The sequence below is a fragment of the Zophobas morio genome, unplaced genomic scaffold, assembly GCF_036711695.1.
Source record: "Zophobas morio isolate AGI-343-1 ecotype UQ-CSIRO unplaced genomic scaffold, CSIRO_AGI_Zmor_V1 ptg000029l, whole genome shotgun sequence".
Lineage (NCBI taxonomy): Eukaryota > Metazoa > Arthropoda > Insecta > Coleoptera > Tenebrionidae > Zophobas > Zophobas morio.
The window spans coordinates 1,169,821-1,313,999 of NW_026972134.1; the positions used below are offsets into that span (position 1 = coordinate 1,169,821).

The 144,179-nt window shown below is 33.8% G+C and overlaps 3 protein-coding genes and 1 long non-coding RNA gene across 10 annotated transcripts; 2 read left to right on the forward strand and 2 right to left on the reverse strand.

Moving 5' to 3' along the window:
- Nucleotides 1-16,804: 16,804 nt before the first annotated feature.
- On the forward strand, nucleotides 16,805-80,527 carry Syt12 (Synaptotagmin 12). Of its 2 annotated transcripts, none has more exons than XM_064067298.1 (8): nucleotides 16,805-17,038; nucleotides 36,644-36,829; nucleotides 49,887-50,119; nucleotides 51,710-52,018; nucleotides 71,157-71,499; nucleotides 71,554-71,685; nucleotides 78,263-78,382; nucleotides 79,777-80,527. In XM_064067298.1, the coding sequence occupies exons 2-8, from the start codon at nucleotides 36,644-36,646 to the stop codon at nucleotides 79,951-79,953; spliced, it is 1,500 nt and encodes a 499-aa protein (XP_063923368.1). In that variant the 5' UTR covers nucleotides 16,805-17,038; the 3' UTR covers nucleotides 79,954-80,527. The 2 variants fall into 2 exon arrangements, with proteins under 2 accessions (XP_063923368.1, XP_063923369.1); XM_064067299.1 differs by having other exon boundaries at nucleotides 51,713-52,018.
- Nucleotides 80,528-86,926: 6,399 nt separating this feature from the next.
- On the reverse strand, nucleotides 86,927-101,820 carry LOC135137702 (fatty acid synthase-like). The gene is made up of 8 exons (XM_064067420.1): nucleotides 101,687-101,820; nucleotides 100,673-100,794; nucleotides 100,568-100,610; nucleotides 90,063-91,179; nucleotides 89,332-89,953; nucleotides 88,383-89,281; nucleotides 87,095-88,314; nucleotides 86,927-86,963 (listed from the first exon to the last, which is right to left on the reverse strand). Exons 1-8 carry the CDS (start codon nucleotides 101,818-101,820, stop codon nucleotides 86,927-86,929), a joined length of 4,194 nt encoding a protein of 1,397 aa, XP_063923490.1.
- A 21,781-nt stretch (nucleotides 101,821-123,601) lies between these two features.
- LOC135137540 (uncharacterized) lies at nucleotides 123,602-125,681 on the forward strand. Of its 3 annotated transcripts, none has more exons than XR_010281843.1 (3): nucleotides 123,643-124,190; nucleotides 124,279-124,451; nucleotides 124,500-125,681. It is a non-coding gene; the product is annotated as an uncharacterized LOC135137540 (long non-coding RNA). The 3 variants fall into 3 exon arrangements; XR_010281844.1 differs by having other exon boundaries at nucleotides 123,647-124,451; nucleotides 124,500-124,652; nucleotides 124,716-125,681; XR_010281842.1 differs by having other exon boundaries at nucleotides 123,602-124,451.
- A 3,793-nt stretch (nucleotides 125,682-129,474) lies between these two features.
- Nucleotides 129,475-139,192, reverse strand: LOC135137597 (fatty acid synthase-like). Of its 4 annotated transcripts, none has more exons than XM_064067288.1 (7): nucleotides 139,165-139,192; nucleotides 135,468-135,781; nucleotides 134,662-135,413; nucleotides 133,932-134,553; nucleotides 132,983-133,881; nucleotides 131,178-132,926; nucleotides 129,475-131,121 (listed from the first exon to the last, which is right to left on the reverse strand). In XM_064067288.1, coding segments are annotated over exons 1-7 (5,934 nt in total). In that variant the 5' UTR covers nucleotides 139,167-139,192; the 3' UTR covers nucleotides 129,475-129,525. The 4 variants fall into 4 exon arrangements, with proteins under 4 accessions (XP_063923358.1, XP_063923357.1, XP_063923356.1 ...); XM_064067287.1 differs by having other exon boundaries at nucleotides 129,475-129,611; nucleotides 129,660-131,121; nucleotides 134,662-135,781; XM_064067286.1 differs by having other exon boundaries at nucleotides 134,662-135,781.
- Between the last annotated feature and the right edge of the window lie 4,987 nt (nucleotides 139,193-144,179).

A 144,179-nucleotide genomic window follows, 5' to 3' on the forward strand; every position in this document is an offset into this window, starting at 1 on the left:
ATAGTATTATTAAATACAGTTACAAATGTATACCATATTTTTGGACGGAGGGAGTATTATTTTGCCAAACCAAAGTGGTCCCCCTGAGCATGGAATACTGGGGTCCACAAAGTCTTTGACTTTAACTTCTCACCCAGTTCGCCAAAATATGCAACCAACATATTTTCCGAGAATGAGGAAGTGATATTTTTCGTTTGCTGCCAGCGCATAAATTGATCGTAGGCAAGTTCATATCTTTTTTTGGATTTATCAGGGTATAATTTCAAATTTTATTGTTTAACCGCTTCCACAACCTCTGGAAGCGGATTCCATAGAATTCTTCCATAGAAGAACCACAGTGTGAAGAATTATCACTGTCCATTTTTACAAACAACGAAGCACGAAAAGCAAACTGTCAACTAAACGTCAAACCAAAACAAGCCAACTATTTTAATGTTGAACCTGCGCGAAAGTAAATCGCACAGTTTGGCTGTGCGATATGTGTTCTATCACACGTGTAGGTTAGAGCCAAATTTCGTGGCATCTTGATTGTATGAAATTCTCAACTTTCGATAGTGGTCGTGGGAAAATTTCATTTTTGAAACAGTTGTCTAAAAATTCTGAAAAAATTCAGGGATATACTCGTATATCCCGACGTGCTGATTCCAAAAATATGGCGAGTTTATGGTCACGGAGCAACATTTTCGAAAGACTCGGTAGGAAATGCGAATTTTTGAAAATTTAAAAAAATTTCGATATTTCAACGGACTATTCTGGAAAAACGGTTGCGCTTATTAAACAAACGAGGCCGGAAGTGAGTTCTAGAGGTCGAAATCTACAAGATAATGTATTTTGTTAAGTTTCGAAAATATCAAAAATTGGCCGAAATTTTAAGGAGCGAGGACCATTGAAAAAAAGTCGTCTAAAAATTGAGAAAAAATTCAGGGACGTAGATCTCGACATGCTGATTCCAAAAATATAGCGTGTTGATGGTCACGGAGCAACATTTTCGAAAGAATCGGTATAAAATGCGAATTTTTGAAAATTTCTATAAATTTGGAAATTTCAACGGAACATTCTGGAAATACAGTTGCACTTGTCAAAGAAACGATGCCGCAAGTGAGTTCTAGAGCTCGAAATCTACAAGAAAATGCATTTAGTTAAGTTTCGAAAATGTCAAAAATTGCCCGCAATTTGACCATTGAAAAAATTTCACTTTTAAAAAAGTTGTCTAAAAATTGTGAAAAAAATCAGGAGCCTAGATTTCGACATGTTGATTCCAGAAACATAGTGTGTTGATGGTCACGGAGCAACAGTTTCGAAAGAATCTTTACTAAATGCGAATTTTTGAAAATTTCTAAAAATTTCGATATTTCACCGGTCGATTCCGGAAAAACGGCAGTTACCAAAAAACGAGGCCCGAAGTGAGTTCTAGAGCTCGAAATGTACAAGAAAACGTATTTAGTCAAGTTTCGAAAATGTCAAAAATTGACCGAAATTTGAAGAAGGGGAGACCACTGAAAAATTTTTCCTTTTAAAAAAGTTGTGAAAACATTGTGAAAAAATTCAGCAACGTAGATCTCAACATGCTAATTAAAAAATATAGCGTTTTGATGATAACGGAGCAATATTTTAGGAAATTTCGGTTTGAAATTCGATTTTTTAAAATTTTGTGATATTTCAATAGACGATTCTGGAAAAACAGTTTAATGTATCGTATAAATGAAGCCAGAAGTGACTTCTGCCGCACAAAATCTACAAGAAAATGCATTTAGTTAAATTTCGAAAATCGTTGAGAATGGGTCAACATTTGCATAAAGGATACGTAATACGAATACATAGCGGAAAATTTCATTTTTGGAAAAGTCATCTAAAAATTCTGAAAAAAATCAGGGATATAAATCTCGACGTGTTGATTCCAAAAGGATAGCGTGTTTATGATCACGGAGTAATGAATGACATCAGTGTCATTAGCAATCAGAAAAAAAAAACTGTCATCAGCGACAGTTCTGTCATCAGAGACAGTTTTTTTTTCTGATTTTTCTTCTTTAATCATTTTAAAAATACTAGAATACAACGCTTTTAGTATTTCCAATTCTCATTAAAAAAAAAAAAGAAAGGAATGTACCAGTAGTTCTTAGAATGTGCGACCCAATTTTTTGTACATTTTTCTGAGAAAACTGGTTACTTTAACCAAAAATTTTAGTAAGATTCTTTGTTGTGCTTAACGCCAGGAAGCTACTCCCAGATTTTGTCGGAACCATTCCCCATCCTATATATCTATCTCAAAAAACAGCGATAAAAGTTATACATTAGATAATGGTTGTTGCTCTTTAATCGGTCAATAAAATACAGTAATTAGGTTACCATTAGCACTTACCATCTGATACGAAAATAACAACGCACTGCCGTGTTTTTCTATGAACTTATATTGACTATCACTCGTATTTTGTGCAAATGCTTGTACACATCGTTGTGTAAAGTAATTTTAGAGCACATACGATGACAATAAAATTGTTATCACTCCTTATAAATTTGGGCAAACCTTTTGCCACAACTCCCGCGTATACCGAGGAAGGTTCAGTTACGTTTGCCCGAAAATGTTATGTAGTCATTGTTTTTATGTTATTTTCAAGTGCAGTAATATATTCGTTTCTATGTAGAAACTATTATATCGAATTCAGATTTAGATATGTCAAAATTGCAGTGTCGGTCTTAGAAGATACACTTCTTTATGCTTTAAATATGTACGTTATGGTTGTTTTAAATTTCTTCCACGCACACAACTGGCTCACTTTGATATGTAATTTTAAAAGATCTGAATATTTAGTGAACATTCAAGATCAGAGAATTAAGCTGCCCTATTACGGGGAGTTTTTAGTGGCTACGTTAATATACGTCGGTTTATCTATGTACGAAGTTATTATCTGGCTTCCTAGTAGTGGATTTCTTTTTCTACAACGGTATATCGTTACATACTTTCAAACCTATGTAAATTATTTTCACACTTTTTTTTTGTGTGTGATTGCAAATATGGTACGCGTCCGATATAGAGGGTTAACAGTACAGCTACTACTTTATTCAAATGAAAATCATTCGGCAAGAACCTTTCCTCCCAAGACGATTTATAAAATGGAACACTTGATCCGTTTTCTTAAAAAGACCACGGATATATTCAATGAGATGTTTGGGTGGTCGCTGTTTCTGATTATATGTTTTACAACCGTACATATTCTTAATTACATCGATTATATGATATTTTCTAGTAAAGATGTCGACGTAGTTAACCACATGACTGTAAATATCGGCTTTGTAACAATTCATTTTGTATTATTTTCAGAATTCACTTTACTTGGATTAACTTTTACGAGTTTTTTTAGATTGCGACCGTAATTTTGATTATACTTTGTGACTGCATACAACAAGAAGGAACAAACATTGCTACACTTACACAAGACCTAGAGCTCTCGACAAATAGCATTGCTGAAGTGAAAAAATTGCAGCAACTTACTTATGTTACACTAAGAAATGTTCCTAGATTTACAGCAGCTAATTTTTTTTGTATTGGAAAGCCGACCATTTTGAAGATGTTGGGTACGGTTTGTACGTTTTTAATAATAATGGTACAGTTTACAAAACACTAACCACTACTTTAATTTACATATATTCGGACAACAAAATAAAATAATTATAATGAAGTAAATTTATTTTTTCCAATTTCTACTAATAAAATGCTCATTTTGTATGTTAAATCTAGCTATTAAAAAGTTTAATCGAAAGGATGAATATAGTTATTTATGTTACAAGTGTTGAAAACGGTCCATTGCATTACGAACGGGAATACGGCGCGAGACGCAGTCGAGCGCTGTATGTAAGTGAGTAATGCAATGGAGTTTTCACACGAGTATCATACAATATTTTTTGCGCTGCCTTTTTGAAAAAATAACATTTTTCAATCGCTAAAAGAATAAATATTACTGAACCGAAATTATGTTGGTATTGAATTTATCACCAAATACGTCAAATACCAATCTGTCAATTTGTCCGGGCTAGATTTTGAATTTCAAAGTTGAAATGGAAATTCGTGCACTGCAGAAAACTGCAGATAAAGCAACTACAAATTTGTTGCCTGCAAAATCCGCAAATCCATATGAAACCGAATATCAAAAATGCATCAAGTGGTGCTAAGAAAATAAAATACGCGAATTTTCTGAAACGACGCTCTTGGTTTATTTCCAAATTAAGTCGGAAATTATGAAAGCATCCACACTGTGGACAATATATTCAGTTCTGAAAAGTACTCTTGGCATCAAACATAACATAAATCATTCGAAATTTTATAAATTAACAGCGTTTTTAAAGCGGCAGAATGACACAAGCCCAAGAAGTCTGAAATACTTACCAGTGGAAACATTTTTATATACGGCTCCAGATCAGAGAGAATCTTGTGATTATGATTCAGCGTGAGGTTGCGAATAACGTCACGTTTAAACGGTTTTTTTAATTAACAAGAACTACTAACAAACAGTAATAACTAGACAGCGGATTTCTGTCGGGCTACGTCACGATTATAGGTGGGGACGCGCTACATCGCCGGGACTCAGTAGCGGGTGATAGGTAATCACTGAATTTAATTGTCACTTGATTCCATAAATACAATTAACGATTTATTAATCAAACGGCTAAGTAAATGAGAACTGGAATTAACAGCAGAGTGCAACGAAGCAGCGTTATTCTAATCTCAAATAAACGAAGTGCAGCCGGTAACTGCAATGAATTCCCATCCCGTACGAGCCGTACCGAGTTTGGCCTTGTCTAGCCCGACAGAAATCCGCTCTCTAGTAATAACATAATAGTTGTCAACAACATAAACCAAACCACCGATTAGTGTCAAATGTCAAATTACTACAAATCTAAATTTTGATCAACAAATTCCCCTATTTAAGATTACAACTTAAATTGCACTTTTTTTAAATTTCGAGCCACTTTTTGTTATAATAACTTTAGATACATGATTATCAATTAGTAGTAATTACTTTGTGATAATCAATTTATTTTTTCAAAGCTTAAATTCTTCGTTTGTATTTTGCAACACTAGATCCTTTTTCATTGCCATTGCGACACGGCACGTGTCAACGTAAAATGTCAATTACAACTATGGCAGCGCAAAAATAGTATATTATTAGCCAAGGTTGCAGAGCCAAGCATTCTAGACCGAGCGCAAATTAGAACCCGAGACGCGCAGCGTCGAGGGCTCTGAAGCGCGAGGTCTAGAAGTGGCTTTGCAACCATGGTTAATATACTATTTTTTTCATTAGTAGAAACCATAAGACAATAAACTGAAAAAATAAACGTTCAATTTTTTGACGCAACATGATTTTGTTTTGATTTCTAATCAAACTTAATCTAAATCTTCAACACAAAGAAAACCGTTTATACTTGTCGCTGAGTTAATCATTTTATCTTCTACCGTCTACCAACTACCATGCGTATACTCAAGTAATGTTTGTAGAACACATTTGTTAATTTTTTAAGAAATAATCACATCAAACATTGCGTACATAACCTCAATTTTTCTTTTTGAACCGGTGGTCGCAAAAGTTGAATTTGCTACCTCTAAATGAGTCGACATTTGCATGCGTCATGGCTGCTAGTGAAAAAAATGTTTATAGCAACACTTTATTCACACTGTCATTGACAACACGAATAAAGTAAAAAATCTAAAAATTCGTACTACCACTGAAATTTTCATTGCTATGGATGTGTGGATATTCAATTAAAATTTGCAACGCTTGGTAGTCCACCTCCTGTAAAATAATCCTAATGAAAGTCCAGGAACATCCTTTGAATTTGACCGTGACGAAAGTACAGGCAGCTTAGGCAATTTACCTTCTTTAAATGTTCATCATATTAGTAATAGTACAATTAATATTTATGTATATGGATTACCTAAACAGTAAATTTTTCGAAAAATTTTGCAAAATTGGAAAACATCTTGTATGATACACGTGAATAATAGTTATTTATCTTATTAGTGGTATAGAGCCATTATTACAGCACCACGAGTGTGAAGATTGCAGAAAACGAAGTCGTTAGACCGAGTCATCTGTAATCACACGAGTTGCTGTAATATGCTCTAGCCCACGTATGAAATACATAACTTTATCTACAACTGCCCAAAAATGAAAAAGAAAAAAAGCCGATTAAATTTTTTTATTCAATTTTGACATGTAAACAAACGTTTATTTTGCCGTCAGTAGGCCACTAAAGCTTTGGTTTATCCGGTAGCACCATAAAATTTTTAAACCGCTAGCGAAATAAAATTTTTATTTTGCTGTTTTAAAACCATGGTTACCATTTCTGTAATTTCTCTAATGCCTTGCTGCTCTTTCCATCTAAGGAACTTTTGATACACTTTCTGATTTGCTCTTTTTTGGTAGCAAGTTTTGCCGTTGGAATCTTGCATGATTTTGCAATTTTTCGATAATTTTAGTTTGTTTAAAATAAACAAACACCGTCGCCAGAGTCACATACTACACACACACACACACCTGATATTGTAACCTAAATTCTATGCATATAAAACTTTTATTTGGTCGCTGTCAATTCTGACGTTTCTCGAATGTGAACTTTGAATCACCAATTTTTTCACAATTTGGGACTTGGGGTTGTCAAAATTGAATAAAAGTTTGTATTACACTCGCGGTTAAAATGAATGTGTAACTTGCGGTCTTAAGGCGCTCGCGGCATACGCCGCTCTCGCCTTAAACTGACCGCTCATTAAACATTCACTTTAACCGCTTGTATAATAAATAACTATTATTAATTAAAAATAAAGAATCAAGAGAATTTTTGCAGTGTTATGACAACCGCTCAAATTTGTTGTAAACAACGCGTCAGTTTTTAGAAAAAAAATGTTGTTCAATCGAGAAATGAGTGATTTTGAAGCAGAAAGCCTCCCTTTCGAAACAGAAGAAGCTGCTGCAAATCTAGTGTCTTCATTGTTCCCTGATAAATCAAAAACCAAATACGAAAAATTTTATAAACGGTTCACTGACTGGTGTGCATCCAAGAAAATAAATCATGAAGCAAGAGAGATGCTGCTGTTGGCATTTTTTGAAGATTTGTCGAAAAGTTATAAGTGCAGCAGCCTTTGGGCTGTATGTGAAGGTTATATCGACGCTTCGATTGAAAACAAGAAAAAGACCGCTTCTGATATTCTTGCAGGTGATCCTGGAGCCAGAACAAGTACTCCCAGTAGCTACAACCGAGATTCAAGGAAGAAGACAAGAGGACAAATCTTAAATACTGGAGCTGTAACAAACATTTTGTCAACATAACCTAAGCATTATGGACAAAGATACAAATCATTATTATTAATATAGTATTAATATCAGTAATTGTAAGAAATGTATTATCGACGTGTATAACAAATAAGTTAAGAATTAATCAATCTAATTTTTTGTAATTTACATGTTAATAAAATTCAACTAAGAAGAGGCCTTTGTAAAGCTGTTGTAGATAAACGAATTTTATCCACTCAAAAACATTATCACACTCAGCTTCGCTTCGTGTGCTAAACTGTTTTTTCGTTGGATAAAATTCACTTTTATTCATTCTGCAGAAAACCGTCTATTTGTTGTGGCGCAGTTCGGCAGTGGATTTGAAAATCAGATCTTATTAAAAGTTCTCTACAGTATAACACGGGCTAGGCGCAGTAATTTTACGCGCATTCGGCTCCAGGATGCATCACGCAAGTTTTACGTGATCACTGACTCTTTCACTTGAACAGAGTATATCTATCTATCTATCTGTATATGTATATCCACCTGTCCATTTATCTACTTATCTACCTATTAAATTAGATAATTAGATCTATAGATAATTAGATAATTAGACAAATGGTTAATTAAATAGATAGATAGATTATTAGATACATCGATAATTAGATCGATAGATATCTATCTAATTATCTCTCGATCTAATTATCTATCTATTTAATTATCTATCGATCTTATCTAATTATATAAGCACACTTGCAAGAAAATTTTGATCAATCATTCAATTTTACAATACCCGGATTCTTCAGGACCATTTATCTTAACAACAGATGCAACAAATGTCGCTCTAGGAGCAGTCTTGTCACAAAAACAACTACGAGAAGATAAACCAATTGCGTACGTATCAAGAACAATCAATGAGACTGAACAAAAGTACTTAATCTTACTTATACGGAAGAAAATTCACCATTTAGATAGATAATAATCGCTCACTTCAGTGGCTATTCTCCCCAATTCAAAATGAGTTCGCTGGACATTAAAATTAGAAGAATACGACTACGACATTGTCTACAAGGAAGGAAAATTTTAAACAAACGCTGATGCATTTTCAAGAATACAGATCCACACTCTGAACATTGACGCACGATCAACAATAGTTGAACTAGATGAAGAACTAGAGCGATTATTAAACCAGGTAATACAAGACCCCAGAACCTACGATCAGCACCAAGAACGTAGCTACCTCAAATTCCAAATTTATTGGAATTTTCATCAACAACCCCTGAAGACGTCTCTTACCAGCGAATCTGATCCCAGCGCTGCCCATCAACGAATGTTCATCTAGCTTCCTTTCTGTTTCTTGTGATACCTTTGGAGATAACGACATTCTTTTAGCTATAAAATCATATAAAAATTCTTTTGCGGCGGGCCCTGATGGCATTCCTAGTTTTCTACTTTAAATATTCAACTCCATTTTAAAACAGTGTTCAATACCTCAAATTTGGAAAACGTCTAACATCTGTCCGGTATTTAAATGTGTTACATATGTTACATACCTATTAGCATTGTTTAAGTAGGTATATTATAATATACTTAAACAATGCTATTAGTCTACTTATTATGTAACTTTGCTAAAATATTTGAATCGTTATTATACACACAAATCTATTCTCCTGTTAAATCATTTACTACCCCTTATCAACATCAATTTTTTGAAAAAAGTTCTACTGTAATTAATCTCTCATGTTTTTCACAATTGGTTTCTGAATACATTGATTATCGTTGTCAAGTTCATACAATTTATACGGATTTTTGTAAAACATTTGATAAAAATGACCACTATGTATTACTCGACAAGTTACTATGGTTTTTCAGATCCCTTGATCACATTATTCCAGTCATATCTTATGAAAATGTGTGAAATAATCGTCGTTTTTCCTTTAAAATTTATATGCCATACTTTATAAGCATATAGTATACGTGTTAATTTGAAGACATTGATTTTTCATAATATTATTGTAAATTTAATTTAAATTAAAAAATGACTCTAAATATTGACCATCTGTTACAATGTTTGCCACATAATATTTATGTCTATTTACATGTTAAAACACGCTTTTGTAGTTATTCATTTTATATTTCCCAGCTGATCAATAATTAAATACTTAAACAAAGGTAGTTAAATGCCATTGGTAGTTTTCATATCACGTGTAAAATATGAACATGCACTTATAAAATATACATCTTCAATATTTTGATAATGAGTTTTAAACTCTTAGTACTTACCTTTCGAGTTGGTGAATTTTTAGGTTTAACGTCCACTTTTATTATTGATGAAGAATCAACACATTCGAGAAGAAGTTTCTACAAGTTAACTGTAGCTGTGTTACTTACAGTTGGTGTAATGTTAAGTCTCGTATATAAAAATTTTTACTTAAATTTGATCCACATAAAAATTGTGGTATCTTTTTTAGAAGATATTACTATGTATAGTTTAAATATATACACCATCATTGCCATGAATTTTTGGAAACAGAGGGAATGGAGCAAGCTAATAGAATATCTGAAAACAACTGAGTACTTAGTCCAAGATTCTAACAATAAATTACCCTACTATTGGGGCCTTGTTGGTACTTCTTTGATTCACATGTTGTTAACAATATACGATATGATTTTATGGTATGAAATTGATGGACTAGCTGTGATAAAGCAGTATACAATCGTATATATTCAAGGTATTTTAAAATACTTCTATGTGTTTTTACTATCTGTGATAATAAAAATGATATTACTGCGATACAGAGGACTAAAAAGAAATTTGGAAACATACATTAAAGAAAATGCAGAGAAACACATTTACAGTTTTGAAGAATTTCCAAATAACTTCATAAATAAAATAAAACATACCATGCATTTCTTGAAAAAAATTGTTGATTTATATAATCAACTTTTTGGATGGGTGATGTTTCTGCTAATAGGACACACAACAATTACGATTCTCAATTATATAGACTGGACAATGTTTTACACAAAAGACCGCGTGGAAATTATTCATATAATTCTACTAAATGTTTGTTCAATTAGTTGGAAATTTGTACGTTTCAATTTTATCGTTATTTATGTTGGTTATTTACTGAAATAGTCCTTTTTAGATGGTGGTTGGAATTTTGATTCTTTTATGCGACGATGTAGAACAAGATGCGGAGAAAATTGTTTTCCTGACATACGACTTGCGGATATTACTTAACAAGAAATTTATTAAGAGAAATTATCATATGCAGGAATTTACCACATTTCTGTCAAACAATCTTCCAAAATTGACAGCTTCAAATTTTTTTAACGTTGGAAAATCTACCCTTCTTGATATGCTAAGCACAGTCTCCACTTTTTTAATCATAATGATACAGTTTAAAAATGATTAGAAATTGTTGTGTAAAATACCTATATTTTTTTCAAAAATAAGTTGCAGATATTAAACAAATATATACGTCCAAGAAATAAGTGTTTTGCAAATAATCCCAATAATTGATATTTTTGTTCTATATATTTATTATACCACTAATAAAATGATTTGTACCAGGACGGGTCATCTATTATTCTCCCTAACATAATTGGCGTTGAATGACAAATGAAAAGCGCATAGCCTGTATTTGTCATTTACTGATAGTCTTTGGCTTTTGATTTTAAAATTATTAATTTTTTTGTTGTGGTGTTTATATTTTTTTCAAAATGGAAAAATTTGCCAGATCTAGCCCTCAACGACTATTTCTTGTTTCCCAAATTAAACAAAATATCTTCGAGATACCCATTTTTTTGACGATGAAGAAGTTATGACAAGTTATGGCTGGAAAAGCACGCCAAAGAATTTTGCCAATGGCGTTTCTGTAGTGTTTTTATTTTAGTTCGTCTATTTTGTGAACTATTTTGACTTCCTAAGAGCACAACGTTGGAAGTGAGGGAAAAACAATAAATAAATAATTATTATCAAAGTTCTAGACCTTAGACACACAGTGCTGCATGGAAATTATGATCTTCATTTATTGCATTAATTCAATACATATACCTATGTAACGGGTATTCAATTGAAAAACCAGTAAGAGGAGGCGTTGGAATTTGATTTGACACAAACATGTCTTTTTTAAAACATATAACAGATAACACATAACGTATAACGTATAAAGTATAACGTATAACGCATAACATACAACAGGCCAAATGGATGTTCTAAGAAGTTCAACGCCTACTCTGAGTGATTTTTCAATTGAACACCCGTTATTTAATCAACTTGGACGATACTAACTACTTAGCAGCTGCAAAACCGCCGGAGCTTCATTTCCGCGAGTACCTATTTCTGACACCAAGATGAATTATTAAACATAATTCTGCAATATAATAAAATTCAGTATGTTGACCAATTAAATTGTCCTTTAAACACTGAATTCTAGTTTTAATTATAGTTAATAACACAAATTGGATGAAACGCGAAATTGAGTCAATGTAGATCCTTTTAATTTTACAGTATATTTAAAATGATCTTGAGACACTGTAAAATTTGTTCTGGATTACTCGTTAATTTATTTTCCCATACCATACATACCTGTATTAATTTTAGTGGTATTGTGCTTACTTAAACTTACCTTATCGATTTATTTTTCGCCAGTGAGCATATTCTAAAAATACGTTGTTATAAATTTAAAAATAAAATTTCTTCTGAAAATATGCTCTTAAATCATTTTAATTTTCGTGTTTTCCCCAGAACAGCCGAACAGGTGTAAGCTAATATAAAAACAAATTAAAACACTCTTTCCATTGAATAAACTCTTTGATCAATGACTTTATAAATTCTTTTTGATCATCGAAATGTCAACAACATCGTCAAGAATACGACGACATTAAATATCAGCTACTCTAACATTTCAGTATTGATTCCATAACAGCTGCACACAAGTTGCTTTTAAGAGAAACATAGTTATTTCTTTTAGCTTATAATAGACGATTACATTGTTTGAATTTCAGTAGCTTTCGCTTCATACAAAAATTAGATTCCAATTTCGCTTCACAGAACGCAATACACATTAGTACACCTCCATCATTTGTATTCTCGTCCCAATTGCTGAGGGTGTGCTTGTGTTCGAAGCTGAAGCACGTTTTCAGCACTGCATTATTTCAGCCCCAGTGATAGTGCGCATGCTAAATCCCGACGTAGTAAATATCAGGGTGGTTTTCAGGAAAATCGTAAAGCCTCAGTGGCGTACCACCGCAAAAGTGCATATATGCTTTTTACTTCCCGAGCGTAGGCAAAGAAACTATTGTAACTGAGTCATGACCTATGGAGTACCAAAATTTGGTCCGTCTGTCGGTCTGTCTATCTGTCCGCAGTCCGTGTAGATTTTTGTTAGACAGATAAATTCCGATCGATTGTTGTCAAATTTTATGTGTATTATGAATATCATGTTGATGGTAAAACGTTAACTAAATTTTATCTAATCGTTCCCACCAGAGTGACAATGTTATTTCAAAAGTGTACATAGTAAATGGTTTTAAATAGTACAATATAACATACTCTTGTACGTGTAGTTTACGAATACGGGTTGAGTTTTTATCCAAGATCTCTGCAAAACCGAATGTTTTGAAATTTTGCAGACGTTTCAAAGTTATCATAAACACTAAATTTTTAATCAAAATAGATCTGTTTATCCCGTCTCCCAAAAATGGATGACGTCATTACAAAATTTTGCCTAATACATCTACCGAAAATTTGAGTCTATTGTATACTTGTGATTTATATTTTTAGAATACAGGTGACTTAAAAAAATTAATGGATTAAATCGGGAACTACAAAATCGAATACTTTGAAATCTTGCAGACCTTTTAAAGTTATCGTAAGCATAGTAAATTTTTGACCAAAATATATTTATTTACCCCTTCCCCCAAAAAATTGACGACGTCATCTCAAAATTGTACCGAAAATTTCCCATCGAAAGTGTGCAAAATACGATGAATCTGTACTTGTGATTTATCATTGTTTTCTTTTTTTGAATGGTTTATACAGGGTGACTCAAAAAAATGAATGAATGAGTCAATTTATTTTAGGGATTAAATCAGGAACTGCAAAATCGATTGTTTTGAAATCTTGCGGACGTTTCAATTTTATCGCAAGCATGGTAAGTTTTAATACAAATATATCTGTTTACCCACTTTACGCACCTTATTTAAGTTTGCCATTGAAAAAACTATTAAATCTGTTGTATCACAGATATTTCGAAAAACTCTTGGGATGGGTAAAGCTTGTCAAATATACCGGGTTTGGAGTTGGAGTTGGATTTGTACATATACAGGTGGGTCACCAAGCGCGCGGTCCTCGGTGTCTCATTAATTATTACAACTGAATTACTGAAGCCGAAAGTTGTACGATTCTTTAAGAACTATACTCTAAAATTATTTTGAAGTAGACAGAGTGTCTAATAAACAGAATATTTCTAAAAAAATCTACAATTTCCAAGGATCGATATTTCAATTTTTTATCGTTTGTTTTCATTCTTCAAATATGTCGATGTGTTCCTTAAAAAAGAAAAACATTGCTGCAACTACCCACTCTAAACATAAAAAATACTAAAAGTAAAATTGAGTCTTATTCATGCAAAGTGTTTGTAAATATTGATTTTTTTTGTCAAATATTTTCTATATTTAAAGTTAATAGTCTTGCGATTTTTTCCTTTTTAACACGAACCTCTATAAGTTGAAAAAAAACATATATATGTAATGTTAAAGTAAATGTAAAGAAGCATGCTACGCATATGTTTCAAATGAGTTTTTACTTTACAAAAATTTATGATGACATCATCAACATTTTGCAAGGACACATATACCTATCAACTTGGAAAATGGAGTGTAATACTAATAACAACAGTTTCATATTCCTCAGTTTTGGGGAAAATGCAGTGAGTCGTTCGTGATTTAATCATTAAAATAAATTGACATATTCATAAATTTTTTTGTCAGCTGTATAAGCAATTTACTCACAAATTATATAGCTGTTCCAAATGTGTATTCGAATAAAATAATATTGTTGATTTTCCCGTTTTTAAATTAATTTAATTTCCTACTATAGATATTTTATACATTGATCCGTGAGATCTACTCTACATTTGGTTTTGTAAAATTGCTGCGGTTAAAATATCGCTAGTGGCTTAGTAGACTTAGTAATAGTCACTGTATGCTCTTAGATGAGGTTTCATTAACATGTTAATGTGAAAGAATAAGTATGTACAAAGGATTCAAAGACGTGTTTTGTTTGAAGACATCTCTAAATATTCGTTTTAACAAATTAAACAATTCTTGCTTGTGTCAAAAATGTATATAGACATTCCCGATGAGTCTACAGTTATTAGAAAGCAGTGTATTTTTCGACAGTATGTTGAAAATTATTATATGTGGTATATATGTAATGTTGAATAATTTATGAAATTTTTAACAACACTTCTGTTAAAGTGTTAAAGTCTAGAATCCAAAAAATATCAATTCTTATATTTGATGCTCCAACTGTCATTAGGTTCTGCACATATAATTTTTAAATTAATTAGAGGAGAATCCCAAGACATAGAAATTTTCGATTTCGACCGTTCAGTTCCAGTTAAAATAAATTAAGACCGAAAGATATTTTCAGAGGAAAACTTAAAAAAAAATATACTATGAATTTATAAGCACTAGAAACATGAGTGTACCACCGATCGATATGCTGCTAGAGACTACATTCCGCTGCATTGACCTCAATGAACATAAAATAATCCCATACTTTTATTTAACTTCTCACCTATCTTTTATGACTTTCTGCGTTACAAAGCAAAAAAAGGAATAACCACACTACTGTATACTGCATACAATCTATCAACATTTCTTTCAAGTTGGTAAACAATAACTAGAGGAGGTACCCGCATGATGTAATGATAGTCTTACGATTTATAAAACTAGAAGAAGAAATACTTGGAATTGTTGTAAGTGGAACTACCACAATCTAAAAAAATTAACTTGAATTGAAAATTGAAACGGATTAGCTTTACAGGACGCTATATTTTCGCAAATTTTTGTTTGGATATACTGGTCTAGTTTTAAAACAATTGGTTAAAGCTCTCCGAGTGATTTATGATTACATTCTATCACTGCTTTAATGCCACAAAAAAATCCGCGGCCTCTTCAATGTGAACCAAATATTCTATGTTAAAAACCACTTAGATGGTTTATAAGAACACAGATACCATATTTCAAAATCTGGAAAAGAAAGCAAAATTGCTTGAAAGGGAACATATTGAACACTTTCTAAAGGAAACACCCAACGTGCACTATTTAATAATGAAGGAAAGTAGGTTGGTTTTCCATTTGAGGCTGAAATTTAATGTTCTATATTAAGGTTGCCTTAGCTATTCGAGTATCAGGTAATGAATTATCATATCTGAGTGTCAATAACGTACAAGATAAAGGATCCTATATCCTGATATTTGATAAAGTAAGATACGAAACGAATATTTCACGTAGTTCTAGGATTGTGGAAGGATTTTCTCTTAACGGGCCAGAAATCTGTAGGAAATATGTCTTTACAAACTAAAAATACTATGAATAGCCTCACTTGCTAGAAATCATCGCCTGTGGCACACGGCTACATTGAAGAATCAGTTTCAAGTAAGACTGATATGACCACAGAGATCTTGATTATAAATTCACGAATAAAAGGGAATACCTTGGTAAATATAGATACCGAGAAGAGAAAATTTAATGAATGGGGAAATGGCATTGAGAAATAAGTAAAAATCATTGAAACAAAGTTATGTATTTTACCATAAAGTGATTTCTTTTGAGATTGTTGCTTCATTATACATATACGTAAGTCTTAGATGTTCAGTAAATTCCTTCTAAACTGATTTTCATGATTTTACTTCCACTAGTGTTTTTTGGGTTTGTTATAGGACACTGGTATTTTATGAACCCCACAATGCAATGAAAATCAGTATTATTATAACTTCATAAGAAAGATGTGTTGGACAAAATAATAAAATTTGCGTAGCAACAGCTTCCCGAGTAACTGTAACAATATTATAAGCTACCTTGTTAAATTACATTTTGTGTTACATAGTAGTTAAAGTTACCTCCCTCGTGAAACTTAGCAATTAACATAACGCTGTTTTGTGGAATAACGATCTCAAATAGCATTTGCTTTTTTTGCAAATCACGTTTCTGGTTACGCCACTGTGAAACTAAGTAGATTTGAAGATATCATTTTGCTCCATTTTAGATTTGCTATTGGAATCGAGATACCGTATCTCCTCCAACTCATCAGCTGTTTTTAGAATTAGAACCCTCGTGCCCCTTTCCACACCAAGCAAAAAAGGGAAATGTCAAAGCTGTGACATTTAAGATAGTTAACTTAAATGGAAACGTTATAAGTGGGTAGTCGGCGGTCCTGATATACGAGAAATGCTTTCAAGCCGCCCCTGAGTCTGCGCCGCCTCCAATCTCGATCTCACGAGGCCTCCACAATGTGACGGTTTCATTCCGACATTTCGCACGCTTTCACGCAACATATACGCGAAAATAAGGTACTTTGTAAGGTATCGTTCTGTTGTTTGTGCCGTGCTCACGTGATCTATTATTAACAATGATCCGGGAATCCGGATAAAATGGAATTGTTACCTAACCACAAACTGAATTCAGACAGTATTTGTACCTGATTGTAAAGTGTGGCTTAGATTAGACTGATATGGAATAATTAGGGCCTAGCTGTACAGGTAGGTCTGTTGTTATTTTAAACTGGACGTTCGTGTTTGGTGTAAATGTTAATAACTAATGAGGGCAGTTTGTTGTGTGGTTGGAGTGTGATAACTATCTCGTTTTAACATACCACACCTCTTTATAGTACCTTATTAAATTTATTTTAAATGCTTTTATTTTCATATTTACAGAATATATATATTTTTTAATATTTGTAAATTTCGAATAAATAATAAGCACGTTTCCTAGTCTGAATCATATGCTGTTGAGATTTATTGTTTACTTTTAACAATATTTTATAGTTAACTTCCATAAAGTACTTACGTGTATAAATGTACAGTCTTAATTGTACATTAATATCATAAGGGAGTTAATTTAGTCTAAGATTATATTAATTTACAGTTATCTGTATCCAAACGTATGAACCAGCTTCAAAAGGTAACGGGTTGTATGGAGGTATAAACTTGATCTTAATTACAATTTGCAGTTTGCGCTTTTGTATAAAGTGTAATGTTTCTAATTTGGGATACAGTTCAATAATGAAATTTCTGTAGTAGCTAATTTAAAAAATTATACTTTCCGTCACGGGTGTTGCGTAAAGAGTTTTTGTTTTATAAAATTACTCCACTTTTCGTGGATCCAGACTGGTTTAAGAGTTTTTACCTATAATAAAAGAAGAGATAAAATTGTATCCATATTATTTCATTTTATCTACCAATAACTTGTAAAATCCTTCTTTTCCTACTTTGCCTCAATAATGTTTTCATTATGAAACGCATATGCGTTTCACAATAATAACATTTAATTTTTTATAGCATGTAAAACAGTAATTTTTGCCTTGATTATGTTGGCAAAGTTATTATGCGGCCAGTCGAAATCGAAAGGTGGTCGAAAGCTGAAACCAAATGTCAGTGAACATTGTTGACAATAATTAGCCTAATTGAATATTTCCGTCTATTTGCTCCCTTTTCTGTTAAATGATCAAGAAAATGTTGATTTTGTTGCCAACCGACTTTCAAAAATTGAAAATAATTTATTTACAATGCAAAGTAGAAAAAATAGTACATTACACTCATAAGACGACTTCTGGCACTCATTAAATTCTATTTGGCCACTCCTCGCTGCGCTCGTCGTTGTCAAAACTCATTCATGCTATAATAATCGCCTTCTAAAATACGCGTAATACTTAATGTACTTATTATAAATTAATAAATTTTAAGAGACTCCTTAGAAATATCAGATCTTTACAATTTTGATTTTTGTCTCTTACCGTGTGGTCGTGGAAGTAATTTTCAACGTTTCTGTTGTAAATATAAAATATTCTTAAAATTGCTAACAGGTATGTATAGGTAGGCCAATTTTTTATAGTCATTAACAAGTGTGGATGTAGTGCCGGGTTTTTCGTGGAGGCAGGGAGCTTCGCGCTCTGCGCCCTTAGTGGAATTTCTTGCTCCGTGGATCATTTAGTTATTGGAATTTGTACGAATGAAATAAGTTGTTAAAGCAAAAAATCAAAATTCATTTTTACATAAGTACAGTCAGTATTAGACAGGATTTATTTGTCAAAATTTCTAGATGACGTCATCGATTTTGATTAAAAATTTACCATGCATGTGACAACTTTAAAACGTCTGCAAGATTTCAAAGCATTCGGTTTTGCAGTTTCTGATTTAATCAATAAAATAAATTGACTCATTTATTATTAATCTTTGACCAGAATTCCAGTGCGGAGTTTGTCTCAAGTGTCTATTGACTTTCACGCATTTTTATGAGGGCTTAAGCACCCACCGTTGTAAACTTCTCTACTTACGCTGACCTTTGTCTTGGGGCATACAGGACCGTAGTTGAATTTCACAATTTCACGTGCAGTGCAATCGAAACATAAAGAATACACACTTAGCTACATACTAATTTACCAAATTTCTATCATTTTGTAACAACTAACGAAACAATATTTCAGAATTACATAAACACTCGTATCGTTATAAAATCAAAAGTCACTATCATCAATATCACTACTATCGGCATCCAAATTAATAAGTAATTCCGGTTTTAGTCGATCTCTATAAAATGTTTCTTCTTCAATCACATAACGCACACAGACCAACTAGCCGGTGTTATGTTGAAATCCTCTTTCCTGATAACATTTACTGGGTTTGCAGTGAACTTCGGTGCAATATTATTTCGTCTTATGTGAGCTTTCAGTTCCGACCAAATTAGCTCAATCGGATTAAAAACGCAATGATATGGAGGTAATCGTAATATCCGGTGCCCTTGCTCTTCAGATATGCAGTCAATTCTGAATGTTTTATTATGGTCCTTGGTTCTTAACACTTCAAGTAGTTGTTTTTTTGTATAAGATTCTTGATCTTCCATAAGAAAGTTTTTTATTTCTTCCTTACTTGAAGACGTATTTGGGATTTTTTGCCTCTGTGCTAAATGATATGATGCGTTATCTAATACAATTTGGTGACAATTTTTTCATATTTGTAGCAGATAAGAACAGCGCATCGTCTACCCTGTCATTTAGGATCCCGCGTGTAATATTAATAATTCTTTTCCCATATGAGAGCGGTACATCCAATACACACTTGTTACTTTTATCCCATCATCCTATTTTTACAGTGTCATGTGATCATGTCTGTCATACCATGTCTCGTCAAGATAAATTATTGGCTCACGGCTCACTTCATCACGAAATTTTTGAATTTGCATAATAATTTTTGCACCTTTTGGAAATACGTCTCGATTTCATTAATAGTTGCCTCTTGTTAAGTTTTCTGAAACGAAAATCTATTTTTAACAAAACCTGTCTCATACTTTCTTTACAGCAAGTTATTTGTAAGTGTCCTCACTTTTCTATATAGTCGTTCAATTGTCAAAACACTATTACGTTTAGGTTATGGCTATTACGTCTTATCAAATCCGCATCCTGATCTTTAAATACTGTTGATAAACCACTATCTTTTCTCACTTTTGTAACGTCAGTGCCAATTGAAACCATTTTTCTTACAGTTGATTCTGACATTTTGGGCATTCGACTTGTTTTTGCAATAGCTGCATTCTTGATATATTCGTAAACATTCAGAATAATGCAAAATGTTATAAAATTTAGATTTTTACTTCCCGAGCGTAAGCAAAAGAAGTATTGTAATCGAGTCTGTCGGCCGACTCTTTACTTTTACGCTTTCTCGATCTTTCATGACCCCTAGGAGGCGAAGAAATAGGTCTGCCATTTCCGTCTGTCTGTCCGTCTGTCTGCCGTCCCGGATTTTTATTAGACAGATAATCTCCGAAAGTACTGGACCGATTGTTGTGAAATTTCGTAGTTATATTAGGAATATCATGTGGATGGTAAAACGCTAACCAAAATTTGTCTAATCATCCCCACCACTAATGCAATGACGTCACTTCAAAATTGTACATAGTAAATGGGTTTTAAATTGTATAAAATAATATAGTCATATACATGTAGTTTACGATTCCGAATTGAGTTTTTACCCGAAACGTCCAGATGTTTGGAAAAAAATATAAAAATTATAAAACAACATTTTGCAATTTAATTTTGAATCTGCTAACCTTCGGGTTACCTTTGAAATGTTGCAGATGTTTTAAGGCTATAAAGAGCATCATAAATCTTTAGTCAAAATATATTTGGTTATCCCCTCCAAAAACTTGATGACGTCAGCTCAAAAGTTTGCCGAATAAATCCTATCTAAAATGTACAAAATATGATGAATCTGTACTTGTGATCTATCACTCCATTCATATTTTGGAATTTGCATATATAGGGTGACTCAAAAAAATTTATGAATGCGTAAATTTATTTTACTGATTTACTCAGGAACTACAAAACCGAATGCTTTGAAATCTTGGAGATGTTTTAAAATTATCATAAGCATGGTGAATTTTTGATCAAAATGCATTTGGTCGTCCCCCCTAAAAAATTTATGACGTCACCACAAAATTTTGCTTAATAAATCCTATCTAAGACGTACAAAATATGGTGAGTCTCTTCTTGTGATTTATCATTCCATTCAAATTTTTTCGATTTGCATATACAGGGTGACTCAAAAAAATTAATGAATGCGTGAATTTATCTTATTGATTTACTCAGGAACTACAAAACCGAATGCTTTGAAATCTTGAAGATGTTGTAAAGTTATCGTAAGCATGGTAAGTTTTTGATCAAAATGTATTTGCTCATCCCCCCTAAAAAATGTATGACGTCACCACAAGATTTTGCTGAATAAATGCTATCTAAAATGTACAAAATATCACGAGTCTCTTCTTGCGATTTATCATTCCATTCATATTTTTTGGATTTGCATATACAGTGTAACCCAAAAAATTAATGAATGCGTACATTTATTTTATTGATTTAATCATGAACTACAGAACCGAATGTTTTGAAATCTTGCAGATGTTTTAAGGATTTAAATAACGTAATAAATTTTTAGTCAAAATATATTTGCGTATCGGCTCCAAAAACTGATGACCTCAGCTCTAAAGTTTGCCGAATAAATCCTATCTAAAATGTGTAAAATATGACGAATCTTGTAATTTATCATTACACTGAGTGACTCAAAAAAATTAATGAATGCGTAAATTTATTTTATTGATTTACTCAGGAACTACAAAACCGAGTGCTTTGAAATCTACTGTGAAAAAAAGATAATATGCATGCAGTCGTCACGTTTCCGACAGCGAGGGAAGTACTGTCTAAACTCTTTAGACCAATTTTTTTACCAAAAATCTAGATGTCTCGAGTTTTTACTCAACAACTGTCTGTTAGGACATTCTTATTCCTAGAGAAGGATCTCTCAACAGCACACGATGTTAAAAGAGAATATTTAAAATTAGAAATTTCAGTGAGTTTTATTTTTAAATCTTTTTCTATATTTTCGCCTTGTAATACTTTTCTGGCAAGCTTAAGGTATTTTTTTTGAAAGGATCTTGCATCTTATTTTTAAATGCCATTTTACCTACTCTCCCCGGGGTATCCTCCAACTGACCAGTAAAGTGAATGACGCGCGAAATTTGAACTCAGTTCATAATACGAGACCCGTATTTCAGTTCCCCGTGTAATCCTTATGGGTGAAATCGAGGCGTCACTTTAACGCTTAAATTGTACCATTAAAGTAATTTTCTTATATATCCCACTACCTGTACCATTAAGACTGATATTTTTACTGTTGATCTTGATACCAAACATGAACGGAACCGGTAGTATTTAATAAATATTTAAATTCAACTTTTACCACTACATTTGCCTCGAACGTATGTCGTACAGTGGTTCATACCGCCATTGACTTCCCCCTCCACATAAATGGCTTTGATTTTCAGATGCTACAGATACGGCTGTGAATCTAAAATAATACATAAAGGAGATCTCATATTTGCAAATGTTTTCAATCAATTGCCAAATTTTGATTTAAGAATCATCATCAATCCCAAGCTTTTTTCTTTTCACACATTTTTGCTAGAAAAGGAAAAACTTAGCACTCCTGATTAAACCTTTCATGTACAAGTAAAAATCACTTTCATTTTAGTGCGAATTGGGTCTGAAACACCCATTTAAAAAAAAATCACAATTTAAAGAACAATTTATTTCAAATCAAAAAAGTATTTTACAATAAAAAATTGCACTTCCTAATGCAAAATCTGATTCACTTTTGGTGAAAAACTGACCCACAAACTGTTTTCTTGATGGGCCATTAAAATAGTCCTCGGACACTAATAGTTCTTCGACACTGTGAAGTAGATTTTCTTCAGATCTTTCTAGTTCAGGACCCAATAGCAAAAGCAGTGCTTCGCTCCTATCAGTTTGTCCTAAGCTTTCATGAAGTTGTACCTCAACATTAGCTATTTTTAGGCTGACTTGGGGATTAAAAGAATTTTCAGAGACAACAGCTCGGACCTCAGCTGATTCACTTTTCTTCAGATGTACGTCTCAAGCACGCAAATTATTGGTCCACAATACATTATAACGTCCGTGTAGGGCAGGTGTAGCCATATGGTGATATACAAATGCACCTCTTGGGGTTTCACATGTTGCCTCTCTTAAGGAATATCTATGCATAATAAAACAAAATACGTCATAATTTTACTTAGCACAGAATTTATCAATATACATTAACTTACCATAATCTTCTCGCATTCTAGCTCGAATAAACTCTTCAAGCACATTTAATTCAGTATACCAATTGACTTTCGCTACATTATTTGACTGTAAAGAATTTTCTCCAACAAAAAAAAAAGGCAATTGCCCCTATTGTTAACACATGTCTTTCTGTCATTATTAATAACAAATACAAAAAAACCAGTCCACAGATACATACAACCTAATGTGAATCAATATCACAGAACTAATATATCATCCAAAAATTGTGATTATGATTGTTTGTTGTGATGAAAATACGAAATCAACTGTCATATTTTGGGGATTTTCACGATCTAAACGTCACTAGTACCGCAAAATATTCGCGTTCTTTTTCTTTCCCAAGTGTTTCTGGATTTTCCGTTTCACTCATGCGCAAGACGTTAGAAACGATGTACGTTACTTCGATGGATAGCGTTGTTTTTAATTTGCAATATATCTTTAACAGAAGCTTTTTATGTAGTTAAACCTTTAGTAACAGGAAGATAATTGTACAGTCTTTATCGCTTGTAGCATGAACTAGTTAAGATTTCTACGTATGCGGCGTATTTTGTCTGTAAAATTAAGCTCCCATAAGAAACCCATAGTAGAATTTTTGAATTATGAACTGCCGCGCATTCTAAATTCTAACCTTACTTTACTGGTCAACTGTTTATCCATTGCTCTACTATATCCACAGACTGCAGTAAGGTCAGCCCAATGGTCTCTAATTTAGTTATACTTGTTTTTAAGATAGTAAAATGGGTTATTATATAAGCCAATTTATGTTTGAGATGCTTCGTTGGAAATAGTATTGAGCATTGGCAATGCATTTCGTCACTGTGGAGTCAAATTTTATAATAACCTAGAATGTTTCATTCAATTTAGAATTACACAACAAAACTACGAATAGCAATAAATTAACCTTTTTTATATCGTCAAAATAATTGCAATAATATATTTCCGCTTCAATCCATGAGCCCCATCTTGTTCGAACACATGCTGAAGGCAATGGACGATCGGGTAAGGAGTGGTATTTTCATATTGAAGAACATCTTCATTTGGCGTGAAATCAACACATTTTATTTATTTTACAAAAATTGATGTATTATTATGCGAATTTATGGACTTAATTTGACGACTGGTTTTCCCATTTGAATTGTGCAATATTAATAATTTATACTTAGAATTTTCCCACAGAGTTTACACAACAATTCGGCGTTTTTTATTTGAAAAACGTCTTCATTTTTCGACCATTGCCGACAAGTTGTCCTTTAAAGACGATTTGACTTTCATCATTTTTAAAAACGTCACAAAGTACTAGATGATAAACAATTTTTAACTTCACTTTACGAAAATACAATACGAAGTAATTGATACAGGAAGAGAACTCGAAAAGAAAGTTGTAGGAGGGCTTGATGTATTTAACACATCAAAGCTCTTCCTAGAAAAGCAAGAAACAAACAACTTTAAATTTTGTAATATAACATGCTTCTGCATGAGTGCTGTAGGAATCCATATTGAGTTCTTATTCTTGGCATCCAGATTGTTGTGAAAATAATTAAAATTATTGTATTGACTTCGTCTCGCGGTGTTTCTTAGCACCAGGTCTCGCTAATCGTTACGTTTTCGGTTATTGTGGATGTTCTCGTTGTATTACTTATGACTATATTTCAAGGGCGAGGGAAGTTCTGTTGAAATAAGCTTCGACCAATTTGTGTTACCTACCGGCAATATAAATAAATCTGAAGTTCTCTAAATGAGCGTTTTTGTTGTATAAATGGTTGGCATACGAAGAATTTTATTCTTAATATAGCTGCTTTTAACGTAAACAAAATTTCCTTCTTCACAATTTTTTTTGTGTTTTGTGTTAATTTTATATATTTTTTAGAAATTTACTATTGGAAGATTTGATCTAAGATTTGGAAAATTTGACAGTGTTGTGAACATTTAATATATTTTGTATAGGTACAAAATATTTCGCACAAAATAAAATCATTCTTTTGTTGGATGTTTATCTTTCACTAAAAATGTTTAAATTGAACTTGGAAAATATTATTTTGAAAGGATTTGCCTTTTAATAAAAAATCAGCTTTCGAATACAGTGTTTTATGAGGTTCATACGATTATTTGCAATAATTGTTTGAAGTTACTGAGAATCCACTAATAAACTTTATTTTGAACTGCTCCAAAATCTTTCCAACAATACGCATAGTTTAATGATTTTGATTTATGAAAACGTTACAACATCTCAAATACTAATAATATTTTATGGTAAAATTTTTTAAATGACTATAAGATGTTCAAATCCCTTGATTAGCAAAATCAGATGATAACTACTTTACTTAGAAGTAATATTGTAAATATGAAACTGACAGACGACAGGCAGATGGAAAAGGGAAACCTACTATTTTTTTGTATTCTAGGGATCATGGCACATCGAAAAAATATGAAAATAGCCAGTCGCCCGATGTTTTCGATTGCAATTTGTAGTTCTTCAGTTTACGCTCTGGAAGTAAAAATTATTATATACCCGGTTCCGAAACCTCAGTTTAACATTCATAACTGGTTCCTACTAACACCTGATTGTCTGGAGTACATTGTATGTATTTAGCTATAAGTAGCACAAAAGCTGAATCTTATATTAAATAAGTTTGCCATCATTTAGTTTGTCAGTTATTTTATTTAATTACACGTTGGGGATTTCAGAGAAGTCATTAGAAGTAAATTGTGAAGTAGACGAGGACAACACAAATAAAGCTTTTACTTTGGAGCTTGTTTATTTCACCTCATATCCTCTGTGTTTATTTCATTCCCGATGGCACTTGTCAGTAAATTTTCCGTTTTATTTCTGTTTTAATCTTTTATTGTTTGCAGGCGATTTAGGAATCTTTGACATTATGAGGTCAGTTAGTTTTCCATTAATTTAAAAATCGTCAGGTAAATAATTTTGTTTGTGAATAAATTATCATTTTTCGCTGAGTTTAGATCTACTTATAACGTGATCACTTTTAACACTTTTTTATTTCTTTTAGGAACGATTGTTTTACAAGCTTTCCAGTTGGCTTAAATTAACGAAATTGTCTTTTAATTTTAAAATTTTATTGTTTTATCTTTGTTCCCACAGTTTAGAAGGGCAAGTGTTATTTAGTATATAATAAGAACAAATAAAAACAAATTATTCTTTCAAGTTAGAAGTTGCACAAATTTGTATACATATTTATACAATTGTTTAATGAACAGAAATTTAGTTAATCAGTTTTAGTAAAAAAAAGTCGTCAATTTAAACAGAACTTTCTTGATAGTTGCTTGGAGCATAATCAAACAAGCCCAACTTTTTAGGTTAATTATGCAATTTTCCTTGCGATAACACTCATAATATTAACACAAAGTTTATTTCGAGAGAACTTCCCTCTTGAAGTAGTACTCCACCAAATTCTGCTTTTTTGAAAAATTATAGAATTAGATTTTGCGATGTTTGTTTTTGTTCTATAAAATAGAAACTGCAAACTGCAAACAGTTCAATTCATTCCATGTGATGCGAACTGAATAAAATCTCTATAGGTTCGTACAAGTAGATTTGGATGAAACCATGTTGTTTGTTAATAATTAAAGATGATGTGTGACTACCCAAGGTATCAGAATACTATCAAAAATCTTAGCAAAATTGGTTACAATAGCAATCGGTCTCAAATTTGTGATTTCTTCTTTATTTCCAGATTTAGACACGAATGTAACTTTGGATGTTTTCCAACATCCAGCAAAAGTCGAACTACGTATTTATTATTAAGTTATGAAGATAGCAGAGCAGCTCACTAAAAACAAAATATAATGTCCTTAACAAAAAATGCCAGAATTCTCTCGGGTCCCGATGTAAAGTTCGCCTTAAATTTTCTCACAGCCTTGAATACATCTTTGGAAGACACCTTAAACAAGTGGAAAACACAGCTACAAGAAGTAGAACATTTGTTATCATATGCTGAATTTTTCATATCACAAATGGTTATGTTCTGGCCGTCACACGTTACACCACATTCGCTACTATTAGAGGACATACCACTATACATATTTAACATCGGATATCCAACTTGAAATATATACATTCCCAAAATGTTTGGCAAAGCCATTGACGATATGTGCTGACGATAAAAGTTCATGATCTCTATAATTCATTCTTCCAGAGATTCTAGACGAGTTTTTCTTTAGATCAATATATGACCAAAATTTACATGGATTAGTTCGGGTACTGCACTCAACATCTTCAATATATCTACCGTAGTCTTTTTTTATCATCAGCTTGATATCTCTACGAAGTTTATTAGACATATCCGTATAATAATCGTATTTGGTTTTCTTAATCATTTTCCTAAAGTGTTTTTTCCTATTTATAATTTTGACTAATTCTTCAGAATACCGCTTGGGAAAAGTGGACATTCTAGGTTACACTACGGGTACTTATGATACAAATATGTTATCCAGCTTATCATAGAAATATTTACAAGCCTCATTAGTATTATTTATATTATATAATAGGTACGTTCCAAGACATATTAGCGAGCATACCATATAAATTATAAAAGTCAGCTTCTGTGAAATTGGAGAAAGACTAGTTGTCAGATTTGAAGCTAGAATGAGGAAAGTGTCTAAGATAATCTATATTCACAGCGGTTAAAAGTGTAGGATCATGACAGCCCTCTCTCATTAGTGAATATTCGTATTTATTGACAGAAACCTTCAATTCTTCCGATCATAATATAAAATCAAGAAATCGAAGATATTTATTGCACACAGTTGTTCAAAGCGTTAGACAAGGCGACCTGTTGTAGATATTAGTTGAAGCATTGTAATCCGGTATATTAAAATCGCCTGCAATAATGGTTTTAGTGGAAATATTCAATGATTGTTCGAGATAGTCAAATATTATTTAATAATCAGCTAATGACTAGACAGCGGATTTCTGTCGGGCTACGTCACGATTATAGGTAGAGGGTGATAGATAATAATCAGTAATCACTGAATTTAATCGTCACTTATTCCATAAATACAATTAACGATTTATTAATCAAACGGCTAAGTAAATGAGAATGGGAATTAACAGCAGAGTGCAACGAAACAGCGTTAATCTAATCTCAAATAAATGAAGTGTAGCCCGTAACTGCAATGAATTCCCATCCCGTACGAGCCGTACCGAGTTTGGCCTTGCCTAGCCCGACAGAAATCCGCTCTCTACTAATGACATTCCAGAGGGAATATACATATATGGCCACTATATTAAAGAGATTAGTTTGTTGAAAGACTCGACAAAATCAACTATATTGACAGGACTGTTTAAATTTATTAAAATTTTCATACATATACCTAATATATTTTTCTACAAACCTGTTTCCGTGAATACGACCACATCGTAATCAGAAGATGAAACATTTAAATAAAATTTATCCACTTTTGTGTTCAGACCTCGTACATTTTGAACAGTTATAGAAAAATCTTGCGAGTTTAATGGCTGCCGGATGAGGAATGTTTTTTTTTATGACTTTCGGAATACCCTTATAATATTTAAGTAAAATTCTTTCTTCTGTAAGTTAAATCACGATTCAAAATGAGGACTTTAGGATTGCTAAGACGTCATCAGCAGATTTTAATTTGATACGGATAGGTCTTGGGCGATTATTTACCAGTGATTTTACCTACGCGCCTACGATTCTTAATGACAACATTTGGACATGCCTTATTAATAATAGTGATACATCTCTCGTGATCCGGATCGTCCTCAGACTTGTCTTGATATATTTATTCTGGTTAGTTATAAATAATGACATTGGTTACTTTTTCTTGCCATTTTTCAGTGATAAGCTCATCCTCCGTCAAGGTGTTGTTTAAAGGTGTTTTTGGGCGATAGTTTAATACTTCTTAAAATTGCGTTATCTTTTTTCAGGATTTTATACTTTCCAAGATTCATTTTCAAATTTTAGTGTAGAAATTTGAATTTTGTTCCAATAATTTTGTCGTCTATGGTAATAAATAGGGGCAAATGAAATAAACCACCAGTAGAGAAGCATGAACAAATAAATTCTGGTTAACGTTTAACCATGTATTGCCAAAATTTGCACAGCAATCAGTGTAGTCGATTTTGAAATCACGTCTCAAATAAAGTCACCAACAGACAGACAAACATCAAACAGACGTAAACGAGAAACTCATGAGTCATGAGGAGAAAACATGAATTTAGTCAGATAGACATTAATACAATAACTTAGAATATGGAGGTAAAAATTTTCAATTTATTGCACAACAATGCAACAATTTGACACATTAGTGTACTCGAGTAACATTTTCTATTTTATTGATCCGATTTCACCGATAGTACCCATAAAATGAATAGATGATTTTTTTTTTAACCAATCAATACTAATTCGAAGTTGGGATGTGCACTCTTACCTGTCCTGTTAGTTACATGTATCCGTGATAGCGAAAACTTTTTTAGGTTTTTTACTATTAGTAGCTTCTCGAAGTCTAATTTCGTCCACCATTTTATTTATCACAATTCCAATCAATCTGCTTTGTGATATTTATTTTATTGGTAAGTAACTTTTCTATATTCCCCTCTGCCACCGAAAACGACTTCCTGTTACGTGAGGTTAAGGTTCAAACTTGCTTGCGATTGACCTCCTATGTGAATGTCCTGTTGCTATAAATATTTTGTGATCTCAGGGGGAGTTTTTGCAAATTTATAGACCCCGACCGTTTTGGTCAGAGCAATTTTCGTTCAGATAATGAACAAAAAATCTTTTACCTGGAGTGTGAAAATAAACGCATATTGATATATTTAGTACTGTTTATAATTACTAACAATTGGCACATTTGAAATTTATGACAGCTTTTTGGTATCAAATTCTTTACGTAGGTTATGATAAGTCCCTCAACCAGTGACTCTTAGCTTTTAGCTTACATTCTTAAAGAGCTGATAAATAACATTCTCACAGCCCCTTCGCCGTACAAGTCCGGACAATGTAAAATATATTTAAAGCAAATAATCATCAGGAAAAAATTGCCTCCCAGCAGTAATAACAAACTTTCTTCCGACATATAAGAAACATTTGAAGTTGCTTGTTTATACATCGGAAGAATGTCACGTAGATATTTGTTTGATTTGAATGTGTTTATAGCATCAAAATAGGGGACTAAAATTATTATTATAATTTTTATTAAATATAGAGGGGCGTATTCTCACCTTTCCAAGAAAGTGGGGCGACTCATTTTTAATTTGATCATTAAAAAAAATTGTTATGACGTCAAAAACATACATAATATACAACGCGAGAAAAAGAAAAAAAAAAACAAAGGCTACGTTTGGCATCCAACACGGGACCACCGATTCCGGTTCTGAACCATGAAGGGAATACCGAATGTTAACGGGAAACTCTTACTACACTGTGTATATGTTTTGGCAAAAATTTGAACGATTAGGGAAAAACTCAAAGCGGATTCGTACACCACACGTATAGGAGTACATTGTTGTATAACATTTAAATCGAATAAACATAGAAGTTTTCTAATATAAATATTATATACAAAATTTGACAACAATCGGTCCAGCAGTTTCGGAGATTACCTGTCTAATAAAAATGGATACAAACACCAGACAGACACACGTAAACGGGAGACTACTTTTTTCGCACTGTAGAGGTCATGAAACGTCGAGAAAACGTAACAGTGGTTATTCGTCCGATGAACAGGATTACTATAGTTTCTTAGCTTACGCTCAGGAAGTAAAAATCTAAATACTAACTATCACTATTAAATCTGTTTAGGAAGACGTATGGTCCCATAACTTTTATTCCAATTATCCCCCACGCCCAAACATTTACAGAACATCGATTCTGAAAATGGGTTTGGTAGATGTCGTGGTGTTTTGCTTCTACCCAACGGCAACGGTGGGTGTCATGGAAGTTTAGAATTCCATCTTTAGTGAAACAACACTCATCGGTCATTAAAATCTCCGTTGAAAACTTATGATTGTTGCAGTTTCTGTTCAATAACTAGGTATTTATTTACAAATATTTTGCCTAGACAGAGAGACATTTGCTTCTATACTCTGTACTCGCTGAATAAAACAACAATTCCCTTAAAAGCGTTTGGTCACTCACTATTTACAGGGGGCGGTCTCTGCAATCTTACTGTTTTCTATCTACGGCAAACCATTTGTCAGACAATTAGGAAACCGACAATCTAGACAAAGATCTTAAAATGTGTATGTGGCACAATAAAATTGGTTCAGCCAAACTAAAATATATATGTAAGGAAACAAACAGTTCACGTGACTTGATTTTTTACTGGCTTCGGCGTTAAGAGGACCAAGATTTTCGCTATAACTACCTCGCAACTATGACGATACCATACCACATCTCTTTTATAGTGAACAGAGCTTCGTTTTTAACCATTTTTTGCATTTATGGATTAAAAAACAAATCATGATAATTTTTTTTGTTTATGTAATATAAATACAATGACATTGTAATAGGGTTTTTTCGCTAATATAATCTTTTTTATTTTTATTAAAAAACTAAGGATAGTTTTTAGAAAATTTTCAACTATAAATCCTCCTGTATGGGTTTCGCATTTATGAATCTACGTTTTCGCGTTTTATTCCACATGTGTGCAGAACAATTATAACATAACAGTCCTTAAAGTTCTAAAAGAACATGTTAATTTACGGCTTCCGAACTTCAAGAACGATGGCAAACCATTGCTTCTAATTTTAACGATACCTGGCAATTTCCTCACTTTTGGGAGTCTTAAATGGTCGACCCATTACATGTAGGGCTCTTATTTCTTATGGTAATTATTATTACAGCTATAGAGGCACCAACACCCTAGTGTTGGTAGCTTTGGTGGACGCGCATTATGTATTTCGCTGTGTTAATACAGGAGTGAATGGCAGAACAACAGCTCATCAGGAATTGCTTTAAAAGAAAGTACCAACGTTTAAATCTACCATCATCAGAAACTTTGTCAAGACAGGATGTTGTACCACCATATTTAATTATAGCCAACGATGATGTCTTTCCTAGTTTGAAAAATTCGATTAAATCATGTTCTGTGAAAAGATTTCAGACCATGAAAAACAAATATAATTATAAGCTATCCCCGAGTTAGACGTATGTTAGAAGGTACTTCTGGCATTTTGACAAGTCGATTTCGCGTCTTATTACACCGTATAAATTTATCTCTTGACAAAGTAGAAATTATTACGCTAACTTGCGTCTTCCGTCATAATTTCTTAGCCACACATAATTCCAAAGTACGTACAGAGTTAGTAAAATACTTAAAACCAAATGTTATGACATGTCCTTTCTGCATAAAGCGATTCAAATATAGTTTAAGGCTGTACATTGTACAGTAAACCAGGTCTAAGTCATTGGAAATAGTGTTGGTGTATATCTAGCCATGCGGGCATATGGCGAATTACAGCTGTAGAATGTACGAGGAAAACCAATGGCTAGAGTTTCATGTATCCGGGTATAGTAGGTGGGACCTCTTTGGGTAAACATACTGTTACGAAATAAATCTATACGTCGCCCCGGTACGACGCCTATGGGGTCTAATATGTACGTCGCCGATGACTCATTGTCGCAGGACGGCGGCCGGAGAAGAGCCTGGAAGCGGCAGTGGCGAATGAGTGTTCCAGAAAAAAATAGAAGCGCTGACGTAGGCGTTTTGAAAAGGACCGCGTGTTGTTTAAATGGAAACCACCGTCGGAAGCAGTGTAGTCCAGACAGAGAGAGCTGAACTCAGGTGGTTATTCAGTCGAGTCGTGTCCAAAGAGTGTGGAGAAAACCCAGTGAATGTTGCGCCGGAATTATGTTCTACATAATCGCTCTGTAATTAGTCGTGTAAATCCGAGTTACTAAGAAATAAATTGTTGAGTTTTACCCACGCCGATTTTATTCATCGATCAACGTAACAATACTAACAATTTTGAGGCAGTCGATTTTGCTATGTAAAAAGCCTAAAATTATAGCTTGACGTTGACAACGAGTTTCAAGTGATTGAAGGCCAATTAGGTGCAGTCTCTCACAATACGTGTAATAGTTTTTGTAAAAGTTCATTTTAGTAAAATAAAGTTTACCAGTTTTCTCTGAATTTTTTCAATTCTATCAAAATGTGTTTTATACATATAAAAGATTCCAAATTATACTGCAGTACTCAAGAACTGATTTCACTAAGCAACAAAATAATTTAATAATTACTACCCCTGCTATATTGTTAGTTTGTGACAAAACCACACAGACTTTTATTTAGAATATTGCCGATGTGGGCGCTGAAATTTAAGTTGTGATCCAATGTAACACCAATGTGTAGTCTACATTGACAACTTTCATATGAAACAAATTTTCCACTAACAAAAGGTGGTCGCAGAGAGAAAGCAACTTGTAATGTTGTTAACAGACATTAAAAAAAGCACCGGACATTGGTGACTGTCTTACCGTACCCGAAGTTACGTTAATAACTTTCTATTAATAACCACTTATACTGACTACTACTGATCACACCATAGCATTTTAATTTTTATTTAAAAGAAGTTGTATATCGACCCGATCAAAAACCTTACAGCAGTCAGTGTACATGGCATCAATTCTAGGAAGGTAGAATATTTTACCCCCCCTAGCATTAACTTGATATTCCTATTCCATTGATTTGTTTATACTTATATGTAATTGGCATACTCAAATAGGTTTATTGCTGTACTGCGGTTAGGTAGAAAATCATGTTGATGAATGGAAATGCTATTTTTACATGTTGAGACGAAATAGTCAGAAACGATGGAATCAAGGACTTTTTGTAATTTTTTACATTGTTTTTGAAACCAATTTATGTAGAGGAATAACAGATGAAGGTTTTCATTGTTCAGGATATATACCAGAATCGAAAAAAAGTTGAATGAAAGGAAGGGTAATTGGCCAGGTAAGGGTTGGATTGCAATGTTTTATAAAGAAAGTAAGGATACCATCCGGCCCGGGATTCAAGTTATTTTTTAAGTTAGACAATTTATGATATACCGAGACTATTATTACAATGGAATTCTAGCGAATAAATTCTATCAAAAATGTGCAAAATATAATGAGTCTATATTTGCGATTGATCATTGTCTTCATATTTTTAGAACTGCTTTTACAGGGTGAGTCAAAAAAAATGAATGAGTCAATTTATTTTATGGATTAAATCAGGAACTACAAAGTCGGATCCTTTCAAATCTTGCAGGTGTTTCACAGTTATCGCAAGCTTGGTCCATTTTTAATCAAAATACATCCGTTTATCCCTTTGAAAAAATTGATGGCGTCATCTCAAAATTTTGCCGAATAAATTCCATCGAAAAGGTACAAAACATGATGATTATATTCGTGTCATTTACGTATCATTGCCTTCATATTTTTACAATTGTAACGTAATAGTCGCAAAATTTATATTTCTCTAGACTGTTAGTTACGTTCATACGCTATCGTTTTAACAGTATATAATTTTCATAGTACAACGATACCGAAACAATGATAAGCGTAAACTCTCCACTATCTAGAGTCTAGGGCCCTTTTTATGCACTATGCTTATGAGCTTAAGACCTACGCTTAACATTAATTATTTAGAAGGCTAGCAGACGTGTTAAAATCTTTCTAATAGAGCTATTAAAGCACGCAAATGACGTCACAACAGTTCGTTAATAGCGGAAAAGCGTTCTTTAATAGATCTGGTGTAATTTAGATCGGTAAGCTTGGTAGGCATGACGAGAAATGTCAGGTGAATGTCAGTGGCAAATGTCAAATTAAAATTTCTCGTATTTCTGGAGGCGTAAGAACTTCACTAACTTCTTCACAAGACATTTTAACCAATTTTAACTAACAAAAACTCGAATTGATTCGAATTACGGTTGTTGTTATGAAAATTCGAACCTCAAATATTTCGTGGTTATTGTCAGACCAACCCATCACCAACCACGACAAAATTTCCCAGATTTAAAAAAAAGGCAAATTTCAATTAAATTTTGCGAAAAATCGTGCACGGTAGAAAAAATAATATAAATCACTTGTACAATTAACAGATTCTGAATTCTTGTGGTTGGGAATAAGATTCCATTACTACATTTTCTTTTTTCATATTTAATTTTATGATCACATTGTTTTCAAAAGGCAGTAGGTAATTAAAATTTACCAGTTGTGTAACTTCTGTTCAGTGTTAGTGTATTATTATCAAAATTTGAAAAATGTTCCTTCTGTAATGTCTGAGAATTTAGACGTTATCAATTTTTTGGGACAAATATATTTACTTGTCCACTCTCTCTTTTACCTTTCAGTGTAGAGGATTTTGAGTGTTTTTTTTTTCTAACTTGTCTGCACTTTACTCATGTTTCCAGTCACTACATGCAGTTTTTGCCTTCCTACATTTTCCTCGGCTTTCTCTTCCATTCTTGTTAACTTTGGTTTCGCAAACTTTTTTGCTATTCTTTCATCTGGCATTAGTATCATGTTATGCCGCCGCCATCCAAGTTGTTTTCTTTCACTATTATTTTTTAATTTCTACCGATTTTATCCCTAATAGTTTCCTTATTTTCAAAATAAAAAAAAGTTATTGTTTGGAAAATGAAATTTTAAAAATCACTTACCTAAAGTTAATTCGATACTTCAAAAATCTCTTGAAAACCAATTGTCCTCAAAGTTGTGCAGATTAATTCTCTATGCACATTTATGTCAAAGAGCAATAGATACTCGGGAAAACACACAAACGTAAAATGACATAAACTTGACTACTTAATTAGTAATTATGTTACAAGTGATTACTTTTTCCGCATAAAAATAAACTACTAAAATTTACGATCAACGTACTTATTTGTGTCTACTGACTCCAAAAATGAATACACGGTTATGTTATGCTTTTAACTGTAAGAGGGCATTTCACATTTGTTGCTACGAAAGGAAACAAATCTTTGCTTGTCCAGAGGAATGTTCAATTCTAACCAGCAACACGTGAACAACAGACGAAGTTCCATCTGCCCTCACCATAAAACATTAAAAGGGGTGATTTACTCCCCAAGTTATCTTCCCATTATTCCCGTCCACATGAGAATAATTCTCTCTCTCGTTGGGTTAGATTATTGCGTAAGTTTGAAATCTCTTTCCCCCTCTTTGTATGAAGTGCGGTATGCAATTCCAAGCATGCTTTACGTTCTTTATTAAGTTTTTTGTTCTCTCGCAATATATCTTTTTTTGTCGTGCACACACACACAAAAAATGTTTTAAGGCCAAAGTTCAAACTTATATGAAAAACGTCAAAGTGAATGTATCGTCCAGAAGCATGTCATAAATGTAATTTATTTTTGTGACGGAATCGATAAAATATTGCTAACGTGTGTCCGAAATAGGACGAAGTTTGATGGCAAACACGTTATAAAACGGTTGCGGTTGAAATATACAGACTTAGTTTTTCTTTGCAGATGGGAAACTTGCAAATCTCCATTCTGATCCTGCTAGTGATGGCCGTTCTACTGTTGATAGTCTTTCTAGTTTTCTGTTATTCTCTGGACGTTGTCACGTGGATTACCGCCTGGATGTGTTCAAATCGAGAGGAAAAGATCGGCCTAACTCGGTCCAAAGGACACTATAATGCTAACGGATACTTGGTAAGTCTATAATGCTTTTTGAACGAAACAAATTGAATGAAACGCAGTTAAAAGTAACTTGAGCGGAATGTTAAAATATATCCAATCCAGGTTATTTATATTTTAATAATGAAATCTGTTATCTCGTTGCTACATATAAAGAAAAGTATTGCTATGAACAAAAGTGGATCATTGTTTTATGATTTGCTGCAAATAATTCTAGCCCATTTCCATTTTAAGTATCCGAAAAAAAAAAGGTTTTTTGGTGCTGCCGAAACAACCAATGAAATTTAAGCCTAAGTTAACCAATCATCATGCACAATCCTGAATCGTCTGATAATAATTATGATAATGTATAATTTCGTGAATTAAATGAGAGTCTTGTTATGATTAATATTTTATAGGAGTAATTAATTACAATAATGTTTTTGATCAATTTGCTTATGAAATCAGTAGAAAATATCGTGAAAAAAAGTGAGGTTATAAGAAGAAGAACATTTAAACACTGTAAATAAGAATGTAAGTGAGGGAATCAAAGGTATTTTTGATTAGTTATGTTAGAACTGGTTTCAAATTTTAAGGCAGCATACCTAGATAGAGGCTGCTTCAAATAGCTGGAATTGGAATATGTATTAAACAAGAAGAAACGCCCTTTCTGTTAGTAAATACTAAGTAAATTTGCTACTCACATCAAAGTGAAAAACTATATGGATATTGAAAGAAAAATCACAAGGTTACAAAGAATACGGTAACTCGAACTTGCCGAGCCTGTTTACCTACGTATTTTTTCTGCCGCTAATGTGCAGCAAGAAAGTTAGAGGTAATTGTACAACTACGTAATAGTAATGGAGTAGAGATAGTTGTTTACCATGTTTTTGTGGTTTTGTCTTGTAAATTGTAGGTATAATATCGATATTAGCTACTGCAAGAATCAGTCCCAACCTTAAACCACAGAATGAAATATATAAATACCAATAGTTTGGAAGAGACATAAAGCATTTGATTGTCTCTTTCAGCATCTACCGGAGTAGAGTAGTGCTATCCTTGCGTGATCACCATATCTCTTCTTTTCCGAGTCGTGATGTGAGAAAAACCAGTGACAAGCTCTTCGTGTTTATTTTTGACTTGTATTAGTAAAATAAATTGTTTTGTTTGTTGCTCCGTGTTTAACTTCTATACTGATGACCACTGTCCTGACACTTATCTACCAAATGCAATCCCCCAGCTATTGTGTGGCACTCTCCGCGCGCAGTAGTATCGACCACTCGATGCGGTCAGCTACATCGAGTGCAGTGGCGGGACCTGATACTCGCGCGTTTGCAAACTGATGTAACAAATAAATATAAAGAATCAAAACTAAACGTATTCTTCAAAATTATAAAAGACGTTTCTAGCTAATACGACCTGCCAAATGACCACTCTGCACGTGGACGTAAACACTGAGGGCTTCATACAAGTAATAAACATCGACCATCGGGGTATCGGGTAGCAGCTCCCGACCGTCCGACACGTTTACGCCAAGGCATCCTCTCTCTCGCGCGCGCCGCTGTTACGTACTTGGTAGATCGTTGTCAGGCCTTTACTGATGACGCAGTAAGTAGAATTCAACGCGAAACACAAAAACCTTCTTGTGGAATCAGGTTAAATGTGCAATCTGAGTTAAGTCAAAACAGCAGCAACATATGTCTGAAACAGAGAATGCAATCCCCACGATCTCCGCAACAAGATTTTCCCTCCCGGTATTTTGGGACAACAAGCCAGAATTATGATTTGCTATGGTGGAACCCACATTTTCCACCTTCCAACCAAAAATCATGAAGGAAAAAACGAATGATAATCATGTTCTGCCTCCCCACATCGCCGTCGAACCACATTGTAAAATCAGATACCGTACACACGACTAACACAAGTCACCATCACCAGGACTTCGCTTACGGAGACCCAGCATCTGAAGCAGCGGCTTTTATGTCAGCAATTGGGCTCCCGAAAACCTACGCAATTCTTACGTTATAAAAATCACTTACAAATGGTGGCAACTTCCCATATGTCAACGATACGCCTCTGCGAGTGTTTTCTGGAGCAGCAGATGGCGACGAACATCCAGTCCATGCTAATTTGGCGCAAATGCGAAAAAATGCACAGCACCTTGCAGTTTTGCAATACACTTCCTACACAGGAGCCGATATCAGTGTAGTGCCTCAAAGTTTAAAAATCTGAATTGTTCCGGGGTAAATAATACAGGCTAGGCGTTTTAATTTACAGTTGGCAGACAGTTCCAAAGTCACAGTGCTCGGATAAAAATTGTTAAACTTAAATCTTAGCCAGGGTCGTGATTTTTAATGGACTTTCGTAGTAGCAGATATCACAGACTTGATATTAGGAACTGATTTCATACACCACTGTGGACTCTTATAGATATGAAAAACTAGAAATCATAGACTCACTAACGTCGTTAGAAGTGTCGTATCGGGTTAAAACCGCGCACCAGCCTGGCATACGACCATCTTTTTCGGAACCCCCGACCCGTACCAGACACTTCTTCGGAACTTTCCAAATAGTCTTTGACAATTTCAACAACAAAAGTAACACAAGTCAAGAGACGCCTGGCTTCAGATAAACATCAAGCTGTCAGACAAGAATTCCAACAGATCGCCATGGGCCAGTCCGCTTCATATGGTAACGAAAACGGACGATACGTGAGATTATCTTTAGCACCCGATAATCTCACTCAAACCCAGTCCCACACATTCACGAATTGAGCCACCATCTACACGGCAGGGCCATTTTCAGTAGTCTTGGTCTCACAAAGACGTGTTTACAGATTTACTTCCTCCTGGACGATCAACCTAAAGCGGCTGTCACAACTTTCTGGACCAAGTCGTGCAGGGACTCGATTTTGTATATGCTTATACTGACAACATCGCAGTAACAAAGTCAGCAGAGCAAGAAGACCTAACCTAGTTGCGTGCCGTGTTGGAAAGTTTCGATCAATATGAAATAGTAATCAATCCTATAAAATGTGTTTTTGGGGCACATGGCCTAAACTTTTTAGGTATAAAAATCAGCACCGATGAGACCTAGCCTTTACAAGAAAAGGTAGAAGCCATCACTGCCATCACATTCCTAAACACCACGAAGGAACTGCAACGTTTTATGGGAATGGTTAACTATTATCGAAAGTGTCTTACAAACTCAGCTACCATTCAAGCCCCTCTCAGTCAGCTGCTTGGACGATGTGGTAGAAAAAATGCTAAAATAGAGGCAAATCTAGAAGCGTTACAATCATTTGAACGGTGCAAAAATGATTTAGCGAACACCACCACACTCATCTATCCCAAAAACCACATTATTTATACATCAATGCTTCCGTAACAGGTATTGGTGGAATTTTGGAGCAAATTGTAGGTGGTATTCCTAAACCACTCGCTTTCTTCTCTCCCAAACTAACTCCCACAGAAAAGAAATACAGTGCGTATGACAGAGAGTTATTGGCCAGCTTCATTATCGTCCTTTTCCAAAATTCACTATCTTTACAGATCACAAACCCCTTGTATACGCTTTTAATCAAAAGCCCAAGAAGGATGACAGTCAGGGCAGCTAGATCTGATTTCGCACCGACATCCAGCATGTCATTGAGAACCAACTGATACCTTGTCAAGAATCTCAGAAATTTACAACTTTATTTTCGACTACGACACGTTGGCGTCATCACAAGAAGCAGGTGATGCACTGAAAACTCTCCTACAAGACTAAGTAATGTTCAACTTCCGGTAATTCCCCTTACTAGGTGGTAATGAGGAACTGTGGTTTGAAACCTCTCATGGAAATCGTTTGTACGTACCCGTATGAAAAAAGTGGCATAGTGTTTTATTTTTTCACGCATTTAAATGAAAAAATGTGTCGTAGCGTGTTATTTTAAACGGAACGCGTTTAAACGCTAAACATAAAAGCCTGCCGTTGCGTTGCTATGACGATTCATCAACACATTTGTCAGAAATTAAAATGTATCCAAAAATTTTATAATTTAATCTTTATTTAAGTGCTTTGTATTAGTTTTTCCGGTGTTTTGTGGTAATTTGTGTGTTCGTACAATGGAATTGGACAGCGATGAAGATTTCTCGTGCTCCCCTGAAGAAACTGTCAAGACGGCAACCATACGGCTACATTGAATCTATTGCCGGAAAAATCCAAAGGCCAATATTTAAAAGAATATGACTAATTTATGAAATGGAGAGCTGAAAAACAAGTCCAATAATTTTACTGAAAGAGTTTTATTAGCTTACTTTGAAGAAAAGTCAAAATAGCGGAAGTCGTCATCACTTTGGTCGACTTACTCTAAAGTTTACGCTATTAACAAATAACAATGTGGATAGAAATAAATTTCACTTTTTCTTGCAATTTGGAAACGGTAATTGCAAAACCCAAGTTATGAGTATCAATACTTTTTCTAAAATTCCTTCCATTAATGTTAAATACCTCAGTTTACAAAATGCGGCGGTTGGAAATCAAATGCTGTTGCAGAAGGATACGTTGATGAATGATGAGCAGTACGCGGAATTAAATCTCACTGCTGCAATCACCCAGTGTTTTACGGCGAGTAGTGGGGACGCTTTGATCTAGTCTACAAAGACGTTGCCAGTGCGTCTCACTAGAAGTGTTTACGCCTGCTAAAAAAACTACTTCTATAGTACTCTATTACTTCAAATAATAACACTCGGTGTCCTTTTTAATTTTTCAACCATAGGACCACAGATTTGTTATCTGTTATCTTGAAATGTTATATTATGTTGTTATAGTCCAAAAGGAAAAGACATTTGTAATGAAAGTATCGAACGCGTTAGATTTTATTCTGCACCTTAATGATGACTGCGCGAGTAAAATCTTCACAGAACAAAATTCCCAAAATTTTATTTCCAATCCAGCAAGTTCCAGTGCGAATAATATCAACAATGATGTTCTTTCAGTGGTTGAAAAGTTTATAAATATCAGTTCTTGTAGCAATAAAGCCTTTTCAGTAGTTTTAAATCCTGTAATGGATCCTAAACTTCAAATGATTAAGCCTCTTAATTATACATGTAATATCCATGTTCCAAAATAAAAAGTTTTTGAAGTAGGTGGTTGTTGATTTTTGTTACGAACGTAAAAAAAGTTTTGTGTCCAACTCCTGAGTAAAGTAACTTTTTTCACTCGGCGAATTTACCTTCCTTCTCATGTAAAAAGACACTGTACATTTTACTGACTAGTTGCATAAATAACTGTTTTATATCGGAGTGTATAAAAATCATGATTACAAAATGACGGTTTGTTGCAATTCGTAAATTACAAGAACAGCTCACCAGTGACACAAATGTTACATTTTTCACGTAATTAGATCAATTTTTAATTACGTTATGTTATCAAATCATTCTATCAAAATTATTGGGATAAGTTTAATAAATTATAACACGTACCTAGCAAGATATGCAATTTTCTAAGCACATTTTTAACTTGCTTAATACAATTTCGCCATATTTCTTGGGAAATCGTATGAACTTCGCATCTTATTAATTTTACAACTTTTGTAAAACTTCAAGGGTTATCACTGTATTTTCTGATTTCTTGTTTTAACTGACTCCAAATTAACTCGATTGGGTTGAATATACAAAAGTAGGGAGGCAGTCTCAAATTTGGAATCCTTTACCCATTAGATACGAGTTCCAAAATGTATTTTTTTCATTTTATCTGATTCTGGAATATCAACATGTTTAGATTTGAAAAACCTAACAATGTCAGATTTCATGCTAGATGAATTGGGATTTTTTTTCGGCAAAACGTGAATGTGAATGTGCATTATCCTCCACACTGACTGAATCTTCCGGTTCGAAAAAAGTTGCCCTTCCATTCACACTTCAAATAAAGCGGCTGATAGGTTGTTGTGGTAGTCTGTGTTATAGTCTTTTATATTTTTAGCAGATATTAAAAAACAGTTTTTTATCTACCCGTTTTCATCAACCACATGTAAAATGCTCACGCGTTTGCCACGAGATGGTGACACGTTTATTACAAATTTTCATGACTCATGATGAGTATCAAACGACGTCTCATCTAGATACACGATATTTATATTATCCTGATGAAATTTTGAGATTTTATCTGAATATTCTATTCTCCAGCGAACTGGATTTTCATTTTGCAACTAGTGTCAATATGGAAAGTAATAATTGAAATTTTTATGAAAATTTTAATTATAACTAAAGTAAAACATACAATTTGTTAAATTAGAAAAACCAGCACCATTTGCAAAGGATACACACACTTCATCTGATATATGAAAATTTAATGACTTGTAAAAGACGAACCAATAGTATTAGCTTCATTAAATTTAATCTTTTTTGCAACCTGACGGTTTTCGGTATCTTCTCCATGCGCAATCAAGTTACATATTTTCTTTTTGTTCTCCAAAAAATCATCCACGTATCCTTCAGTAACGTTTGATGATTTCCAGACACCATGTTTTTTTATAATCGACATATCGGCGCCCGCGTCGGCCAATAAAGAGGCTGAAGTTCGTCGGAAGCAGTGACCAGTATATTGTTCTGCATTTGGTAGTTCGAGAAAATTTGCAATCTTACATGGCAGCCCAGTAAAGGTATTGCTGCCCACTGGTTGAACAGTACGTGTTCCCTTTTTATAATTTATGAAAAATCTCTGATGCAAAGTATGCGAAGGACGCAGTGCTGCCTATTTGCGAACAATATTCGCCTAAATCTTCTACATTATCTACGCGCAAATTAAGCAGTCCTTGTCTGCGGCAAGCTCCCGTAATCCCTATTATTAAAACGACTTAGAAAAGGAAAGCCATGATTAAATTTGGAGTGACTAGAAAAAAGCTCATATTTTTTGCATTAAGCGGTCCTCGTCATTGACTGACTTTAGAAACTTTTCAATATCTTGCTTGGTGAAGCTTTTGGATTTTTCGGCGCGATATTCTTCACTTTGTAAGTCCAAAAATGCAATTAAATTTGAATTTTTACTTAAATCAAGGTGTGTGTTGATTGAAATGATTAACATGGAACACAACGTTGAAGGCTGCACAATCTTGGACTTTTCAAGAAAGTAACACAACATTACTTTCTTATCAGTGCATTCTACTTTTTGTTTATGGGTCCAGACTTCGAAACGTTGGTATGTTGTCTCATATGCGGATCGAGATTTTGGGGGATTAAATACGACACGACCTCTTGCGCGGCAGCTTCAATATTAAGTAGAATGTCGTCTTCATCAAAATCACACATTTTTGTTCACCGCAGGATGAAATAGGCACCAAATGTAGTAATTACTTATAACAAAATTAGACGATGGTTTTTGTTGTTTTGTTGTTTGACAGTAACCAATGAAAATATTTTCAGCCACCTAACTTTTGATTGAAAATTATTCGTGTGACCAAAATTATAATTTCCATACCTAGGTATATTTCTTTAGTTGTTCAAAATTGCAAAAAAACTTTTATAAAACACGTTGCAAAACTACACTTCACGTCTAGTGCGAAAAAAGCGGAGTTTTTCAACTTGATATACTTATAAATAGCTATTAAGTAATTTTTACCCCAATTATGAAAGCGGACATGTCAATTTAACAAATCATTTCCGTTAACTTTTGTTGTGAAGGCTGTCTTAAAAAATATATTTGGACCACTTTGAAGTTAATATTAAAGCCTTTTTCTGCAGGTTTGTATTTGTATTCATACAGATATATTAAAAATGTTCACTAAAAACGAGCGAACAATACAATCCTCCTTTCAATATTGCGACAGATGAGAAATGAGACTTCACTTTCCTCGAGAGAAGGGAATAAGAATATCTCTTTAAACACAGACATACTTTTATGTACACGGTTCTAAATTAAAGACTTTGTTCGCTAAAAAACTGACATCAGCAATCTTCTTTGAAACTACGTGCATGCTATGTAAAGCAGAATCACTTAAAACAGAACTTGTATATTAAAAACTTCCGTAATGTAATATATAAACACTAACCTATACTACATACATATTTTAAAAATTTTGGTGAAGTTTTTTATTACGGGTTTTTAAAACTCCAATATCTTAATTAAGTAGGTATTTATAGAAATTTCGGAACACCGCTTTCAGCACTATTTTCAGCTTATAAAACCTTAGAAATCACAGGAGAAATACTGTCGACTTTTTGTCAGAAATGAGATGTAGTAAAAGCAGATTGCGTCGAAAAATCTGCTTTTACCGCATAGAAAAATAATCCCATCACAAATATTCATAAATAAATTATATCTGAAATGTAGAACACGGAATGCGTAATTTGTCATGTTTATGGTCTAATAATGAAACTTTACATTTAGCATAACAAATAGTATTTGTTGGGATCGCTGAATTTTACCGTTCTCGTCAAGATTACTGCATTAATCTAGGGGTTGGTGAAAATGGACATTTTTTTTTATTCATCCCCTACAAAAAGTTGATGACAGTTTATTGATTTATTAAAAAGATGCTCCTTGAACGTAAATTTAGAGTCAGAAATAATCATAACTACAAGACCTTTTCAATGTCAAAAAATGAAATTATATATTTTTTTTTAATTCAATGGAAGTAAATTGCTCACTGTCCATTCGACTGTGGCGGGGCATATCTTCATTCTTCTGGCGATTGCCCTATTCGTAATACGTAATTTATGCTTACTAACTACTGTCAAGGCGCGTGCTTGCAAGATTTTTCTTTGGTTTTTGTCATTTTAGTTAAAAAAATAATAATAATTCGCAACGTTGTCATCATATGAAAATATTAGTTGAAGCGAAAAACATATCACACCAATGGTGCCTCGAATTTAAAAAAAAATTGTCATGTCCAAAAATAAAAAAAAAAATTAAATATTAAATAAAATACAATTAGTAATATGTAATTATTTTATTAGAAGCTGATTTCTTCATTTGAAAAATTACACCCGTGCTTAAATACAGAAAAATCTTTTTTTCCCATTCAGCGTTGGTACCTAAATACTTATGACCGGTGGTGTACATGGAATATTTAGATCTAATTGAAATTCTGGATCATAATCAACAGATTGAATTGTCTTGAATAACTTTAGATTGTCAGCATAAAGTAGATGTCAAATCATTAATGAGAATTTGAAAATATGTAGATCTGTCCACAACATGAATCTTGCTATGCACCGGAAAATTGAAAGTATTAAGAAAACAAATGATTACCAATTTTAACTTGCTGAAATCTATTACATAAAAAAAACTTTGTTAAAATATGCTTTTATAGCTTCCTTAAAAGCTCGTTCACATCCACTTAGCATACGTAACATAACATAAAATACATTAAGTACAAAAAGTTGAAAAGCATTGAATCTTACGTATCCGTTCACATCGAGCAAAAACATAGAAGACATAACATGGCCGAACTTTAACTTTAGCGTATTCTTATGCCATGTTTCCTATGCACAGCCAATCAGCGTTCGTTCGTCCCCCTTCGGCTATATGGTGGTACGCGGCTTATTTCTGTTTCTAACCTAGATAAGTTCTAAACTCTAAACTCATTTTAATTCAGAAGAAGCAGAATGGATGACGGAATCAATTATCAACGGATACAACATTATTATAACTTCTTACCTCAAGTTTGACCGCGAATGACGAAGTTTTAATATAAACAAGATACGAAAAGGGAAACGCGCATGTCAAAAACATAAGTTTACGTGAATTTCAAGGCCATTGTGAACGGATAGGTTTGGTGGTATGGTTTCTATGTTATGTCTTTTTGTTATGTTACGTTGTTACGTATGTTAAGTGGATGTGAACGAGGTTTTAGTCTTATGCATGCGGGTTTTTCGAAAAGTATTTACAATTTTTAGCAGACGTGATGATTATTGGCATGGTAAATAAAAAAAAAATTTAAAGTTATTTCGACAGAACTTCTCTCTCCCCTGAAGTATAGTAAAACATATGCAGCTTCCTCGAAAAATAAAAAAAAATAGATTTCGTGATTTTTTTATTAATCCCTATACCTTAAAATGAACATACGTATGTAATGTTAAAGTATATGTAAAGAAGCCTGCTGCGCGTATGTTTCAAATGGGTTTTTTCCAAAATTTTGTGATGACGTCATAATATATTTGCAAGGATATGCACATCACTTTAGTCAGGTACAGTGTAATACTAATAATAACAGTACAGAATTCCTGAATTTTTGAGAAAATGGAGTTAGCCACTGTTGATTTAATCAATAAAATTCATTGACTCATCCATTATTTTTTTTAAACCACCCTGTATAAGCAATTCTAAAAAATATAAATGCCTTGATCTTGATAGAACACAAGTACAAACAAAGGGATAAACAGATATATGTTAATTAAAAATTTACCATGCTTGCGATAAATTTGAAACGTCTGCAAGATTTCAAAGCACTTGGTTTTGCAGTTCCTGATTTCATCAATAAAACAAATTGACTCATTCATTAATTTTTTTGAGCCAGCCTGTATACGAAATTCTAAAAAATATGCATGCATTGATAAATCTCAAATACAGACCCATTATATTTTTTTTTTATTTGCACATTTTAGAAAGAATTTGTTCGTCATAAGTTTTTTAAGGGGGATAAATAAATATATTCAAGATTTCAAAGCATTCGGTTTTGCAGAATTCAAAATTAAATTACTAAATGTTGTCATACAATTTTGATTTCTTTCCCAAAATTCTGGATGTCTCAGGTAAAAACTTAACACGGATTCATAAACTCCACGTGGAGGGGTATATTGTTTTATACAATTTAAAACCCATTTGCTATGCAGAATTTTGAGGTAACGTCATTACATTGTTGGTGGGGATGAGAATACAAAGTTTTCGGAGATTATCTGCCTACAAAAAATCGACACAGATGACGGACAGACAGACAGACAAACAGACAGACGGAATCGGGAGACCTATATTTTTGTGGTCATGACACACCGAGAAAATGTGAAAGTAGCCAGTCGGCCGATGGACTCGATTACAATATTTCTTCAGGAAGTAAAAACTGGATAACACCATCACAAAATTTTATAGAGTAAACTTTGGTTGAATGTTATAATATTGTACGCTTCTTTTTTGTTGTTAAATAATACTCTATCCTTATTTTTAATATCTATAAGGGTTCTAGTAAAAAATATATAGGGGAGTATTTTTTAATCCAGCATTACTTCTCCCTTAGTAGTACAAGGCTTTCATAAATGTTTCTTACCTCCAGCCACCTGTGAATGTTAAAAATGTTGTAGATTTGCCACTACTTAGTAATGGTAGACATGTTTAAAATTTTTATTTGTTCCTCACTTGTAAACATCAATTTATCAATTAACTGTATTCAGCATGAAAATATCACTTAACTGGCTAGCCAGTAAAATTTTTACACCCCTGCTCGTGCTATTTTAAACTATTATAAGTTGAAATGACAACCAAAGTTGATTCTGCCAAATTTTCACTCACAATTGCTGCTTCCTCAGTAATATAGCTTGCGCCACACTCATTTCAATACATCGAAAACGATAAATCGAAAAATGTAAATGACAGAACTAGACAACACAATAAGTGCCATGCTGACGTGCGTTTCCAAGGCAATACGTCTAAAGCTCATACGATGTTTCTTCAAATATCGGACCTTTTAGAGTTTTTAATAGTTTATAATAGTTATTTACAAGTGAGAAACAAATAAAATATTGAACAATACACGCAAGATAACCGGTGTTTACTGGCTCCAGAAGGTGTCCGCCAGTAAAAACCCTTTTACCATGCTAGTAATGTTAAATACTATAACTCATATGTTCCGAAAAACGATGAACAAATCTATATACCATATGGATGTTAAAACTTTTTATAAAACCCCTGTATATTTTATATTTTACAAATATTTAAAAAGGACTTAAATGAAAAATTGTTAATTTATTTTTTTCAATTTTCGGGCAAAATGATTCATTTTTTTATGGTAGTAAATAGCTGTTATAAAAAAATTCTGAACCACTTTGTTTGTACTTCAGTGAGCAGTAAACTTCTATCTACTTCAGACCAATTTTTTAACGGAAATTTGTTCATTCTAAGCACAATTGAAATTAATCAAAAACTATTCTAATTGAAACTTTGGTAATGTCTTGGCCTTTTTAGCACGTCGTTATTGACATGATCTGGATCGCCGTGTTTGTTTTTTTTTAAGTGTTGAAACAACACAAACATGTTCTGTGTTTTTGTACACATATATCCTTCTCCTCACGTCAGGTTTTGAAGAGGCTTTGTCCTATTTCGCATCATTTTCTGGAATCTTCTGAAACCAAGTTCGAGATTCCTATTTTTATGGACTGTTCATTCGTAACGTCACGAACTTGAAAAATGTCATCTATTATTTTGCAAATGTAACATGAGATATATTTCTTATACTGATTCGACAAAAATTAACATTTATTACAGTGTAAAATGTTTTTGAAAGTCGTCAATTCGTCATACTTATAAAATAGTATCTCAACATTATTTAAAATGATACTTTGCAGTGTGGTTGTGAATATACTACATAATTATATGGCGTTTAAGATTGCTTTATCGTGAAATGTTAATATTTCAATGTACTGCAGTGCCTACAACTGATTGTAAATACTAGATACTTTATAATATGTTTTACTATTACTTTTAAGAGTATATACATCCAACAGATCAAAACAACTATATTAACAAATTATTAACTTTCAGTAAGCGAGCAACGAAGCTCATGCTGCGTTTTCCACTGCAACAACAGTATTGATTGGGATAGCAAATACTGCGACTCTAATCTTAATTTTTGCATGATTACTGTGTTGCGCACGCAAAAATCATCAGGTTCTTGTGACTTCATTTTATTATCTTCCCTTAATATATTTCTAGTCTTCTTACAAGAATTAATTACGCCGACAAACGATACGCGTCGTTAATTATGTAGCAGGAATCATTAACCATCTATGTATATTCAAGCAGAAACTTTTAGCTTCATAAGTTTTTCAGCTTCATTAACGTAATTTAATCTGAAAGAGAAGCCAAAAGAACCCCATTTTAATTACCTTATACAAATTTACAGGTTCACTCGGATTCAGACATCCACTTAGATTCGACTGGTAGTTTTAGACGTTTCGATTCCGTTGACAGAGACTTTAAAATAACACTTGCCACAACAAGCCTTATGGGTGAATGGAGCAGTTACGACGAGGATCGTTCGATACCTCCGCAACCCCTTCGACCAGCACCTGTTCCATCACCGTCACCTCCGCCGATAACAATCAAAGATAACCCCGCACCAAAGAAACAAAGCAGGTACTATAATAATAATGTATTGTTTCGTAAAATGCATGACGTAAATTAAGCTGCTGTGTAATGATCTCACCTGGAATGTTTCTGTTGTTATAAAAACATCTTTTAAATTTTAATTTGCTGTTTTTGCAAAAAAACGACAATACAGAATTTTTAAAAAGTTTTAAATCTTAACTGACACCGTTTTTTTTATAACTTCTAAATCTCACCACAGGTTACGGTTAGGTTATCCTCAAAAACAATATCCATAACAAACATGTAAACATCCGTAACAACTTGACCTGATGATGGTACTCACCAATTAAAGTACCGAAACATAATGTTGCAAATACATTAATAAATAAGTACAGAAGACTTTGCAACATTTATTATATTAAAAATGATTTTGTTTAATAATTGTAGTTTAAGGGCGATTAATTAATTATTGTCATCAGATTTGATTTATTGGTCATTATAATTCTGGATAATTATATTAATCTTATATTTGTATTGCTGTTTCAATGAATATAAAAAAGAAAACAACTATAGTTTTAGCATCATGTATGTAATTTAGCTCGCTTCACTCGATTCTTGTGTATATCAAATGAGTAAATATGTGCTTTATACTTAATAACATAAATACCTGCTACAATCTGTAGTCGTCGAAATTTGTTTGTGACTTTAGTTATTTTACTTTTATTTGCCACAAAATATACACTCGTATATTTTGTGGCAAATAAAACTGTACAAAGTAGAAATGCCTGCTACTTTTAAAACCTTTTTTTTTAATTTTCGGTAAATTAACAAATTTTCGAAATCAGTGTACATTGACATTAATATGTAAAGAACTAGTATTATTATTATTTAAGTATTATCTGAATTAGATTTTTTGATTTTCGTGTTTATTCGTTACTGGAAATAAATGACGAACGATTTTTGTTTTGAAGGTTTCAATTACAGATTTATTAGTTCATATAACATTTTTTCTTAAATGCGGGGTTCGTTTCAAACAAAATTGCAAATTGTCTTTAAAAGATAAAGCAAATATGGAGATATTCAACAAATACCTAGGTATAAGAACGTGCGATATCTGTAATGTCCATTTTTTGATATCTCTTAACAGAAGAAGGTGTTTTTAAAGAGTTAAAAATTCTCGTACCTAGCTTAATTTTTGTTTTAAACAAAAATATTAAATACGTATGACTGTTAAATATGTGTATAAAGTATGTTGGGTCTCACATTTTTTCATCCGAGTTGAGGTGTTTGTCTTCCTTTTTTTTTAATTAATTAATTAACTTCATTATTACATTGTCCCCCGTAGTTAGTCGTTAAGCAATTCCCTGCAGACAGCACCAAATGCGCACAAAATTTATTGAAGTGTGTAAGTTCATTTTTGTGAGTGCTTTTTATTGTTACGCTTGTTCAAACCAGCCAACTTCGTCCCTTTGTATTCAGTTTTGACTTCTCTTCGCATTAGCAACCCAAAAGTGTGTATATTGCATGCTCTATGCTTTATGTAAGCCCCAGAACACTTCTTTTGCCTTTATTTTTAGAAACTTTTCCGCTTCAGAATTTTTATTTTGTCCCAACATTTACGGAATCGTATTTATTCAGCAGCGAGGACTCCATAGAGAGGACATCGATTTCGCCAATACCCCGACCGGTTTCTTCGGTCAATATGGCGACTTTAGCTTCTCAGTCGTCATTTCCAGTTTGTCTGACGCCGCCGCCGACCCCTTCGACCCCGTCAGTCGCCGCCGCCCAACAGGTGGAAGCTCAGAGTGAAGAAGTAGAAAGTGTGTCGGTCGCGCTAAAGAGAGCATTGTCCTGCGACAGCGTGTGTTCTGATACTTCCGTCGCCTTGGGGGACCTGGAGGAAGTCAATATAACAGGGTACTTGTGCATCGGACTAGAATACGAAAGGTAATAATTAGCCAGTCGGTGTTTTATTAAATTCTTTTGCGTAATAAAACATTCCTGACGAGCTTTGTAGCATGAAGATGAAGTTCTCTTCGTGCAAATGTTTTTTAATGTTTTTAGATAATTATATCGTAGTCCAGGGTCCAGGACAGTTAATAATAATCTCCATAGTTATTGATTACGATGTGAATACAATTTCGTGAATGGAAACGCATCAAGCACCATAACTGTGTATTTGGTTTAAAGTTATAAGGAGCCAAAAAACATTCGTTATATATTTGTTAAATCAATTATAAATTATTTATTATAAACCTAGTGCAGTCTTCTTTTTTGCAGCAAACATGTAGCGTATTTGTAATTCTTGCTAGAAAAAAGCGAAAAAAAAAAGAAAAAAAAAGGATTTCTTTTACCGGCTACATAACCCAATGGTACCAGTTTACAAAATACAAGTGTCCGGAATGTCGCGAACTCCCTTGAAAGTACAATATTGAACGATGAAAAATATAAAAAAAAATCATCTTTTACTTTCGCTTTACAAACAAGTTAAGTTGAGGAAAATAGGCAACAATGTTACGAAATGAACGCTCCGATACAATAATTGCATAAGTAATGTCGTTACTGTGAATACCAATAGGTACAGCGGCAGGTATTGAAAATTAATTGAATTATTATTGATGCACAAAACATTCGTAAACAATTTTATTCATTAAACAGAAATAAAGGATACGAAGATGAAACGAAGAAAATGTAAAAAAACCTATACTAATAATAATATAACACCAAGAGTAATATTTTATAATAAATGTTAAAAACTTTGTCCGCGTACACTTTGGGGCATTTCTGGGGTTCTGTCGCAACGGTAGCGTGAATTCTACCAATTGGGTAGCAGGTACTTTAGGATACACAAGATTCTTTAGACTGATGACCCCATAAAAGGAAATCTAAAAGACCTTCTCTTCCAATCCATCGATTTTTGTAATAAGTACCAAGTCATTCGCGCACTGTAGCAGAAAAGTGGACAGAAGCCCCATCTAATTGAAACCATTGAAGGTCTCTTATGGCATGTACGAGCCCTAATAACTAAATATTGGGACAACAATAAATTTTTATAAAAAAATCACCAAACTTTTTGACAAAAATGTAATTTATTTTAGAAAATTACAATTTTAAAATTAATTCGTTTTTCAAAGCTGTTAATGTTTACAACACAATAAATACTGATTTCTAACTCAAACAGTGACATAAAACTCTAAAACAACGTAACATTTTGTGGCACATAAATATTGGGACAAAGCATATCAGTAACTGGTCACATCTCCTTTTGCCTTAATAACTGCAGGAATTCTTTTTTTTTTCCATCATACTTTCAACTAATTTTCTGCAATACACAGGAGTTATTATCGTATCCCACACTCGCTAAATTTCCTGTTGAAGATTGACAATTGCTTGTCACGGATGATTTCCTAAATATTTTTTCTTTCACGCCATACCGTCTCTACTAGATTAGGATCTGGGCTATTCGATGGTCAGGGCAGTACATTTATATTATTACTATTCTTTGTAATAAGTGTTGTAGGTGTGTAACTTGAAGCATCATCCTGTTGAAAAATATAAGTACCAATAGGATAGAGTGTTAACTAGTCTTTGAATTCCGCTAATAGACATGCACCCCCAAACCATTTTTACGCTTGCAAACTTGACTGTTTTTTTGAGATAATCCATATTAAAATTTCTTTTTTGTTTTAATAACTCTTTTGCGACTATTATCTCACCTAGACATCAAATTTGGACTCAGAGTTAGATATTACTTTTCTCCAATTTTTATTTTGGCCATATTAACCGATTTTCTTATGGGCAGTTGCTAATTGTGGTTTTACTGGAGCCTAAAATAATATAAATAAATAATAAAGTCCATCAAAGGTAGCTTTATTTAAGGTTTACAATGTAAAAACCAAAGCATGATTTGTGTATCCATTCGCGACAATATTCTCTTGAAAAATTTAGTTGGTTATTGCTATTCCACCAAGTAGTAATTTCTCTTGAAGTACTCCGTCGTCCACTTTTATAAAATTTCATCAGTTATCGTTGATCACGCGGCTTCGTAAGTGGTGGCCTACCGGGAGTTTTACCTTTTATTCCTATGGTACCTCTGTCTGCGTAATATTTTACGATGTTTCCCATCGACGACCAAGCTATTTGAAACAAATCTGCACTTTTTCTTATCGATTTTCTCTTGCAATACTGCGAAATTATTATTTTCAGAACTTTTACTAAAACTAGCATACGGTTAACTATTTTTTTCTAAATAAAACCAACACTTGTATGAAATGCTACGATCCCTATAATAATGGCAGCATTTACCAGCTACTACGTTTGTATTTCCATGGTATACTTAGCAAATTTTCTCGGGTGACATTTAAATGTCAGCAAAAATGGCACATTTTTTATTTAGGTGACAATTTTTGCGCTCTAATAAAATTTATTAATTTGCAAAATACCTCACTCTCTGTCAAAATAGATGCCCATGCAAAATTTGCATTCAGTCCAAACGAATTGAATGATATAAAAAATATGTACTCGATTTTTTTGAGAAACTGTCTGTGTCCCAATATATAGTTGTTAGGGCTCGTAGAAGAAGTTCGTAAATCATTTGTTGTAAAGGCCTAGTTAAACAATTTTAAAAAGTGGCGGAAAATAAGACCAAACAATCTAAAAATTACTTATGCCAGCCCAAAGATTGACAGCAAATCGATGTTGAAGTCGTTTCACGTTACTAACGTGTGGATTTTCAAGGGCCCAGTAATGATTATTATGAGCATTAAATTTAAATTTGCCCAAGAATCCAATTACAAAAGTTTCTTCTACGTGAAAAGTCATTGCACTTCAGTGTAATGGAAAGGATGTAATCTTTCCATTTTAACGATTTCATGGACTATACTTTTCCGTATCCCCTATTCTCTGCTGATTTGACGCATGCTTGCTTCAGGTCGTTCTTGTAATTGTTCAAAGGCAGCTTCTTCGGACTCGGGGGTCCTTGCAGTTCTTGGTCCGCCAAGTTCTCGTCTAGGAAATTCCATACGCCCCCAGAGTTGCGCATCCGGCGATGTAATCTTTCTAAGACATTCCGTTGCGGATGCTGCCGATTTGGATATCGTAATGCATACTGATGTACAGTTTTTGTAGCATTTCCCAAACAGTCGCCAAGGAGCATGTAGATGTCGCAGTATTTGTTAAAAGAAAACATTTTTCACTTTTACATTAAAAATTAACCCCAAAAAAATGTTATTGACAGAAATAAAATAACTCAAAACCATAGATACACTTACACCATTTCCGTAACAACGAATTATTGGCGGGTCATTCACTTGATATGATGCTACATTTATCGTATTGTTCCTGTACGTAATTTCTATTAAGCTTAAATCAATTAAATTTAACACTTTTTATTTATTTTTTTTTATTTGAAGCCCTTTCATATAACATGGCTAATTTATTAATCAATATGAGCGTCAAATATTTATTTTATAATCCTTATGTTTGAAATTTTTTTTTTCTTTTAAACCGCCATTTACTATGTAACGAAGCGAATTTTCGCGGGCCGGAAACCGTGACGCGTACCGCAAGAGCCGGGGGTTAAATTCGCGATCGCCGCGCCGCCGCGGCGGAAGAGGAGGCTTCTTGCCCGAAGTCTTCAGGAGTGCGGAAGTGCTGGGCCTGTTTGGGTTTTTTTTTTTGGTGATTGACAAGTGAGAAGTGAGCAGTTCGACCCTCCGACCGCCGTAAGTACTTTTTGGGTCGCCTGCCTGTTTTGTACCGGTTTTCGAATCGCTGCCCCCGAGCGAAAAACCGTGTCATCGTCACCGCGTTTTTTTTGTCACCGTCAAAAGTCGAAACCGTCGTGCACGCGTCATTACCGTCAACGCGCTCCCTTCCCGGGTCGCCGTGCCGTCTTCGTGCAATTTCCAGATTCAAGGTCGCCGCCCCAAGTCCAGGAGTATGTGTGTGTTTATTCTGGTATATAAAAAAAAGCCAGGAAGCGGAAGTTGCGATGGACAACCCAGAAAACCCTCGAAGCGGCGTTCTCGAACCATCGAGAGGAACGTCTAGGTTTAAATAGAGGCCACCGTCGGGAATGATCATTATTTACAGTCAATCAAGTCCACGAGAGTACAGACAAGTTGCGACGGAATTATTTTGTACATAATCGTTGTTTAATAATCAGTCGTGTAAATTTGAGTTACTAAGAAATAAATTGTTGAGTTTAACCCACGTCGATTTTTAAAAACCCGTCCAGCGGAACAGTATGTATAATGTAAATCTATAAAAATATACTCGGTGAACTACCTGGCTAAACTAACGATTAATGCAAGTGAACGGTTCGACTACGAGTTTGGGTTTATAGCCACAAATAGCATCCAAAGAGCTTTTAACCTACAAATAACATTCAAATGTATGCTACGAATTGCCAGATTTACAATTACAAGGCAGTGGCCACGACCACGAACACATTAACATACGACATGCAAGCCAAATCAGACTCGGCTAGAATGATTCGAGTGTTCCTTCACGACGAAGTGATTTAAACGGTGATTCTTATTCGAATACTGTATACCAAAACTATACACCTATATTCAATTTCCTCACGCCCAAAGTTTGTGCCTCTCGACTGAGAAAAAGCTCATTTTTACGCGTAGTAGAAGCAATTTAAGAAAAGTAGCCCCGTCAAAGTCGCTTTCTCACATCACAAACTTAAGGAAGAAAGTTCCACATTATTTTCAAGTGAAAATCAGAAAACATGACTGTTGTTTCTATATACTTTGAAAGAATAATTAGAGGCTAAATTAAAAAAAAAACACAAGAAAAATTTAAATTCGTCCGGTGAATGGGAAATTGTGGTGCCTGGTGTCGTGGAAATGACGGTATGATCAAGTACTTAATATTATATGAATTGCAGATGTGGTTTGCTGTTCAAGTCTTTACAATTAATATTGTCCCGTTAAAGATACCTCCCCGTATTGCATAAGAATTTTTCATGTTTCGCAACAGTGCAGATAATCAACGCTCTCCTCAGGCATCCCGTCTTTTTAAAATTCACCTGGTTCGCAGACTGAAAATGGATTTTCACCGACGTGCTTTTCCCTTCGGTGTAAAAGCACAAGTCACTGAAGCTAAGTCCATTGGGTATGAAGGGTGATGCCAGCATTCAAATGCTCTTATCGGCCAAAATTGCTTTTCTATGAAGGTCTTGTAAATTGAGACATAGACTTGATGTAAAATTCATCCGTTATTCTTTCATAAATCTTGATTTTTCGAGGCTACTTTTTATCTTAACGCAGTGATCATTTAATAAAAGATCAATCCTTTGATAAACAGGTACCACTTCAATCATTTTTAATAAAAATTATTTTATTACATTAAAACACAAAAAGATTTTTTCTAAATACTTATATTTTTAATTATCTTATAAGTAAATACTCATTGGCATCCAAATTACGGCCTACCTAACTTACATTCTAAAAGAAACAGATAATATAATTATTATAGAAGTATATATAGAATATATGTAGAAATTTTCCATCACGAGTTTTCTCGATTTTCGGGAACAGTAGAATTAATCGCTTTACAATTTTTTACACTTGCAAAGATTCCGGCAAGATGATAATGTCGTTTTCAATTAATGTTGGGAGCAAATTAGATACAGAGCTGTCACTACACTTGTCCTATTTCAGAAGCTTCAAACGAAATTCATCCTCAAGTTTCATAATCCTTGAAATTGCTGCCCAGACGACCGAACCTCGCTTACGTGTCGTAATATGTAGACTAGTTTTATAAAAGCGGAGCAGAAAATTGATGCTATAAAAAACACCACGATTTTAACACTACCACTGTCGTCATTGTAATCCAACTGCAGTGCAGCGAGAATTTATTTTTTTTATCCAAATATTACATTGTTACCCATATGCAGGCGGAAAAAAATCGGAAAATTATAAAAATTATGAAAAACCAGGAGAACACATCACGTAATAGGATGCAGAGGTTTTTTTAAATACACAGGCTGAACCAGCTAAAAGGGAACACCGTCGGATAACTTTTATGTTTATTAGCCAAAGTAATGATAATAAATTTCCAAATGAAAAATAATAGCCCGTGAAACAACGAAAAAAGTATATTGCAGAAACACCATTTCACTTTTTTTATTTTTCACATTTTGGAGTTTTTTGTTACTTGAAAAAATTTAAAAAAATCAGTTTTATTCGGTATTTAATATTCGTAAACTATTGCAATTTTTCTTTAAAAAAATATTGGCTGCAGGCGACTTCGACAGAACTTCCCTAATTTTCGCGGGCCGGAAACTGGGTCTTGCCTGTGCTGTGGCTGCTTTTGAAAAGTTTTTTAGTAAAGGTCAGAGTCCTATAAAAACCAACCACCGTAAGTACCGCTTTGGATTTTCTGCCTTTCTGCGTACCGGTTTTGAATAGCCGCCGCCGAGCGAAAAACCGTACCGCCGTCACCGTCTCCGGCTTGAGAGAACCCCGATGCTTCTTTCCCTGGACCGAAGGCACTACCCTGGTGGCGTGAAGATGTCCGCATAAGCCTAGGTTAGCCAGACGTGTTTCTATTTCAGCGGCACTGATCGGCTGAAGGCTTGGCACCGAGGCACGCCACCCCCACACGTGATCGACGAAATTCCGGACCGTCCCACCGGAATTTTGTCGCAACTTCAAAAAATTTTGATGTATAGTAGAATTTAAAAAATATTATGAATCCAAGTTTGCATTCTTATGTCACTGCCAATTTAAGCAGTTGAAAACTATTTCGAGAGATGCCAAGATATTCATTTACCAACAGCGAGAAAATGGACATCATCTTAATTGACGGAGAGTATCAAAAAATGCTTTAGTGGTGGCTAATTTGTACCCCCAGAGTTAAACAACAGATAAAATTTTCAAAAGACTTGAAATGAAATTACGAAACGATTGGCCGGTGAGTAAGCGGAGAAATATTTTGACCGCTACACATTTGGCCAACGAGATTCGAGTTTTGGAAACTATTTTAGAAAATCCTCACATTGAGTAACGAGCAATTGCGAAAGAAATTGGTATTTTGTACCACCACCAACGGCCTTTCCAGTTGAGTATAATCGCGGTCGAGAGCCACGCAACACTATTATCTTCTTTAGTTCAGGGTTAATAACTTCTTCCTGACGGAGAATTTGGGTACTTTTCCGTGGTACATCGATGGCGACTAGACTGATTATGCATGAGTGGATAGCTTGTGGACCAGGAGGACATTTTATGGTAACACATTTGCTTTACCTGGAGTGTATTCAGTTTGCAAATTATAGGACTACAACTCTAAGACCCATCTTGCTAACCGCCCGTTGGCGACTTCAGAGTCTTAAGCCAACATAGAGGCTGGTGATTAGTTATTACTATTGTGGGGGTTTCTTCTAGATAACCTCTAAATTTGTTTATTACCCATATCATAGCTAGGGCTTCCCTTTTTGTCCTGGAGTAGTTGCGTTCTGGAGGAGTGAGTAGACGACCGGCGTACCCGACGGGTTGCTCATCGATGCCCTCTGAGTGTTCCGTAGGCGGTGACCTGGGTTGGTCCCCATTCCTAAGGAACATTCCTCTTTGTTAACTGTTTCAGTGGTCGCAATATGTCGGTGAAGTTCGGTATAAACCTTCTATACCAGTTACACGTCTGTAGGAAAGTGAGAACTTGCTTAACCAACGATAAACAAGTTCTCACTTTCCAATCAACATTGGCGCGGGTAATGTCAAGATAGTTTCGACCTTTTCCTAACTTCTTTCGATACAGCTATAAGAATTGCGGAAATGTAATCACTGATGAATTGTTCGTCTTCCGAGGTTATTGTATCGTTATTGAACGGGAGGTAGAGTAGTTGGGTCGGGATGGATGAATGCGACTGTAGTTTCGTCCGTCTGTTGTTATTTGGGAATAAACCCATAGGTCTAATGTCGCTTCCAGAGCAATGCTATCGTTGGTTTCCATAATCGACGACAAGGCATGCCTTCTTTAGGAAGACGGCACCTATAGTACGGTTACCCAAGCTCTGGAATTAAAAAAAAAATGTTTTAAATCTGAAAATTCGTTTTGAAGCGTGGCACACTGTGCAATTGTGTGGCATTAAACACATCTTGAATCTCAAAATGATGTCAACTGTTGCAGAATGTATTTATCTTTTGTTTAAATTTTAAATCTCAAATTTTAACAGACAAAGATATGACTTTTTTAACGTTCGTTAATACCTAGTAATTTACACAACTAGTTCGGGATAGCCTGCTTCCCGCATGAACGCTTGTTTGCGGGACGACCGAAGGGAGTGACGCATTTGCGTGAATGCGGGAAGCAGGCTCACGAACGTGTTGTGTACAATATTTTTTGCAACGAATAAACCTTTAAAGTGAAGAGATTAACTGTGAGTTATTTATAAACAACGGCATTGACAGCGCCGTCAACACGTCACAATGTTGACACTACCCGACTATTTTAAGGTTACCATGGCAACGGAAAGTTAAAATGCATGTGTGCGGGAAGTTCGAACTCCCGCACCCTGGTGAATGCGCGAAAGCCATCAAAAAAGGTCATGAGTGCAAAAAATTATTTTTACGTTTATTTCATTGCACTAGAAGCGTGAAAAAAGTGTCATAGCGTTTCATTTTTTCACGCATTTGAGTGAAAAAAAGTGTCGTAGCGTGTCATTTTTTAACGGAAGTAAAACATAGAAGCCTGCCGTTGCTATGATAATAATTCATCAACACAAGTGGTTTGTATTAATTTTCTCAGTGTGTTGTGGTAATTTGTGTGCTTGCACAATGGAATCGGAGAGCGATGAAGATTTTTTGTGCATCCCCGAAAAAATTGTCAAGACGGCAAATACGGCTACATTATACATTTAATATCTTTGTTCCAAAATAAAAAGTTTTTGAAGTTGGTGGTTGTTGAGTTTTGTTACGAATGTGAAAAAAATTTTGTATGCGACTTGTGAGTAAAGTGGTTTTTTTTCACTCGCCGAATTTGCGCACTCGCCTTCAGCTCGTGCGGCACTAGTTGCATAAGTAACTATTTTTACAAACCTAGATAGTAATAATGGAATTATTATTGTATATCAACTGGTTGTGAAAGTAATTTGACAAGAATGTGAAAACAAATTGATATACTTACTCTCTTTAACAAACAATACAAATGATAAAAATAATAAGTATAAAATATGTTTACAAGATGAATGAATCGGAGTCTGCTACATTTACATGGGCGATACGAAATCTTAAATTGAAATGATGTCACACCATGTGTTTTACAACCAATTTCAGTTTAAAATTTAAGCTGTGTAAATCCGACCGGGTGCAGGTTCTTGGCAAACATCCCTTAACCAATAATAATTTCGGAGGCTGCCACGGTCGGAATCAATACATGATCGTTTTCCGGGTTGGAACAGTGTAAACTGAGTTTTTGGGCTCAACGTTTCGCACACTTTCGTAAGTGGGATCTTCAGGAGCAGGGTAAAGAATAAAGCAAAAGAGCACGGTAACTCAATATGTCAACCATACCAGAGGCGAAGCTCTTAACCCTGCTCCTGAAGATGCCACTTATGAACGTGTGCGAAACGTTGAGCCCAAAAACTCAATTTACACGGTTCCAACCCGGAAAATGATCATGTATTGACCTATTGGTATTATATAATTAGGTACGTACAACAAAACGGACAGTTCTTCGCGAAGTCTAAGAAGTCGGAAAAACTTATTTTGTCTTATCAAAATTTTAAGGGGAAAATTAACCCTTATCCAATCTTTTTAGACGCTACTGAAGGATAAATAGGTAAAATTAATTAATTTTAGTAAATCCTAGCAACTGTAACAATAAAACTTTTGTCAAGACTAAAGTTGCTATAGAAACGAAAAATGATCTTTTTATCAGAGGCGTACAACGAATTTGGACATAAATTTTAATAATTTTTATCTCTAAAAGGAGAACACTTTGACCTGAACTTTTTTTAACTTTTAGCACCCATACTTCGAGACCAATTGCCGATTTTATTTTGTACGTACCTTTCAATAACAGGCTGTATATATTATATATATTATATTTTAATATGCAATATTATTATATTGCAACTCTGAAAAGTCACGTGTAGATCACGCACTTTTACAACTCCAAAACTTGGGTAACCGTACCATAGAAGAGTCTTAGAGTTGGTGCACTCAGGAATCGCGATAAAGTCCGTTTCAATTGTTCGTTTTTTTAACGTTATCGGTACGGTACTCATTTTCACGTTACGCATAGTCGCCGTTTCATCGTCCTGAGCAAAATTCACTATCTTATCGCGTAATTTATGCACACCCTTTATGGTGATCGGTAATCAAGACGGCAGGTCGCTCTACAGAGAGCACCTCCACAGAAGAGAATTGAACGTCAAGGGTGGCGGAGTTTGTGGTCCTATTGCAAGTTGGGCCGTCTCTGCGAAATACTCCTGATTGTCCGAAACCATAGCACGCCACTGGATTCGTTTGGCCAGAGAATCTTCGCAGTGTTGTGACCGAAAAATTTGCAGTAGTCGCAGCGGAATGCGGATTCTTTGTCTGCCGCGAGGTTTACTGGCTGGCTCTCGGGAAGTGCGAAGAGTGCAGAGCTCTGTGAAGGTGTTGACTGAGCGACGTAATATTTTTTCTCGAATTTCCTTCTTTAATTGGCCATATATTTTGTTGAGATGTCTGTTCTGGGCATCGGCTGGTTCTGCATGGGCTAATCGTGCGCGTTTTTGCGACACGAATAAGCCCGTGGGTGTATCTTCACCTTGCTTCGAAGCCAGTGTGTCTAGGTATATTTGATATACGGATGGTGTTGAATTGTTGATGCAAACTCACGACGAATGGCTGCCATGGCGTCGTTCCACGTTTTTATGGCAGCTCTTATGCCCGTCCACCAGGTATAGGCGATTCCCTGGAATAACAGTGGGAGAGCATTCACATCGGTGATGCCTTCCGTTGCCTAAAAAGTCTGCATTGACGAGAAAGTCTTTAACGGCATTTTTAGTTCAGGTGCCATTGTGGCTGGACATTGTGTGAAATGCTTCACCGGAGCTTCCAGCCGTATGTTGTTGATGAGCTATTGCAGTTGTTCTGCCGTCAGTGCCATCGCTCTGGCTTGATTCCTCGTCTGCGCCGATATGGTGACGCTTCACTTTCGCGTTTTTTTTACTGTTTCTGGAGAAACTACACGATTTTATTCACTGTTCGTGGCGTCCTTTGCGATTTTATTCACCGTCCGTGGAGGTGCTCGAATTCTTGTTCACTGAACAGTTTGCGCTTTTTTTTATGGAGGCACCCGCGTTTCTGTACGCGGTTTGTACTATCACTCGCGATTTTGTGGTTGCAGTATTCGAACCGTAGTTGAGCATCACTTATGTAGCTTGCGGAGTACAATACCCTTTATTTAAAATAGTATTACAGTGTAGAATGAACAGAACAATATAGCAGCTAGATTTGACCAAAGAATTCGTTCTGGAGTCGCTAGCTGATCGACAGTGGGATGCGACAGTAGCCATAACGGAAACCGTCTGTGGAGCCCTACGGAATTAAGTGATGTATGTAATTAAAGGGCCGCTGCAATATGTTATTTTATATTGGGAACATTTGTCGTCGGCAGCGTGTCTTCAAGTCGCAGAGGCGATAATTTTAACAGAAATAGGTTTCCGACACGAATGCAGAAATCTCTTTGCAACCTTGTAATGTTTTTATTTACGTTTGTTTACTTTGGATAAAGAAAATTTTCATTCGTAAAAAGCGAAAAGTTAAATTTAGATTATGTGCGTTTAAAACGATCAGAATTTACTTGGGATTACCGGGGACCTAAATTCTTCAATCACCTCCCAACGGAATGGAAAAATTTATCTATTTTGCCTTATCTCAAAAGAATTAAGACATTTCTCTCAATGCATCCTAATCACTCTTTCTAAAAATTGTTTAGTTTAAATACAATTTAACGTGTATAAACAACTTTTGTACGGGGTTTCTATAAATGATTATAGTGTCGAAGTAGGTCATAAACACGTTCCGTCTCTCACTTTGGACCTTACTAAATGTCCAAGGGCCCACGACAAATACTACATGCATCTGTATAACTGGTTGCCTTAAATGCTTCATACCTTTTCAAAAAATAAAACTAATTCATTACAATAAATAGGAATTTATTATTATGGTTAAACATTACAGTAAATGTTAAAAATGTTCACCATTTTGTTCAAAGCACATGTTCATATTACAAAAATATTCTGTAATACATTCGTCAATGCCCATTTTACAATTTCATGTTGCAACAAGAACTTCTGACTGCTGAGGAAATTTTGTCAAAGATGTTTGCGAATTCTGCTCAAGTCGTCTTAAATCATCAACAACTTCCTCAGATACTGAAGATCATCCACGAGATTTCCTTTTATGGATACTGCCAGTTCGAACAAATCTGTTGATTACATCTCTAACGTGGGCCTCTAACGATGTTTCTTTAATTATTAAATCGCGGTATTTGGCCAGATAGTAAGATTACAAATAACATTAATGATAAGTGAGAACTCTCACAATGAGGCATACTTTCAGCGAAGCAGGATTTTTGAATTCCCTGGGCAACTACACCGGTATAAGCACGAATACGTTACTATAATAATACTCACCATTATTAATTTCCACAGAAATGCCTACCGTCCATGGCGGAATTTATCATATTCTTCATTATATGTTTTTTTGGTCTTCTCGGTAACAAATCTGCAGGCGCTTTTGTCCATTTTGCACAAATTCTTTCAGAAATTACACTAGCTTGGTCGTTAGTATTGTCAAAGAAATTTTGTATAGAAAACATTTACCCCTAGGTACCGCATCCATGAATGACTTCGTAATTGAGATACAAATTTTAATTAAACTTGCTAACCGATTATTATTTAGAGTATTAGTTTATTAAAAAATAGGTAATAGTAAACCATACAAGTTTATATGGACCACAAGCATTACTTGATGTTCATAGTTTTGAGTTTGTCAGTTTGTTACTTCCGGGTGAACAGTCATAAACATTGTCATGATATTCTGATATATAAATAAGTTTTTTACTTCTAAATTTTTGTGTTTATAGACCATAAACTAGTCCAGAATAAACTTATAGTTAATAAGTTTTTGATTTCTCAGTAATGATACATTTCGACTACAATCGACTAGTGAATAAGATATGCTACTCGTACTTTTCAACTAGTCAAAAGTGAACATCAATAGACCACAAAACGTTACTTCATAAATAATGGCCCCCATTACTTCCACTGCTTTCGTTTCAAATTACTCAATTTTAAGTAAACTTAATGGTTACATCTTTTCCAACGTTAGAATTTAGAAATAAATTTTATTGTTGATAAATCATAATTCTGGCTCCGACAATAATTTGAAATATTGTATTAATTGGAAAGAACCTGTATAAATTCTTGTGTATAATGAATCAGATCGCTCAGAGCATCTGCTTGATGATTATTAAATTTGTTTTTCAGCAGGGCATTGAAATCGATTGGAATAGTTTCTATCGCGTACTTAATCGGAAAATAACTGTCATATCAAACATTCTCTGAATGCCGAAAGCTTATACACGGTTAATCGATATGCATTTGCTTATACGGTGGCTTTTGTGGCTAGGCAGCAAGCATTTAGCCGTCACTGTTACGCTTGAAACAAGGGTTCTATTAGATACCCACTGTTAGAGAAAATCGTTAGTTTTAATGGAAGTTGGAAAGCGGCGCTGTAGATGGTCAGGTGAAAATAAATTGTCGAACAAACGCTCGCGGAAACTTTTACAAAGGGGTAAATTACGTAATTTACGAGAAAAGAAAAATTGGAAATGGAATTTGTTTGAACATAAATTAAAACTTTTATTTCGAGAATAAATTTCTTCACTCGTAAGTACAAAGTTCAGACTTGGTTGCCCTTGCTTTAAAAGAATTTGTGAATAAAATTTCTCTTCTTTTATTAAACAGCTTTACGTTTAAAGTTGTTTTAAAGGTCCAGAAAATCTTAAAATATTTACAACCACGTTGTAAAAACGTGCAGATTTTTGTCGATGTTACCTACACATTTAACCTATCGCTTGCAAGTTACTTAAGGGTCCCCAGTCGTCGCCCGCAAAATCGATTTCAGTGAGAAGAATTATTGTTTGTAACTATGCAACCCAAAGTACCGATGCACGGCAGGTAGCGACCCAAGAGAGGAGAGATTATGGTCACTGTAGGGAGTCCGTCATAACATGCAAATCGATAAACAACACCAGATAAGCTTTTATTTTGAAATGAAGGGTACAGGGAAATAACCATGGAAATCCATTTCTATCTATTTTGAAAGAAATTGAGTTGAAAGTTTAAAATGCTGCGGAAAATAGATTGAGAAACCCACAAGGTTCAGTCTAACCCAACTTTTTATTTTCTTTATAATGTTTTAAAAATATATAAAATAAACTGTTTATGTTCAAATATAACAGCAAGAGAAATTGGTGGAAAGTTGTTTCGACAGAACTTCCCTCGCATCTAAAATACAATGAAACATATCCAGCATTTTCGAGTTAAATTTTTACTTTAGGTACACAATTTTGTGATGAAATCATCAACATTTTGCAAGGACACGTAAATCAATGTGGATTAGACTAAAAATAACAGTATTCCAAAAATTTCTGGGAAAATGGAGTGAGTCGAGACTGATTTAATCAATAGAAAAAATTGACTCATTCATTATTTTTTTTGGGCCACCTAGCTATATAACCAAATCTAAAAAAATATGAATGCAATGATAAATTACAAGTAAAAACTCATCATATTTTGCACATTTTTAGTAGAATTTATTCAGCAAAATTTTGAGATGATGTTATCAATTTTTTAGTAGCATAATCCTGAACTTGTGGTTTATAAATACATTATTGAGATTTTTCGACTTTTCGGTTTTTCGATTTTTCAACTTTTGATGTTTCAATTTTTCAGTATTTTAATTTTTGACATTTTAAATTTTTACATTCTTCAAATTTTCGATTTCTCCATTTTTTTATTTTTCGATTTCTCAATTATCCGATGTTTCACTGATACGACTTCGCAATTTTTCAACTTTTCGATATTTTTTTTTCAATTTTTAAAATTCTAGATTTTTCGATTTCTCGAGTTTTCAGTTCTTCTATGCATATTTCAGTTTTTCAATTTTCGGAATTCATTATATTTCTGATTTTCCTTTTTTTTTAATTTTTCGATTTTTCAGTTTTTCGATGTTTCGATTTTTCAATTATACGACTGTTCAATTTCTCGATTTCTAAATTTTAGATTTTCCAATTTTAATTTTTTTTATTTTTTCATGTTTGGACTATTTATTATTGCTAAAAATAAAAGTAAAAAATAACTACCAAAATTGTGACTAAAAATATGTAAAAATTAATAGAAAATAGAACACATTGCTGCTAAAACACAAAAATTAACTGTACTTTCCCAAAAAAATCTGTTGCTTGATTACTGTTCCACTAGTATTGCTAATTTAGGACGTTAGTATCAAACGCAGTGAAAGTATTAATTCTTAGTTAAACAAAAAAATAGTTGAGTGTCAAAGTCGAGTGAAACATGTGAGACGTGTGTAAACAAAAGCATCTAAGTAATAACTATTTCCCGCAGAATTTCTGGAGGTTTATAGAGTCGACATTGGCCTGAGCGCGCTCCGGTCTGTGGATCATACAAGTTCTCGGGCGACGATGTATCTATTAACGAGGCAGTTGAAATATGTACCTGATATGTCACAGCGCAAAAAGTATTTCTCAAAAAACTTTCAAACCTTGATGTCTTTTTAATCGAACAAAACACAATTGACGAACGCAATAATCCAAAATGGTGCGCAGAAAAATCCTTTAGACTAACCGAACGTTATTTTGGTAAAATTTACAAAATGAGAGAACAAGTAACACGGCTAATCCTACTGTACTGTGAAAAACATTTTACATCCCTGCAAATCTAGTTCAGCATGTACTCTCCCAAAATCTTTGCATAGAAAATGAAGCAAGGGCAACTGAAGCATTTTGCAGTAACACCAAACTGACAGTAAGACAATGCGGTTTGTACATTTTTAGTGGCATCGCCAGACGGCTTAATAAACAAAAACGCTATCTTAGAAATATATAAAATGTCCAATTTAAATAATGCTTAATTCAACGAGATGATAAATTTTGGGAAAATAATATGATAGAGCGAAATAGATAGAGAGAAAAATTTTATTTTATGCCTTACTTCCGGAGAGAGTTCGTTATTAAACAAATCAACCCATTAGAAAAATTGTAAAGAAAAGATTGTACAATTAAAATTTTTTATTTGCATTCGCGTCATGTGTAGTTCATATAAATCTTTTCCCCTTTTAGTATAAACACACACAGGAATAAATAGTAATACTGGAATAGGTTTACTGGAGATATTACGTAAAAAACGTGCCTATAATACTCTACCTCATAAGTGGTGCGGAAAAGAGTATCAAAAAATTAAATTTAAATAAATATGATATTTCAGATAAATAAGTGGTTAGTGAAGTGATGAGAATCTAAATCTTGTCAGTTTTGTTTATTGATTTATATATAGAATGACAGATTAATAAAAAATACTGGAATAATTTTTTGTAAGAAAATGTTTTAGTAGAATGTATAAAATTATAAAAATTTGCATACTTTTAATTCAAATTATGTTAGCAGTGAAAGAAGTCGACTTGTAAAAGAGTTTCAACAATGTTCGTAAGCTAAGAGTATTTATGAGTTTTATGACCTAAAGTATCTGGACGGATTACCTGAAAGGGTCGGTCGGCAAGGCTCCCTGCTGTGTCAAACTCAACCATTTATGGAAACGAATCCTTTGTAAATAGAGTTGCCTAGTTTCACGTTATTTTCATTAGTCAGTATTTTTTTAAAAAGCAAATATTTTGATTAATATAAATTTTAAACAAAAATGACTGGGTCTTCCCCATAGAGCTCAATGTTGTCTTTGCACTGATATAAAAGTTGAAGCGAAAAATGCTCTCTCCTCGTCTAAAAATGCAAATTCCTTCGAAGAATGAACGATTAATTAAACACTAAACAATCACTTATTTTAAAAAATATTGTGTCTTCCCCAGAGATTTAGACATAATCTATCAATTGAAATGTCGATCTTTTTTTCAAAGTTGAAATTACGCCCGTAAAATGAAAATCTATTAAGCTCATTTTTCGGTCTGCTACTGGGCACCTTACTTTTGAAACTTCAGGTGAAACAAAAGCGAGAATTTAGATTAATTATTAATATTATTATAAAATCATTCATTTTTGTTTTCTGCTGGCATCTAATGACAATTTCGTAATCATTATGAGCACATAAAATAAACTCGGCCATGCAAAAAATGTTATTTATAAATTTCATGTTTCGCTTGTTTACTTTTATTGCCTTAACTTGTGTAATATTTCTCATTATAAAGTGCGTGAGATTACATTCATTAAAAGGTAGCACGAAAAGCGCACGTTCATGTTAGAATAATGACACAGAATCGTTGCTGACAGCAGAGAAATTTACTTACTACCTACCTCCGCAAATGATATCGTTGAACATTATTAAACGTCACCTGGCAATATTTTAGTCAAAATCAAAATTGTTTTAAGTTTTTTGTGACAATATTTTACAATATCAAATTTAAGTTACAATTTGTTGTTGGTTGGATATATGTTTTTATTTTTCCAAATTTTTGTTGCATTTTTATCATTGACTAAGTTAATAAGCTCAAAGGCTTTAAGTAAAAAAAAAAGCAGTTTATATATTACAACTTGTAGTTACATACAACTAGTGGTAATTCGGGTAAAAACTCAACACGGAGTCATAAACTACATGTGTAGGACAATGCGATTATATACAATTTTAAACTCGTTTACTACGTACAATTTTGAAGTAGTACACATTGTTAGTGGAGATGATTAGACAAATTTTGGTTAGCGTCTTACTATCTATATGATATTGCTAATATAAATACAAAATTTGACAATAATCGGCCCATTATCTACTTTCCCAGAATATCTGTCTAATAAAAATTGGGACAGCAAACAGACGAACAGACGGACAGACAGATGGAAACGGGAGACCTATTTTTTCGTACTCTAGAGGTCATGAAAGGTCGAGAAAACGTAAAAGTAGAGAGTCGGCCGACAGAAAATATTGAATGAGGCAATTTATTTTATTAAGTAAGTCAAGAATGACCCACTCCAGTTTCCCCAAATTTTGGGAATATATTACTTAGTGTTACACTCCATCTAAAAAAAAATGTTGACGTCATCACAAAATTTTATAATGGAAAAACTCACCTGAAACGAAAACGTAGCACGCTTCTTTACCTTTAGTTTAACATTACATACATATCTTTATTTTGAGTTATAACGGTTATCACCAAAAAAATAAAATCGCAAAATCAAATCTTATCATTTATAAAAAAAGCTGGATTTGATGTACTGTACAGGAGCGAGCGCAATTCTCTCGAAATAACCTTCGACCAATTATTTGTCAGTGACACCTAGTCGTCATGTTGAACATTGAAAATTTGCCGTGTGCAATAAACTCTTTTGCGGCAGAACTTTTAAGTAAACTAATAAGTACTAGTAATAGTCAAACGTATCACGTATCCAGATTAACTGTGTTCATAACAATGCAGAATATAGTAGGCAATAAGTGAAACCACGTTCCGTAGAACGTACCTATAGCACGTAAAACGTAGAAAAAACTGTTATATCTATGGAAAATGCAGTGTCCCTATTGGTTATTGTGTACGTTAACGTAAAATACGTTGTACGGAACCTAATTTCGCTAATTATTATCTAATCTGAACAGAACGTACGTACGTACTTCCGCGAAACTGCAGTGCTTGTTTAAACAAAGTTAATTCTAACAGATAATAATTTGTTTCTTTGTTACATGTACTCGACATGTTAACGACTTCGCATTCAGTCGTTTACTCAAACAAACAACTACCTATCTGTAAATTATTTAGTGCGCCTTGCCTTTTATCTTTTACGGAAAACACGTAACATGTTTTAGCTTAACCTTTTTTAATTATTAATGCTCCAATGTGTCTAGCGAATGCTGCGACTTGGTGGTGAACGTCCTCGAGGCCAAAGACTTGATCGGTCCCAACCGCACAGAAAACGTATCAGATTCATACGTTCGTGTATTCCTGCTTCCCGACAAAGAAGCGACAATACAAACGAAAGTTTACCGAGGATCAAACAGCCCTAGCTACAAAGAACGTTTCCTTTTCTCCCTCAATCCTCGAGAACAATCGCAGCGATCCCTTTGTTTCCATGTATATTCCACCGATTTATTATCGCACACCTTGATCGGCGAAGGGGAGATACGTCTGGGAGATATCAGCTTGAGGCAGCCAGTCACCACATGGGTCACCCTCACCGACACGGGACAGGTATACATCAAGTGCACCCCTCTAATGTATTTCCAATTTAATTAATTATTGCAGAAAGGCACCGAGTTTGGCGAGGTAATGTTTTCACTCAGCTACTTGCCCACCGCTGAGAGACTGACGGTCGTTGTGGTGAAAGCGAGAAACTTGAAGTTTCAAAGCGAGTCACCGGGCGATGCTTTTGTTAAAGTAAGTACAATTTCGTTTTTGTGTTTTGAACACACGTGACCACATTTCATTACATTACATTACAAAGTGAAGTCAAAGTAAAGTCAACGCTTTGGGGGAGAGCGGAACGCCGATTAAATACATCTGTTCTTTCTGTGGCACGTACTTATATCGTTGGATTACGGATACAGAAATTGATTGGTTTTTGGTTTTTTCCTAAAAACTTGACTATCATTTCCTGATTTCGAAGTGGCCAGTTTAAAATACAAGTTTTTTTTCTAAAATAATTAAAGCCAAGAAACTTCTTTCTGGTTAGTTTCTTCGACATAATCAGAACAATTCCTTCGAGAAAACTTGAGGACATCGAACTTGAATTATTGTCAAACAAATGTTTACATCCTACAAACAAAGGAAAAGCACAAACAAATACCGAAGTGGTGGGCGAAACGCGTAGCCAATTTTTGTACTTTTCGATGGTGATACAGGCTGATTTCGAAATATACCTATGCAATAATCGGTATCACGTACCGTAATAGTGTGGAAATATAGGAAAAACAAATTAAAAATCGAATAGGGCAAAACCCTCATGAACCATCGTCGATCCACCTTTTAAGCGTGAAAAAACGTTCGAATAAAAACGATGTGAACACTTTCAATTCCAATTAAAAGTAAAACCGCCTTTTTCTGCTTATCATTCGCTCATCGTTCATTCATACATCGTTAAAGGTCAGTGCGAAAGATTATTCGTTGTAGAAACAAATGATGGTCCTGAGAAGGACCGATTTTTGGTAATGCTTCATGGTGATCGACTTTTGATTCCGACTGATGCTTAGTTCTCGCCCCAACGACTCCACATTGTTTATTAGAACAAAAAAAAAACACCAGGAGTTCCACGAACTGTAGCGGCTGCCACTTCCACTCATTGTTGAAGCTCTTCGATAGTTTCTGGTCACAGTTGGTTTCCATAAACTAACTGTTTCATTCAACCGATACCGGCCCACACATACATGGAAAATCGTCGTTGAAATTGTACTTCTTGACGAGCGTGTGGATTTTCCTCGGACCAAATGTGAGTGTTGTGACTGTTGAAAAGAGCATTGTGACTGAATCCTGCTTCATCCATAAACAGAATGCATTTTAAAAAATTAGGGCATTCACGACACTGTGGTAACAACCATTTGCAGTAAATTACACAACGTGGACAATCAGTGGGCTTCAAACCTTGCACTTTTTGAACATGGTGTGGATGTGAACTCAAACTTCAGCTGCAAATCGGCGAGTGCTGATGTCGGGCCCTTTTTCGACGCATTCCAAAACTTGTTTTTCAGTTCGCAGTATTCTTTCGGTCCTACTACGGCCACGATCGTGAGTTTGAGGCTCAAACGTACCATGATTTCGGAGATGTTGTACCACTAACGTAAATGTTGGCACACACGGAGTCGCGCAATTTGGAAAGCGTTCGATCCACAATTCACAGGCCAAGCTGGCGTTTCCATCAGCCACACCATAAAGCATTACCGTGTCGACACGCTCTGAATTGGTGAAAACAACCGAACCCACGAAACGACGGCAATCAACTGATACATGACTGCCCTTATCATCTATTTGCACGTTCCTTATCGCTGCACCATTTTCTTGGTTCTTAAGCATAATCGCTCTCTGTGCCATTCGTAATTGTCGTAATTATGTAGGTCAAGAAACAGTACCAGCGGCGCGTATAACAATTTATATTTAATTTCAAATAATTTTTTCCAGACATTGCTACCACTTAGGAATGTGAAATTTACACAGTGCAATAATCTTATTGTGAGCTATTCTCCATTTCCTTTATTACGCATATTTCGAAATCAGACTGTATATGATGATATACCTAATAATAATATATTCATTTAAATCCAACAGACCAGTAAGTCTATACAGGACGACTAGTAGATACATTAGGGGTATCTAGTTACATAATAATTAGATATACCTAACTACATATCCAATTAATGCATCCACAGCTAAATTATAATAATAAATAAATTATAGGCAAGGCTGCTAGCTATTTAATTATTCTAAATATTTAAATTGCATCAATAGCACTGCGACACATATTCTTATGGAAGAAAAATATACCTAGGAATGGGTGCTATTTGATTTGCTTTGCTGGCGAGCGAGGCACCTGTCCTCGCTCTAAGGATTTAATTCCCTGCAGAGCCTCTGAGCCCACGTAGCCCCAGAGTAACTTTTTCGCTCGCTATTCAGTCTGTACCATAGAAGATGAGGTTGGCAACTTGCTAGATGCGAAATAAATTTCGATCTGCAAGCCCTTTAAAGGATGTGAAAAAAACGAGTAACCCGGTGGAATACAACCCTACAACGACTGGGTTAACTTGTTCTAGACATTAAACTCCCCGAATAGCTCTTCGACCTACAGGTAGAACTTCACCAGAATACAAGTGCGCCGCATCGGGTCAGACGCTTTTACATTTCCACGTACCAATTTTGTCTAGAGCTGGTCCGTGAAAAATGTACAATGCATCGCGCTCTTGAGTTTACACTCTCCTCTCGCCTCCCATATGCGTAATGCTAACTCACAACCTTCAAAGCCGAAGCCTATCCAGTTTGAAGAACCGTATATTTAATGCTCCATCGGCGCACCGACAAGTCGAGGGACGGCCGGGGCTGACATGGTAACCAGTTTTCCGCTTTCCCGAGCCGTTAAAACATCTTCATTCTTCATAGGGAGAGACATAAAGCTATTTCCGCACCGGCATGGTACCAATTGTACTAGAGGTACCAGATACAAAATTCTGCAGGTCGTTTACAAGGAATTGGAGGCTTTATTCAGACGGTGCCAGAACTCCCCTTTGTGAAGACAACCTGTATTACGCGAAGATGGATGTTGACATAGAGCAAGAGAGGCTATGTTTATGCTTCTTTGTCCCGTAAAGTTATGTCTTACCGGATGAGATCATACTGCTCCTGTCACATTCTCCATACGGCGGTAACGCTTACCAGTTCCGATTTTCTGGTTCCGAAATAGCCAGACCGATGTTTGTCGGGTATCATAAGCGTGATAGAATTATTTTTTTGTAACTGATTTCAATTTTTTTTTGTTTACGATTTACATTAAAACTTTTCAAATGCATTGATTTTCTGTTTATTGAAAATATTCTAGGTTCTGATTTAGGAAGTGAGCTTAAGTTTAATATTCTAGCAGTAGCCGCTTTAGATTAATATATCTAAGTATCTAATATCTTCATTGGCTGAGTAAGAATCATAATCTTATGCAATTTCATTATTGGATCACTTAATTTTTTCAGTCCTATGTACACCATCGCAAGCTTTACGATATGATTAAAACAGCAGTCCGGATAGACTATTTTTGTTTTTCATAATAGCTCTAATTACCTTCCCCAAATCAGTCTAAATGTGAAAAAAGAAATACTCCTATTAAAAATGTATTACCATAGATATACGAACTAGTAGAGAACGTTCTTACAACGTTATCATTTCTTTTCGACAAGAGGTACATGAATTCGATTCGGCTTTGCAAGTTGACGGAATCCAGCATTTGGTGATTACTTTTCAATAGCGTTACGAGTTCTTTTGCCAAGTTCCTTAACTGAATATAAAGATACGCCGCTGAATATAGTATTCCTGCCAAATTCCATGCACAGTACTCTGACTCCACTTATGTACCTCTTACAGAAAAGCACTCTACCTACAGATTCTTTAGTGCATTTAGTATCTATTCTATCAAAGTTATTGCAGTCTTCTAAATGTTTTACCAACATATATATTGTGATATGTGTTGACATTTAATACGTATGTATGAAAAAAAAAAATCCAACCAAATTGGTAATAACTTTTCATTAATGCCACCACCTCTGCTGAAACTTTTGCTATGGAGATACTTTATAGGAATACCTAATTTATCGGTAGAACATTACCCCATGTATCAGTTTAGCATCTTCTCCCAATTTGTCTAGTTGTACAAAGAAATAGGTCTCCCGTTTCAGTCTGTCTGTCTGTCTGCGTGTCTGTTCACCATCTGTGTCAATTTTTGTTAGACAAATAATCTCCAAAACTACCGGACCGATTTTTGTCAAATTTTATGTAAGTAAAATAATATATTATGAATATTATGGAGATGATAGAACCCTAACCAAACTTTGTCTAATCATTCTCACCAACAATGTGATGCCGTCACCCCAAAATTGCACATAGTAAAGTATTCCAAAAGGTATAAGGTTATATGGACATCATAAAATTATCCCATTGTGTCGAAATTAAGTTGTTTACAATACATAGAAAAAGTTTTAAGGTCATAAATAACGTGTCCACTGCAGCTCGACCGACTGCTGTCGGTTCGTTCAGGGGTGGCTTTCACTAAATATCTAACTACCTACTACTACTACCTGCAGCCACAAAGGGGTCCGAAATAGCCAGTCGCTTTGCAAGCCGGCCCTGTTAAATGTGAGCAAGAAATGTTTAGAAGACGATTTATTGCCAACCGGTAAGCTTAGTGTGAACCACACAAAGGGGGTATTTATTTGCGGTCTACTACTTTTATGGTGGTCATATAACCTTATACATTTTGGGCTACTACCTATAAATGGGTTTTAAATTGTATTAAATAACATATGTAGTCCCACGCGTGTAATTTATGAATTCATGTTGAACGTCCAAATTTTTGGAAAAAAAAAACTCAAAATTTTACAGAATAAATTCTATTTACGATGTGTAAAATATGATGAGTCTATACTTGTGATTCATCATTGCATTAATATTTTTTAGATTTGCTTATACAGGGTGACTCAAAAAAAATATAAATCAGTCAATTTATTTAATTTCGGAGGCTTCCACGGTCGAATCAATACATGATCGTTTTCCGGATTGGAACCGTGTTACTTGAGTTTTTGGGCTCAACGTTTCCTCTGGTATGGTTGACTTACTGAGTTACCGTGCTCTTTTGCCTTATTCTTAACCCTGCTCCTGAAGATGCCACTTACGAAAGCGTGCGAAACGTTTAGTCCAAAAACTCAATTAACACGGTTCCAACCCGAAAAACGATCATGTATGTGTAGTGAATTTATTTTATTGAATAAATCAAGAATTGCAAAACTAATACTTTCAAATGTTGCAGCGTCTTAAAGTTATGGTAAACATGGTAAATTGTTAATCAAAATATATCTGTTCATTCCTCCCATTATTACATCTTCTCCAAATTTTGCCGAATAAATTAAATACATTTGCATTCATATTTTTAGATTTGCTTAAACTGGTGGCTCAAAAAAATTAATGAATGAGTTAATTTATTTTATTGATTAAATTAGAAACGGCTAACTTCATTTTCCCAGAAAATGTTTGCAATGCAATACTGTTATTTTTAGTATGACACTGCACCAAAGTTGATAAACGTGTCCTTGCAAAAATGTTGATGACGTCATCACGAAATCGTGTAAAGAAAAATTCAACTCGAAAATGCTGGATATCTTTCATTGTTCTTAATTAGGTGCCAAACAACTTTCGACGTTTTTTTTTTTAATATTTCGTTTGTGTGAAATTTTGATTGACGTCTTTCAGAAACAGTGACAAATCGTAAGCAGGAGTATTTACGTTTATCATAAAAACGTATATGTTTATTTTGGAATCTTGCAATAACTGATGAATGTATTTTGTGTTGCATTGAAAGTTGGTCAGCGTCGCGTTATTATTCTACTCACTCTGTATGTACACATATAATATTTCAAATGTAAATCTTTGTTCTGCGTTGTTGTATTTAATAATAATATTTACCTCATAACCCCTTTCAGAAAAAAAATAGTATATCTATGTTATTAATGTTTCCACCGGCCAAGTAAAGGTATATTTTACGATTTGTAAAGACATTGTTCACAAAACAAAATTCACAAATCGCTTGACTTTTATACCAGTTATTCTCCTACATCGATAATAAAGAAGAAAATGTTACTAGATATACCTCTGTATCGAAGAACGCTCTCAGATGCGTTCTTTGTCCATTTAGTTTATTTACACCTTGTATCTAAACGTTCAACCAAGATCCTTCACGCTGCAACGGGTGACAACAAGGTTAAAAAGTGGGGTGAATTCAATATTTAACCGTAGCAAAAATTTCTGAATATGTAGACCTTTTACAATACTTTTATAATCACTGATCAAATTTTTCTAGTATAGCTGAAACTGAAGCATAGCCACATTAAAGTGAATTACCTCTAATAACGGAAACGGCTTACTCTAGTCCTGCCGGCATATCTACCAAAAATACTTATGAACAAAGTTAGTCACCAACACTGGATTTTCGACGTTATTTCAGGCCTTTTTAACAACCGATTATTATTAATTTAACTACACGGAAATTAGAACATTTATCCATCGGCGTATACATGCATGTTTGACTTTACGTCAAATTGTAGAGCCTTATTATTTAATATTTTCCAACGACAAATCGTAAATATTGCACTTTTTTTAAGTAGAACTATTTATAAATCGTTACTTCTAATTTAGTCATTCGTGCGCATAGATACTCGTAAAATAATCATTTTCCAACACTGCTATTGTGAAAATTTAATTCTTATTTTTTCCGCAGGTATATTTAATGCAACAAAGCAAGAAAATCCACAAAAAGAAGACTTCTACGAAGAAAGCTGAGAGAAGCCCGATTTTTAACGAATCAATGATGTTTAGTGTACCTGCTCACACTTTATCGGTAATTATTTCAAATGTGGGTGTACTGTTGATGTACGTTGACGTTGGGAGTATTGATTTTTAATCAGCGCGAGTAATAATTGGTCCTTCATTTCAATTATTTTGCAATTTATACTTGAACTGACGTTTTGCGGGATTTTCGGGGAATGTTTTTCAGGGTTTATCAAATTATTGTGGTTTAATTAAGTGGATAGGTATCAGAAAGCGGATTGATGCTTTTTATCCTTCACTGTCAAATTCAATAAACGTATCAGAGCTAGATCCTAAAATGGAAGTGGGTCAACAATGTTTGTTCTGGTTAGAGGCTGAGCTAAACTTTAAAAAAAGGAAAAGGGTGAATTCTGAACTACAATAATGACGCACATTAATCATGATCTTAAGCTTAATAATATAATTATTATACTTATTTACTTAAACAAGTAATGTTGATATTCGCGTTGTGAAAAATTAATCTTGAAAGTAACACGTAAGTAACTTATTATTCAGGCGTACAGAGAGAAAGAAATTAATTATTTATCTGCTATCACTAATATGAATTAAATAAGTACACCCTAAAATTTTTAAAGTGGAAAATTTTATTTAATAAGTGGAACTCGAAGCAATAAAAAAGTCTGGACCACGCACTATAATCCGGTTATTGCAATTTATATTGAAATTGACATACGTGTCCTTGCAAAAACTGATGGCAACAAAATTTTGTAATCGATAATGGAAAAACTTACTTGTATTTAGTAAATTCTGTCGAAATAATCTTCGACCAAATTTTTTCTGCATGAAATCGTTGTGTGAAGCTCATTATATTACATTCAACTAGCACTCAAGCAGAAATCTACCAAACTGTTTTATTAATGGTAAATTTATGCTGATCACACTAAAAATCCTCTTTCTAATTCATCAAATGATGTGTGTTGCATCAAACATAAATTCATAATTCATATTTTCTATCAACTGAGTAAGATAATCGTTTGATGGATGAATGAAAGAGCGATATGTCAAAAACCAAAACTTCAAGTTTGAAATAGTGTGAAGACCAGCTCTCACCTATTTATAATATAACAACTTGGAAACTGTTAAATTATTATTATTCATTAAATTTGATTCGATTTAACTTTTTCCAAATCATACCTCACCGTTTCAACAGCAGGTAGCAACGTTATCACAAATTCTGTTGTACATATGTATCTTATCAACTCGTTGAGTTTAAATTTAAAAACGCGTTTAAAATAAAGATCTCGTTGTACGACAACTGTTAAACGAATTTAATACTCATCAATAGGCACAAAGTTTAAGTGATAAATAATTAATTTTTTTGACATCAACATATTTAAATACAACGCATCGCCTGCTTATGGGAATTTTTACTACAATTATATTATGCTTTCGTTCTTTTTTCAGACAATCCAGTTACGTCTGACTGTAGCCGAAGCTTCGCCTAATCCTTCAACAAAAGCCTTCGCAGTAGGACACGTGATAGTTGGAGCTCAAGCTACTGGCAGATCACTGAATCATTGGAACCAAATGTTAACTGCCCTAAGAAAACCCGTTGCCATGTGGCATACCCTTCGAAAGTAATCAACCCTCTCGTTTGTTGTTCTTTATCATCTTAATAATCATAACATTAATTGTTAAAACAAGCCTATCAACAAAATCTGTGAAACAATAGAAATCGTAGTATTATAGCTTTGTAATGTATACTGTAGTTAGAGGCTGGAACTGTTTTTTTGATAGGCTCCACTCTGTTATTTCAACTGTTTCCGAATTCTGTGACGGTATGTCGACGAAGTCAGACGTACCTTTACATAGTGCAGAAATTACACACTCTCAAGTGTTTACTTCCATAAATGTGATAAATAGCCTTTTTGCTGGTTTAAAAAAAATTATACCGTTGATATTTATCTATTTAAATTCTATTTATATGTTAAATGTAGTCACTTCGTACCGAAAAAATCTTAAAAAAAAAACAGTTAAATCTTAAACCTGTTGTGACAATAAAAAATTCTTTTTGTTGTTTTTGTAGTGTTAGACTTTTAGATTGGTATTTTGGCTTTAAGCTGTGATACTTCGGGCACATCCATCATTTCACGTATAACGTTTATAACCCAAAACTGATTGTTTTGTTGTAACCTAATAAAAATAAACCATCTTACTAGTGTTTTCATTTGTTAAATAAAAATTTTGAATCGGACGAACTAATTGCTAGTAAAATTATTCTGATGTTAAATCATCTGTACAAAATTTACGATTTAACATCATGATGTTAATGTGATTATGAATTATAATTACTTACAACAATTTAAGATCCAATTATCTTGATTATATTTTAGAATCCTCCTTCTCATCCTATCTTCATTTCCGGTGATTCATTAAATAATTCAAAATTATCACCTGTATGAGAAATAAATTCCGTAACCTAAAATTTATAAATTAAAACCACCTTTCGGTAAATCCTTTCGGTTTTATCGACATTAAAAACATTTTTCTAACCAAGATTGTTTGCAGTGTTTATTATTATTTTCTAAATAACTACAGAAGGACGAAATTTATGTTATAGTATTTTCTTGGACAGACAAAAATTCTCTTTAGTAGGTAGTTGACAGTTTGATGTGCATTAAAGCTAGCTTCCATGACATTTTCAAAAATAGGGGTACAAGTAGTCTCATTAATCCTGCTACCGCATTGCTATTCCCAAATTTTAGTGTCGAAGTAGTATATATTTTTCTAGCCTTTTTCCTGCGACTTCGCCCAGTAAAACGCTTTCAAGACAAACTTAAAACATTAGAAAATTTTAAAAACTTCACTACTTTTCATACTCTTAGGGACAGAAATAAAAACAATCTAAAATGCTTTGAAGTCTTTTGAATGCGTTTAATTTTTATAAGCATATACCGAGTTGATAACTCTACTGAACGCAAAAATTTGTAAGAATTGAAAAAATACAATTCATTCCTTATTATCTAAGTACTTCTTTAAGGGATGAATTTATGGAAACTCATCAGGACCAGCCTAAATTCTACTAAAGTTTTCCAAGACCTTAAATTCTTTTTCTACTTCCGTAATAGTCGTAGTTAATTTTAAATGATTACAGCACAGAATTATTTAAAACTACGTAGTCCGGTAGTGAAATGCAAGAATCAAGACTCTATTTGACAGAAAGTGCTGTCTACCAAGGGTTTTGAAATTCTCTTTTAGAAGTTTGAAAATATGTCATCTAGTTCGTGTATCAGGATTCAGTGAAAATAGGTGCCTAATAGGTGAATTTGCAGTTGTTAAGGCTTGAAAATTTGAAAATACAAGGTTTGACCATAATCAGCTGTAATATCCCGAGTGCATGTAAATCGTCGAAAATTAGGAAACAATTTGATCCGCACGAGCCGATATTTTGCAGAGTATTTCCTTTAAAAATGTTGTATTTATCTTTCTATTCCAATGAATAGAAAGATAAATACAATAAATAAGATAAATAGTGATTAACGTAATTTACGCAAAAATTATAAAAAATCAAATATTTTCGTAAACAGTGAAAAATAAAAATGCAAATGGAAATAGTTAGCTTGACTCATATTACACTACAAAATCAAAAGAATCTGCATGAAAACAATTCGAAAATTTTTGTGTACAAGAGGGTATGTTTTTGAAAGAAATATAACTGCATCAGTACTTCCTCTGATATTAAAAGATTTCACCTTCAATATGAAGCTATGTGATGGTATAAGATATAAAGAAACTAGAGTCAAGGTTCTATGGAACACTGCCGCAAAAAGTTTCAGTGTAATAGAAAAAACAGAAGGGGGGTCATCGTCTTCCTGTGCACAAGACAAAGAGTTAGAAGTTTCGGTAATTATACTATGTAAAAATTCTACCTCACTAAAATGAAATCTACCTTTTGTAAATAAACATTTGAAATTAGTCATATTATTAAATGTCAAATCTACTGCAAAGTTATAGCTAAAATTCGATTCTTATTAGTTGTCACGTACAAAATAATTTGATTGGATAAATTTTTTTAAGGAAATGGTCAGTCTAATAAAAATCGACACAGATTACTGACGACAGTCAGTACTTTAGGAGTCATAAAATGTGGAAAAAACAAAACAATACTTCTCTACAATCGGGAAGTAAAAATACATTGAGATGCTGATCTACAAAAAACTGATGACGTCAGCTCAAAAGTTTGCCGAATAAATCCTATCTAGAATATACAAAATATGTTGAGTCTGTACTTGTAATTTATCATTCCATTCATATTTTTTGAATTTGCATATACCGGGTGATTAAAAACAAATAATGAAATCTACTGCGAAAAAAAACATAATAGACATGCAGTCGTCACGTTTCCGACAGCGAGGGAAGCACTGTCTAAACTCTTTTGACCAATTTTTTTTAGACACCCCGTATAAGCAAATCCAAACAATTTTAATGTAGTGATAGAATTTCAAAGCACTCGGTTTTGTAGTTCCTGAGTAAATCAGTAAAATAAATTTACGCATTCATTAATTTTTTTGAGTCACCCTGTATATGCAAATCGAAAAAATATGAATGGACTGATATATCACAAGCACAGACTCATCATATTTTGTACATTTTACATAGGATTTATTTGGCAAACTTTTGAGCTGACGTCATCAAGTTTTTAGAGGGGATAACCAAATATATTTTGAGTAAAGATTTATGATGCTCTTTATAGCCTTAAAACATCTGCAACATTTCAAAACATTCGGATTAGCAGATTCAAAATTAAATTGCAAAATGTTATTTTATAATTTTGATTTTTTTTTCCAAAAATCTGGACGTTTCGGGTAAAAACTCAATTCGGAGTCGTAAACTACATGTTTAGGACTATATTATTTTATACAATTTAAAACCCATTTACTATGTACAATTTTGAAGTGACGTCATCACATTAGTGGTGGGGATAATTAGACAAATTTAGCGTTTTACCATCTACATGATATTCCTAATATAAACTACAAAATTTCACAACAATCGGTCCAGTACTTTCGGAGATTATCTGTCTAATAAAAATCCGGGACGGCAGACAGACGGACAGACGGACGAACAGACGGACAGACGGGCAGACGGACAGACGGACAGACGGACAGACAGACGGAAATGGGAGACCTATTTCTTCGTCTTCTAGGGGTCATGAAAGATCGAGAAAACGTAAAAGTAGAGAGTCGGCCGACGGACTCGATTACAATACTTCCTTTGCTTACGCTCGGGAAGTAAAAATAATGATTGAGTCGATTTATCTTATTGATTAAATCAAAAATTGCAAAACTGAATACTTTAAAATCTTGCAGACGTTTTGAAGTTATTGTAAGAATCTTAACTTTTTATTTTAAACAAAATGTATATGTTTATCAACCCCAAAAAGTTGATTACGTCATCTCAGATTTTTGCCGAAAATATCCTTTCGGGAATGTGCAAAATATGATCAGACTCTACTTGTAATTTATCTTTGCATTCATATTTTTTAGATCTGTTTATACAGGGTGACCCAAAAAAATTAATGAATCAAGTTATTATTGCTCAAATTACGAACGAGTCGTGAGTTCCTGTGTGAAAGCGACTTTATTGAAATATCCTATCACAGAACTCTAATGAGAAGAATCTATGACAGACATGAAGACACGGTTCTGAAAGCGAGGGATTTCCAGTATTTACGGTCTAAACTCCTTAGACCAACTTTTTTTAAGATTAGCGGTGAGATTATTTTAGCCGTGTAGCTGGTGGCAGGGAATAAAAACCCGATTTATTTTCAAAAATTCCGCCGTTTTATTTCTTTCTTAGAAATCCGTGTCTCCGGCTTTAGAGCAACCCCGGTGCTCCCTCCATGGAGCGTGAACTGGCGCCCGAACACCGCCGCTCCCGATTGAAGGCACTACCCCAGTGGCGTGAAGGTGATCTCATAGCCTAGGTCGGCCAGATGTGTTTCTCGTCAGCGTCTGCCCCCGGAGTTTCGTCGCACCTTTCGTAACTTATATGTACTATGTAATATACTCAGAAATTAACAACCAAATCTCACAATTTCGAATAAACTATTTTATGTTATATAACATATCATTAAATTTGACTTTCACCGTTTGTCAGTATCTGAAATATTGACTAAAATAATGTTTGTAAGTGTTGTGAAACATCCTGTTTAACTGGGGTGGGTGCGACAACATGTTGATATGTAGTTGGGTAAGAAGCGAGTCGGAAGTTTCAGCTGAGTTGCATTTGCATTTACTAAGTATAGATCAAAATTAAGGAGTTCAGTGTTAATAATTCTTTTGTCGTTTTTGAATTATTAATAGATGGCAGGACGTATGGAACCTTTGGACAGGCCATAACCTTTATACTAGTCGGACATGGCTTAGATAACCAATTTTGGTTTTGGTCAAAAAAAGGGTCGAAAGAAAAATTGTGTATTCGTCTCTGTCCTCATATTTAGAAAACATGTTTCAACTTTATTGGAATAGGACTTATAAAAAGCTTCAAACTACGAAGTACAACTCTAAAAGTCCCATAAAAGGCAAAAAGTTATATACCGAAGAAAATCTATAGGCTGGACATCAACGTGGATTATTCTGAACAAAACAATCTTTTCAATTACATTTAAAATTTATTAAATTCTGTGTGAACAATATTTGACAAATTATTTAATATTAGAATAACATTTATGCTACCAAGTTGCATCATTCCTATGCCAGTCAAGACTTAATAAAAAGTTTATTGATCAGTTAAGAAGTCCAGATGAGCAGATATTCAGCGCCATATTTTTGATCTTAGTCCATGTTATATTTCTTATTTCATTAACGTCCATCTCGACATTGTATTCTTCAGATAACAAATGTTTTGTTTCAAATGCCAAAAATGAATCCATACCCAGATCTAATAAAGTCTTCGCTTCGTCAATGGAATCTACATCTTTAATACCAAACAAATTAGCTACCGAATCGGTAACGCTTTTCTTCCCGTTCGTTTCATCACGTTCATCACCATACACCAACGTCCAAACAACTGGCTCGTTTTGTTGCATAAATTGATCCAAAACTTCTAAACAAGAAGCAATGCTTTGCGGAAGAGCTTCTAAAACCTTTGCTTTTGTTTTAAGCCTAGCAACAAAACCAACATCGCCAATAGGACCCCATTCCACAGCCAGAGCAGGTAGTCCTTCAGCTTTTCTTCTTTCACAGAGACGTTCCATTGCATTGTTAGCAAAGCTATAACTAGTTTGAGAAGCATTTCCAAGGCTTGAAATAATTGACGAAAATAAGACGAAATGCTCCAGGTGTTTACAATATTTGCGGGACAAAATATCCATATTGTGTGCACTACAAAATTTTGGCCCGACCACTGTAGAAAAGGTTTCCAGATTTTGCTCCATCATTAGTTTGTCAATAAGACGTAGTCCACTATTGAAAATACCTCCAACAGGAGCGAGGTTGGATGCGAATCTTAATAAATATTCTGCTCCTTTCATGCTCGTAGTGTCCGAAGTATCAGACAGAAATGCAAGAACTCTGTTGTCTGGCTTGTAGAAAAAACCTTCGTTTTCTCTTATTCTGATAATGCATTTTTCTTTGTAACCACTATCTTCACAGAATTTGAAAGCAAGACTAACGTCACATTTATTGAAAACGGAATATTCTTGAGGAATTACAGTACCTTCTGAGACATACTTATTAACACTATTAGCTATCGATGTCAGTACATCTTCCGTTTCTGTAAGTAGATCGCTAAACTTTACGTTGTGCAAACTGTAATTCTCATCTTTAACTGCATCCAGGAAAGCCTCGGTGGTACTTTTCTCAAATTCAATGAAGCGTCCTTTCTTTGAGAGGCATTTCTTCGACAACTTGATTAACTCAACCGAATTACAATTAATAATAGCGTCCACGCCTCTTCCACCAGTTTTTTTCATTACAATTTCAAAAAATGGTGCGTCTCTTGAATGTACGATTAAATTGGCTTTGAGAATCGTCGAGAATTTATTTTTCAAATATTGGCTGTCACAACAATCAATAACAACATATGTGACATAATTCTTAAAGGAGGTTAAGACTAGTGTGGCCAAACTCACACTATTTGTAAAGTTGTGAATAAGAATACTATCTGTAGGTTGTAGATTACCTTTGACAAATAACCCATAATAGCTCTATAGAAAGTTATTTACAGATACCTAAGATTTTTGTATGTGTTATTAATACTCACGAGGGTGTATGCTAAAGGAATAGTTGCGGCTTCTTCGAAGGAGAATTTTGAATCAAATTTCCAAGTCAGCTGAGGATGAGGTATTATTGTAGTAGATGCAGCACCGCTTGTAACTAATCCCATAATATTTTCCCCACTTTCATCTGTTCCGGAATACTCAATTCCAAGGAAGTCACAGTTTGCATAAGATCCAATTTTACCTGCGACCGTTAATAAATCTCGCTGATTAATGCTGGTACAGTGCACACAGATATTTTTGTCAGTAGAATAGGGAGTCTTTTCCACCCATTTTAAGTTCACATTGTCTTTAACAAGACAAACATCCGTTAATAATTTTGGCTGAAATTGTTCAAGAGGAAGAAAGCGATAGTTTCCCCAAGATTCGTCTTGAAAAACATTAATCGTTAAATCTTTCCTTAACTGATTTTGATAAAATTCTGATTTGACTGAAAATGGCATGTTTTTAATAAAACCTCTCATCAAAAATATTCTCAGATTTGAACATGCTTTTTCATGCCGAACTGATTGAAAGAGGCCTACAATGCCAGAATCGAAATCCTCGTTGATTAAATAAATTTGAGAGTGTGGTGATGTATATTGTTCGATAGCTTGTTGTAACTCTTTCAACCAGAAGAAATTTAGATTATTTGCTAAAATAACTGCGTGTTGCTCACAAATATTTTTGGGTGCTCTAAAAAGCACAAAATTTCCATTTTCGTGGATATGTTTGTAAACAATTTCAACATCAGGTATGTTGCCGTTTTGAACCTTCACAAGAACAAATTTCGCTTTTTCGGTCAATTTGTGAGCTGTTTTTAATTCTTCGTTTGATAAAGCATGAGCTATAAGTAAATCAAAATAGTCTTCATTTCCGTCGCCAAGCGAATCCAGTTTATGGAAACTTGTTCTTTTAAAACTAACTCGTTCCATAATTTGCATCAGCAGCTGTATAGCAGCATCGACTCCAAGTTCGGCAAATTTTATCTCTAATTTTTCCGTACAATTTTCGACAACGATTTGGTGTGCTATGTTAAGACTATGGAAGAATGGATCAAGATTTTTCTGAGTGTCGATCTCTGATACAAAAATATATTTCCCTAAGATTGGAGAAATAGTAGCCTCGTGTTTCTTAACAGTAACTCCTTGTATCCCCCTCATTTCAACACCGCCACATTTCACTGCCTTCACATGTTTGTTGAAAATTAAAGTTAAGTCGGCATCCATATCGACAATCTTTAAATGTGTTCTCGGATCGACTATAATTTTATCGAACTTTATAGGTAGACACAGCCCACTTCTTTCTACGCCCAGCACATAATGTACCATAACGTCTATAAAGGATGTCCAGTTATCGTACCATCGTAATGTAGCGCAGTTTGAATCAAGATCGGCATTTTGAACACCGAGGAATAAACCGTCGTAACTATATCCCCTTAAATGCATATGCTGGTAAAAGTCGTCTTTGCTTATTTTTGCCCCAGAGTTGTTATTTGGGGTTAGGTGTGAATAATCTAAAAATTCGTCCTCAATTCTTTCCACGAAATGTATTCTCCCTGCTGATAAAGGAACCCCTTCTTTGACTTCACAAATTTCAAAATATCCACTTGACTTGAAGATGTTGACATTCAAAACTGCATTACTTTTTTTTGGTAAAAGAATGGGTCCCATGATTGTTACGTTTTCGAAAACCACGGGTAGCTTTGTGTGATGTTTTCCCATCATTTTAGCAAAAGCTTCCTACACCAATGTCTGTAACAGCATATTTTCAATTTCACATAGTTAATGCAAAAATGAAGATAACTTACTACATAACCTATTGTGGGGAAAATAACATTTCCATCAATTACGTGCCCTTCTAAAAATTTATTTTTTTTATCGGTCATATCAATTTCAAACAGGTAGCCAAATGAACTTTCATCATTGTATTTAGGCACATCCCAAATATTCCTGTGGTCCCATCTGATCAAATTAGAAATCGTCGGAGTATCGATACTAACAGGAAAATTCACGAAATTGTAATACTTTCGTAAATTTGGCTGTCCACCATTGATATACAGTTCGCCTATACTTGAATAGAAAAAGTCCAGGTTATTAACTCCAGGCTTAGCTAGTGGTAACAATGTTACGCTTTTATCGAGCCCTCTTTTCAATATAGCTTGAAGTAGTCCTTTAGGAGCTACCTCAATTAAAATGGCATCTTCAGGAATATGCTTCAGCAGCTGCCTGAAATAAACTCTGTTGATATAATTGTGATGCTGATACTCTGCAGAATTATATCTGCCCAATTCACTATCCCATTCACTTTCTGACAGTGCCGATGGTAACCAACGTTTTGTTCTTTCTTTCTTTCCAGGTAACACACTTTTGACAAAATTGTACATTTTTGGGCCTGCTGAAGCCATATGAGGACAGTGGAAAGCACCTCCAGCTGTCTCTACAACTTTATTAAAAACTCGTTTTGCAGTAAGAATCTCTAAGAAATCTTTAACCGGTTGGACGGCCCCAGCGATAGTGACTGATTCGTCTGAATTATCACAAGCAATATAAACATTGTTGGGCAGAAGTTTTAAACACTCTTCAGAGGAAAGTCCAACTGCTGCCATTAAACCAGGCTCTAGATTTGAATTTACCATAGCATAACCACGAGCATATGCAATCAGCGTTGCTTGTTCAGCTGTTATCAAACCGTCGGCGTAAGCACAAGCTAAATTTAAGATTTTAACGGCAACAGGGATATTTTTATCGAAGACTTACCAACTTCACCCAAAGAATGACCTATAATGCCATCAGGTTCAATATTTAACGCTGTTAGTACATCAGTTAAGCATACGGATACTGCGGTAATAGCAGTGAACGTGTTAATAAGGTTCTTAAACGTTTTTTCATCTCCATTGTCAATAACATTTTCTAAATCAACTCCATACTGTCGGACCGCACCAGAACATTTTTGCATTGTGTTTCGGAACACCTCAATTTTCATCAAATCTCTACCCATATAAAGCCACTGAGAACCAATTCCAGAATATACGTACCAAATAGGGCGTGTCTTTGATAAACATTGCTGTACATGATGATGACTTTCATCTGACAGAATAGCGTAACCTCGATAAATGTCGGCATCAATGGTTCTGCTGTATATATTATCTATTAAAGCCAAAAATTCTGCATTCGCTTTATTTTCAATTGTTTTTTCTAACATCAGTTTAACTCCTTCCTCAGTTCTTCCTGAAACGTTCACTAGACGGTAGCACAAACTATTGACAACTTTTCTTTTTTCAGGGTATGGTTTCAACACGACAGTTCCATTTGCCCCTCCAAATCCGAAGGCGTTTACCATTATCAGACCTTGAGGTATGGGTGCATGATGGTCCATTACCTACATAATTAGAAAATGTCATTGAACGTGAAATTCTATCCTAAATAACCTTAATTTTATTGTGTGACAAAAACAAACGCGCATAGCATGCCTATCTTAAAAAACCCACCTTCAAGCGTCCTTCATGTATCCCTTTAATTTTAGGATCTCGATTCTTATAATGCAAATTCCCAGGAATGATCCCTTTATGAATAGCAATTATAACTTTCGATATAGATACTAAACTCGAAGCAGTTTCGCTGTGGCCTAGGTTACTCTTGACAGAACCAATGAGCAATGGAAAATTGCGGCTCCGATTTTGGCACAGATATTCATCAATAGTTTCCGCTTCTTCTAAATCACCTACTGTAGTTCCAGTACCATGAGCTTCTACATAATTCACAGCTAATGGATCAATGTTAAACCTGTTGAAGACAGCCTCAAACATAGCTTTAATCGCTTGTCGAGAAGGATGGTTAAGTCCTTCCTTTGTGAAACCATTAACATTGGTACCACAACCAGAAATCGTTGCATAAATTCTTTTACACTCTTCGCATTTTTGCAAAACTATAGCTACAACAGCTTCCGATTTCACGTAGCCTTTTCTGTTTAAATCAAAGGATCTGCACACTCCTTCTAAATGCAGTACTCCAAGTCTTAACATCTCTACGCTTTCGGCTGGGTCATACTGACTCACGACACACGCAATCGCCATTGAACATCTTCCAGACAAAATATTATCTACAGCTTGATTGAGGGCATACAAACCGCTAGAACAAGCTGTATCCAAAGCGTAACTTGGTCCCCTAAAGTCGAACATGTAAGATACCATATTTGCCATAACTGCTGCAGATCTTTGCACAATTCCTCCTTTGAAGCCTAGATCCGAGTATATATTTTGACTTATGCCTAAGAAAACTCCCGTATTTGAGCCTCGTAGTTCTTGTGGATTTAAACCAGCGTCCATCAAAGCTTCGAAAGTTACTTCTACAAGTTTTCGTAATCGTGGATCATTAATATCTGCTTCTTTTGGATTCATTCCAAAGAAATCGGCGTCAAAGTGTTCAAAATCTTTGACTAAGCCTAGCCGGGGCGATGTTCCTAAAGATTCAAAAGACCAGCGACTGTGATTATCTGTCACTAAATCTTGTCCAGCGAAAAGAGCTTTTTGTAGTTCTTCGATATTGCCGCAACTAGGATAGCGGCCAGAAATACCAGAAATCGCAATAGAATCCTTGCCTGAATTCCTTAAAAAGTTTACTTCGAAAGTGAAATTTCTGACAATTATGAGAATATTTATAGTCTTTGTCATCTCTTTTGAAACAACACCTGTTGATTGTAAATTTTTGCAATATTCACATTCAGACTTGTCTAATTTCACTATTTTTTGCACACAATACGAAGTGTCATGTTAGATTAGTTTGTCAAAATATTCAAGTTAAAAGCAAAAGAAAAAACAAGTAGTTCTGTGTGCTGAGATGAGAAGAGCTATAATACAATTGTGTGATAAACTCCACACATACCATCCAATGTGATCTATCACAAATATTTCTGTCAAAATTTCAGATATCTTTTCCGTAAATTAAACAAGTATCTTAAAAATTTCGAAAAATTTATATCTTGAACTTAATCAAAATTGAGGTTTTGAGTATCATGGAGATAGGATGACATACATTGCACCGTATTGTATATTCTATTGGATACGAATATAAAAAACTTCCCTCATATCTTAAGTACTTCTCTGAAAAGTTATAATAGTTACTTATGTATTTAGTGTGTAAACTTTAGCTTTACGACATGAGACCAAGTGTTGCTGGACGAATGTCGTAAAGCTAGTTTACACACTTAATGCATACAAATTTTTTTCTGCGGCTTCAATCAATAATAATAATAATCCCAAGTTAAATTTTAATATATTTTAAAATGGAGACTTATTTATTAAATAAATAACGACGACATTACAATTGTCAAATTATTGTTTTTCTATTATATTATAATTAATAGTACCAATGGTACAATTGCTAAAGTTAAATTTTGATTCTAGCGGCTGCATAACTGACATAACATTTTCCTCTAAGTGTTCAATAACATGTTGTTGAATATTCTCAAATCCACTCGAAGCACTAGTGCTAGTACCTGGTTTAGGATCTGTCAAAATTTTTCTTATAGTGTTCATTTTGTTTGAAATTGAATCATCAATGTAGCCTTCTGCTACATTAAAGGATTTCCTTCCTCCATGGCGTTTAATTCCCATAAGATATGCCCCTTGATTAGCTAATAGTGTTATAGATGAACGCCGAAAGCAGTGGCCTGTGTATAGTTGAGGGCTCTCCAAATTCAGAAAGGTAGCAGGCTATGATTTTTGGTAAACTTCCGAGTGGAGTTATCCCTACAACCTGATTAACACAGCGTCCATTCTGATATTTTAAAAAACATCTTTTTTCTCCTACAGGTTTGTTTGCACGCAAAGCGGAATATTTTTCATAAAAAGTCAAATAAATAATCAGTGTTTAGATCTGGATTAATTACAGTACACGTCCTGGGCCTATGGGTTTTGGTATCTGGGATTTTTATAACAAGAGAATCATGGATTTCAGTGATGTCTTGTGGTGCGAGATTATAATGCTCTTGACGTCGGCAGGCCCAGAAAATGCCAAATTATGTTTTGTGATAATGTGAAAAGAGAATTTTGTATCAAATATTTACTTTTATCATAAGAAATTGTTCGTTTGGGGCTTGTTTCAGAATTTAGTATTTAAAACTTTTTGGGTTGATATCCAACCTTTTTACTTCCCGAGCGTAAGCAAAGGAAGTATTGTAATCGAGTCCGTCGGCCGACTCTCTACTTTTACGTTTTCTCGATCTTTCATAACCCCTAGAAGACGAAGAAATAGGTCTCCCATTTCCGTCTGTCTGTCCGTTTGTCCGTCTGTCCGTCTGTCCGTCTGTCCGTCTGTCCGTCTGTCCGTCTGTCCGTCTGTCCGTCTGTCCGTCTGTCCGTCTGTCCATCTGTCCGTCTGTCCGTCTGTCTGCCGTCCCGGATTTTTATTAGACAGATAATCTCCGAAAGTACTGGACCGATTGTTATGAAATTTTGTACTTATATTAGGAATATCATGTAGATGGTAAAACGCTAACCAAAATTTGTCTAATCATCCCCACCACTAATGCGAGGACGTCACTTCAAAATTGTACATAGTAAATGGGTTTTAAATTGTATAAAATAACATAGTCCTATACATGTAGTTTACAATTCCGAATTGAGTTTTCACCCGAAACGTCCAGATTTTTGGAAAAAAAATCAAAATTATAAAACAACATTTTGAAATTTAATTTTGAATCTGCTAATCCGAATGCTTTGAAATGTTGCAGATGTTTAAAGGCTATAAAGAGCATCATAAATCTTTAGTCAAAATATATTTGGTTATCCCCTCCAAAAACTTGATGACGTCACCTCAAAAATTTGCCGAATAAATCATATCTAAAATGTACAAAATTTGATGAGTCTGTACTTGTGATCTATCACTCCATTCATATTTTTTGGATTTGCATATACAGGGTGACTCAAAAAATTAATTAATGCGTAAATTTATTTTACTGATTTACTCAGGAACTACAAAACCGAATGCTTTGAAATCTTGCAAATGTTTTAAGGTTATAAAGAGCATAATAAATGTTTAGTCAAAATATATTTGCTTATCCCCTCCAAAAAATTGATGACGTCAGCTCGAAAGTTTGTTGAATAAATCCTATCTAAACTGTGCAAAATATGATGAGTCTGTTGTGATTTATCACTCCATTAATATTTTTTGGATTAGCATATACAGGGTGACTCAAAAAAATTAATGAATGGGTAAATTTATTTTATTGATTTAATCAGGAACTACAAAACCGAATGCTTTGAAATCTTGCAGATGTTTTAAGGTTATAAAGGACATAATAAATGTTTAGTCAAAATATATTTGCTTATCTCCTCCAAAAACTTGATGACGTCAGCTCAAAAGTTTGCCGAATAAATCATATCTAAAATGTACAAAATATGATGAGTCTGTACTTGTGATCTTTTACTACATTCATATTTTTTGGATTTGCATATACAGGGTGACTCAAAAAAATTAATGAAAGCGTAAATTTATTTTATTGATTTACTCAGGAACTACAAAACCGAATTCTTTGAAATCCACTGCGAAAAAAAAACATAATAGGCATGCAGTCGTCACGTTTCCGACAGCGAGGGAAGTACTGTCTAAACTCTTTAGACCAATTTTTTCTTTTGAGGAATGCTATAACTTTTGAAAAGGTTCCAATATTTACGTCATTTTTTGCTAACATAGTTGCTTTTAACATTACATCGACCAAAGCGATGGTGCTATACACTAGTTACACTACATAAAGTCCGCATAGCGTTTTTCGTAAAATAGTTTATATTACGCATGAAATAGAGTAAATCGAGGTTTTCTACTACTTACCCAAGATGCAAATTTGCTAAAATGGGAAATAAAGAATCAAACTTGAAATTGACATTTACTTCGTGTTTTATGACGGCTAATATTTCCAGAGCATTCTCGCAATAGCTATTTCCATGACAGTGCCCAACGTTTACGCTAATAACTCGTTGATTTTAACTGATTCTTTTATTTTCCATAATTTGATGTAAATACTGAATCAAGAGTAGACGTAACTTGGTCCAAATTTCATGTTGAACAGTATTAAATGATAGAATAACTTGATCTAAAACTTGGGATATTTAACATTTGCTTTTATTATTGGTAGCAGCAATTTAGTGTGTAAACAAATCACTAAATTTTAACAAGCAAGTTTACGCATCGTCGACGATGTGTAAACTATCGAGTTTAGAGGCAGTCATAGAAAAAATTAGATTTCCCCATGTTTGTTTTGTGATAACCTCTATAAAGTAAAAACCAGCGGCATAAATAATACCCTCGCAATTCCTGCACCGTGGGAGCGCAAATTGTAAAGGATTTGAAAATTGCACAAATACGGAAAATGTAAAATATTCATAATTTTAAGCAGATAACGGACGGAAAAAATGGTATCTAAGCAATAATATCAATCGTTAATTTCAAATATTTGTTTATACATTGGAAGAATGTCACGTAGAAATTTGTTTAATTTGAATGAGTTTGTTACCTCAGAGTAGAAGACAAATATTATTAAATAAGCTACAGTCAAAGAAAATGTCCTGAACATTATTATTATAATTGTTACTAAATAAAGACGTGCGTATTCTGAACTTTTCGAAGAAATGTGGTGACTCGTTCTTAATTTGATCAACAAAAATATTGTTAGGAGGACGTCATAAACGTGACTTTGCAGATGAAGTGAACATTTTTACAGAAGTCAAAGATCCCACTGATTGCAGAAGGCTGTAGAGTAACTTCGATAAAATTGTTAGATGGTGTTCCGTTAACTGGTTACCTTTCAATTCCAAAAAATGCACGATTATGTCTTTTTCCAGGAAGAATAAAAGGATATAAAGTTTGATTATTACTCAAGTAATACTATCATTGAGAGGAAACATGTAGTTCGTGATTTAAGTATTACTTTCGACATAAAGCTTAGGCTTGTAGCACCATATCAGCTTATAAGTATAACGTATAATTAGAAACTGTAGAGAAATCGAAAACCTCTCAGCAATAAAAATACTTTAATGCTCACTAGAAAGATAGCGATTAAAATATGCTACAATAATATGGAGTCCTATTTATGACATGCATGCGAAAAGGCAGTAGTACTCTATTGTTAAGGAAGTTAACTTTTACACAATGGGGTACTATCATAAAACCGAACGGACGGTTATATCCTGAGTGGATTTAACCATTATTGTGAATAATGGTAAAGGCATGGTTAAATCCTTATTTATGACTGTCCCATTACCGGCAGTAGTACTCTGTTTTTAAGGAAGTTAACTTTTACACAATGGAGTACTATCATAAAACCGAATTAGAACTGGGGAAATTATCCATTTTGATTTAAAATTTACCATGCTTACAATAACTTCAAAACGTCTGTAAAAGTTTTCAGTTTTGCAATTCTTGATTTAATGAATAAAATAAATTGACTAAGTCAATAATTTTTTGGGACAGCAAATTTGTATAGATTCATCACATTTTGGACATTTAAGTAATAGACTAAGATTTATTCAATAAAATTTTGAGGTGACGTCATCCATTTTTTAGAGGGATTAGCCAATACATTTTGATCAAAAATTTACCATGCTTATGATAACCTAAAAAAATCTCCAAGATTTCAAAGTATTCGATTTTGTAGTTGCTGATTAAATCAATAAAATAAATTCAAGCAATCATTAATTTTTTTTGAGTCACCCTGTATAAGCAAATCCAAAAAATCTTAATGGAATGATAAATCACAAGTACAGACTCATCATATTTTATACATTTTAGATAGGATTTATTCGGCAAAATTTTGAGCTTACGTCATCAATTTTTTGGAGGAAATAAGTAAATATATTTTGATGAAAAATTTATCATGCTTATCATCAGTGTTGCGCAATATCTAGATACTTATATATAAATAAAGTATCTATATACATTTTTAGGTATCTAGTATCTCTATCTAGATACAATCGAATTTAAGCATAAAATATCTGTATCTAGATACAAAATTAATGGCGCCGATACAGATACATTTTTTATTTCAATTTTTTTTCAGTAGTTATTAGTTGAGTTATACTAGTAGTAATTTTTGATACTTCATGTTGGTGATTTTGGTTACATAAACAAAAATGGAGATAAGAGGTCCACTAATAGTGTTCTGTCACGGAAATTTTCATATTTTAAATACCATCATTTCCTACATTGTAGCCTTCAGTACTTATACATCTTTAAATATAATCCTGAGGGGTAATAAATCTAAGCCATGGTAAGATGGTATTTTAAAAACCATAAACCACAATTCACTATTCACTGCGTTTTACCCTTATCGGGGCAATGCATTTTATCTGTGTACCTGAGCAACCCTGGTCCGGTAGGCCCGCTGGTTGTATTTGTGTTATTAATAGAGAGCGGATTTCTGTCGGGCTAGGCAAGGCCAAAAACTCAGTACGGCTCGTACGGGATGGGAATTCATTGCAGTTACGGGCTGCACTTCGTTTATTTGAGACTAGAATAACGCTGCTTCGTTGCACTCTGCTGTTAATTCCCGTTCTCATTTACTTAGCCGTTTGATTAATAAATCGTTAATTGTATTTATGAAATAAGTGACGATTAAATTCAGTGATTATCTATCACCCGCTACTGAGTCCCGGCGATCCAGCGCGTCCCCACCTATAATCGTGACGTAGCCCGACAGAAATCCGCTGTCTAGTTATTATTAAAGAAGAGTAATTTTAATAGGAAAAAGATTTATTTAAAGTATATTATTATTTTTAGAAAATAATAATTGCGTATTACATAATGATTAATTTTTTTAATTAACACAAATTAGTTCTGTAATCGACTAATCGAATGTTCAATACATACATTTCTCTCGCATAAATCGCATATTTGTTACTGTTTTATACCTTTATTTTTCAGAGAAATGTAGTATCTTTTCTAGTTGCCACATGTGTCATTTCTTCACTTTTTCATTCTTGGACCTAACGCGAGGCGGGCTTGGCAGGTCCGTTTTGCCCTAGAATGTGCTGATCATGTTTAAGTCTAAATATCTTGGGCAATAAAATTAATATTTTTACAACCCTCGGTAGAATAATTTATCGTGATATATTCTCAGAAATCGTGAAACGAGATTAAAACAAAATGAGTTTCAACAAAAATCTGAAAATTTAAAGTTGCAGTCTGGTGATTCCGGCCTGCCAGGCAGCCTTTGATCCTATAAGGGGTTTAAATACCTTTCTAAGAAATTGTACTTATTTTGCCAGCAATTCTTCGATTACCGGACATGGTCATAAAAAGATCGTAAGCCGATATTGAAGAATAAAAATTTATGATAGGTTGCGAACAACAGACCTTCAGCACAGAATAATCATTTCCCGTATTCTTTTGAAATATTAATTTTAATGCTGGAGATAATTATTAGATATCCTCAAACACAATTTGGACACTGTAGTATGGGAATAAAAACAAAAAAAATATTCTTTTTAAGCGTACTTAATAAATATTGCACAATTTGCGACACATCAAACAAAGAAGCCATGACCTATTTGTAGGAAAAAAGAAAAGATTTTTCAGTCTTGAATAATTATGCTATACTAAAATATTTATTTTTTAAATTTAATACCACAATCCCTTCTTCTGCACCTGTGGAACGGGTGTTTCGTAGCGGAAACCAAATTCTGACACCAAGAAGAAATAATTTAGGTGAGAATACGTTCGAAATGTTGTTAATTTAAAAAAAAATCATTAAACAATACATAAAAAAATACATAAACATGTTTTCAGTTATTTTATTCGCCATAGCTTCAAAAAGTATTTGTTTTCTTGTATCTGTATCTAGATACATTTCGAAAAAATCGAAAACAATCTGTATCTAGATACTTTTATCTTCCATATATCTATATCTGTATCTAGATACTTTTAAAAGTATCTGTCCCCAACACTGCTTATCATAACTACAAAATATCTGCAAGATTTCAAAACATTCGGTTTTGCATATTCAACATTAAATTGCAAAATGTTTCTTTATAATTTTGATTTTTTTCCAAAAATCTGGACGTTTCTGGTAAAAACTCAATTCGGCGTCATAAACTACATGCGGAGGACTATGTTATTCTATGCAATTTAAAATCCATTTACTATGTAGAATTTTGAAGTGACGTCATCACATTATTGGTGGGGATGACTAGACAAATTTTGGTTAGCGTTTTACCATCTACAAGATATTCCTAACATAGATACAAAATTTGAGAATAATCGGCTCAGTACTTTCGGAGATTATCTGTCTAAAAAAATCCCGGACAGAAGGTCAGACGGACAGACAGACGGAAAAGGGAGACCAATTTCTTCGTACTCTAGGGGTTATGAAAGGTCGTGAAAACGTAAAAGTAGAGAGTCGGCTGACGGACTCGATTACAATACTTCCTTCGATTACGCACGGGAAGTAAAAAGAAAAACATTTGTCTGTACATCCATATCTCTACTATGTATCTGAATCACTTAGATTCAGTAACATAGAACTAAATATATGATACATCAGTCATCATACCCTCTCAAAGATTTGGCATTTTAGGAAATAAAAGTGTGAAAATTAGCATTTTCTAAATAAAAACCGTTTATTTTCAAACGTCATATAACTGACACTTATATGACGCTCTTACCCGGGTTTAAGTGTCATTTCTATGACACCGTGTTTGAGCGGCGTATAACTACTACTTATACTCCGCCGGCGTATAAATACAACATTTATACTCCGTCGGAGTATAAATATGTGAAAATCATAGTGGTTGTCAACCATAGTAACCATGGTAAGTGAAATCAAGGCAATTCCTTAATGAAGCAAGAAGATAGGAAATAATCATTTCAAAAGAAGATTAATCGTTTGAAAATAAAATATTGTATTTCATTCGGAGTTTAAGTGACTTCATGTGACTCGTATGAACTTAATTCGCCTCGCTATCGCTCGGCGTTTAATCGTCCATACTCGCCACATAAAGTATCACTTAAACTCCTAATAAAATAAATATCTATTACTAAATTTAAGCAACATCAATGGGTGGTGTCTCAATAAAAATGACAAAGAAAATATCTTAAACAACTTACATGTTGAATGCAAACTAAGTATATAACACGACTCAGATTTTAGATTGAGTCATTTCACCAGTTTCGCACTCTTTTATAGTTGGGCATTAATTAACATTTCAATTATATAAATTATTATATTAGTTCTAAATTTATATAACAAGTTTCTAGACCATAAAGTACCGCACATGTCGTATGTCAGTGGGTAAATTGAAAAAGCTTGTAATTAAATAATAAGTATAAAATGCATTTTTTTAGGTAACTTAAGTAGTTTGTTATGTACATTAATAAGTTTGTTCAGTAGAAATTATAAATATTAAAATAAAAAGTTGCAAGTACAATGTGCAAGTATTTAATTGCACCGTGTTTAGTAAAAACAATACGTGTTCGGTTGAAATGCGAATATGTCTGGTTGATCCAACTGGCGATGGTACATTTTAATGAATATTCAGTAAACAATAGTAGCTATAAAGTACATATCAGTAATTGTAGGAACAGATAAGCAGTTTTTTGTAAAAATCAACATAAAATTTTAAGAAAAATATGGAATAATCAGTAAATTTATGCACTCTTCATTGTTTCAATAACGCTTTTTATTAATAATAAGAATATATATAATATAAAAAAGAGTACCTAGATGATGCTTTTATTTAAAGAATAATAATTAAAACAACAGTTTTTATTTTATTAATAAAGGTTTTTTGTCTTTCGCAGGTTGACCCATTTTTCTTTACTCCCTAGTTGGGACTGTTTTCACGGCTAGCGGGGATGTTACTAATTTTAACCTAAACGAACAACATGTTTACATACATTCTTTTTCAAAAATGATGGACAATCACAAATTCCACGTTTCCATTCCGATTTTTCAATAGACAGCATTGCGTACCGTGCAGAAAAACATGTTATATTTTAAAATAACCAAATGCTTCCAAAAGCTTCCGCAGAGTCTGCTCTACCTGAAGCTGGAGCACATAACAGTTAAATTGTGTGCAAAAACTCTCTTGAATTCCTGATGAATACGTACTGGTTAATGCAGCGGCAATTAACATAGTTGGCGATAAATTTTCTTTGAAAATGTTTCCATCTATCCATCTTAAACTAAAGTAAAACGAAATTCGAAGTCTTCTGTCTTCGCGTTGCTGTACACTGCAATTCCAGAAGTATGAATATATTTTGGTTTATTACGAGAATCATAATTAAAAAGTCTCTCAATCTCTTCTTTAACATTTTCAGTGAGTTTGAGTAGGGCAATGGAAAGTATTTTTATCACAACTGTAGCGGAAGCTTGAACAATAGGTAAGGCACTTTTCTCCTCTACTTTTCAATTTGTTGCATCTAAAAATGTTTACATTACCATCAACAAGATCATTTTATAGTAATAATTTTTTATGCTGAAATTCCCTTCCTAACTACCAACGTTTGTCAATTATTTTTAAATGTTTTGAAGGTCCCGGTTAACTTGTTGCTTGTTCATTTTGAGATTCGTATGAAGCACATTTAACAATATTCAAAATCTGCAAAAAATATAGAGAACTGAAATTACAAAAATTCATTGTATTATGCATTACAGTGCGACCTAATTATATAATACAATTTAAACTAAAGACCTCAACTACTCAAGGACGTTGATATGGCTTGCCAAGCTTTCTATGGAAATTTACATGTGATTTTTAAAAAAGCAGTTCCTCAAATCCGGACTTTCCAAAACAAACAGTACTGTTATCCACCTTGGTTCGATATCCAAATAATCGACTGCTTAAAGCTCAAAGCTTTCTATCATAAAAAATTCAAGCAGCTAAATTCGAATTGTTTTGGCAATCTTTTTCGACCTTATAGATCACTATGTAATAATTTAATAGATGTTTCCTACAGAAATTATCTTACCACTTTAGAAAATTCTCTTCCTACAAATCCAAAAAATTTCTGAGGATACATTCAAAAAAGGAAAGGTAACACAATAATGGGATATAACAATTGTGAAATATCCACACCAGATGAAATAGTGAATGCCTTTAGTTGATTTTTCAATAGTGTCTACCTTTCTTCAAATCCATACCAAAACATGGATGACGTATCAACGCTCCACAATACAGCTATTTCTGTATCCAACATCACCGAAGATGAAATTTTACGAACTCTTAAAAACTCTAAAGATAGTATGACAGCAGGCATAGATGGAATTCCAAGTTTTTACTAAAAGACTGTGCATCCGCCCTTACCAAACCTTTATACATATTATTTAATTTAATAATAAATAGCTCTTACTATCCGCATCTTTGGAAACAAGTTTACATTACACCAGTTTTTAAGAAAGGTGATACGAGGATGATTGAGAACTATAGATCGATTTCCATCTTGTGTAACTTTTCAAAAAAATTTAAATCAATTCTTTTTAATAGGATTTACTTCAATGTTGCTAATTTAATTACTCCTTGTCAACATAGTTTCATGAGAAAAAGGTCAACTGTCACTAATCTCTCATCTTTTAGTCAAAGCGTAGCGGAAGTGCTGGACAATCGGAGACAAGTAGACACCGTCTACACTGATTTCCATAAAGCTTTTGATACAATCGATCATAGTGTATTGATACGGAAATTACATGTCTTTGGTTTTTGTACACCCTTGCTTACACTACTAAAAGCATACTTACAAGGCAGACAAAGAAAGTTAAAGAATTTAAAAAACAACTTGACAAACTGTATGTAGTAAAAGAATGTGACCCTAATTTTAGTACTATTTATAACAAAGTTCAAAAAGAGTACAATAATGTTTTGCAATGTGCACAAAAACAGTACTACAAAAAAAAAATTGACACTGCAGAAAATAAGTTCAAATCTGTATGGAACGTGGTTAATGAAATTCGAGGCAATCACTATAGCAATAATGACGTAATATTATTAGGCAATCCGGATAAAATAGTAAATAACATGGCGAGTTATTTTGCAAATGCAGCTTCAACCCTTTTAAATAATCTAGATCCTAATTCCAGTTATCATCCTTCTGATATTAATTGTAACGAAAAATCTCTGTACGTCTATCCTACCACTGTATAGAAGATCGCTACTATCATAAATAATCTTAAAAACAAAAGAAGTAGTGGTTATGATGATGTATCAAACGTTATTATTAAAAGTTGTGCTTTTCAAATTGCCGCTCTCTTGGCATATACAGGGTTAGTCACGAGAGAATTACTTCTGAAAATTAATTTTACGCAACCCAAAATACGAATACCATGTACCATTTGATACTAACTGAATTTAAAATGAAATGCTTAATCCATGATTGCTTTGAGTTTGACAATCTCATTTTGACAATTGTGGAAAAGGAGGTTACGCGAGTGTCCATGGTGGTACCGCAGCCAGTCGGAAATCTCCTCCGGCGCCGCTAATAAATTTGTCAGTGTGCCTCTTGATCTTTTGCAACCGATTAATCACGAGAAAATTATTTCTAAAAATTTCTTTTACGGCATTTTATTCAAAGATTACAACACAAACTCAAACAAGTAAGTAAATAATTTAACTACTAATCTGTTGAAAATGTTGGGCATTTTGGGGGGATGCTACGGCTTTTTTTGTAAATGGATGGCCGAAGAAGTCCAGAGGCTGCAGATTTGCACTTCGAAGAGGCTCTAGGTGACGCAGACATGGTGAATTAACACATGTACATTAGCGGCGAACAACATTAGTAGAGCACTTACGGCTTCAGTATAGCCCAGATTGATCTGACTGTATGTCGTCGATCCAATGGGGCTCTAGAGGCGAGTCAATGATGAAAACAATTTTTTTTAATTAATTAACGTCAAAGTGACACTGCCAAAGTCAAGGCAATCATAGATTAGGCATTTCATTTTAAATTTAGATAATATCAAGTGGTACAGGGTATTAGTATTTTGGGTTGCGTAAAAATAATTTTCAGAAGTAATTCTCTCGTGACTAACCCTGTATAATAAATAACTCTATAAAGTTTGGGATCTTTCCTGATAAGTTGAAGTTAGCCGAAATAAATAATTCCGGTCTACAAAAAAGGAGATCATGCTTTCATTAGCAACTGCAGGCCAATAAGCTTGCTACCTTCCTTTCCTTAAAGTAATGCATGATAGAATAAAAAATTTCTTTATCAAGAATAAACTATTTAGCCCCGAACAACATGGCTTCCTGGAAGGAAGATCGACAGATACTGCGGTATTTCAGTTTTTGAGGAAAATAATCGACAGCTTACAAAAAAAAAGAAATAATCTTAGGACTTTTTCTTGACTTACGGAAGGCGTTTGATTGCTTAAATTACGACCTTTTTATCTTAAAATTAGAGAAATATGGAGTCAGGGGGCCAGCTCTTGCTTGGGTCAAGTCGTATCTTTCCAATAGATATCATAGGGTTGTTTTAAAAAAAGATAACACAAAACATGTTTCTCGAGCAAAGCAAGTTGTGATGGGAATTCCGCAGGGTAGTATAATTGGACCTTTATTTCTTTGTAATATATATTAATGATTTGCATAAGGTACAAGACGGTAACAGCTGTGTCGTAAACTTTGCGGATGATACAAATTTGTTGGCCTGTGGAAAAGATTTCCCTTCAACGCTAAGAAAAGTCGAAGATCTCATGTGCCGAACAAACAGCTGGTTCAATAATAACAAATTAGTACTAAACAAAGACAAAACTGTGGCTGTTACGTTCCAGACTAAGCAAAATTTAGAGCTACCAAATGTAATACAGGTTGGTGACAATGATATGAGGTTATCAAAATCTACCCGATCTTTGGGAATCGAAACAGACTCGACCTTGAGCTGGAAGGATCATGTAGAATATTTGTCAAAAAAACTTAATACAGTCCACTATTCTCTCCGCGTACTAAAAACATACTTAGACAAAAAAAAATGATATATCATGCTTACTTCCATTCTCTTTTAAGATATGGAATAATATTTTGGGCTCAAAGTACAGAAATCAATAGAATATTTATTTTACAAAAAAATATTTTACGTACAATTTTCGACTTAAAGTTCAGGGAGTCTGTCGGGGAATTTTCTGGTACAACAATATCCTTACAGTGACAGGACAGTACGTCTATTCGCTATTAGTATTTATGTATCAAAATCGAAATGATTTCGAAATTCCAAAAAACAACAAAACTATAACACCCGAAACAACAATTTGATGCTTCCAAAGCACAGACTTACGCTGAGTGAAAAAAACTGTTATTATGCGCCAATTAAAATGTATAATCATCTCATTGACCCAATAAAAAAAAAACACAAGAATTGAATATATTCAAAAAGGAACTGTGCAAAATGTTAGTGCAACTAGAGCCATACAACTTGGAAGAATTTTATAATTGTAAACGATGTTATTGTTGTTGTTATTTATTTATTTGACGTTTCTTGCCCTGTTTTATATAATGTACTTGTGCAAGAATAAAGATATTCTATTCTTCTAACAATTTGTAAGGTATCGCAATCATGTTTCTGATCCATCTTCCCCGGAATCGGAAGTGCCTCAGAGGTCAAATTTAGGTCCACCACTTTTTCTGCTTTTAGCATTTTGTTATCGTGGAAACAATATGGTGTGCCAAACTATTATACGCAGATGATCTTAAAATATATCATGAGGTGTGTTCAGTTGATGACTGTGTTGTTTTACAACATGACTTAAATAGTATTTTTGATTGGTGTTGTCGCAATAACCTGTCACTAAATAAGTCTAAATGTTATGTGGTTTCATATTCTAGAAAAACAAATGTGATTAAGTTTAATTATCAGATTGATGGCGTCGATCTAACACGTGTAGATTCATTTAAAGATTCAGGCGTTCTGTTTGATAAAAACTTTTATTTTGTACAACATTTCATTAATGAAACAATTTCTAAAGCCTACGCTACATATGGTTTTATTTACCGGAATTGCAAAGAATTATCAGATTCCTCGTTACTGCTGCTTTTATTTAGTACCCTAGTTAGATCTAGAACAGAATATGCCGCGATTATATGGTTTCCAATTTATAATATACATATTTTGCACCTGGGATCAGTACAGCGTAGATTTTTGAAGTTTTTGTCTTTTCTTGTGGACGGTGAGTACCTACCCACCTAGAAGGTTTGATCACAACACTTTATTAAATAGATTTAATTTAAACTCCTTATTTATTAGACGCATAATAATTGTTCCTAAGTTTCTTTATAACCTTTTATTGTACTCAACCTAAATCTAACGTGTTAGTAAAATCACCTATTGCACTGATGTGTATCTATTATAACAATATTGCGTTTCATTGTGATCTATTTGCAGATTCCTTTAATGTTATTTCTGAGCAGGCAATTGTTACTTTTCAAAATTAAATATTTTAGTTATAGGTTAATTTGTTCTTAGGCGTTTGTCTTAATATTTAATCTTTAAGTTTTCTTTATTGTTCTTATGTAAGTTCTTTCAACACGAATATCTTTGATTTCCTGTAATTGGGTGTTTTACCTGTAGAAATAAATTCTATTATTATTAAAAATTCTATTATTATAATTGTTATCCTCTGTTATTAGATAAATGAAAAAGCTTTCAAATGAGGTGTTACTCGACTACTTTAAATAACTTAAAATTTTTGATAAAGATAAAGAGGCTACCGGGCTTCACATTTTGTCAACTCGGGGCCTACGTGTCAAATTTTTGATCAAAATACATATTTAAGTCTGTAATTTTTTTCATTTCTTTTTATTTCATTCCGGTGTCAAAGTTAAACAAAATATCTATTCGATATCGTCTAATCTGAGTACTTTAAAATCTGCGTATTTACTTGTTATATTTTCTCTGTTAAAGAATTGCTCCGTTGGGAAATTATCTTTAATAATAATAATAATAGGTATTTATCGATGAAAGTGAAAATTTATATTTACGCAAATTGTATTCATCAGTACACTAGATAATAATTAAACAAACCAGAGAGTGGAAACAAGCAGCGGAAAAAGGCAAGTACGCAGGAAATAATCTTTGGTTATTTTTACACGACAATAGTTTTATTTACTAAACAAAATAAATAATATACATACATGACTTCCAAGATTAAAACATCAATAAAATTAGTTATCAAATGTCAATTTATCAGTGATATGTGAGGTTATAACAGACGTTGAGATTCGGTTCAGTTTTTAATCATGGGTTAACTTCGAAGGTGCTAAATTGCAATCAGGTGCTAACAATTACATGTGTTTAAAATTTGGCATCGTTCGTTGATAGTGATAAGACGAACATGCAACAAGCCAGAATTTAAAGTTTGAGGTAATGACATCCACATGACGTCACACAAAATGCGTGATATCATACCACGTCTTCTTGTCATCTTGTCATATGATATGAAGCATTTAAGCAACCAGTTATATAGTTAGATGCGTATAACATTTGTCGTGCGTCCTTGGGCATTTACTCAAGTGCATATGAAGTGACAGGCGGCACGCATCCATGATCTACTTCGACACTATAATCATTTGTAGAAACCCTGTATAAACCAACCAACGCACTTATAGACGAGCAAGCAGCCCCGTAGCTACGGGGGGGCAAGATGGGGCTGAGCCCCCCCTAGCAATTGTGGTTGCCCCCCCTGGAAGATTTACGCATTATAAATTTCAAATTAGTAATAAAATTTCAATATAATGCATATTTACTAGCCCCACCCGCCCGCCCTTTATATTCTTACAGGCAGGGGCGGCTTGTCCTATGAGGCAGGTGAGGCAGTGCCTCACCAATAAATTTTACGCCTTATTAGGATTTTTATTATATTTTACCGACACATTTCGGCCAATAATTTGTGTCTTTTCTAAAATTACTAAAAACAAATATGAAAAATTATATTCTTATTTTTATTTCGGTAGCTACACGTTGCTCCCTTAATTAAACAGCGCGCTTCAATACTCCACACAACATGTATTTTGGGACGCGAATGAGGCAGACTCGAAGCTTGTCTCTACAGCAGATCCAGAAATGATGTCGTTAATAGGCAAGCAACCTGCAATCCACTCATAAGCGGTATGAGTTGAAAAAAGACAAAATTGAGGCTAGCCTCATTTCCGTGCTTGCAAAAGAGATGGACAACAATATTTGCGCGCGGAGAACGTGCGATTACAATGCAGTCTGCATTGGCAGAAATATTCAAAATTAGGCCGCTGATTGTTTTCCACAAATCTGTGTGTGTATAACTTGATTCAAAATTTCGGTAACAGAATTTTGTTTTAAAAGTGCCTATGTTTGCGTGTGTCGCGTTAGTGCTTTGTGTTTGTCATAATTTGATTTCGGTAATCGTTATTTAAAATTACGAGTAAATCGGATTTTTTCTCTACTAACATTAAATGACAATGGCAGTTCTGTTTTTTTTTTCTCACGTGTGATGATAAATTGTATGCAGTTAAGGCATTAAAACGGCCAGTTCCAGATTTGAGTAAATCGTTAATTGATCTATAAAAAATTTAAAATAAATCCAGAGTATTTATATTTTATATTTTTTTCGTTTTGTTTTTTGTTATAAATCAAATTAAATTTATTTTATGTTGCATTTGATTTTTTTCTGTATGTTTTCTTTAAAGTTTATTTTAATTTTGTTTTTTGTTAGAAGTTATGTTAGTTTTTTCTGTCCACGTTTCCCTTTCCTTTTGTCCTATCATTCCCATCCTTTCCTTGCAAGAGTTCCTTACACCTTCACGTTGGTTCTTGGTGGACAGTTAAATGAGTTTACAAATTTGTTTATTTGACTAAGTAGAAAATATTTAAGTAATCTTGCATTATTTATATTTTGGAGCGTTTTGTGTTTGCCACATCAACTTTTCAAGTCATGCTTACAGGGTATGTTATTTGACAATATCACCCTAACTTTGATGTTGACCTTTTATACGGTCAAATGAACTGTTATGTCACATTTTATTCCATAGCCTACTATTAAACATGCAAAAAAATAAACTCAAACAAATTGGTTGTTACCAACCTAGTGTTATTGGCCACTGCACGAATTTTTTGCAGTACATCTGTTTGTGAATCTACATTCTTTGTTTTAACCACAATAGATCGCCCGGCGCATTCAATGACGCATCAAAGATTGGAAAACTTGGTTTTTCTGGCTTTTGAAAAGTACCGTACCAATTCTTTGGACTTCGACAGGTTTTTACGAAAATTTAATAGCGTAAAAAATCGATGTTTACAATTATTTTAATGTTCTTTCAAATGTAAAAACTGAGAAAAAATAAAGTAGTTATCTGAGTGTATTATTAAAATATACAGAGTGTTATTGAAAGGTACGTACAAAATAAAATCGGCAATTGGTCTTGAAGTCTGGATGCTAAAAGTAAAAAAAAGTTCAAGTAAATGTGTTCTCCCTTTAGAAATAAACATTATTAAAATTTTATGTCCAAATTCGTTGTACGCCTCTGATAAAAAGATCACCTTTCGTTTCTATAGCAACATTTAGTCTTAACAAAAGTTTTATAGTTAGAGTTGCTAGGATTTAGTAAAATAAATTAATTTTACCTATTTATTTTTCAATAGCATCTAAAACGGTTGGATAAGGATTAATTTTCCCCTTATAATTTTGATAACACAAAATACGTTTTTCAGACTCCTTAGACTTTCCAAAAAACTGCCAATTTTGTTGTACGTACCTTTCAATAACACCCTGTATATATTTACATGAAGCCCCCTCTGTCGACAAACTTGCCCCCCCCTGAATAAGTTTTCTAGCTACGGGGCTGCGGGCAAGATATAACATGGCAATGCAGAACTAAAGTAATACACAGATAATCTCTTGAAAATTTTTTTTATAACAGAAAATATGCATTAACGTGAAAACATTCATTTAAGAAGTTTTACGACTTAGGGCCGATTTACAGATTGACATATTGTCTGCATAGACACTCAGCAATGGCGTTCAAAACTTACGCAATAATGGAGAAATTTATAAATTAAAAAGTTGTATTATCCATTTCAGATCGCTAGAAATGACTGACAGTAATTTATTTTGTCATTCAGATGCATTCTTGTAGTCTCTAAAACTTAACGGTTGGCGGCCTTTTAAGAGGTGGCGCGAAATTTTTAAAATGCCAAAATATTTGTCACATTATTTGGGGTTTAGGGGATATGAACCGATTTGCCTTCCACCGTACCATTACCAGTACATTCCTACGGGGCTGGCAGGGTGCAGGCAAAGACTTTTACAATAAACACATAGCATTACAAAATAGTTCGCAATTTAGGGCTGAAAGCCATACTGCCGTAAATTTCAAGCATTTGGAGTAAAAATGGATGACTCAAAATTTGAGTTTGTAGATGAATTAGATTAATTTATTTAGACTGACATTACTGACATTTTATGAAAAATTAATCATTCGGCTTGACCTTCTAAGCCGATTTTAAAGTGGAAAAATGATGCCCATAATTACATAGCTCAAAAAATAAAGTGACTAGATTTAGTTATTTCTAGCGATCTGAAATAGATAATACACATGCATATTATTGATTTGAATGTAAGTTTTATCAACTAATTGATATCTAAACAAGTATCAGCACAATTTTTCGTTGTAAAACTATTTTGTATTGTTTCCTCAAGCTGGTTACTATTCAGTTAATCACATACCAAACCCTTCCATTTTCAACGAAAATGTCAAATTTCCGTCACCATCAACTAACGTCATAATTAGGCTTTGGATTTTAGGTCTTTAAAAAATGAATAAAAGGACACATTTTTAGGTCTCAAAATTGACGAATTAGATTATAAAAATCTTAGTTTAGGTTAAAAACGAAAAAGCATACATCAAAAAAATATATATTTAAAAAAAAAACATTAAACAAAACATTATAGAAACAGATATTTTGTATAACAAACAAAAAAATGATTAAATAAACAAACGATCTATAGTTACGTCCACTAATTCTCTACTCTTATTCAGTCTAAGTTATCGCAAAAAAATGGCGATCAAATTAAAGCAATTTAACAGAAAATAAAAAATTAATTCAGGTATTTAAAATGAGTTACAAAAGCAAACTAGGGTAAGGTTGCCGATATCGCACCGGTTCCTAAATCGCACCACCAACAGTTTACAGTAAACTATCAGCCAAACTTGTCATCTATCGATAATTTTGGAAACTAAATCAAATTTGCCGCCGACAGTGCAAGAATCATATAGGAAACTTTATTCTGTCATAACTTCCAAGTGAAAAGTTTATTTCACGATAAGTCGAACAAAGTTTCAGACGGTGTATGTAACGAGTTACTGAAGAGGTGAGTGTTTATTATAAACAGTTTTTTGCGTATCACGAAAGTACATAATGTGTTTGTATTAGTCCGTACACTAAAATGAGTATTTTTTAAGGGGTTAACGTTATTTATAATTTTGTGTTTAAAAATGTCCAGTTTCCTAAATCGCACTTATTGGAAGTTTCCTAAATCGCACCGGTGCAATTTCAGGAACTTGCCATTTCTGTAAACATTTTTTTGTTTTCGTATAGATTTAAGAAAATGACCAACAGACAATATGGTTTATGGGATCTACAGAGTATGATGTATAGAAGTATAGAAGAGTATAAAAACGGAAAAATAGGGTTAAATAAATGTTGTGATAAGTGTGCAATCTATTGGTGGTACCCATACAGAAAATAAGTGCACTACCAAAGGGAAGCAAACGATATCAGACACAAAGAACCAAAGGAGCCCAAAAAGCAATGCTTTTAACTGTCAGTCCCAACAAGAAGCAACTTGAAGCCTCAAAACAGTTTCAAGCGCAAAAGAACAACACGAATGCTGGAAAAATAGTGAAGAATGTATTTTCAACGACCCCAATTAACAAACGTAAAAAGAATTTTAAATCCGAAGAAGTGGAACCTCGAGCAGGGCCTAGTGGCCTTCAAAAGCCCAAGAAAAATCTTAAGATAATAGTCAATAAGAACGAATGGTACTGTTTTCTTTGCTGCGAGGCAAACATCGAAGACATGGTTCTGTGCCAAAAATGTTCAAGATGAGCGCATGAGAGCTGTGCAGGATTTTCGGGGGAAACTTTCAAACGATCCTTTGTGTGTGATTTATGCTTATCTTAATCCTCATTTGTAATGTTTTTCTATTAAAGAGTTTGTATTGAAAAACAAATTAACTACCTATTCTTCTTCTATTCTGCATCAATTTAAAGATGGTGCATTTTAGGCACCCCGTGGTGCGATTTGGGAAACTAGGTTCCTAAATCGCACCAGATACAAGGCTTTCTAAAATGTCTTCAAAAAAATATTTAATATAGTTTTAAAAGTACGACAATTTTATTTTATATGCCCAATATATAAAGGAATGTGTTAGAATTAGTAACGTTACCGAAAATAATATTGTTTTTTTTTTTAAATGGAGATATTCGAAAAAGTGGTGCGATATCGGCAACCTTACCCTATATATTTCTCTAAATTTTCGAATGTAAATGTACAGCTTTGATCGCTTAAAACACTTTTAAGTTTTGAAAACTTGCGTTCCACATCACAAGAAGTGATGGGTGCAAAATTAAATATTGAACAATTTACGTTTTCATTTATGTATGTATTGTTGGTAGGATGTCCATTACCGCAAATTACGTTATTTACGGAACATATAAAACCGTATCCTGGATTTTTTTTAATAGAGAACATAATTTTTGGAACGCCATTTCCCCCACGTTTCCTGATGTGTTTTTCAAAGATGTATACACTTTTTCCACAATTTCCACACTTTGGTTTAATTTCAAACCTATAGCTTCTAATTGTTCTTTTGCATCAGCAATAATTTTAAAGTGAGTTTTAATGTACAAGAGTTCATTTTTAACGTGTGCTTTATTCAGAAATTCTTGAGCTTTTTTAATGTTTTGTGCATCTGTGGAGTCAAATGACATTACAACCTAAAAATATTCAATATAAGAATGATAGTAAAAAACCATTATATATTTACTGACTTGTTTTAAAACATCAAAGTGTTCTGCATAAAACAATGCTGCTTGAATCCAAATGCCCCACCTGGTTAATACAGTTTCAGTTGGAAGAGGTGTATTTGGTAAACTGTTATTATAAAACTCTACTCTTATTCAGTCTAATTGTTTCATACACTAAATGTAACCCATGTGCCATACATGTTGAGTGTGTTATATTTTCATAAAACACCTTCAAATTAGTACCAGTTTTTATCATGTATCAAGCATCCTCTGATACAAACCACCCAGGCAACATGATGTCGTCTCTTTCACGTGAATAAATCGTCATCAATTACGTCATAGTGACCAAAGATTTCACGTGATATTGATGTACCAATGACGGTCAAATGTCTCGTCCAGATGACTCATTTTGTAACGAACTATTGACGTGATGTACTGACGTCTTAGAGACGGCATTTACTGTCCATTTTAAGACGTTTTTTATGTTTTGATTTTTAGAAAAAAGAAATATGCAATTAATAAAACGCTGAAATCATTTTGTATTTTAATATTGTTAACCTTAAATAAAATATTATAATTCGTTATAATCACCAGGTAAACCCCAAAACAAAATATATATTAATTAAAGTTAAAACAAATTAGTGTAAAAAAAAATAAATTTACTACAGTTCTGTACAACCAACAATGAACTTCAAAAAGAAATCAAAAATTATGTCAATAAAACAAATTAAAGATAAACCACTCCTAAGAACACAAACAAATCTACATACAGGTAATTACGAGTATAATTAGTATAAACAAAAAAAATGGAAAATGTACAATATATAATCAAAAATAAACGTTGCAATAAAATATGCTATATAAAGAAAAATCTTTAAAAACACAAAGAAATTTATTTAGTTCCACAGAATATTAAAAGAAAACTATAATAAACTATAAATGAGTCTTGACAACACAAACAAATCTATTTACAAAAATATAAAAAAACTAGAATAAAGAGAAAAGAGAATTGAATCGCATTGTTGGAATTAATTGAATTGAAAATGCACTGTAAAACTATCCAATTCACGACGATTTGACTGTCCCCAACACACAAAAAGGTACCGTTAAAAATTAATTCTGTTTTAACAATCATATTAATAACCTAAGTTTTTTAAGTTTGCCTCAATGTATTGCACTGAAAAGAAAAATCCGTTAGAGTGCATGGATTAATGGCAATGCAATCATTTTTTCGTCTGTGGGCAATAGCAAGCACTTGGCTATTATTAAATTTAAGGAATTACAGCTTAACGCAGAAAACAAATTCTACACTTTAAAAATGCTAAATTTACTTGAATCTAACGGATAATCGTAAAATGGTTGCATTGACAAAAACGTGTAGCCTATCAGGAAAATCTCGTTTTCAATACTTTTTAGTACAATGAAGCGAAATGTGCCGTGTATAGTAAGTTACCAAAAAGTATCGTACTATTATAGGCATGTAGCGGTACATAATATCTCACATTACGTTATATGTATTGTAACGAAGCGAATTTTCGCGGGCCGGAAACCGTGACGCGTACCGCGAGAGCCGGGGGTAAATTCACCATCGCCGCGCCGCCGCGGCGGAGGAAGAGGATTCTTGCCTGAAGCTTCAGGGTGTCAGGAGGTGCTGTGGCTATTTTGGGTGAAGAGAGTTTTTGGGAGTACTGAAGAGAAGTGAGCAGTTCGACCCTCCGACCACCGTAAGTACCTTTTTGGGTCGTCTGCCCGTCTTAGTACCGGTTTTCGAATCGCCACCCCCGAGCGAGAAACCGTGTCGCCGTCACCGGTTTTTTTTTGTCGGCGTCACAAGTCGTAACCGTCCAGGTCGCCGTGCCGTCTTCGTGCGATTTCCAGTTCTCAAGGTCGCCGCCCCTAGAGCCAGGAGGAACCCATCCTGAGGGAAGTCGCCGCCCAGGAGGAACGACCGTGCCGGACGTTTAATTCTTTTTGTTTATTTCACTTGTTACTTATTTAGCCGTAGTTTGACTATTTTAGACCGTGTAGCTGGTGGCAGGGAATAAACCCTATTTCTTGCCGTTTTATTTTCTTTATTCTCGTGATTTCGCGGAGGCTCACCACCTGAATTCCGTGTCTCCGGCTTTAGAGCACCCCGGCGCTCCCTCCCCCGGAGAGGGAGCTGGCGCCCGAGCGACCGCCGCTCCTAACCGAAGGTGCCACGCCCGGCGGCGTGAAGGTCGATGCATAAGCTTAGTCGACCAGACGTGTTTCTTACATCAGTGATACTAGTCGAACCAAAGCTTGGCACCCAAGTACGCCGCCACCCCACACGTTATCGGCGAGATTCCGGACCGTCACCGGACAAAGGACAAAGAAATCTGCTTGTTCTAACAGGCAAAGATAATCTTCTAATTCGTTAAAATTTGTTTAGCTGTGGTCTTGGCGGCATATCTTATATTTTTGTTTTCTTTTTCAGTTGTCAGATTTGATGACGTTTCCATGTTGGAGATTATTTTCACTCGTTTCATTTAGCATTTCTTACGTTTCGCACCTGTTTTTTGTGTTTGTTTCAAGTCTAGAGTAAAGTTATGTTCATTAGCATTAGTTCATAAAAAATTGCAGTAACATACCTTTGCAATATTTTATGGCGCCTCATTTTCAAAAATAATCACAGTAAATTCTTCATAATCAGCGGGAGTATCTTCAGTGATTAATGGTGGTCTTTCCAACTTATCTGAAAAAAACTACTTTTGTTATCTACGTACAGTTATCAAAAATGACAGAAACACGTAAAAATAAAAACGATTACTTTATTAGATATTAACTTACCTAGTGTAAATGCAACCCACACTGAATGGCAGAAATTTTCATAAAATGAAGTGAGTAACGGATACAGGAGAAAGTTTCGGTGGTTGAGAACCAACTGGAATGGAAATATTGGAATTCTAAAGCTCCAATGTGAAGTGCAATAAACATAAATACCGAAAAAAGGGAAACTCCGAATGCACGCTCCAAACATCTGGTGTTTTATAAAGTAAATACGGAAGTTGAGCATTATTTTTTCATTAGATGAAATAAATTTAATAAAACTAAAAATGAATAACTCTCTAATTTTTTTGGTTACCATCATCGCTTTGTAAACGTCTTTACAACAACGTCGTACCATTAAACTCAAGGGCGTTGTTTACAACGCATTTTTAAATAATCTGCTAGCCAAAACAATGAATTCACGGAAAATCTCTATTGTGCAAACACGTCCGCTTCGTTGGTCGTGGAATCCCATTTTAAGTCTTTTTAACACTTTAGATCTCTAACGGTAAATTAGGCATTTTAGGTAGTAATAAATGGGCGTTAAATAAACAGAATTTTTTAAATTCGGATAAATATATAAATTTCGCTGCAATGCCTGAAGTAGATATAAAAAGGCAAAAAACATAAGATCCGAGGCCTGGTCATAATTAAATTATACTAACATAGTAATAATGAAACAAATAACTATTTATGAATATACAAATAGAGTTACCTAGTAGCAGAGATCAGTAGTTAATTTTGACTTTTGCAAGAATTCTCTTGTCAGTTTTGAGGTCGGGGAAGTTTCTAGTATTTGCGATAAGATGCGGTTTAGATACACTAACGATGAAAGGGTTGATATGATCTTAATTTTTGGAGAATGCGGAAAAACTTCTGTTGCAGCATTAATGCATAAATACTAGATATGGTACTGAAACATGTGTACAAAAATGAAAATAATGAAAATAATATCTACGCAAGAAGATATCCGGGTATAGTGTATTTCAAAACTCCGTTCGCCTAAGTTATAAACCGTCCGAAACATTGACAGATTCCAGGGTTTCTCAACCGTCGGTCGGTTAAGAAATGATAATTCTCCAAAATCACTGCCACAATAGAGCAAATTATTCGTTTTGTTTTATTAATTGTAAATATGTAGTAAAGAAATAGGTTACCTTAAAAAAAATTGATCTAAAGAGTTTAGACAGTACTTCCCTCGCTGTCGGAAACGTGACGACTACATGTCTATTATGTTTTTTTTTTCGCAGTAGATTTCATTATTTTTTTTGAGTCACCCGGTATATGCAAATTCAATAAATATGAATGGAATGATAAATTACAAGTACAGACTCATCATATTTTGTATATTCTAGATCGGATTTTTTCGGCAAGCTTTTGAGCTGACGTCATCAGTTTTTTGTAGAAGATAACCAAATATATTTTGACTAAAAAGTTATTATGCTCTTTATAACCTTAAAACATTTGCAAGATTTCAAAACATTCGGTTCTGGAGTTCCTGATTAAATCAATAAAATACATTTACCCATTCATTAATTTTTTGGGTCACCCTGTATATGCAAATCCAAAAACTATGAATGGAATGATAAATCACAAGAAAAGACTCATCATATTTTGTACATTTTAGATAGGATTTATTTAGCAAAATTTTGTGGTGACGTCATAAATTTTTTAGGGGGGATGAGCAAATACATTTTGATCAAAAACTTACCATGCTTATGATAACTTTAAAACACCTTCAAGATTTCAAAGCATTCGGTTTTGTAGTTCCTGAGTAAATCAATAAAATAAATTTACGCTTTCATTTATTTTTTTGAATCACCCTGTATATGCAAATCCAAAAAATGTGAATGGAGTGATAAATGACAAGAAGAGACTCATCATATTTTGTACAGTTTAGATAGGATTTATTCGGCAAACTTTCGAGTTGACGTCATCAATTTTTTGGAGGGGATAAGCAAAAATATTTTGACTAAACATTTATTATGCTCTTTATAACCTTAAAACATCTGCAAGATTTCGAAGCATTCGGTTTTGTAGTTCCTGATTAACTCAATAAAATAAATTCACGCATTTATTCATTTTTTTGAGTCACCCTGTATATGGAAATTGAAAAAATTTGAATGGAATGATAAATGACGAGAAGAGACTCACCATATTTTGTACATTTTAGATAGGATTTATTCGGCAAAATTTTGTGGTGACGTCATAAATTTTTTAGGGGGGATGAGCAAATACATTTTGATCAAAAACTTACCATGCTTATGATAACTTTAAAACACCTTCAAGATTTCAAACCATTCGGTTTTGTAGTTTCTGAGTAAATCAGTAAAATAAATTTACGCATTCATTAATTTTTTGAGTCACCCTGTATATGCAAATTCAAAAAATATGAATGGAGTAATATATCACAAGCACAGACTCATCATATTTTGTACATTTTACTTAGGATTTATTTGGCAAACTTTTGAGCTGACGTCATCAAGTTTTTGGAGGGGATAACCAAATATATTTTGAGTAAAGATTTCGGATTAGCAGATTCAAAAATAAATTGCCAAATGTTGTTTTATAATTTTGATTTTTTTTCCAAAAATCTGGACGTTTCGGGTAAAAACTCAATTCGGAGTCGTAAACTACATGTTTAGGACTATATTATTTTGTACAATTTAAAACCCATTTACTATGTACAATTTTGAAGTGACGTCATCACATTTGTGGTGAGGATGATTAGACAAATTTTGGTTAGCGTTTTACCATCTACATGGTATTCCTAATATATATAACTACAAAATTTCACAACAATCGGTCCAGTACTTTCGGAGATTATCTGTCTAATAAAAATCGGGGACGGCAGACAGACGGACAGACGGACAGACGGACAGACAGACGGAAATGGGAGACCTATTTCTTCGTCTTCTAGGGGTCATGAAAGATCGAGAAAACGTAAAAGTAGAGAGTCGGCCGACGGACTCGATTACAATACTTCCTTTGCTTACGCTCGGGAAGTAAAAAACAGTATCTCAGTTCCTCTTATACATGTAAATGCAATGCTTCAACAATTTTACCATCACTGCTTTAACCGCAGAGTGAATCGCTATACATGCAACCATGCCAAAAGTGCACTATGGTTTTCTTGCTTCAGCTCGTTTGTCCTAGACTAAAAGACAAGGGCACCCCTAGATTCAACGCTTACCTGCGAAAAGAAGAGAACAGCTTGTTTTTTAACAAAAGAGGCGCGGTAAAGCCTACTTACTGTGGATAATTGTTGATTTTTAATCACCTCGGTTTATGGTATGAATATAGGCGAAATCCATCCGACCAAATCGTCAAATGTTTAGAGAAAACTTTAAGTCAAAATTGCCCGAAAGAAACAAAAAATAGAAAACGCACCGCTACTGGTGTAGAAAATGAAATTCGTGTAATTGAAGCCGTAGACAATGACCGGCATATGAGCCAAAGATTTATTTATAGCACGACAAGTGGGAATATCCCAATCATCCGTCTCAAAAATTTTAAGAGCTAATATGTTCCACCCTTATCACGTAACATTAATTCAAGATCTGGAAGAAGATTTACCTAGAAGAAACCAATTTTGTAATTTTATGCAATATCACACATAATTTTGGATACAATTTTTTATTCATGGTTTTGTTCAGCGATGAAGTAAGATTTGACAATAACGGAGTCGTTAATCGGCACAATTGTTACTATTACTCCTAAAATATCTCACACTGGATCAGAATAGCTCATTCTCAAAATGTTTATTTGACTGTCGAAAGAACCATTCGGTCGAAGAACATAATCTTGCTTAATGTCCTGGGTGATGCAAATATTACTGACGTAAATATCGCCAATGACATCTTGGAGATAATCGATCCTAACGGGACGGTTTCTCCATTAGACATTTTTCGCATTGGTAGGAAATCCGGGAATCGACCTAGACTTCTAAACTTACGCGTCAAAGATACTGAAACTGCCAGACTTGTACTCAAAAAAAATTAAGATTGAAGGAATCCTCGTTCTCTGATATTATTGTGACCGATGACAAGACACCTAAGGGTGCGTTTATGTTGGAGTAACGCTAAGAGAAGAAAGCAACGATAAGAGCAAAGCAGCGAAAATGAATACATTAAATTAAATGCAACCGTTTATATTGAAGCAGTGCGTAAGCGAACAGTGACAAGAATGAAGAGAATACAGTTTGTCTTTTTCTTCGCTTGGTTTCTTTGCTCCCACCACGCTAGTTCAGACTTTTTGACTACAAACAGCATGGACGTTGAAGCGTTAAGCGTTGATCTAATGTAATCGAAGATAAGTATCTGTTGTCATTCGTAGTATTGAAAAAAATCTGTCAGAATGTCTTCTTAGATCCGGATACAAATAGTGAAATTCTGCACACTAATACCTTTTTACATTTGTGGAATATGCAACAAATTGTCGTCTTTGTTTTAGACGGCTGTTTAGGTACCCTTTTTCGGCACTCGACATAAGTAGTAGATCATCGTCATCTTCTGATGAGGAAGTGGTACCTGCATCCCCCATTTTTACTCGTTCACTTTGTACGACACTTACAGATGGCAAACCGACAACTCCATACCTACGCTCACATCGTTTATTATCGTAGTTCCAACATAAACACACCAAGAAAGAGTCATTTTTGGATCTTTTCTCTGCGTTCGTATTGTTGCGCTATTCGTTTTTATCATTGCTCCAACATAAACGCACCCTAACCAACTTGCGATGAACTACGCAAACGTCAGTTAGCGGGTGAAACCAATTTAATTATACAGTATATTAAAGGTGTTGCACGCATTGTTGAAAGTACCATTTCTTCTGATTCGGCAGTAATATCGCCGTCTTATATAAACCTTCAAAGCCTAACGGTCTCGTCGACTTAACTATTTATTATGAAAATGTTCATTCTATTAGAAACAAAAGTGGTGAAGTTTTTACAAGCTTATGTGAATGTGAATATGATATTGTTTGCCTTAGTGAAACATGGTTTGATGATAGTAATCTTAACGCCGAATATTTTCCTTCAACCTACAATAATATAATAAGATAACTGTAGGAACTTTCATACAACCGGTCGTACAAAAGGATGAGGAGTAGCTCTTGCAATACATAACACGTTCTCCTATGAGATTATCCAGTGTCAAGTTTATGAATTCAATCCACTAATTCATATTGTATCTGTCAAAATTTCTGCCAGGAATCATGTACTTTACATTATATTTTATAAAACCATTTCTATATTGTGCGACTTTGCAAACATTTTTGAATCATGAGTTTTTCAACTATCAAACATATTATCTCTCCTTACCAACTTGGTTTTGTGAACCAGAGATTGACAATAACAAATTTGGGGTGCATTACGCAATTTGTTTCGAAAACTCTCGATAATAAAGGACAGGTTGATGTGATACATACGAACCTTGCCAAGGCTTTTGACCGCATAGATCATCACGTTCTATTAAATAAATTGGCAGTTCTTGGTTTTTCGCACTCTCTTTCCAGTTTGTTATATTCCTACTTATACATTTCATACAGGCGACTAAAATAAGCTGTCTTAAAGTTGTATGAATTTAAACTATCATTTATGATAAATTCCGAATAGGCACTAGTTGGAAGAGTTAATTTAATGTACAACGCCGGGTGACGAGGATCCTATATACAAACGAGTTACAAAGTTGATCAACGTTACAGGTGATATTTGAGAAAACTAGATCAAGCATGCAGTTACGAAAATTATAGATGTTGTATTGGCGAACATTATGGAACTGCTGAAAATTATTTAACAATCGGCTGAAACGATCAGTAATTCCATTCATAAAATTAGGAACATTAAAGTCCCCCAGTTTAATAATATTGTCACTGTCAAGTAACTGAAGAGTGGAATTGAATTTTTCGAAGAATAATTCCATATCATTGAAACATGCAGATGTAGGAATATAGATCACAAATATAAAAAGTTTCTTATAAGCTTTCTTAAATAAATTTACGCCAACATTGTCAACTGCAGGAACAGAATTTGTAATTATAGATAAATCAAGAACATAAAATTTGAGAAAAGAATTAAGCGCCACTAGTACACCTCCTCCACGAAATATACCCTCTGACGTTAAGTTACGATCTTTACGATGGACAACATATTTATTGGGAAACAGTTCACTATTAAAAATGTCATCAGCTCTCCAGGTTTCAGTTATAGCAATGACATCAATGTTGCAAGATGCAATGTTATTAAAGAATTCTACAGATTTAGTCCCAAGACCACGAACATTTTGGTATGCACAACATATCATACTCTTCTTATGACTAGTAGATGCATTTGCAGTAGTAACTTGGGTATTGTTGTTCAGAAGAGATGAAGTTCAGGAAGACAGGAGTATAGAGGAATGTCTAATACTCTTACCGCTGCTTATTATTGACGTAAAACATTACTTTCATGGTTTAGTCCAAAAACATCTTTGTTTATTTTATTAACAATATTTTTGAAAGCAGAACAGGACCTATATTCCCAGGCTGCATGGGAGCAATCAATATTATCAGGGGTAGTTTCACCAGATTTTTCCTTAAGACAATTAACACATTTTTTTAGATCAAGATTACTTTTATTTAAGTCGTGCAGTTCATGTGAGCCAGCACAAAAAGAGCAAGTAGGATTATTTTTGCAATATTTCTTTATATGATTAAAAGCATTACATTTGTAGCATCTTTTAACATTCACGTCATCAAAGACTGAGCACGAATTTAAACCAACTAACACACTACTATTAACACACTTCAAATTATAGTGTCAATGTCAGTTTCAACAATGCATTGAAATATATCCCTATTTGTTTTGGCTTCCCAAAATCTAATACATTTATACTCTGAAACAGGTTTATTGAAGATATTTTCATTTGTTTTAGTAGGCTACTAAATGCTGAATTCTGATCCATATAAGACGATATTCCTAAAATCCTTACCAGCGGTTTAACGTTAGAAAATTTCTTATGCCATCTCTGGATGAATTCCGCTAAAAACTACGCAAAACGTGACTTCCCAGATCGAAGTCGGCACTTCAGAGATATATGTTACTAATAAGCATCAGTGATGGTATATAAAAAAAATATATTTCCCTAGATTCTGAGTCAAAATTTCCCTAGATTTCCCTAAATGTATTTAAATATTTAGAGCAGTTAGCACAAAACATTTATATCAAATATATGGACTGTGTATATGGTGTGTTGTCTGAGTTCAGTTTAGTAAAAAAAGAACATACTAGTTTATGTATATTTAATACAAAAAAACATAAAAAATTAAAAATGAATATAAATAAGTAGTACTACATATAACAAAAGAAAAAAAGGTTAACTGCAGACAACAATAACAATAGCAGTGATAATAAAATTATTATTCAGAATGACGCAAAAGTTGCCTCGGGCTCTATTTATAATCTCGAGTTGACGCGTTTAATTGGAGAAAAGACCCATTTTTAATTAAGTAATTTTAAAATAATTTGCGTCGATAGAAACGGTACCGCCAATTGAGGTACCAATTTGTTTAATTCAAATTTAAACGCTCCCAGAGGGCGACACAATTGAAACAATCATAGATCTATAAACTTAAATATTTATCCAAAGTTGCACTTATAACGAAACTATTGACTTAACATTTGAACAAATATCATTAACCTTTTGAAGTTCCCTAGATTACTCTGGTTTTTAATAAAAAATCCCTTTTTCCTTGAACAAGCATGAAATTCCCTAGATTTAGGGAAATTTCCCTAGGTATACCATCACTGATAAGCATTCACGTTCGGTAGAAGTAACTGACAGAAACTTTTCTGTGGTTAAGTTGCAATCTTAAGATCACTAGAAATTTAAGATTGGCATCAACTGTCTAATTTTCTAATTCAAATGTCAAATCTGAATTGTGTGGAAAAAAACCGAAGTTTTTCTAATTTCAACACGCTTCGTTTCAAGAAAATCCTTAAATACAGCATGGAAACAATTTCCATAAAAGTAGTCACGAGAAAGCCCATTTTAAAGGAAAAGAAACAAGAAATATTTCGTGGTTTTCAAAAAATTGGGTAAAGCAGAAACAGTTAAACTGGTGGCAGAAATATTCTCCATAAAGTTCGCTAGTGTTGTCGAGTGTTTTTCGAATTTTAAAATAATACAGATACAACGGCGCTGGTGCCGTTAATATTATAATCCATGATACAATAAATACTAGGTATGATATTGCGCACGTACGGAGTGGGGGAGTGACGTCACTCGGTGAGTAAACACAGGCATTTCGCGCGTATTCTGCGACGTTTTTCTGTCTTTCACGTATTTTTTAGAAGGTTTAGTGGCTATACGTTATGTTTTAATAATTTTATAAAGTCACCAGTGATGAACGTGATATCCCACTCCGCAACCTTCATGGAGTCAATTTTGCCTTACGCAGGTATCCCGCGCAATATATTTTGCGTGGTAAATTTAAACATCGGTTGTAAGGCTAGGTTATTGAACTCTCAGATGCGAAAATGCTGTTATGTTGATTGAGGTTATGTTGTAGTATTGGAATTGCACATTTAAGTTAGGTGTGCGAATTGTTGGTTTTGTTATTGACTGATTTAAATTGATTTAACAAAACCTAAACATAACACGTTTATTAATATTTCTGTGTCACTTCAACGTTAAATGTTGATCGGATGGGTTGAATTAGTGATTTACTTTTTGTGAACGAATTAACGAATATCGCGTATTAAAAGTGACTAAGGGCGTTGCAGCAGTCGTGCAAAACTATTACAATTTTCTTTTCTTTTGTAGATTAGTGCCTAGTGCCACTTTTTTTATATTTCGTTTTGATGATTTAGGTTAGGTAAGGTTATCTTTGTTTTCTTACATATTAGCGCAGTGATATGTGTGTGCTATGTTGTTTATTATAAAATTAAACTGTTTACATACAGGTCAAATTTATGGGCAAGAATAGTTAAACTAGAATCAGTCATGAATAATTCTGCAACAGAACGTTACAGAAGGTATCGGATTTGCATTCGTCACTTTGAACTAAAAATGTATCCACATCAGCTGTTGTGCCACCGACCGAAAGCAACAGCCTATCCAACTCTTCATGTTTCAGGTGCCGTCTTATTGAAAATTAAATTAGTAGAATAATTGGAAATTTTAGGTGAAACAATAAGGACTACCAAACAAACAGTTGTGACAAACGAACCAAGACTTTCCACCTCAAAAAATATTGACATTTATGAATCGTCACATTTTACTTCTGGCAGTGTTTACTCTGATTAAGCAACACCACTAAGGCCGTCCACAACGATAAGTACCTATTTACTCTTTCACTTTATTTTTGTTGGAATTAACATAATGTATTAATCATTTTTAGGTTATGAAATTTGTTTAGATTATTTTCAGCATTGTGAAGGAACAAACAATGTTGACGATGGAGAACATTTTTAATAATATTAGACAGCGGAACGATGAGTGCTTATAATTTTGACTACCTATTTGTTTCCAGAGAAAAACATTTTTACTCCTTTAACTGTAGAAACTGCAGAACATACAAATGTAGAATATCCTCTACTACATATGTGGGTATTTATTTTAGAAATGTTTATCACCTCATTCTTGTTCCAGGTGTGTTGAATATGGGAATACTCAGTATGAAGTGAATGAAATGACTGAACAGGTTTTCCATGTTGCATGGCATTTCAATCGACCAAATCTATTTGAAGGATTAACAATGCTGTCATTAGGATTTTACGAGTATATTAAAAACAGGATAACGTCTGCTGCGAACTTTTTCAGACAGTGGCTTTAGGTTCAAATGTAGGCTTAAGTTAAAGGAGCTGCTAGCAACTATTAATTACGCTCTCCCAAGTGATAATTTTCAAATAGAATATTTGCTGTCTTTGTAAGAATGAGAATATTCCATTGAACAAAAATTGCCAATATGGAACGTTTAAAATCAACATGACATCAGAAAAAGCGAGATTGGATAATAGTTTACGACATCTGTAGAAGTTGTCAAGTCAAGTTTTTGTTAGACGTCTATATTTTTCGTATATTAGACTGTGATATGTTAAACTGTTGGGCTTTCTTCAAGTCATTTTTAGTGGTAGGTGTATTTATTTGTATATTAGTTTTCAGATAAAGGGAGGCTCTGATTAATATATGTAGACTTGTCCTGTTGCTTTCCAGTAAGCATTAGCTATCCATCTATCACGCTCTACGATCACATTATCTGAAAAGTTTTGTGTCGTATATTTATTATTAGGGCGTATTTATTTTTGTCAATAAATAAATGAAATGTGGTTATTTTTTACAAATAAATTTGATTAACTACATGGTACTTTGTTCTTGTGGTTCTATATAATTTTTTCCCTTATCTAATGTGAAAACGTGCAGTTTTATGAAATTCCGTGTCCCTGACTGTACGTAGCAATGGCCATCCAAATCATTTTGTTAATTTTTTGAGGTTTTTACATTCGAAAGCCTTCATACAATAGTGATTGCCAAATATTTTAACAACAGCTGGGGCCTTGATCAGAAGTAAAAAGAAAATTTGCGTAATAAAAAATCTACTATCTTTAGTTTTTACATCATTTTATTACCATAAAAGCTGTTGTAAAATTGATACTTGTCATTTTGGGACTCGGGATGCGTTAAAGAGATTTGTTGGCGATGTGGCAACTACGACAATGGTACTAAGCGGCAATACGGCATGCGCTAGGGGCCCGTTTTTTTGAACTGTAATGCGCACGCCCCGCCGAGATCAAAGGTACCGACAGCAAGTGGACTATCACGTTCATCACTGAAGTCACAACGATGCGTTGTGGCGTTTTTGGGTGTAGTAGCGATAAACAATCAAGACATTTTCAAAAAGACATACAATTTTATTCGTTTCCAAGGGACAAGTATAGGTTATTTCTTCTTGTTGTTCGGACTCTTGTATAGTAAAAATCGGTTGTCTGTAAAGTCGGTTTACTGACGATAGTTGAACGTGACAACGTCTTAAGAAAATAATTTATTAAAATTTCTTAAATTTTGATTTTATTATTTTAATAATATAATTAAATTTTTTCAATAGTCACTTAATTATTTTTGCAAATTAAATTGTAATTTGTTATAAAAAAGTAATAATTTCAAATAATTCATTATAAGAATAAACAATGATTAAATTATTGTTTATAAATCTTACATTTAAAATTTAAAATTTGGAAACATTAAGATTTTCGTAAATCTAGTGTTTAAAAAGCCCGCCTCAATGTGTTTGATATAGGAGAAAATGTTCCCTTTGACGGCTGGCTGGTCCAACCTGTAATTTCAGACACGTTGTTGTGATATGTGGAAGTATTAATATTTATGTTTTAATTTTTTTAAATCATAGCTACGCTCGAAAATTATTTCGATTAAATAGTAAAGCCATCGATTTTTTACTCATCGTGAAATAGTTCTGTTAACTTATTGTTTTAATTTTGTCGCGTTCTCGCTTGCACTTCAAGCCTTACATGGAACGAATTATAAGACGTTGTCACGTCAAAAATGCAAGAGTGTGTTCACAGCATTTTAGTGAAGACGATTTCGAACGAAATTTGCAACACGAACTTCTGAATTATCTTCCTAAAAAAGGAAAAAATACTAAAGTCTGGAGATCAGCCAAGTTAGTTAAAGAAATTTGTTCTAGGGATAGAATCACAGAAATTAAGTAGGTTATTTTACTTGAATATTGATATAAATCAAACATATTCAATTACAAAAAATGTTTTCAAAGAACATCTTATAGGACTCTTTTTTATCAAATATTTAATATTTTCATTTATTTTATAGCACTGAAACCAATAACGCAAGTGCTGCTTTGGATGATAAAACAGAATCTACGAGTAAATCTGTTGGGTATATTGAACATTATTTATTGTATTTACTCAAGGAAAGTACTTTTTTTTTGAAGAATAACTTTTACGTTTGCACGTTTTTTTTGCATGATGTATATTTCTTTCTCAAGGGAAACGATTATTTGAAGACGTAGTATATCCAATATTTAATTATGTTTTTTTACATAGTACAAATACAGATCAAGATATACAGAGAGAAGATCTAGAAGCAAAAATTGCTTATCTTAAAAACAAAACGACGAACTTGTTTTCATAGCTTGACGAAAATCAAGCTATGAAAACAATTTTCACTCCAAGAAAAATTGTTAATTAACATGTAGATTACAGTTCAATAGTACAATGTATTTATTTTTAGTGGTTACTTTTTCTTGTACTCAGTTTCTGAAAGTTTAGAACAGAATTTCTAAAGTAGATTTCTGTTTCAGATAATTATGTTCACGTTAAATGTGCACAATTACCATAACAATGAGTCTGTTCATGATAATCAATAATAAAAACCTAAAAAAGCAAAAAATGAATAATTCTGAAGATCTTCGCATTTTCAGATAACCTGTGCGTTACTAACCAGAAAAATAGCACTTTTTTTTATAATTATCTCCAAATTAAAGCCGCATTTTTCTGTTGAGTACACGAAAAATAATATTAAACGCGAAATTTTAATTTGTTACATACAATAGAAATACGTAGGTTGTACAACACATTTTTTTAAATACTTAACGAATTATAACAATAAAATTAAAAAATATTAGCGATTCTTCCTGCTTTTATGCTGAAATTCCACTAGTTCTACTCACCGAGTGACGTCACTGCGCGAACTGGTTTAATTTTGAGCCGCACGAGTATCATACCTAAAGAATTATTATATCATGATTATAATCAGAATCAGAAAGACGACTGCGCAGATTTATATACCTACATGCTTTGTTAGTTCCGTTCTACAATTGGTTTTTAAGTTTTATATAATTATTATTGTTTTGTAAGAGGGAAAACACTCGGCTTTGAAAATAATTGTACGTAATACACGTATAAATTTAGGTTTCCGAAGGCGAAGTTTTTCACATCTTAAACACGTTATAGCTGCCAGAATCAAGTTTCTAAGGCGGTACCTATCTCAAATTGCGTGATTGTGGTGAAGATTCATTTTTCATTTTCTTGGATGAGACATGGATATACCAGAACGGATCCATGATAATGACATCAAAGCTTGTCCTAAAATAACTAATGAAGGGAAAAGATTCACAATTTTACATGCGGGTTGGTCTTTGGGCTTTTAGAGGGATGCGATTTTCTCCTTGATTCAAAAATAGATTCACCAGATTACCACAAAACCATCACATTTTCGATATTTGACATTTACTTACTTAAATGTCACATTTTTGATACCTACTTTCTGACATTCCAGTAATACATTATACACTAGAACAATTATGTCCGCAGTTACACAGCTTAAAAAAAAAAGTTACCAAATCTAGTTACATCTACCGAACATGAATTCCTTATACATTACTATCGGGTGTCTACCAGCTTTTGTTTTTTTTTCCGTATCTCACTTCCAAAATAAATTTTAAAGACTGGCATCCATTTGTCGCATCGACTGTTGCGAATTAATAATCTTTAAACTGAGTTTGACATCGAAATGACAACTGTCTCGAACACAGACACTACAACATACGGAAAAAACAAACAGCAAGCGGCTATCTTGACCAAATTTTTAAACACACGATATGTCACTGTTCCCAAGTGAATAAAGTAAATAGTGAATTCCAATTAACTATATTGCCAGAGTTTTTTCCATAGGGTTTTCTTGATTTAATAGCAAGATAACAGGTTCAATGTTACCTCTTTTGCCGTCACTGCGATGGTTTGAGAATGACGTTCTTTTGTACTTATTTTCCATTTTAGAAATTTTTCTATTATAAAAAAGACATATCCTTCTGGCGGTTTGATTGGATAACCAGTTTTGGTTATCGTCAAAAAAAAAGTTCGGAAGAAAAATTTTGTATTCGTCTCTGTAATAAGTTAAAAACTCACATTTAGAAAACATGTTTATACGTTATTGGAATAGGACTTACAAAAAGCTTCAAACTGCCAAGTAAAATTCCAAAAGTCACAAAGAGGCAAAAAGTTATGTACCGAAGGCTGGGCATCAACGTGAAGTATTCTCAACAAAACAATATTTTGAAATACATTTAAAATTTATTAAACTCTAAAGGATTACTTAATATTAGAATAACATTTTTACTATCAAGTTTCATTACTGCTATGCCAGTCAAGAAGTGACGAACGCAAAAAGTTTGTTGTTCACTTAAGAAGTGCAGATGGCATATTTTTGATCTTAGCCCATGTTATATTTCTTATTTCACTAACGTCCATTTCGAGATTGTATTCTTCAAATAACAAATGTTTTATTTCAAATGCCAAAAGTGAATCCATACCTAGGTCTAATAAAGTCTTCGCTTCGTCAATGGAATCTACATCTCTAATACCAAACAAATTAGCTACCGACTCGGTAACGCTTTTCTTCCCGTTCATTTCATCACGCTCATCACCATACACCAACGCCCAAACAACTGGCTCGTTTTGTTGCATAAACTGATCCAAAATTTCCAAACAAGAAGTAATGCTTTGAGGAAGAGCTTCTAACACCTTTGCTTTTGTTTTAAGCCTAGCGACAAAACCAACATCGCCAATAGGACCCCATTGCACAGCCAGAGCAGGTAATCCTTCAGCTTTTCTTCTTTCACAGAGGCGTTCCATTGCATTGTTAGCAAAGCTATAACTAGTTTGAGAAGCATTTCCAAGGCTTGAAATAATTGACGAGAACAAGACGAAATGCTCCAGTTGTTTACAATATTTGCGGGACAAAATATCCATATTTTGTGCGCTCCAAAATTTTGGCCCGACCACTGTAGAAAAGGTTTCCTGATTTTGCTCCATCATTAGTTTGTCAATAAGACGTAGTCCACTATTGAAAATACCTCCAACAGGAGCGAGGTTGCATGCGAATCTTAATAAATATTCTGCTCCTTTCATGCTCGTAGTGTCCGAAGTATCAGACAGAACACTGACGCCTTGTTGGTTCCACCTTTGCAAGCATAACGCTTGGTAACCTGTAACTACTCCTCGACGAGAATTCAAAATAATTTTTGTAGCGCCCCTTTCGATCATCCAATTTGCCAGTTCCAAACCAAAACCTCCTAAACCACCTATTATTATATAGCATTTCCTTGGGTCCATATAGGTTCGGGGAAATGCAAGAACCCTGTTGTCTGGTTTATAGAAGAAACCTTCGTTTTCTCTTATTCTGATAATGGATTTCTCTTTGTTACCACTATCTTCACAGTATTTGAAAGCAAGACTAACGTCATATTTATTGAAAACGGAATATTCGAGAGGAATTACAGTACCTTCCGAGACATACTTATTAACGCTATTAGCTATCGATGTCAGTACATCTTCCGTTTCTGTAAGTAAATCGATAAACTTTACGTTGTGCAAACTGCAATTCTCATCTTTAACTGCATCCCAGAAAACCTCAATGGTACTTTTCTCAAATTCAATGAAGCGTCCTTTCTTTGAGAGGCATTTCTTCGACAACTTGATTAACTCAACCGAATTGCAATTAATAATAGCGTCCACGCCTCTTCCACCAGTTTTTTTCATTACAATTTCAAAAAATGGTGCGTCTTTTGAATGTACGATTAAATTGTCTTTAAGAACCGTCGAGAATTTATTTTTCAAATATTGGCTGTCACAACAATCAATAACAACATATGTGACATAATTCTTAAAGGAGGTTAAGACTAATGTGGCCAAACTCACACTATTTGTAAAGTTGTGAATAAGAATCCTATCAGTAGGTTGTAGATTACCTTTGACAAATAACCCATAATAGCTCTATAGAAAGTTATTTACAGATACCTAACATTTTTTTATGTGTTATTAATACTCACGAGGGTGTATGCTAAAGGAATAGTTGCGGCTTCTTCGAAGGAGAATTTTGAATCAAATTTCCAAGTCAGCTGAGGATGAGGTATTATTGTAGTAGATGCAGCACCGCTTGTAACTAATCCCATAATATTTTCCCCACTTCCATCTGTTCCGGAATACTCAATTCCAAGGAAGTCACAGTTTGCATAAGATCCAATTTTACCTGCGACCGTTAATAAATCTCGCTGATTAATGCTGGTACAGTGCACAAAGATATTTTTGTCAGTAGAATAGGGAGTCTTTTCCACCCATTTTAAGTTCACATTGTCTTTAACAAGACAAACATCCGTTAATAATTTTAGCTGAAATTGTTCAAGAGGAAGAAAGCGATAATTTCCCCAAGATTCGTCTTGATAAACATTAACCGTTAAATCTTTCCTTAACTGATTTTGATAAAATTCCGATTTGACTGAAAATGGCATGTTTTTAATAAAACCTCTCATCAAAAATATTCTCAGATTTGGACATGCTTTTTCATGCCGAACTGATTGAAAGAGGCCTACAATGCCAGAATCGAAATCCTCGTTGATTAAATAAATTCGAGAGTGTGGTGATGTATATTGTTCGATAGCTTGTTGTAACTCTTTCAACCAAAAGAAATTTAGATTATTTGCTGAAATAATTGCGTGTTGCTCACAAATATTTTTGGGTGCTCTAAAAAGCACAAAATTTTCGTTTTCGTGGATATGTTTGTAAACAATTTCAACATCAGGTATGTTGGTGTTTTCAACCTTCACAAGAACAAATTTCGCTTTTTCGGTCAATTTGTGAGCTGTTTTTAATTCTTCGTTTGATAAAGCATGAGCTATAAGTAAATCAAAATAGTCTTCATTTCCGTCGCCAAGTGAATCCAGTTTATGGAAACTTGTTCTTTTAAAACTAACTCGTTCCATAATTTGCATCAGCAGCTGTATAGCAGCATCGACTCCAAGTTCGGCAAATTTCATCTCTAATTTTTCCGTACAATTTTCGACAACGATTTGGTGTGCTATGTTAAGACTATGGAAGAATGGATCAAGATTTTTTTGAGTGTCGATCTCTGATACAAAAATATATTTCCCTAAAATTGGAGAAATAGTAGCCTCGTGTTTCTTAACAGTAACTCCTTGTATCCCCCTCATTTCAACACCGCCACATTTCACTGCCTTCACATATTTGTTGAAAATTAAAGTTAAGTCGACATCCATATCGACAATCTTTAAATGTGTTCTGGGATCGACTATAATTTTATCGAACTTTATAGGTAGACACAGCCCACTTGTTTCTACGCCCAACACATAATGTACCATAACGTCCATAAAGGATGTCCAGTTATCGTACCATCGTAATGTAGCGCAGTTTGAATCAAGATCGGCACTTTGAACACCGAGGAATAAACCGTCGTAACTATATCCCCTTAAATGCATATGCTGGTAAAAGTCGTCTTTGCTTATTTTTGCCCCAGAGTTGTTATTTGGGGTTAGGTGTGAATAATCTAAAAATTCGTCCTCAATTCTTTCTACGAAATGTATTCTCCCTGCCGATAAAAGAACCGCTTCTTTGACTTCACAAATTTCAAAATATCCACTCGACTTGAAAACGTTGACGTTCAAAACTACATTACTTCTTTTTGATAAAAGAATGGGTCTCATGATTTTTACGTTTTCGAAAACGACGGGTAGCTTTAAGTGGTGTTTTCCCATCATTTTAGCAAAAGCTTCCCACACTAATATCTGTAACAGCAAATTTTCAACTTGACATAGTTTATGCAATAATGTAGGTAACTCACTATATAACCTGTTGCGGGGAAAATCACGTTTCCATCAATTACGTGCCCTTTTAAAAACTTCTTTTTTTTATCTGTCATATCAATTTCAAATACATAGCCAAATGAACTTTCATCATTGTATTTAGGTACATCCCACCTATTCCCGTGGTCCCATCTGATCAAATTAGAAATCATGGGAGTATCGATACTAACAGGAAAATTTACGAAATTGTAATACTTTCGTAAATTTGGTTGTCCACCATTGATATACAGTTCGCCTATACTTGAATAGAAAAAGTCCAGATTATTAACTCCAGGCTTAGCTAGTGGTAACAATGTTACGCTTTTATCTAGTCCTCTTTTCAGTATAGCTTGAAGTAGTCCTTTAGGGGCCACCTCAACTAAAATGGCATCCTTAGGAATATGCTTCAGCAGCTGTCTGAAATAAACTCTGTTGATATAGTTGTGATGCTGATACTCTGCAGAATTATATCTGCCCAATTCACTCTTCCATTCACTTTCTGGCAGTGCCGATGGTAACCAACGTTTTGTTCTTTCTTTCGTTCCAGGTAACACACTTTTAACAAAACTGTACATTTTTGGGCCTGCTGAAGCCATATGAGGACAGTGGAAAGCACCTCCAGCTGTCTCTACAACTTTATTAAAAACTCCTGTTGCAGTAAGAATCTCTAAGAAACCCTTAACCGGTTGGACGGCCCCAGCTATAGTAACTGATTCATCTGAATTATCACAAGCAATATAAACATTGTTGGGCAGAAGTTTTGAACACTCTTCAGAGGAAAGTCCAACTGCTGCCATTAAACCAGGCTCTAGATTTGAATTTACCATAGCATAACCCCGAGCATATGCAATCAGCGTTGCTTGTTCAGCTGTTATCAAACCGTCGGCGTAAGCACAAGCTAAATTTAAGATTTTAACGGCAACAGGGATATTTTTATGGAAAACTTACCAACTTCACCCAAAGAATGACCTATAATGCCATCAGGTTTAATATTTAACGCTGTAAGTACATCAGTTAAGCATACGGATACTGCGGTAATAGCAGTGAACGTGTTAATAAGGTTCTTAAACGTTTTTTCATCTCCATTGTCAATAATATTTTCTAAATCAACTCCATACTGTCGGACCGCACCAGAACATTTTTGCATTGTGTATCGGAACACCTCAATTTTCATTAAATCTCTACCCATATAAAGCCACTGAGAACCAATTCCAGAATATACGTACCAAATAGGGCGTGTCTTTGATAAACATTGCTGTACATGATGATGACTTTCATCTGACAGAATAGCGTAACCTCGATAAATGTCGGCATCAATGGTTCTGCTGTATATATTATCTATTAAAGCCAAAAATTCTGCATTCGCTTTATTTTCAATTGTTTTTTCTAACATCAGTTTAACTCCTTCCTCAGTTCTTCCTGAAACGTTCACTAGACGGTAGCACAAACTATTGACAAGTTTTCTTTTTTCGGGGTATGGTTTCAACACGACAGTTCCATTTGCACCTCCAAATCCGAAGGCGTTTACCATTATCAGACCTTGAGGTATGGGTTTATGATGGTCCATTACCTAGATATCGAGAAATTGTCATTCTACGTGAAATTTTATCTTAAATAATCTTAATTTTGTTGTGTGACAAAAACAAACGCGCATAGCTTGCCTATCTTAAAAACCCACCTTTAGGCGTCCTTCATGTATCCCTTTAATTTTAGGATCTGGATTCTTATAATGTAAATTCCCAGGAATGATCCCTTCACGAATAGCAATTATAACCTTCGATATAGATACTAAACTCGAAGCAGTTTCGCTGTGGCCTAGGTTACTCTTTACAGAACCAATGAGCAATGGAAAATTGCGGCTCCGATTTTGGCACAGATATTCATCAATAATTTCCGCTTCTTCTAAATCACCTACTGCAGTTCCAGTACCATGAGCTTCTACATAATTCACAGCTAATGGATCAATGTTAAACCTGTTGAAGACAGCCTCAAACATAGCTTTAATTGCTGCTTGAGAAGGGTGGTTAAGTCCTTCCTTTGTGAAACCATTAACATTGGTACCACAACCAGAAATCATGGCATAAATTCTTTTACACTCTTCGCATTTTTGCAAAACTACAGCTACAACAGCTTCCGATTTCACGTAGCCTTTTCTATTTAAATCAAAGAATCTACACACTCCTTCTAAATGCAACACTCCAAATCTTAACATCTCTACGCTTTCGGCTGGGTCGTACTGACTCTGTGCGACACACACGATGGCCATTGAACATCTTCCAGACAAAATGTTATCTACAGCTTGATTGAGGGCATACAAACCGCTGGAACAAGCTGTATCCAAAGCGTAACTCGGTCCCCTAAAGTCAAACATGTACGATACCATGTTTGCTACAATTGCTGCAGATCTTTGCACAATTCCTCCTTTGAAACCTAGATCCGAGTATAGATTTTGACTTATGCCTAAGAACACCCCTGTATTTGAACCTCGTAGTTCTCGTGGATTTAAACCAGCGTCCATTAAGGCTTCGAACGTTACTTCTAAAAGTTTTCGTAGTCGTGGATCATTAATATTTGCTTCTCTTGGATTCATTCCAAAGAAATCGGCGTCAAAGTGTTCAAAATCTTTGACCAAGCCCAAACGAGGCGATGTTCCTAAAGATTCAAAGGACCAGCGATTGTGATTATCTGTCACTAAGTCTTGTCCAGCGAACAGAGCTTTTTGTAGTTCTTCCATATTGCCGCAACTAGGATAGCGGCCAGAAATACCAGAAATCGCAATAGAATCCTTGCCTGAATTCCTTAAAAAGTTTACGTCGAAAGTGAAATTTCTGACAATTAAGAAGATATTAATAAAGTCTTTGTCATTTCTGTTGAAACAACACTTGTTGATTGTAAATTTGGCAATAGTCACATTCGGACTGGTCTAATTTCACTATTGTGTTGTACCCAATATGAAATGTCACACCAGATTATTTTGTCAAAATATTCAAGTTAAAAGCACTAACAATTTTTTTTGTTTTAAAATAAAACAAAGAAAAAAGGCGAGTAGTTATGTGTGCTGAGATGAAAAGGGCTATGATACAATTATTATATGATAAAGTCCACAGATACTTTCTATTTTTACATTTAATCAGCATATTGACTCCTTACGTGCAAAGTGTGCAAAAATGTTGGGTTTCATACTATGAAATTGCAAAGATTTCTGTAATGTGCAGTCCCTTAGTACTCTTTATTGTGCGTTAGTACGTTCAAATGTAGAGTACTGTTGTATAGCATGGTACCCATATTACAATAAACAAATTAACACACTGGAAAATGTACAACGTAAATTTTTAAAACACCTCTATCATAAAGACACCGGAATCTGGTCCCGCAGAATCTTTTACTGCAAAGGTTTAATTTTGATACATTAAGTACTAGAACAATTTTGTTACTTCTAATCTTTCTCTTCAAATTAACTAACGTCTCCACTGATTGCTCTGAATTACTATCCAAATTAAATTTCTATGTGCCAAGAATAAATTTCAGATATGCCACTACCTTGTACTGTCCTACACCTCGTACAAACATTGGTCGAAAGGCTCCATTGTATTTATTTTCGCATTATTTAAATAAACTGGTATCAATTAAATAATGGGATATATTTTATAGTTCTATAACCCAAATGCGTCAAATAGTAGTAAAAAAGTTTTGATCATTAAGAGATATGGTTTTATTTTTGTAATTTTAAGTTAAGGGGTGATTCAGTTTTAGATTTAGTTTTAATAGGTATATCATTTACACACATATAAATTTAATTATTTATATTTATTTTCATTTTGTATAAGCATGTATGTAAAATTGTCCTTTAAATGGAATGTAATTTCTGTTGGGCAATAAATGCTATTACTAATGTGGTCTAGCACAAAACTATTTCTGCCAAAATTTCAGAAATCTTTTCCGTAAATTAAACAAGTGTCTTTTAAAAATTTCGAAAAATTTACGTATTGACATTAATCAAAATTGAAACTTTAAGTATCATTGAGGTTGGATGACAGAAGAGAGCATACCTCATTTGACCAATATTAAAGAAACGTTGGAAAAACAACTCCACACAAGAGTCATTTGTGACGCTTCCCGTACCACATCGGAAGCGGTCGGTGGTCAGCAAAGGATTAGAGGCGGTAGTTTAGTTTAAAATACATTCATAGGGAATACAAATATCTTACTACTTGTGTAATTATGGCATAAAAACAAAGATATTCCTAACAACATAATAATTCAGGTACATTTTACTGCCACTGATTTTATATTCTACCTTAATAAATTATTTTTGTATTTTATCCCCAGTACTCGGCAAACACTTTCCAGCACGCCACTGAAACAATTGGTTTTTCAGAAAGCTGGAAGAGCCATTTCTAACCCTATTCGAAAGCGCGACATCAGTCACGTTTTCAAACCATCTTCTCTCCTCTCATTCTACCTCCATGGGTTTTGTTTTCCCGATTTCTTCTTTAATTGTTACATGAATTTTAAGCTCTTTGATTCTTGAAATACCAATGCATTTCTACTTTTCCAGAGATCTTTTATTACTGCCTATAGAATTATCAAATCACATATAAAAGATGAAATCTTACATGATTTTAAAATAGGCGCCAATCGTCCCGTCAAAACGTATATTGTACCATATTGTATATTCTGTGGAATACGAATATAAAAAATTGGTCGAAGTTTATTTCGACAGAACTTCCCTCATGCCTGAACTACTTCTTTGAAAAATTATAAAATTAGATTTTGCGATGTTTGTTTTGTGATAACCTCTATAAACTGAAAACCAGCGGCATAAGTAACATCCACGCACTTCCTGCGCCGTGGGGATGCAAATTGCAAGGAATTATGCGAATTGCACAAGTACCGAGAATGCAAAATATATTTAAAGCTGATAACCAACGAGAAAAAAATGGTCTGTCAGGAATAATAACAACTTCAATTTCAAATGTTTGTTTATATATCGGAAGAATGCCAGATAGAAATTTAATTTAATTTTAATTTGAATGAGTTTTTTGCCTCAAAACAAAGGACAAACATTATTAAATAAACCACAGTCGAACAGAATGTCCTAAACATTATTATTCTAATTGTTATTAAATAAAGACGTGTATATTCTCACCTTTTTGAAAAAATGGGGTGACTCGTTCTTAATTTCATTAATAAAAATATTGTTATGACGTTAGAAACATAAATAATACACAGCGCGAGAGAAAAAGAGAAACGGCCAAGTTTTTTTTTTGAACATGTGGTCGTTTAGGAAAAATCTCAAAGCGAATTTCTACACCACAAGTTTAGGAGTATTTAGCTGTATAGCATATAAATCATTTTAAAATAGACTTCTTTGTAGTGACGTCATCAAATACAATCTACATAAGATTCCTAATATAAGTACATACAAAATTTGACAATAATTGGTTCTGTAGTTTCAGAGATTACGTGTCTAATAAAAATAGACACAAACATCGGACAGACAGACAAACAGGCAGACACACAGTCGGAACCGGGAGACCACTTTTTTGTATTATAGGGGCTATGAAACGTTGAGAAAACATAAAAGTGACTATTTGTTCGATAGACGCGATTTAAAAAGTTGATGGTCGCCGTACTCTAATACAAAAACCACTGATTACGCGATTGTTGCCTTGAATGAAATTTGGCTTTACCAAAATCAGTCCTGCTAAAATATAAATCTATTCAACTTACTTAAAGAGGCAATCACTCAAAGAAACATCTGAAGGAAAGCGTTTTACCTTTCTTCACATAGATTGTTCTGATAATTTTCTAGGTGGAACAATAAAAGAAATAATAAAACTACCATTAAAAAATGTCTAGTTCCATTTTCTTTAACTCAACGAAAGACCAACTTATTTACAATAAGATGTTTAGGAGTCCGCCTTTCCAGAACACGTGATTATAACTCAAATAAGTTTAATAATAATGATGAAGTCATTACAATATTTATTAATATTGATAGTAAATAAAGAGATTTATTTTTTTATATTTGTTCCTATTAACGTAAAAATGTCAAAATTACCATTTTCTAAATAAAAACCGTTCTCAATAAACCGAAAGACGCATTGCTAAATTTTAAGCAAAATCAACAGGTGGTGTTTCAATAAAAATGGCAAAGACAATATTTTAAACAACTTACATGTTGTATGCGAACTATATAACACGACTCAGATTTTAGATTGACCAATTCCACCAGTTTCGCACTCTTTTATAACTAGGCATTAATTAGCATTTGAATTACAAGCTGGTTTCACAAAAAACAGGAAAAGATGAACAAATCAAATTCTCATAGATCAATGAAAAGCAATGGGAATATGAGGTCCATGGCACTGCCATTTTTCCCGTTTTTTTTTTAAACCAGCTGTATATAAATTATTATATTAGTTTTAAATTTATATAACAAGTTTCTAACCATAAATTACCGCACATGTCGTACGTCAGCGGGTAAATTGAAAATCTGGGTAACAAGAACCTACTAAGAACAAGATTTATACTTAACTTAGACAAAAATAAAGTGTAAGCTGAACTTATTTAATAGAGTGACAAATCGTCCAAGAAGAAATTGCATTAGGTGGGTTCTTAAATTTTCGTTAATATTTAATTTAGTCATTATTTTCTCTCCCTTGGTTTCGACTTTTTAATAAACAACTACAGACGATACCTATTGTTTTTTCTTCAAAACAAATTATTCCTTGTCTGGAACTCGCCGTGGCCTATGCACTTTTTATATTCCATTGTATTTTAATAAACGAGTCACATTATCATTCAAAAAAAAAGTTGTAGCAAAAGTACTCAGTACACAGGGTGTTAATAAATAATTTCCATCTAGTGTGCTATGAAATTCGTTTATTAATTGCCGCGTCATTTAACTTTTTAATAAAATAAATAATATATCAATTTGTTGCTGAACTTTCAATCAAATTTTAACGTTTTTGGCTTTAATTCTCAGAGGATACTGAGAAACGTGGACCCCAGAAGAAGCCTGTTTTCGATCTGGCCAAGAGTTGGGTGGAAAATGGCAATACTCAACTTCTGCCTCCAAAAAATTGCAATTTTCGAAACGACAAATTTCTTGGGCGTGTTCACGAATCCCTTGTATAGATCATTTATTAACATCCTGTAGTGTAAGGTGATCAGGTGATATAAGTGACTGAAAATTATGTGATGTCTGTTCGTTGTTAAAAAAATGTTTTTTTCACTTGTAACCCAGAAGCATACAATTATGGAATTATTCAGGGAAAATGAAGTTGTTTATTATAGATTTAGGGTCTTAACGAAAATCGACAATCAACAGATTTTTGAAATTACGGGAGGTCTACATGGTTCATTGTCTGATACAGTTATTTCTTAAGAATGATGCTGCGAAATTTATTCTTTTTATGAGAACCCATATGAGTTGAAAAAAACATATGTATACATATAATGTTAAAGTAAATGTAAACAACCGTGCTACGCGTTTGTTTCAAATGAGTTTTTACCTCACAAAATTTTGTGATGATATCATCAACATTTTTGCAAGAACACGTATGTCAACTTGGATCGGTGCAGTGGAATACTAGAATAAAAAAAGTTGTTCCGATAGAACATCCCTCGCTCCTGAAGTACAGTGATACACATCCAGGATTTTCGAGTTGAGTTTTTTCTTTATACAATTTTGAGATGACGTCTTCAACACTTTTGCAAGAATATGTATATCAACTTGGATTGGTACAGTGTAAAACTACAAATAACAGTATTGTATTCCCAACATTTTCTGGGAAAATTGAGTGAGCCGTTCCTGATTTAATCAATAAAATAACTGGACTCATTCATTAATTTTTTTGAACCACCTGTTTAAGCAAATCTAAAAAATATGAACGCAGTGATAAATCACAAGTAAAAACTCATCATATTCTGCACATTTTGGGTACAATTTATTCGGCAAATTTTTGAGATGACTTCATCAATTTTTTGGGGAGAAATAAACAGATATATTCTAATTAACAATTTACCATGTAATCCATGTATACAATAAATTTAAAACGTCTGCAAGATTTCAAGGCATTCGATTTTGCAGTTCTTGATTTATTCTATAAAATAAACCGATACATCCATTTTTTTCAGTCTCTCTGTATAAGCAAATCTGAAAAATAATAATGCGATGATAAATCACAAGTGCACACTTGTGATTTCTTAGGCAAAATTTTGAGATGACGTCATCAATTCATTGGGGGATATAAACAGAAACATTTTAAATGCAAATTTTGCCACGCTCACCATAACTTCAAAACGTCTCGTCCGTCTGCAAGATTTAAAAGCATTCGGTTTTATTGTTCCTGATTTAATCAATAAAATTAATTAACAAGTGAATTTATTTTATCGATTAAACCAGAAATTTTGCACACGTTTTAATTATCGTAAGCATGGTAAATTTTTAACCAAAATATATTTGTTGTTTCACCCAAAAAATGGATGACGTCATTTCAAAATTTTGCCGTGCAAAATGTGATTTTGAAATTACTTATACAGGGCAACTCAAAATAATTAATGAATGACGTCAGCGAATAGTTGATCATTGTTGTCTTCATATTTTTAGAATTGCTAATCAAGGATGAGTCAAAAACTTAATAAATGATTCAATTTATTTTGCTTTAAGAATGTGGCGACCCAATTTTTATTATTTACACTAAAAACGTGGTATGTTTTATTGCAAACTTATTGCAGAATTGTGTGCATAGATTCTCAGTAGGAGAAATTGGAAAAAAAAAATAGGTATTTCGTTTATCACAGCGTCATCTGTCATGAGTCTAAAGAAATGTTTTAGACAAATCCTACGTACTTTTAGCCATAGAATTCGAATCTGTGATAAAAATCGGGGTTTGCAATAAAATATTTCCCCCACGGAATGATTAAATTTTGAATTTGGACATTTTTTGTACAGTGCTTAAGTATTTTTCGAGATATTTGAAATTTTCAGGTTAAAAAATCTTCCTGTAGATATTTAAGGGCTAGTCATTACATGCTCGGCGTTCCCTATAACAATGCTCTGTGTGTAACCAGAGATTTACTTTGGCAGTAAACTGTTTGTAGTTCATGTATTATTAACACATATAAGTAGCAGTAAAAAAAATTGATTTAATCTAAAATCAATCTCAAAAGCTTTCTTTTGAAATTTTCTCTAAAAATTCTTTAATTTAATAACTTACGAATTAACCATCTGGAAATATAACATTTAGATACATTTTTACGTACTTTACATTGCTAAATTCTAAGTTTATATCAGTTTATCAGTCAATAGATGCTTTTTCAAAGTCCCTAGCGACTATTTTACGTTCACATTAAGCTGATAGATATAAGAAATAATTAATTTTTTTGTGTTACTTTCTTAAAGTTATTGCTAAAATATTATAACACAGTATATTTTAAACTTACTTATATTTTAACTATACAAGTATTATTACAAAACACATTTTGAAATACATAGTTCAAAAACTTCATCAAAAATATACCCTTCTTTGCAGAAACATCCAGAGCTACAGACGTCTTCACACACGGGATTAGGGTTTTGGCATGTGGGTGGACAAGCTGACCCACATTCATTATACTCTTGATATGGTAGACAATATTCTACAACGAAAAGACTTCACTGACAAAAATATACTGTGAACGCAAAAGAATTACCATCACAAGAAGATTCTGCAACACAGGAACCTTGAGGCCCATTTTTCTTAAATCCTTTGTTACAAAGACAGCCTTCGTTGCAAATTAAAAACTCACAATGTCTTTCATAAGGAATTTGACAAGTGGGTACACAAGGGTTCAAACAGTCTGTATACGTTTCGTACTCTGTGCAAGTAACTGTGCTATTGTCTCTAACTGGAACTGTTAAAACACGATACAATATTAATAGCTAAAAATTACATAAATAGTAAAAAATACCTGCTAAAAGTGTACTTAAAAAAGTGCACATAAAAAAAAGGAGACGGTACATATTTGAACGTAATCAGTCGTTAACTGGATCGTGATTCAAAATAAAACTAATATACAATTTTTTACAAAGCGTTATTTATAGTAGCTTCTTAGATTATCTAGTCTTGATAGGTCGTATGATTGAAATACCTAAATTGATTGACGTAAACAAAATAAATATTTCATCTGATTTGTTAAAAACTAACCAACCGATCGATAAATACAGGTACAAAATATTAAGAACACTCATTTTTATCAGTTATCTAGTTTGTTTATAACATTTTTGTGCGAAATATCTTGGTCTATTTAAAGAACCTAATTTTGTCACAAAGAATTTGCTTTTTAATTAGGTATTCCGATACCTATATCTCTGTTAGTTAACTTAAATTAAAAAAATTGGTCTAAAGAGTTTAGACAGTACTTCCCTCGCTGTCGGAAACTTGACGACTGCATGGCTATTGTGTTTTTTTCTCATTACATTTTTGTAGTGGGAATTTAAAAAAAATTGCGATGACGTCATCAACATTTTTGCAAGGACACGTATATCAGTTGGGATAGATGTAGTGTAATACTAAGAATAAAATTATTGTATTCCCAAATTTTCGGGAAAATGAATTGGGTCGTTTTGAATATTGATTTTTTATAATCAATAAAATAACGAAACAATTTACTCGCGTATACGGCAACTGAAAATCGTTTATGTATAAACATTCTTAATTTAAGATGACAAGCGTAACAGCATACGTGAAAGTCAAACAGAGAAACTGTAAACAAAACGACCATCGGTTTTATTGCTTCGACTTCCGCTTATTATATAAAACATTGGGTTTTATTTTAATTCTTGACGGTGAAATTCACAATTGGTTGATTATAAACATGTCTATTTCACATTCGCGGAACCAAGTGATCGCATAAAACAAATGCAGGTCTGTAATGTTAAAGTCGATGTAAATAAGCGATGCTACCCTTATGTTTCAACCGAGTTTTTCCTTTAACAAATTTTGTGTCTACCAAATTGGGTTGGTTGGGGTGTAATACTAATAATAAGTGTTGCCTTTAATTTAATCAATAAAATAAATTGACTTCATTAATTTTTTTGAACCACCTCTTAAGAAAATCTAAAAAATATGAATGGAATGATAAATCACAAGTACAAACTCATCATATTTTTTGCATTTTAGATAGGATTTATTCAGCAAAATTTAA

What these genes read in the sequence shown, in the direction of transcription:
- Syt12 (XM_064067298.1), top strand. Translation starts at nt 36,644, where the DNA reads ATGGGAAACTTGCAAATCTCCATTCTGATCCTGCTAGTGATGGCCGTT. An exon ending in CGGGCGATGCTTTTGTTAAA is followed by an intron (nt 71,686 to 78,262) that starts GTAAGTACAATT and finishes TTTTTTCCGCAG; the next exon opens with GTATATTTAATGCAACAAAG. An exon ending in TACCTGCTCACACTTTATCG is followed by an intron (nt 78,383 to 79,776) that starts GTAATTATTTCA and finishes TTCTTTTTTCAG; the next exon opens with ACAATCCAGTTACGTCTGAC.
- LOC135137597 (XM_064067286.1), bottom strand. An exon ending in TACATGAAGGACGCCTAAAG is followed by an intron (nt 134,554 to 134,661) that starts GTGGGTTTTTAA and finishes CTCGATATCTAG; the next exon opens with GTAATGGACCATCATAAACC. An exon ending in TCATTCTTTGGGTGAAGTTG is followed by an intron (nt 133,882 to 133,931) that starts GTAAGTTTTCCA and finishes TCTTAAATTTAG; the next exon opens with CTTGTGCTTACGCCGACGGT.
- LOC135137702 (XM_064067420.1), bottom strand. Translation starts at nt 101,820, where the DNA reads ATGCCTGCTGTCATACTATCTTTAGAGTTTTTAAGAGTTCGTAAAATT. An exon ending in TCATTCTTTGGGTGAAGTTG is followed by an intron (nt 89,282 to 89,331) that starts GTAAGTCTTCGA and finishes TCTTAAATTTAG; the next exon opens with CTTGTGCTTACGCCGACGGT. An exon ending in TCCCCACAATAGGTTATGTA is followed by an intron (nt 88,315 to 88,382) that starts GTAAGTTATCTT and finishes ACATTGGTGTAG; the next exon opens with GAAGCTTTTGCTAAAATGAT.